This window comes from Ipomoea nil, unplaced genomic scaffold, assembly GCF_001879475.1.
Source record: "Ipomoea nil cultivar Tokyo-kokei standard unplaced genomic scaffold, Asagao_1.1 scaffold0188, whole genome shotgun sequence".
In the NCBI taxonomy this organism is placed as follows: Eukaryota; Viridiplantae; Streptophyta; class Magnoliopsida; order Solanales; family Convolvulaceae; genus Ipomoea; species Ipomoea nil.
The window spans coordinates 2723747-2825634 of record NW_017616616.1 but is presented as its reverse complement, the minus strand read 5'-3'; the positions used below and the strand labels follow the sequence as shown (position 1 = coordinate 2825634).

The window sequence follows — 101888 nt, the reverse complement described above, 5'->3', positions numbered from 1 at the left end:
TATACACTTAATCGAGTACTTAGTCATTCTTGTTGGGCTATTATTGTATAATCTTTTTAGTGTATATTGTAGCGTGAGTGGTATTAAACTCATATATCACAATTTTTTCCCATAACCAAAGTTCTATCCAAAACAACTACAATTATCCAATAACAAAACTAAGGCCTCAAGAGATAAAGTCTATACAAGGTTTACTCAATAGTTATGTTGTGGAACTGTGTTCACCATGCACATGGTGAACACGGGATATATCCATAATTTCTAAGCTGTAAATTCATAATTTTTATATTGTAGATTCATAACATCTATACTGTAGATTCATAATTTATATACCGTACTGTAGACTCATAATTTCTATACTATAGATTCATAATTTCTGTATAGATTCATAATATCTATACTGTGAAAGACGAAATAATGCGATTGCAAAGAGAAAAACGTCGTTAACAACAAATGAAAAAAAAAATTATGAATCTACAGCATAGAAATTATGAATCTATCCCTGTGTTCATCATACACATGATGAATACGTTTCCACAACATAATTTGCGAGATTTACTATAGAAAAACTACAAACTGCTAGCACGCGCTCTCGTAACTAACCCCTACGTACTCCAATCCTGAAAATAACAAGTCAGAAAAAACATCCAAACACGGAGTTAGCATAAAGCACTCTGCTAATGTAAAGCATGGATCCGGATATATTTTATTATTGAACGGTTGACTTCCACATCAACCCACGGCCAACCCACGTAACATCATGGGGAACAAACGGAATAGTTTCATAATCCATGCATACGCACTGACACGTATATATAATGTTATATATAACAAATTGTCATATATTATGCAAAAGCATATTATTTATTTTGTTACTAATAATTATATAGAGATTAGAGAGTATAATTTCATCAAATACAAATAATGGATATTGGGCCGTGGAAGGTTTGAAAGATGATTGGCCACTAAGGGCTAAGGTAGTTGCGGTTCAATTCAATTGGTGGATCAATATTAAACTTTATACTATTTAAATCGAATCTGAACCGTAATCATATAAAAAGGTTTCGATTAACTGGTTAAAATTTAAACCTAATAACTATGGTTAAGATTAAGATTTATATTTTTGTGCGTGAATTGTCGATTCACGGTTCTAAACCGTGTTATATATAGTTATATCAATCTGTCGTTATAGTATCAGTACGGTTTTGTAACTACCATCGCACGGACGCGATTGCAACTTTGTCATATAAAATATTATTGAAAATTATGGTAGTGTTGTGCATATAAAGTATATCATTCATCTTTTGAAAGCTGAAAGTTAGTTGAGACACATCTCATGATTTATCTCCCCTACTAGTTTTCAAGGTAAACACTCTTAAGTTCATATTCAAATTTTGTAAATGCCCATTTTACCGCTACTCATAGATTACATAGCGCAATATTCAATAATACCATAAGTTATATAAGATTATACTTTAACCATTTTTATTTAATAAGGAAGGGGGAAACCCAAAAGAACATACAAGTATAGTTACAAGTATCACATGTTACGCCAGACAGGAAATGCTAAAGTATCATCTTCTAAGAGACCAAGTAATTCTACGGGTGGGTTACTAAACAAGTGTATTCCCCTATTGAAATGATGTGAAATTTTGGCGAGAAAGTCTGCCACCTGATTCTGTTCTCGAGCTATCGATATTACATGCCAAATTTCGAAGAATCGGAGTTCTTTCTTGCATGCTTCTAAGACATTATGCATCGCAGTAGTGGGGGAAGCTATTATTGATATAATCTGGTATAGCTGAAGCATCGCATTCAAACAGAACCATTAATCATAAGAACTTACATATACCATTTGGTTTTAAAAAATAATTAATAATATTTATAATAAAAATAAAAATAAATTTTAATTAAACAGAAAATCCAACAATAATTTAGACAAGGATAATTTAATGATGATTACACCGTCAAATTAATTAATTTAAAACAAACAGAGTATCTTCTAACTATTTTGTTCATGTCGTTTCTTAAATTAAAAAAATATTATCTTGTCTAGAATTCAAAAAAGGAAAATTAAAAATAAATAAATAAATCACACACGTGAAAAATATCACCCGCATGATCGCATTCCCTCTTTCTTGGAAAGCTCAGAGACAGTAAGCCTTACTATAAATACAACATTTAACCCTAAACATTCCGACCTGAGATCAACAGACAAAATACTTTTACGGTGAGAAGATTTCGCCTGAAAAATCCTCGAGCGAATGGAGTCGGAATTCGATTTGGCATTTCTCGATTCTCTACAGCAGCAGCTCCTCGACGATTCCGATTTTCCGGAGATCTTCGCGGCGATTGATCGGTGCGGTAATAGCAGCGCCGTTATTGGCGGTGCCGGAGGCTCACCGGAGTCGTGGGAGGGGGATGGGGAGGTTCAGAAGGCGGCGATCGGAGCGGCGCGGGAGGAGTGCTCTCCGCCGCTGCCGCGAGACTACTGGAGGCGCTATAAAGGCGTGCGGCGGAGGCCGTGGGGGAAGTTCGCGGCGGAGATAAGGGATCCGAACAGAAAAGGCGCGAGGCTGTGGCTGGGAACGTACGAGAGGCCGGAGGACGCGGCGCTGGCGTACGATCGGGAGGCGTTTAAGCTGCGAGGCGCGCGGGCGCTGCTGAACTTCCCGCACCTGATTGGCTCAAACGTGCCGGCGCCGATTAGGGTTAAACCACGGCGGCGGTCACTTCCAAAGGCGGCATTGTCGTCTCCGTTGTCCACAGAGAGTGGGATTGGTACTCCTAAAAGAAGAAAAATTAGCATCATAAACTCAGTAGCCGCAAAAGTCAATTTGGATCGTGTGAGTATGTTGGATATGCTTACCAGTTGAGATTCCTAGCTACTACAAAATCATGTACTTGAGTCAATCGCAGTCAATTTACAAGACAATTCACTTGGCAACCGGAACATTTCAAGTTCAACTTCTGCGAGTTGTGTATTGACCTTTTAAAAGTTTGTTTTGCAATTTTCAACTTTTTCAACCCCTCTTTGTTTAAAGTTTACAACCATTTCATGATTCTGTTAGGCTTTCTCTCCCTTTTTCATCTGTAAAGGCCCTGCAACTCCATCATCCGTCTGACGCTCTAATGGAGAGTTGAGCCGGTGGTGCCATTAGTAGACTCCATTAGGAATAAGCGTTAGATCTCAGATTATCTTCGATCGTTTTTCAGAGAAGGCGTCGGAGACTCTCCAGATTTAACAGGTTTTCTATCGTCATAGAATTACAACTTATAATGAAAAATGCTAGTCACTAATCACCCTTACAATTACAACTTACAAACTATCACTTTTACAAACTATCACTCCTTAATGCATGTGCCAAATGTCACATCATAAACATGCAACATCGAAATAACTACCTAAACATGCAATTGACACATTGTGAAGTGATTGTTTGCAATGCAAGCAGTAAATGTAGGGATATGTACAACTGCGAAGTGACTATCTGCAAGCGGTAAATGTAGGGATATGTAACATATAGTCGTCACAATGAGAAAATGCTAATCACCATTACAACTGCCACTCACAAACAATCACTTCTTGATGTAGCAAAGACTATTGTCACATCAGAAAATGATTGTTTGGCCCACATGGACAACTCAACTAGTCACATGTGAAATTTGTCACAAGAGATCAATGATCAAGTCTCACTAACGGCAGTGTGAGAGACGAACAAAAATCTAATATCTGTTGATCAGTTGAATCACTATGATGAACCAGGGTATGGGAACGTCTAGGGTGGACGATTCCACCTTTTGTCATAAGAAAATGATTATTTGTAAGTGATAAATTTAAGGGTGTGTAATATGATTCATAATAATGCAAGGTGAATTCCATAAAAAGTGACTTAATTTCACTTTTAACCTAATAAGTCTAATTAACCAACCACGACAAATATTAAATAATAATTGTTGCTTGCACATTTTCATTTAAAAAAATAGGTTTAATTATTATTATTTTTACATTAAATAAAAAAAATTAAAATTTAATCATGCCATGAGGCATGATCAGGGCAAAGAATCTTTGAAAATTATATATTTTTTCTTATAATAATAAGAGCATGAAACGTGGGTATGTCACTATATATGTTGTCTTCTGATGACCGGAGATTCTTAATTGCCCGCCATTGCAGAAAAAGATCGTTCAATTTTTTAAAGAATAAATTGAAGCATACTGTGCACGTTTAAAACTCCATTATTAAATATTGAAGAATTCAAGCTTCCTGGAATTTCCAGAAAATATATAAAATATAAATAAACATAGATCTTCGTGCATATATATATGTTGGACTGCGGAGTTATGAACCCGGAAATGTATGAAGAAACCATGTCCGACGACAATGATCTTTTCCTCGTCGAACGCCTTCTGGGCAATTCCGATGTGTCGGAAATGTTGTCGGCTATGACGCAGCCTGGACCGGCAGGGGCTCAGGATTGGCGGCGGTACGGAGGGGTGAGGCGGTGGCCGTGGGGGGAGTTCGCGGCGGAGATTCGGGACCCGAGGAGGAAAGGCGGTGGCAGGGTGTGGCTGGGGACGTACGAGACGGCGGAGGACGCCGCGGTGGCTTATGACCAAGCGGCTTTTCTCGATTCTATGGAGCAGCATCTCCTCCACGGTTCCGACGTCGTATCGGGACTACTATTTCCGGTGCCTCCGTCTCCTCGCGAAAACCCTAGCTCAGGTGACGCGTGGGTGGAGATAATGTACCGATCACCGCGCAGCAGCGCCGCCGGGAGGGCGATCGCGAGGAGGTTGGGAAGAAGACGGCCGCGGGGCGAGAGGAGCGGCAGGCGGAAAGCTGGAAGCGCTACAGAGGCGTGCGGCGGAGGCCGTGGCCACGTTCGCGGCGGAGATAAGGGATCCGGCGAGAAAAGGCGCGAGGATGTGGCTGGGGACCTACTGGCGGCCGGAGGATGCGGCGGTGGCTTACGACCGCGCCGCCTTTAAGCTGCGCTGCTCAACTTCCCGCACCTGGTTGGCGCCAACATGCCGGAGCCGGCTAGGGTTAATCCGCGCCGGCGATCGCTTTCAACGTCGGCCGGCAATCCTGAAAGCCAAGAAACTACTCCGAGCAAGAACAGAAAAATCAGCATCATAAACACTTTAGCGAAAGCTAACGTTATTGATCGTAGTAGCATATTGAGAATGCTTATAAATATAAATTAATATATAATACACCCATATATAATATGGTCTATGATTATATTCCCCATAATATATACATATATATACTCTTCCAATAATAATATATATGCTTATAGTAAGGCTTACAACACCTCTACTGCTCTACGTACCATGCTGTATAGTAAGGCTTACAACACCTCTACTGCTCTACGTACCATGCTGTAAAAATTCTTTCAAAGGCTAAACCCCAACCCTAAGAGCTCCACACCCGACCCGACAGAGCATTTGGGAGGATGTAAATCATGGTAACTCAAATGCTGTAAAAATTCTTGTATATACAAAGTGTAATAATATAAGAAAATTTTACAGTATCATATGTATGTAATAATGTACTTTATATTAATAAAATTATACTTTTTTTATATTATGTTGTGCGCTAGTTTAAAGGGTCAAGTTCAATATTTGTCATTAAAATATACAGGTATACAATTGATGGTTTGAAAGGAATTGGGGTTTAATTTGGACTATAATTTGGAGGAGCAAATCCAACGGTAAATTAAATGTGTTTAGCTTAGTAAATTATTAGATGTTAGTTGATAACTGATTACATGTAAAATTATTTATAAGGATATAAATATTTTATAATATTACTTCTCTTAAAATACTTTTACAATTTATTGCATGTCATTGCTGTGCTATTATTAATTATATCTTAACTATTTTTTTTTTGTTTTATTATTAATAAAGTTATAATTATAAATAAATACTCCTTAGTTAATAATAATTTAATATTAAAATATAATTTCAAATAAAAATAATAATAAATATAAGTTGTTAATAATAATTATATATGTCATAAGTATATTGTGCTATTTAATTAACTCTTATACTACTTTTAAACTTTATTGTCATCGTGGTGTTAATTAATATTAATTATATTTTAACTACTTTTTTGTTTTATTATTAATAATGTTATAATTATAAGGAAATACTCTCTACTTAATACATTCAATATTAAAAATATAATTTCTAGATGTCAGACTTTAGACAATTCTGGTGATATTAAAATGTAAATTTAAATAAAAAATTGAATAAATATAAACACTACAATAACCAACACCTATTAAGCGTAAATTAGAGTATTAGACTTTTAAAATGAAAACACAATAAGTTGATTTAGTAAGCTACTCAAAGTAATGTTTTCATTTTCAACTTATTAGCACCAATAAACTAAGCGAAAAAGTTATTTACCAAACACTCATATCAGTTGTTTGACCAGTCAAACATGTTGGACTTTGGTTTTTAAGTCATTTTCAAACACCCTCATAATTTATTATTTTTTCTACATCTCAAAAATTGAGAGCTCTATATTGTCGCATATGGTGAGACCCTCAAAATATTATGAGTATTCTTATTTTCTACTCTCAAATTTTATTTCACGCACAAAACCTTAATATAGACATTTACATTGAAACTTACATGAAAAAGTAGCTTATGAGTAGCCGCTCCATCAAGAAATAAAATTTGGAAGTCCATGTACCACGCCAACCTTGCATCCAAGTCGTAATATCTCTTTTTCTTATCATTGTTGTTGTTGCTATGTTGTCTCTCTTTTATTTGTTGTATCTAGCTCCCTTTAAAATTAAAAATAAAAATAAAAATAATAATAATAATAATAATAATAATAATAATAATAATAATAATAATAATAATAAATAAAAAGTTATGCACATGCCATACTGAATCATTAACAAGAAATAAACACTTCTTTCACTTCTAATTAACATATATACATAAATAAATAAATAAATAAAAAGAAGAAGAAAAATTGGGTTGCACTACTGAACATGCATAATATTAATTAATTAATTAATTAATGCAATTTTTGTTTGAAGCAGTTAATTAATGCAATTAATTAATGCGTGATATATTACTTTTGCATGCCTGGATTGAACGTCGTGATGTTTATGCACTTTGGTCAAAAAGATCACAGTAATTATTTTAATATATTATTCTTTATGAAATGATTTGTTATATTAATATTTTATATATCCGACCAAGAAGTTGTGATAATATTAATTCTACATTAATGTATCTGCAAGATCATAAATCAAATCATCAGTGTAAAATGAATGGACGTATTAAGATGAACATCTAATAATAATTAATTAATTAATTAATACGAACATCCAGATCCAGTGTAAAATGGTGGTCATACCAATAGTAATATGAATTATTATTCTTTTATTTAATTTTTTTATAACCCTTAACTATTAAATTTCCGGCCATCTAGCTTCTTCCCCAAAAGAAAAAATAAACAAAAGCCAGTAAATAAAAATAATAATAACAATGATATATGTTTAAGATATAAATATCATTTTCTTGTTCCAAAGGAATAGTTATAATTCTTGTATTCACAAATTCAATTCTTGCCAACACCCTTTTAGGCTCTCGGTCGAGTTCATTATTCACGAATTCTCCCTGCCGCCGCCTTTCCTCCTCGAGTCCCGAATCTCCGCCGCGCACTAATCTGTACATATTCTTGGTATACTCCTTTAATATAGATTATAAATTTCCTATTGCTACTGCATCTCATGGGTGGGGAGTGGCCGGAAACGGGAGAAATGGTTAGGAATAAAAAACAAAGTGAATGGTAAATAATTGACTTTTCAAGTAAAAATTAAGGTTTAATTTGAACTTATTTATGTAACGGATTACTAAAATCAAATTAAGTTTTTTTTCTGGATGAATATTAGAACATTATATATATATAAAAGAACAGGCTTACGTGCTCTCTGCATGTGATGTGATGTTAGTTAACATGCAGGTAAGTCTCTTTACATTCTTTGCATGTTATGTTAGTTAACAGGTAATTAGTCATAATCACATTAACTAACATAACATGCAAAGAATGCAAAGAGACTTACCTGCATATTAACTAACATAACATCACATGCTAAGAGCATGTAAGCCTTCTGAGTTAACAAAACTTCTCAGCAAAGCAAAAGTATGGAAGACAATTGATTAAATATGATAAAATGCATGTGTATCATCTCCATATATAAGTTTCAACCACAACATGGTGCTTGATCTTCTTGTGAAAAGTCACCCAAAAAAATTACAAAAAAAAAAAAAATAAGAGGAAGAGATGACAGTTTAATACAAACTAAGCTTTCAATATTGTAGGACAAATGGATTTTGCAGGTTCATTTTCATGGAGACAACATGATTCTCAGAAGCGGCAATCCTGTGTACGTTGTTGGTACGCCCATGAACAAAAATAACTGCCTAGTAGCGCGTTACTAATCCTTCCTAGAATCGCCATCTCGTTTGCCTCAACCCATAGGATGCCGCCTTCTGCAAAGTTTTTCAAGGTAGAGCGCAAATTAAAATACCAAAAACACAAGCACACTATTTATCAAAGTGTACCGCAAGGATTGTATAATATTTTATATATAATCAGGAATAGACTCCATGCAACCAAAACAAAGGAAAAGAATTCACGTTACTAAGGGAAATCCCATTTTAGCATACCTCTTGGGCCGACCTCGGTCTTCTTCATAGTCCATCACTCCACCAGGTTCAGAGTAGATCTCCTCATGTCCTCTGTAGTCAATGTCGGCCTGCTTTTTGGTAACTTCTGTCATAATGTAAGTAAGACACATCGACTAACATACCACAGTACTTGAATATAAAATCAATCTTTACATCATCAAGAAATAGTAGTCCACTATGAGGATACACACAACAAATAAATGCATTCACAAGTTTTTACACGTTTGTGGCTATTAGTAATCTTGCCTAATTGGTAACTTATAGCAACCAATGAATATGAGAAATTGTGACACTTGTTACAAGCTACATCATTTAGTACATCACTTCTTAAGTTCTTATAAAAGATTTGGAACACATCCTCCCACCCCCTTCCCCCAAAATATTTTATTCATATTATCCACTTTTTTGTTCTGCCGACATGCAAGAAATTCATCAGTGAAGAGTCCATATTTTATTTACTCATATTTTTCCCAACTCACCTATTTGCCACCTCTAGTTCACTAGCATGAATATACACGAATGAAATATTACTCGAGAAAGCTAAATTTGGTCCTGTGAAGGTCAAAGTACCTATGAGGTCCCTGTACTATAGTGTTTTGTTCAATTTAGTCCTTCTACTTTAATTTTGTTCAATTTAGTCCCTATACTTTAAAAATTGAAACAATTAAGGACAATAGCTTATGTGAGCAAATATTTATGTACTTATTTTAGACATATAAATGTAATATATTGGTGGTAAAAATAATTAATTTTAAATATTTATAAAATAATATATGAGTTGGCATGTAAGTATGATGATGTGGCAGAGATAATGTCTGCGTCACATTAGCTATTGTCCTTAATTGTTTCACTTTTTAAAGTACAAGAACTAAATTGAACAAAATTAAGGTAGAAGGACTAAATTGAACAAAACACTATAGTACAAGGACTTCATAGGTACTTTGGCCTCCTGTGAACTAGAAACAAGTAAACAACTCATGTTGAAAGGTACTGCATTTAACCGACCTTGAAGGACAAAGTCTTTTTAACTTCATCAACCTTCTCTTCAATGTCCTTATGGTGCTTCTTGTCCAACTGGCTCATTGTATCTGCCCACTTGATCTTCTCTTGAATTGATACAAGAAGATTGTCTGATGTCATCAGCCTACGGTTTAATCAAATGAAATTTACTAAACCAACCAGGTTGAGATGTAAGGCAAGCAACCACAATCAAAGCTGGCTTTATGGATAGGGGAAAATGGTAAAGGAAGATGGATTGGAAGAAGTAAAAAAAAAAAAAACAAAAAAAACAAAAACAAAAACAAAAAAGAAAAAAGAAAAAACAAAAAAAAAAACAAAAAAAAAAAGTGAATTTGTTACTTCAAATTAGAAGTGTAGATGAAGCTCTAAATTGCCCTCGATTTTGACACACGAGAAGATTTTGTTTTTTATAAGACTAAGACCAACAACAAAAGAACTTTTATTTCAATCAATGAACTAAAGAATTGGAGTTAATGAACCTCACTGACACTTGACATACAGATTGCTAATTCTCATACTTTTGACCATATTAACTGGATGCTGATAACTAAAAAGATACATGCCCACATTCATAGCATTATACCAACTAAAATCCACAACAACAAAAAAACTATCTCCACTTTTGTAGTATATACACCAAAATCAAACTGCATCAGTATTCATGTCAAGAGCACAAAACCGAAAGATACACTCATATTCACTGTCAATATGTAAGCATATTGTCCTCCAATTATCTCTCAAATACACAGAGATCACTAACAGAACTATATGCTTACCAGTCACTCAGTGTCTCTATCATACTCGCCAATTGACCAGGCCTTAGATCCCTCCCTGCTGCAAATTGCACCTAAACAGCAGGTTGAGATCAAATTCGATACGACATGATGAGTCCACCCACACTAATTATCAATGAAATAGGAGTAATGATAGAACAGCAATATAAATTATACTGACCTCAAAGCATCTTCGCAACTGGTCCAGCTTTCCCCTAACTATGCCCTGTCCATGTAGACAGCAGCATAGGAAAATAAGTACATTCACCAGAACACATATGGTCAATAGCACAGTCACTACTCACCAGCAGTCAACAAGAAAAGAGGGGGAAAAAACAAAAAACAAGAACAGATGATTGTATCTTTGCGAGAGAACTTGCAGCTTTGCACTTAAATTGGATTGATTAACAGAATAACTGGGAAACAAAAGTTCAATACTCACCACGTACATGCACTCATTTATGAGGAAATCTTCAAGTTCACGCACATTAGAGACATCCAATTCCTGCATAAGTAAATCATATGGCAGCACCTAGGAAAAGAATAAAGACAGAATGTAAGGTGTACTGCAAGATTGAAAAAGAAGTGTTGACTAAAAAGGAAAAAAAATAGTAAGAGTCCAGAAACAAAAATTGTGTTATGATGTTACCAAGACTGTAAAGGTAACAATAGATCCAATTGCATGTGAAGATGATACAAAAATTAGTGCTGATTTATGAACTAGTTTTAAATAATGCATTTGACTAACTAACGAAAGATGTGTAATACTAGAGCATTTATGTCAAATGGAGAACCCAGCACTCCTTTTCCTCCTTAGTAAACAAAATATTTAAAACCAAATTTGAATTCACTACCTCTAATATACTCTTGGTGGAGGTGATAAAGTTTTTCATGAATTATGACAAGTAGTGAGAAGAATTCATGGCAAAAGCAAACTTAAAGTAAAAAAAGTTCTGCAATTGTCACTAAGCCTGGAAGAAGAGAGAGAAGAGGGAGGGGGGCATCAAAATTTACAAATGATCATATAGCTACCATTGTCAAGAGGATTTTCTAAATTTGAAAATGAATAGAGTTGCTTTCCTAATTCATATGCATGCTTAAGTGGCATTTTGAAACACCAAAAGGATATGCTAAAAGTGCATGTTGTCCTATTAAAGAACAAGAGTTAACAAGAACTTACCTTGGTCGTCTCAGCCAGTGTAAGCACAGTAAGTTGCTTCAACTTCAGAACTTGGTCAGGGACCAATTGAGGAAGGTTTCCAGTAAAATCTGGAAAATCATACAACTGTCAATTAAATTTGACCACATACTTATCACAAGGAAAAGAAAAATGAAACCAAAACAGTCATGCATAAAAATTTAAAAATATAAATAAAAATTCTGTGATTAAAAAACAAACACAAACACTACAAAACAGACCTCAGATTTGTTGACTATAAAATAACCTAGATCAATTAGTTTCAAACAAAAACTCCTCCAGCCTTCCAATCAAGCAAGAACCTCTCTCTATTGAAAATTGGAACTACTATGGCAAGTCAAAAGACATATATGGATGCATGAACAAAATTCATTTCATCATGGAATAGTTGTAATTTGTAAAGCAATTAAATGTCCCAAATCATCATGCATTTATTAATCATGTAAAATTATTACCCCTATGGCCCTATGAGGGCAAGTCGAGAACAGAAACACATTGTTCTATAAAGTCAGTCAAATAGTGTTTAGTATCCCAGGTATGAATATGCATTATGTATAAAATATTAATTAGCTGATCCAAGACTTTACCCTAAATTGCACAGGTTGAAGACTAATTTCAAGTAAACATTTAATTACTAAATTGGCAGGATAGTTGAAAAGATGCAACACTACAAGCAGAGGCTGATGCAAAAAAAGTCATTTTTATTTTTATTAATAAAAACTTCACTAGGATTTCTCTCTTCACCTATACATAGATCAGTTTCAGTAAAGACTTAAAGATTAAAGATGTGAGACAAAACAGGGAAACAAACTCTATGAGGATGCACATTAGAATTGCAAAATAGAAAGACAAACACTTACTCTTGTACTGAGTCCATGTTCCTTGAGCAAACAAACGAAGCAAATAAAGGTACATAGAATTCTCAGTTCCTTCAAGCTTGATAAGTTAACAAAAATGAATTAGTAACAAGGATGTAAAAAAATATAAAAGTGCACATGGCTATTAAATTACACTTATTTCAAAGATGTCCACATGGATATTAAAGACGGTTCAAATGTATCAATTATGAGCATTAGCATACAATTGCAACGAAATCCTTCTTTCATTGGCCCCATATCTTAGAACAAGAATATGCATATGACAAAAATTATTTAGTGCTTGTTGGCCTAGCTTGAGTTTCTTGAAAAAGTTCTGGAAAGCCTCAGCTTTTTATCTTTTTGAAAAAGAGACATTTGCCCCATATCTAGTCTTAAAAGCTCCTTTACTCTTTTTAGTATTTGGCACGTCTTTCTGTTGTAGGAGTAAATAAGCTTCAAAATAAGCTAGGCCATACAAGCACTTTCCACATCCGGCACATGCATATGCTTCTCAAAATGGAATGTGATCCAAGTCATCCAAACTGCTCCCAAATGCAATACTAATACAAAATACTAGGGAAATAGGATCTTTCATGTTTTCTTTCAAATTGATGAAGTTCAAGACTACAGTTAACCCACCTACAACCAATATGCAAATTCCCACTAATTAAACAAACGCATCAATATATGATAAGAAGTTAAAGTCAGAGGAAAACCAAAACTCAATTTTACCAAGCACATAAACCCCAACATAACTATCAAGTTAAAAACTAAAAAGTTCCAGAATACCATAGAGAAGTTTACTAACAACCCAACCACAAGATTAACAATATCGAAGCTACAAATTATCAATACAATTACTACATCCCAGGGGTGCTAGGGGAACTGCCAAAACAAATACTGCGAGTGCAATGCGTCTAGAATAAATTGAGCATAGAAAGACTAGCATGATATGTATAAAACATATAAGCAGCATATGGGTCCAATGGTGGATTACAAACCTCTAGAATGTTGGGAACCGCAAGAATCTCGGAGAAGGCGAAGAGGGAGGGGTGGGAGGTGGCGTCGACGATGACAGTGGTCAAGGCGGAACCTCTGACAGCCGACGCTTGTTTCACGAAGTACTCGATGTGCTCCGCTTGCCTTTGTTCAATATCCATCTTCCAATTCCAACGAAAATATAAATAAATTAACTTCTATCAAATATATCTGTAGAAACTGTTTACCGATGTGAAGGGTCCGGTACCATTGACGGAGGAATTAGGGCTGCTGAATTGAAGGTTTTCTTAGGGTTTATAAATACGCGAGAGGACTCTGCAAATTCGAGTCCTTCGGGATGGTGTTGGAGACGCAGTAAAAATGCTTTTCTTCGCGGGTGCTTGTGATTGTATACGCTATTTGTCGATCCAGAGGAGACAGCGTTTTAAAGACTTTACTTTAATGAGGCACTTCTAAGCAATTCAATTTCCTATTTTCGCCCCAAAATCATGACTTCCAAGTAGAGCTGTCAAAATAGGTATAGTTCGTTCGACTAGTCCATCCTATTCAAAAAAAAAAAAAAAAAAAGAACAAAATTGCAAAGTTTAGTTTTTGATGGGGCGAAATAGCCTCTCTTATGCCCGTATTAAAAAGCATGTCCCGCATAAGATGGATTGTCGAGTCCGTCGACTCGACCCGCTTTGATAACTTTACTTTCAAGTTTTAATTGTTCAAAGTAAAAGGACTTGATTTTAAAATGATTGATTGCTAGTTTCTCTTGTCACTCATAAAATAAAAGGAGTTGGTCGAAATGGGTAATTAAATATGCGGAGCATAATTCTCATATCACAATGTTATGTGTTTAATTTTTCAAACACCTTCTCGGTTCAACTTGTAGCACAGGGTCTTCTTAGTATAGTTTGTCTTTGCTATGTTGTTTGTGTGCAATTATACATATACATAAACAAGGTTTATCCGGTGCACTCCTTAGATCTTATACAGGTTTCCATCGTCATCTTAAAAAAAAAAAAACGATATTTTGATTTGGGTTTAAAGAAAATGATTGATTGAAAGAAAACATTTTAAATATTTATGTGATACAAATTTGTGTATGAAATGACACATTTTTGATTGATTAAATATTAAATTGATGATTTTTTTTATTTGACAATTTTTTAAAACTCTTATTGATAATTTAAGAGACCGCACTTATAATCCATCATATTGTGATGTTGGTTGAACAAATTGTCCATCTAGACTTATAAGACGTCCAATTATTGGTCATCGTAGTTGCATACCACACTTTTCGTTTTTGTCAATCAACAATTCAAAATGCATCATGTTATATCAACTGCAATATGTTGTTAGGACAGTTCCAATAATTATGCCATTTATCTTGAGATCAACTTCAATGCCTAGTGTCTTACAATAAAGCACAAGAACACCACACTATCAAGATAGAAGAGACACCTTTTGACATTGAAGTATAATTTTGTATTTTGTATAAGAAAGACCTTAGTTTTTCATTTTGTATAAGAAAGACCTTTCAAATGTGATAAATATTCTTAATTCTTTAGCCTCATCAGGATTAGTCCTTGTGAGTGGGCATATTAGAAAAACTTGCCCCCAATTTCCTCACATAAAATGTAAACCAACAAGCATCTCATTAGAAAACATATCAGCAAGAAAAGTAAATCAAAAACTATTATCATAGTGAAAATAGGAATTATGCAATGAGTGATTTGAAATTCATTCAAAAACATGCTAATAAATATTACGAATCAAACATTAACAATACACAAGAACAAATCCTTCATAATCTCAAAGAACTCTAAATTAGGAAATAGATAATACATCTCTAATCCAAGCCCTAAACTAATTACTCATGATTCATATGCACAAATAGCATAACAATACAAGAATAAATCATAAACACCATAATGAAAAGAGAGATAAAGGAAATAGAGCTTATCTATTGAAATGAAAGATAAAGTCATTCAAGTGTAAATCCTTCATTACAAGCTTTAATATATGTTAATGAATCTAAATCTAAGTCTAATCTAACCTAAAAACTGAAGAGAAATGAATAAGAGGTTTTAAACAAAGTGCTTTTAGTACTAAGTAAATATAAATTATTCCTGAAAATTCAAGAATAGTATAATATTAGGGTCTTCCTTCGGAATAACTATTCCCCTTGCAAATGTTGACAGAATAGGCCTATTCCATAAACATGCCGTTAAACTCAAATTACAACTACAAAAGGGCCCCAAAAGTTTTAGTAAACAATCTTGTTGAATCCAACAACAGCATTCTCAAAATGCTTTAGCCATACCAGAGTGCTTTTAGTACTTCATCTTCAGAATGTACCCAGTTGGCCAGTTCCCGCCCCCTGCAATGCAAGACGATCACAGCCACATATCAGATTTACCTTAGTAGTTAGTAAATGAATAAGATTTAGCAGCCTACATATCAACATCAAGTAAAATATCACATTCCACTTCCTTGACAGTTTCTTCTATGTGATCATTGAAAACTTGTTGAATATCCCATTTCTTCAGGTTCTGTTTCCGGAAGTCCTGTTACTGCATAAAACAGTGAGAACTCATCGAGTTTCCCAATCCTTCAGCTTCTTTCCCTTGGGCTTTGCAATAGGTGCGTTTACAGCAGCCATTTTTGCATTATACTTTGCCCGAAGAGTATCATTGTATGTCCACCTGCACCATGCCGCAATTTCATGTTAGATATATTAAAATAATGTTACTAAAAAATATGCTCTGATGAGTCACGATCTAAATGTAAATGGGAACTGTTAAATGGAACAGAATCTCTAAAGATGTATAATGGAGCCGACCGTCGCACGGGACAAAATCTCTTAAAACAACATTTCATTTTAAACTTGTTTAGAGTTTTAAAAGTAAAGAAGACAAAAAAACTTAGACACTGCACACTTTAGAGTATATGCACAAGCAATTACTCAGAAGCCACAAGGAAGGGAGACTTAAAGCAAAAGATAGATTCCCACTTATTTCATGGTTCAGTGAATTTAACCGGATGGAAAATGAAAATGGAAAAGAATGCATTCCTCCAATTGAAGCATGTGTTCCATCTCAACTAAAAGCCTAAGCTAATAGTTGGATTTCACATTAATGGCTATATGCTCAACACACCCCCTCACGTGTAATTGAAGCATGTGCTCCATCTCAATTAAAAGCCTAAGCTAATAGTTGGATTGCACATTAATGGCTATATGCTCAACACCTCCTATGTGGGAACACATTTAGAAGGAAAATTTTGCTTTATTCAAAAAATTTGTAGTTCTGTATTCAAGATCTTTTCATCCTACAACAATATTCTCTAGCTTGTAACCAAGCTCAACATAAACTTTCCCAAGCTACTGAAGCTAGTTGAGGTAAGTTATAGATATGTCAATATTGAGACCTCTGTAATGTTAAATCCATCATGCTACCATGAACCATGGACCCATATTTATGTTCTTTCAGTTACAAGCACCTTAAGGATCTACAGTAAATAGCAGAATTGGTTATTACGATAAGCATCAGGGGGTCAATTGGTTCAAAACAATATACATGGTGGAATTGTGAGCCTGGGGTTGAGTGAGATTAAGATTGGATAAAAGATGGGATTGGAGGGTACTGGACTGTTAATCCCACATTTGGTTCAGACAAATAATGATGTCATTAAAGGAAAGGCCTAAAGATACTATGTTTTGGAGTTGAGCAATAGGAATAATAATACATTGCCCCCACCCCCACCCCCAATCAAATAACAGTTAGTTCTCAATAAATCAATAATAACAAGCATGGCAAAATGCCCAGAAAGCAATCAATAACATCAAAGACATTCATTAATTGAAGAGGAAATACTACAATCAGCAGCATTGATAATCAGTTATCGCAACATGCATAGTCACTTAATCAATTATTTTGGTAGAACGACTACATTTTGACTCTTTAAGAAAAATAGAAAATGAGTTCTATAGTGCTTTTAGCTGCAATTAATGATTTAATGGTCACTGTACAAATTGCAAATGTTACTTTTACAATGTAGTCCAATAACAATTTTATGTATCACTAACAAAATTACATTTTTATGCCAAGCTATAATTATAATTTAAGAATTAATACGGGTGAAAATAACAGAAAACCTTGAAATATAGAAGATATGATTATGTGTTGATCCAAAAATCTACTTGGTCTACTGCATAAATCTTTATAAGTAAACACTAAACAGGCATCTAAAAAACATTAAACATAAAAACAAATAAATAAATAAAAACAAAGAAAAATACTTACGGGTTGTTCCAATCAGTTGTGTCTTCATTGACAAGGTGTGTCCATTTCGTCCTTCCACTACGACCAAAGTGCTTGACCTGCATGACTTTGGGCAATATGGTCTTATCCAACTTATCTTCTCCAGTTGGTGCAGAGAAATCACGACTGTAAATATTATCTGCCTCAGCAGTTCCAGCCCTTTCATCAGCATTTGACTGGAAGAATGCACCCTTGTGGTAGTATTTCTGCATGAACTTCCACTTTTGCTTGGATGCTGAACCAGTTTTGGGGTTTCTCCTCTCCCATTCCTTTCTCTCTTCTTCAGTCATGTTCCTCAACTTCTCTATTTCTTCCTTCTCCTTCAGAATTGCATCTCTATCTTCTCTCTCCCTCTTGATCCTGGCAATTTCTCTGGCCTTCCAAGCTTCATATTCCTCTGCCTCATTCATCTCATCATCAGTATCTACGTCAGCAATATTAGCCTCTGTATCCAAATTCTTCTGAATCTCTTCTTCCTCTCGAATCTTCTCAACTACAAGTTGCTTTGTCTCAACTTTCCTCTCTTCTAATCTCTTCTTCATCAACTCTTCAAGTGCTTGTTCTTCAGCCTCAAGCCTCTCACGCTCAGCTATGGTATCCCTCTCAGACTTGGTGACAAACACAGGCTTCACCATTGCTATCCCAGTGGTCTCTTCTTCTGATTCAGTCTCATATTCTGATTCTTCTTCCTCCTCCTCTTCTGCCTCCTCTTCCTCTTCTGCCGGGAGAGCCTCCTCTTGCTCTCTCTGGAGCAACTTTTCTCTGATTCTCCTCCTCTTCTCGTCAAGGGCATCCTCATCCTCCTCCTCCTCGTCTATCCTTTCCAGTCGTTTGTTTTCCTCTTCGATGGTTGAGACAATTTCAGCTTGACGGATGCGTCTGTGATCAGCCCTCACTTCCTCACGATTATCTATCCTACTCTCTGCCAACCGACGCAACCTGGGATCATCCCTTCTTCCAACATCTGACCCATCCTGGCTAGGAAAGGCCTTTTCCAGGGCAGCTGCTCTGGTTGTCCTAATATCCCCATCTTCTTCAGCTTCATCTGCCCATTCAGGAGCTTTACCAGGCCAATATCTTTTCACTTTTGTCTGCCCAATTTTACCCCTAAGCTTCTCCCTAACTGCAATTACAGTATCACTCACACCTGCTGTAACAGACATCTCTAGCTAATAAGTTTAAAAGGCTCAATTGGTACTTTAACTATTCAAATGCAAATCCAAAACCTGAAAGGAAAAAGAAAAAGGAGATGTATCAAATAATAAGAACAGAGCATGCAAATATAATCAGAGAAAATATAGTAACCAGTGCCAGAAAATTTCCTTTAAAGCATGATCCCATCAGAAGTAATCCATATCCAAAGGTAATAAGGTATACATTGAAGCAGAAGAATTTAATAACTCAAATTAACATAAACTGTGGGGGTGGCAACGGGTAGCTTGGTGGTGGTGCTGGTTGAAGTAGGGATGGCAACGGGACAGTGATGGGAATAGGTCCCATCCCCAAATTCAATCACCATTCCCCGCCCCGTTCCCTAGCGGAGATTGGGAATTACCCCGTCCCCGCTGAAATTTTCTGGGGACAGGGATTCCCTGCCCCATTCTTTGGATGGAGTGCAAAATAATACTATATAATTTAAATTATTTAATTAGTTAGTAAGCTGATATATTTAAATATCGAATCAGCCTAAGATTCACCCAAATATCTCAAATACTGGCACCCTTCCTTCCCAGAATTATCACAATTTTTGTATTCAAAGCAAAAACATATTAATACAGTAAGAACTATGAAGTATCACAATTTTATGCTCCTGTCAAAGTTAATCCATCACACAAAAACAATTCTTTATATTCACGAACTAGGACTACTGGAAATGTATATAACTCAGCCAGTAAAAATCAATTAAAATAAACAAAGCAAATACAGGCAGTGACTACAAACTCAATAAACCTGGTATTCTGGCTGCCGGCGACGGAGGGCGTGTGACACAGAGGCACTGACAGCGCACTCCGCAAAGAAATGGCGCAGCTGTTGGCTGGATTGCGATTTGCTGGGACGGGGAGTGAGAGACGAAGAGAGCCAAGAGAGGTGGTCTAGTTTTTACTTTATACTGTAATTTTTTGTTGGCATAAGGTTATACACAAAAGTAACATGAAAATATAATTAGACCACTGAATTAAAAAAATATATATATATATAATTAGTTCACTGGACACTCCAAAAGCGTGTAATTAGGTTATTGAACACTTCAAATATATGTAATTTTATCAGATAACAGGTTACCATTAATTTTAGCATATTAATGGCTTATGTGGCAGTTGAGTTGGTATTTTTAATCATTTTTAAATAATTTTTAATAAATTTTAATAGCAGCTGAGTTGGTATTTTTAATAATTTTTAAATAAATTTTAATAATAAATTTAAAAAATAGAAAAAATGAAAAAAAAAAAACAAAATAAATTAGACGCCGCCCGTCATTTTATTTTTTTAATTTTTTAAAAAAGTTTATTAAAAATATTAAAAATGCCAACTCAACTGCCACGTAAGCAAGTAACCTGCTAAAATTGATGGTAATCTGCTATCAGGTGAAATTGCATACATTTAGAGTGTTCAGTGGCTTAATTGTACATTTTTTTCGTTCAGTGGCCTAATTGCATTTTCAAGTTACGTTCGGCGGCTAATTTGAACCTTATTCTCTTTCTTTCTTTTTTTCAATGTCTCATTCCGCACTATGAACCAAAATTGATTTTTCATGTCACGTTTTGACCTTTGTCATTTCATGCAATGAACTAAAATCATTTTTTCATGTCACACAAATCACAAAATTTGTTCGTGTTAGGAATATAGCGGAATAATGCGGAAGCGAAGAATCGAAAATTGAGAATTATAGAAATTAAATAATAGGGAAAATATAAATAATGACAAAAGAATTAGGAATAAGGGAAATATATATATTATAACATAAAAGAATAGAAAGAATGAATATAATATATATATATGCTACGTAAGAGGAAAACAAAGGAATGAATATATGAATTGATGTAAGAATTGATGCATTGAATTAGAAAGTTAAGCTAGCTATTTATACATTAGGAAAGAACTAAAGATGTGGCATGCATGCGGAGAAGCACCAAAGTCGGAGAAGACGTGGAGTACATGTACAAGTGACGTGCTGCGTTCCACGGTGAATTATGCTGAGCAAAATATACACCATTAATTATGGAATTGAGCCACATATTCTAACAGTTCGTTTAAATTTTTTCATTTTTTCAGATTTTCCTATATTCCTGATGACATTGCACGAGTAGACGTGGAGCTTATTTTGATCAATTCCTCTTAAATTGGAATTTTTGAAAAGTTTTGAGTTGTTTCTTAATTAATCAAAAATTCAATTCTTAGTTATTCTACCACTCCTTCTCACATCTGCTAAAACATACGTTGCGGATTACTCCCTCATCCGCCTCGCGATCGACCACCGCCTCTACACTATCCCTGACCTCTACCGGCCTCTCTTCCACTCCGGACGCTCTCATCCGTCTCACCGTCGACCACTTCACTACACAAATTACACCACCCTAGCACTCTAATGTGAGCTGCACCACCAATCGCGAACATCTTCTTGAACTTAGCCATAATTTCATTAATTGATGGCCTCTCCCTCAGGAATTTTCCAATTAATGTGGTATGGATTGTCATAGATTACTGAGATATGAATTAGGACTAATGATGAGTGCATTTTAGTGTTTTGAAGGATTTTGAACTAAAGTGAAAGTATTTGGACATGATTAGAAGCACTTTTGGAGAAAGCTTCACAGCAGCTTTACTGTGGTATGGATCAAAATCAACCTACAAACCGAAGTTCCGTTGCAGAGAGGCTCTCGACGCGTCGAGCCTTGCCAAAAAGTCCCATTTTTCACCCTTTAAATGCTCGACGCGTCGAGACCTCCCAGATCTGCAATTTTCCAGCCCGTCTCTGCTCCTATTTAACTTAGTTTTCACTCATTTCTCCATGATTTTGACCTATGTTCGAACCATAATCTTTTTCTTTCACTTCCTTTCATATTTTTAGGTTATATTAGGCTTAAATTTAAGTTCTTTAACATATTTGAAGCTTGTAATCAAGGATTCAACACTTGGATTCCAAGATTTACCATCAATTTATTTAGAGAAGTTTTCTTTCCGTTATCTATTTTCCTTTGCAATGTTTATGCTTTACACTTATGTTGTTGTGTTCTTTATGCTATTAAATCATGTGTAGTTAGTTTATGGACTTGAGTTGGGGTTGTATTATCTATCTTAATGCTTAGTTTGTGATTATTGTATAGTTGGTAGAATCCTAACCTAGGGTTCATGTGTTTATGAGGATGTTGTGTTTATATCTTGTTAATGTTTTATGTACACACATTCATTGGCACATATTTGGAGGATTCATTGCCTCAACAAGAGTTTGGTGATGAATTCGAGCCACTTCTTGCATAAACCCGATTTGCTCCTATGAAAGTAGGGGAAATTGGGGGCTTTAGATGCTTTGAGTGCTTGATGGACTTGGAATTGACACATCACGAGAGTGTGGCAATTCCTTGTTCTAATATTTGTTTATTAATTAGGAGAGTGATTCGTAGACTATAATACCTAAATGCATCCCCACTTGATTCCTTGGTTATTTGTTCTCCCTAGCTAATCCCATAGGTTGTTGACGTATCTAGATGATAATGCTCCTTAGCTTGAGTCCTATTTCTTTATTTCGTGTTTATCTCTTGTTAATATGTGTTCGTGTTGTTATGATTTGCTTAGCTTCTTGTTGGTTTCCTTATGCTAGTGTCTAGTTTCTTATGATTGCATATTGCGTGTCATATCCCCCAATCCCCTGGGGACGACATTTCACACTTGTACACTCACCATTACTCATTTTTGCTACAATCAATTACGCACACCGAAATATGCACAAAATGCGGTGTAGTAGGGGATAAAATATAGCTCAAAAAGTGTCATACGTACCAATTTACTTACGAATCGCCATATCAATATACTTACCGGTAGCTCCGTCCGTAGACATACAAACCTTTGGATCAGTACATTTCCCGATCATAATGGCTAGATAGGTCAACTCCACCGTACCGTCACCTCACCAATTACAACTTCAAATAGCTTAGCTACACGTTCATGACTGATCTAATTTGTCCAATCAATGAATGCTACATCAGTTATTTAAAAAAATACTTGTAAGTATTAAATAAATAACACAATATATTTATGCATGTGATACTGCTAATTCTACGTAAGCGATATATAACAACACGAGACCAATCAAAGCAAGTAAATATCTTTATTGATCACGGTAAAGGCCCTAAGTACAATCTACTTGGTTGCTCTGAGTACCGACTGACTGCGGTCGGGATTCTCTAACAACAACCTATCGATCGTCCAAAAGTCCCTTCCACTGTAGCTACTGTGGGTATTTATAGCCGCTATGCCGGGGACAAGATTCCAGCCGTTCGGCATGTCCTCCACGTAGCCACCACGTGTCATCCTCCCGGGTGCCCTGCCTGTCGATGTAAAGAGCCGCCACGTGTCCTTCGTCAGCTCTTTCGCCAAAGGGCTACCGCTCGGTGGTCGACACCGTCGCTCGGGCAACTCCCGGTCGGTATACGACCGGGTTCTTCTCGAGGATCCCGACCTGTTGCCTGCAAAGACAAGGAAAAAGAGACAAAGGCTCCTTGGTCGTGGTGAAGCTATGTCGGTCGGGATATTCCCTACCAAGAGCCCCCCAGCCCGGGCCTTTTTGATCGTCCGGGAAAAAATGGGCCGGGATGAAGAAACCCAACCGCCGGCCGCTAAACCGACCGGCCAGCTGTCATTCCCTTCTTCGCCACGTGTCGGCCACTGCCGGCCTCGGCGACTGCAACCGTTGCCTCGGAATCAGCGCTGGTCGTGTCGCGCAAGTGGACAACTTTCCCGCCTAAATGCCCTCCTATAAATAGGCCCTTGAGGCCCTCATTTGAACTTTCCTCAATCTTCTGAAGCAATCGGTACCCTCAGAGAGTCCCGAGCAGCAGATCGGCAATCCGACCAAGCAAAGCAAAAACTCAAATCCACTTCCAAGTTTCTTCACTCGGTAAGCTTCTAGCCCTTCTCCTTTCTTTACACTTCCATGTTAGGTAGAGCTGCTAGGTCAACTAACTGTCCCGGACACTTTAAGTCCTTCACTAACCCCGACCGACCTTTAGGTAGATTGAAATGACGGACTCTGACAGTCAAAACGCATCGATCGCGGATTACGACGAGGAGGTCGAGCACCTCAGCGACGAGGAGGTGGACATCATGTCCTACTCCCCCGAAGCTACCAGCCGACCGGGGCCAGCTCCCGAGCAGGCCGCCGCACAAGACACGTCGTCCAGCTCATCCGGGTCATTGAGCTCTAGCTCAAGCGGATCGGGGAGCTCCGACGAGGAGGAAGAAGAAGGAACCACGTCGGGGAGACAAGGATCCCCGACCGAAGGCGTTAGGGAAACGCCCACCCGGGTGGTTGGGGACCACCCGAGTCCTGCTCCCGAGCCGGCCGAAGAGGACACGGCCGGGCCAGCCGCCCCAGCCGCAGCGGAGTTCGAACTCTTGAACAGCGAGAATGTCGAACAACAAATGAGTCAGCTAACCAAGGGCGAGGCGGCTAGGATTGCCGAAAGGCTCGTGGGTCGGGTAGAATTTGACACGAGCCGGCAGTTAGGGAATGTCATCGATCGGCATCGGGGCAAATGGATTGGGATGCACTACGACTCCCTGATGGCCCCGATCGCCATTCCCTTCACCCCCCTCCTGAATGCCTTCTTGGCCTACTACCGGGTCGTCCCGGCCCAGATCTGCCCTAATGCGCACCGGATCATCGCCTGCTTTCCGCAGATATGCGCTCGACATGAAGCCGCCTGCACGATGGAGCTGTTCAACTTCATCTACCAGGTCAAAGTTCTCCCGGGCAACTATGGAGGCGGGTTCCTGATGTTGCAATCCCGGGCCGATATGTGCGCAATCAAAGGCCTGCCCGGGAACAACAGGGGGTGGAAGAATAGGATCTTCTCCCTCAAATACGACCCCTGGATCCTCCCGGTTGATCGCGCTTGGAGCACCCACTTTCGGAAACAAGTGGTGCCGGTCGAGACGCAAGCGCTGAGGGAAACGGTCAGTCGGATTTCGAGCGAGCTGCACGAATACACAATCTTCCGGACGGCTGAAAGTCTCGAGGCGGCTGAACTCCCGCCCCCCACATACGAGCTACAGGAGAAGTATCTGCCCGTGCCGATGGGCGTGACGGTCGCCAAACCCTCGAGGCGAACGAAGAAAGGTTTAACTCGAGCTAACCCTCCCGACTTATCTTTATGCCTCGATCACACTAACGATCTCTTTGTTTTGCAGCTATGGCAGACTTCGGTGATGAAGAGGCCCCCCTTCCCCCGCCCGCCAAGATCTCCCTTGGCGGCAAGAAGAAGGCCAAGGCGAAGCCGGCCAGGGAGAAGGAGATCCCCGTGGCCCGACCATTAAGCGCCTCGACCGTGACGACGGGCGAGGGCTTCATCGTCGAGCCCTCCGACGTCCTGATCACCCGGGTGGAAGTCGCCCGGGGAAAGGAGAAGGTGCCCGACCAGGGCGTGAAGGAAGTGGGCGGCATGAAACGCCGCCGTGAGCAACGAAGCCCGAGCCCTTCGGTCGGGCGAGAAAGGGACGCCTCGTCCATCTTGGCCCGAATTGGCAATGCGGGGCGGGCCAAGGAAGATCTGGGGAAGATGACCCCGACCCAGGTAGCCGAGAGGATCGGCTATGACCTGGCCGAGGTAAGCCTTCTTTAACTATCCATCTTTCACCTTTTATGCAAGTGCCTTCAACCGGGCTAACCCGTCTGTTTTCGCCTTTGCAGATCTCCCGAGCGGCCCAACTTCTTCAGGGCCGGGCTATGCTGGCCGAGGAGGCCGACCACCACAAGAAGACGGCTGCCCGTCGCCTTCTGGAGGTTAAAGAGCTCCAAGCCGAGCTCGAGAAGGTCCAGAAGGCCTTGAAGAAGAGCGAAGAAGACCGGGCCCTTGCGGAGAAGGTCGCCCAGCGGGCCATCGGCGAAAACAAGGAGCTGAAGACCCGCCTGGAGAGCCCGGAGGAGCTGGCCCATTCGGCCTTCAAGGACGACCAGATCGGCTCGGCCTTCCTTACAGCTGCTCGGAGGACCAAGGTCGGGGAGGACCTGATTCTCTCCTTTGGTCGGTGGGCCTTTAAGGCTGGCCAAAGGAAGATGCTAGAAAAGGCCCAAAAACGGTTGGGGGAGGCCCTCGAAGGCGACGACCTCCAGCTCGTACTATTTGCCCTTCCTCCCGACCTAGCTGATCCCGGCCCCTCTCCCTTTGCTCCGAAGGAAAGAACGGCTGAGCCCGGTGGAACCTCAGCGGCCGCCCCGAGCGGAAAGGATACGGCTGCCGGAGCTCGGGAAACGAAGAAATAGACTAGGCTTCTTTTCTTCTTCTTCTTTTTTGTAAGGACCATTGATCGGGAGCCCGGTCCCGATTTGTACCGGGCACTCCATTATATCAATGAAACTTCTTCTTTTTTTTTTTTTTGTTGAACTCCTACTGCTCGTTCTTTATTTTCGAATTTTTATCATTAATCGCGTAAACGCCGACCCTTACTGCTCGACCTCGTGGCCTTTTGGCCCGGCCTTGCACTGCTCGATCCATTCGACATCCAACCTTAGGGCTTTATAGCCCGGTCGTGCGTCCGAGATTTAGACATCCAACTGGCCAACCTGATCAGGCTTATCCGATCTTCAGGCCTTGTCAAAATGCTCGAAAATAGATTCGTCCTAATATCGACCTATCCGACCGAGTTTACCCGGTCTCCAGGTCTTGACGAATTTTCGAAAAACAAGCCCCACGGCCAGGATATACCGAGCGATATGGGCCTCTCAGCACTTCATATATCCCAGCCCCCACACTATTGTGCCTTCGAGGCACGAGTGGGTGCGATAGTGGACAGAAGTTGGACGAATCGGGGAATTATGCTGTGAGCTCCTGGCTTCCCCGATCAATGGCGTGACTTGAATGTCCGCCGATGTGGAGCGCATCTGACCGGTCAATAGATTCGCCCGGTCGGTGTAGCTTGAAGATAAATTAATCTACACGCACTGAAGGTATAGAAAATAACCGATCGGGCCGCCGTATGCAAACGGTCGAACAATCACCGATCGTATATACATTAATCCTTCCCGCTCGCAGGCGGTTCAGTAAATATTTACAAACTTAGAAATTCAATTACAGGCGACGACCGGGACCTACACGCAGGTCAAGCCCCCTCTTCGTCCAAAGATTACAAAAAAAAAAGGCCTAATGCCTAAACATAACGAGGTGCTCGGAATTCCAAGTCCCCTCGATTACCCGACCAGTTGTCGTCTCCAGTCGGTATGTTCCCGGCCGTATGATCGCACTGATGATATACGGCCCCTCCCAGTTCTGAGCTAGCTTTCCGCCCTCTAGAGGTTGACTGGCCCCCCTTCGTCGTAGAACGTAGTCTCCGACCTGAAAATAACGAGGGTTGACCCGAACATCTTTAGAACTCTTGACGCGCTTCTGATACTCGGCTATGCGCCGAGCGGCTAGCTCTCTTTTTTCTTCGACCCCATCGAGATCTACCGCCATGGCATGTTCATTTTCCTCGTCATTGTAGGTTCTCTCTCGATCGGTCGGGATCCAAGCCTCGATCGGGAGTCGGGCTTCTGCTCCATAAACCAAGGCGAAAGGGGTCTCCAAAGTAGCTTCCCTCGGGGTCGTCCGATAAGTCCATAAGACATATGGCAACTCATCGGCCCAACTACGACCAGCCGAGTGTAACTTCTTTTTCAGACCTTCCAAAATCGTCCGGTTTGCGTTCTCCACTTGACCGTTTCCCTGAGGGTAAGCCACCGACGACCGGACGTGAGTCGTCCCGATCGTGGCCAAGAAGTTCTGGAAATATTGGCTCACGAATTGGCGGCCGTTGTCGCTGATGAGATGCACGGGCACACCAAAGCGGGAAACCACATTGCGCCAAAGGAAGCGAGCACATTGCTGAGAGGTAATCGTGGCTAAGGGCTCGGCTTCTATCCACTTGGAGAAGTAATCAATGGCGACGATCACGAACTTTCTCCGACCAGAGAGCTGAGGGAAGGGGCCCAAGATGTCTACTCCCCACCTAGCGAAAGGAATTGCGGTCGTGACCGGCTGATAAAAGGTTGCCGGTCGTCCAGGCATCCGGGCGTACAGTTGGCACGTCTCACATTCCCGAGCTAACTTTTCACAGTCCAGCTGGAGGGACGGCCAATAGTACCCGATCAGCATGATACGACGGGCCAGGGATCGGCCTCCTTGATGTGAAGAGCAAATTCCCGAGTGCAATTCCTTCATGACTAACTCAGCCTCAAATGCGGTCAAGCAACGCATGAGGGGGCCTCCATACGATCGCCTATATAGACGACCGTCCAAGATTTGGAACCTTGGGGCTCTTAGCTTGGCCTTCCGAGCACGCTGCGGGTCGTCTGGGAGGCGATCGTGCTCGAGGTACTCCTTCAGATCGGTGATCCAATTGTCATCTACCGGTTGGATGGGATTGACCGGTAGACGGTGAATACTGTGTCTTGGGATCACCAAGATCCGAGCTATCTTCGACATGTGTTCCGGGGCGTCTTGAGCTAATTTGGATAAGATATCTGCATCGGCGTTATCCAATCGGGGTATGTGTCGGACGGTATACCCCCGGAACTGAGCAAGCTTCTCCATGGCAAGATCTCGGTAAAGCTGCAGACGTTCTCCATTGATCTCATAATCCCCGAGAACTTGCCCGACCACGAGCGCGGAGTCCGTCTGAGCTCGGATGTATTCAGCCCCCAAATCCCGAGCGCACTGCAAGCCATTAACGAATGCTTCGTACTCGGCTTCGTTGTTGGTCGGGTGGAACTGGTACATAAGAGCAAAATAGACCTTGAATCCTTCCGGGCTCGTGACCACCACTCCTCCTCCTGCCCCTTTTTTGCTACTTGACCCATCTGTAGCCAGCGACCACCACTCAGCCTCGGGATCCGCAACCTCAGGAGGCCGGGTATCCCGGGCGGTGCACTCAACCAAGAAGTCCGCAAGAGCCTGACCTTTAATAGCCGGTCTTGGTCGGTATTCGATCGCGTACTGGGTCAACATTAACGCCCATTTGACTAGGCGGCCTGATGATGAAGCAGTTCGGAGGACTGGCCCGATCGGCTGATCGGTCAACACGCGAATTGCTCGACCTTGAAAGTAGGGAGCCAACTTCTTCGCGGCAATGTATAAGGCATAGACGACCTTCTCTAGCCGGGAGTACCGGAGCTCGGGACCATGTAGCGCGTGGCTTACATAGTACACCAGTCGCTGGACCCCTTCCGGATCGGTTCGGCACAACACTGCGCTTACTGCGCGATCGGACACGGCGAGGTACACGTCTAGCTCTTCTCCGAACTCGGGCTTTGAGAGCACGATTGGTGACATGAGATACTCCTTCAGCTCGTCAAAAGCCGCTCGGCATTCTTCGTCCCAGACGAATCCATTAACCTTCCGCAATACCTTAAAGAAAGGTAAAGCGCGCTCGGCTAGCTTGGAGAGGAACCGGCTGAGGGCTGCCAACCGACCGGTCAATTGCTGGACTTCCCGAACGGTGGAAGGTGGCTGCATGTCCAGAATCGCTTTTACTTTGGCCGGGTTAGGCTCGATTCCTCTCTTGGTCATCATATAGCCGAGGAACTTGCCGGTCTGAACCGCGAATGTGCACTTGGTCAGGTTCAGTTGCAACTGGTACTTCCTCATGATCTGGAAGCACTCCCGAAGGTTCCGAGTGTGATCGGATCGGTCCCGACTCTTGACCAGCATGTCGTCGATGTAAGCTTTCATCGTTCGGCCCAGTAGATCGGCAAAGAGCATGTTGACCATCCTTTGGTAGGTCGCTCCTGCATTTCGGAGGCCGAACGGCATCACTCGGTAACAATACAGCCCATCCGGTGTCACGAAGGCTGTCTTGCTCTCGTCTTCATGGTGCATCATAATCTGATGGTATCCCTTAAAGGCATCCATGAAGCTCATTAACTCGGCCCCGGCCGTCTCGTCGACCATCTGATGAATGCTCGGTAGAGGATACGGGTCGAGCGGACATGCTTTGTTGAGGTCCGTGAAGTCGATGCACATCCTCCATGCTGGGGGCTTAGGAACAAGAATGATATTTGCCACCCACTCAGGATAGACCACCGGACGGATGTGCTCGATCGCCGCCATCTCTTTGACTTCTTCCCTTACAAACTCGCGGCGATCGGAAGAGAGGTGTCGTGTTTTCTGCACGACCGGCTTAGCTGCGGGATCGACGGCCAATTTGTGACAAATGACCGACCGATCGATCCCGGACATATCTTCAGGCCCCCATGCAAAGATATCGGCATACTCCCGGAGCACGGCCAGAACTTCCGCTCGAATCTCGGGGGTGAGGGCTCGTCCGATCTTTATCTTCCTGTCCGGGCGGTCCTCGGACAGGGGAACTTCTTCAATTTCTTCGGAAGGTTCAGGCTGCTCCTTCCGTTCCTTAGCCTCCTCTTTGGCTATGGTGTTCACCCGGGAAGATGGACCGGAGTCACGTCTATTGACCGCTCGGGTGTAACACTTCCGGGCGGACTGGACATCGCCACGGACCACGCCGACCCCGTTGGGGGTGGGGAATTTCATGCACAGGTGGGGCATAGAAATTATCCCACCGATCTTCATAATGGCGGGTCGGCCCAAGATAATGTTGTGGACGCAATGGAGGTTGACCACAACAAATTCCAGCTCCGTTTGGATCGACTTTGGAGGCGTGCCGATCTCGACCGGGAGCGTTACTTTTCCCTCGGGGTAGATAAGAGCCCCGGTAAACCCTGACAGTGGTACACCGACCGGAGTCAGCTCCTTCCTGTCGAGGCCAAGCTTTTCAAACACGTCCAAGTATAGGACGTTCACACTGCTGCCCGTGTCAACCATAACCCTCTGGACGTCTTTCCCCTTAACGTCAATCGTGACCACGAGCGCCTCCATTCCGTGATCGCTGCTGGTAGGTTGGTCCTCAAGGGTGAAGGTTATGGGTTCCATCTTCTGCCTCTTCCCAGTTCCGCGGGAATCTACTATTGCGACCGGGCAATTAGCCCGCGGTCGGGAAGCATCTTCCAGCCCACCGAAAATGACGTGGATGGTTGGCTTTCCGGACGACGGGCGGCTACCGGACGGAGGGTCGGGGTCCCGTCGGTCATCATGACGATCATCCCTTCTGTCTTGCCCAGATCGATCAGAGCGGTGATGGGAACGTCTATGATCCCTCCGATCGGTGTTCCTTTTGTTTTCCTCTCTCTTCCCCACACACTTGTCCAATTTTCCCTTGTTAAGCAGATCTTCCAAAAATTGGCGCAAGTGGGTACACTCCTCCGTGTCATGCCCAGCACATCGATGGTAAGCACAGTGCTTACTCTTGTCAGGGCCGTCTCGATCGGGATGGGGGAGCTTGATGAGATTGCAGGACTGGGCGTATTGCATGGCCTCCGCTGCGGACCGGTTCAAGGCCGTAAATTCTCCAGGCCTGGTGCGGGATCGGGGGTTGTCATCTCCCGACCTATGTTCCGCCCGCCCGGCCGGTTTACGGGACGAAGAGCCGACCTCCTGCAAACGCTTGACGGCATTCGCCTCGCCGGCGTTGGCATAGTCTGTGACCCTCCGAAGGGCCTCCTCGTAAGTGGTCGGGGGGTGTAGGATGAAGTCCTGATACAAATGTCCCGCCCGGAGAGATATGTGAAGCATGTGGGTGGCGGTCGCATCGTCCATAGGCTCGACCTCCCCGACCGCCGCTTTCCATTTGATGAGGAAATCGGTCAAGCTCTCCCCTTCCAGCTGCTTGGCCTTCTCGAGATACATGTAGGACTTCCTCACCACTTTGGAAGTGATGAACTTCCTCACAAATTTGATCGCCAGGGTCTCAAATTTGTCGATCGACCCCGGTGGCAGGGTACGGAACCACTCTGCTGCCCGACCGGTGAGGGTCGAGTAAAAGGCTCTGCACATCACGGCGTCCAAAACGCCCTTCAGCATCATGTTGCTGAAAAAATCATTCACGTGGGCCTCAGGATCTGCCCGTCCGTCATAACTCTTCTCTCCAGAGACCTTTAAGTCGAGCGGGTAAGGCTGGGCCATTACCGCTGCTGTGAAAGGCGTCTGGTGCAAGGTTGATTGGTTGACCGGGGGCGTTCCAGGGTACGCACTCCTGAGCTGCGCTACTTCCGCCTGAAGGTTATAGAGTAATCCTCGGGTTTCGTTGAGCTCGGCGGCTTGAGCGGCTTGGGCTGTATCCCGAGCGCGTCGCCGTCGGTGAGATCTCGACCCGCTATACCCAGATGAAGCCTCGTGGCTAGCTTCCTGCATTTGTACGTCTTCTTGCCCGCGGTTCGGGTCCTGGGGTCCCAAACGCTGGCGCATCTCTGGTCGAAGACGATCAAAAGCTACCGCTCGGGCAACTTCTTCAGGGTCCTCCGCTTGAACGGCCTGAGCTGGTGCCTCCATCGCATCAGCACCCCCGACCCCAACCGCGAATGAGCCGAGCGTCGAGCCCGGGACACGGACTGACGCTGCGGCTCTACTTGGGCGGCCGGTTGTACTGGAGGGGCGGCGGCTGGAGCTGCATAAGCTGGCGTATACGGTGGATAACCGACCGGGGAAGTGTAGCACATTGGTTGGCCTGGCCAGTACCCATACGGTGGAGGTGGGACCGGGTACGGATACTGGGCGGGATACATCATCGGCTGCTGTTGGTATGGCAGACCGGGTGTTGGGTATCCTGGTTGTATGTAATTCACCGGCTGCTGGGCGGCCGGGTATGTATTTGACGGATGCGGTGGCGAGAGGTTGAGGTTGAGGTCCATCGTCTGACCCTGCTGTTGGGTAGCATAGTGGTCGGAGGAGCTCGCCGCATCCGCCTGGTCGTCAGCAAAGTTGTTGTGTGCCCACGGATACATGTCGATATGGTGATCGGGTGCTCGTCAAGACGTTGGTTTCTTGCACGGTTCCCCACAGACGGCGCCAAAATGATACTGCTAATTCTACGTAAGCGATATATAACAACACGAGACCAATCAAAGCAAGTAAATATCTTTATTGATCACGGTAAAGGCCCTAAGTACAATCTACTTGGTTGCTCTGAGTACCGACTGACTGCGGTCGGGATTCTCTAACAACAACCTATCGATCGTCCAAAAGTCCCTTCCACTGTAGCTACTGTGGATATTTATAGCCGCTATGCCGGGGACAAGATTCCAGCCGTTCGGCATGTCCTCCACGTAGCCACCACGTGTCATCCTCCCGGGTGCCCTGCCTGTCGATGTAAAGAGCCGCCACGTGTCCTTCGTCAACTCTTTCGCCAAAGGGCTACCGCTCGGTGGTCGACACCGTCGCTCGGGCAACTCCCGGTCGGTATACGACCGGGTTCTTCTCGAGGATCCCGACCTGTTGCCTGCAAAGACAAGGAAAAAGAGACAAAGGCTCCTTGGTCGTGGTGAAGCTATGTCGGTCGGGATATTCCCTACCAGCATGCATTTATACATCATTTTATATCAGCTAACAACCCATTACCAAACACCACTGCACTAATTAACTAAAAGACGAGTAAAAGTAAATAGATAAACACTTTTTTACCATCAGATAATATTATCACTAGTCAAAGCTGGAGATCTACCTTGTTTCTTTCTCTACTACAAGATTAGATTTCTCATAGATTCTATTTAGTAACATTAGGCTATATTCAGATCTAACACCAATTTCTCCGCCGATCTTTTTCCGTTGCAATATCCATGTAATGAGGCGGTCGATAAAGGTAAAGAAGCGGGTATAGCCAATGATGCAAAAGATGCAGACACAAATACAAACACAGACGCCAACCGATTTGAGGGTGGTTGAAGGTACTAAAACAGTGTAGAGCCCACTGACGAACGCCACTACGACGGCCGCCCCGCACACATTATGCATAAGCACCGAGTAGTGATAATATATCAGCATAGAAATGGGTATCTGTCTCCACCACCCTAATGCGCTTGCTTGCAGCAATAGTATGTATCCACATAGTGCAGCAAAAGCGCATACAAATGCAACCGTATCCGCAATAACAAAAGCCCAAAAACCTGCTTTTCTTCTTAGAACTGCCATCCCTGATCCTGGACCGTCATCATCGTAGCCACCTGGCACTGTAAAAGCAGCTGCAAAGGTTACGGTTGCTATCAAAGCCGCCACTATTATTTCTGATTTAGCTGACTTCGTCATACCACCAATAATTGCATTAGCAGCTTTCTTTTGTTGCTGGTTCACTACACCACGGCTGCCATTTTTAATAACACTACACATACTTTCCTCCTCCCATGGAGTGGCGAGAAGTTTACTAAACCCCAACCTGAATAATAGCTCTGCTCTGGGATGCAAATAGAACCCTAGCCCATACCACCGCTCATAATAATTATTAGTAGCAGCAGCATAGTGTAGAGGTGTGTTGCCGTCATCATCTTTCTCGTCAATGAGGTGATCCAAATTGGGATGATGATGGTGATGGTTTTGGAGGATATAATCGGTGACATCTTTTCTGTCATTGGCAACGGCTTCATGGAGGACGTTTCGGCCTTTGCTATCTACCATCTCCCAGGCGTCCGGGCACTGCTTCAATATGGCTTCCATTGCTTTAATGCCACCAGCACCACCTCCACTTGCAGCAATGTGAAATGCTGTTGTCCACCCACCACCGTCTTTGCAAGGTGCTGGGAGGTATGCAAGGGAACTCTTTACCCCAACAATCTCACCCACAATTATTCCCTCATCATCACTAAATTTTGCAGCATAATGTAGCGGTGTCCAACCATATATATCACCCACCTCACCTAAACCACTCTCCTTTGCTAACAATGCTTTCACGCAATCTGCAGATCAAAGTTATATTTTTTTTTAGTACTGCTAATTCTGTTACAATTAAAGCAAAAATTACTGTTGATATATGATATACCTGTTGATTTAGAAATTACTGCTGCGTGAAGAGCCGTGCGGCCAAGAGGTCCCCCATAAGCAGGCTTCCTGCTACTGTTCAACATATCTGACAAACAATCATGAAAGCTGAGCATGGCTGCTAGGTAAAGCGGCGTCTCTCCCATCTTGTTGCCGGGGAATTCAAATTCATCGTCCTCTTTTGCCAACTGTTTGACCACAACACGATGGCCTCCCCGCACAGCCATGTGCAAAGCGGTGTCGCCATCACTGTTACTCATTCTCAGCCTCCCCCTCACTCCAATCCCTGATTCAAGCTCTGGCCGTTTTTTGGCATAGCAGATGAGCGCAGAGACTACATGGGTGTGGCCTTCTTTAGCAGCAATGTGAAGGGCGGTTTCGTTTTTCTTGTTCTGGGCACACAACAACAACAAGGCATCATCACATACTTCCAAAATCTTGTGCACCAGATGGGTGTGACCATAGCGGGCTGCAATGTGCAAAACAGTGTTTCCCTTTGGGGTCACATTGCTCTTAAACTCAGATGCCTTTTGCTGAACAATAACCCAATCTTCAGTGTTTCCTTTCACTGCCGCTTTATACATACCTGGATCCATTTAATCCAATACTTAATTCAATTGGTAGTACGTGCTGCTCAGCTCTCAAGAAAACATATAAAATAATAAGCACCGTACCAAATTAAACAAATGGACTTCAATTCTCTGATCTTATATATACAAAAGTCTGCAAACATACACTCTAAAATATACTTGCCTGCATTTACAAGGTCAAGGGAAGCATATATGCAGGGAAAAGAAAAGAAAGGAATATACTTTTGAAGCAAAGATGGACAAAATTAAAGGACATCAAAGAAAATCCATAAATGATTAATCCCAAATTACCAATCTCTAAAGCTACCCAAGTTTGTTGAAAAGTTGAATAATTTCTTCATATTTTCTTACAATCCACCAGTGTTCATTGTACCCAGAGAAGAGGAGGAAACTGATGATGCCAATGATACATATGCAGACGCCAATGCATACTCCCACTGCAACAGCAGATGAATGTACTGTTAAAACTGCAAACATCCCCGTTATGAATGCAAGTATCAGTGCTGTCAAGGATAAATCAAGCAAAAGAATCGAGTAGGAAACAAGCTTGTGTACAACTTTTGGTCTCCCAAAACTCGAAATTTCTTCAACCAACGTGATGTATCCAATCAGTGAAGATACGGAGCACACAAAGCCAATAGCATTAGTAACAACAAATGCTTTGAAAGCTGATTTTCTTAATAGAATTGGCATCCCTTGCCTCTCACCCTGATTGTCATTGTATCCTCCTGGCACTGTCATCCCGGCTGCAAAGGTCACTGTGACTATTAGAGCCACCACTACAATGTGTGCCTTAGCCATCTTCCCCGCACTACTAACAGACCTTTCCTTAGGATCTCTCATTTCCATTTCCATCCTGGTTTCGTCGTTCCTCTTTGTTTTCATTGTTAGGTCACCACGCTTGCCAACTGAACCAGATCCCAGCTGAGATGCAATGTCCAATGGAGTCAAGTGTTGTTTGTTAAAAACCATGCCGCCACTTAACCTAGGATGTTGGATCAGTTCTGGCGGCACACAGATGTTGGAAGCAGCCAGCAGATGTAGAGGAGTGTTGCCATCCTCGTCTTTCTCATCAACAAGGTGATCCCTTTTTGGAGAATTTAAGATAAAGTTGATCATGTCTGTGCTATTGTTCAAAATTGCTTCATGAAGGGCATTTCGACCTTTGCTATCAACCATCTCCCAACAGAGTGGGCAACACTGTAATATTTGTTTGAACAATACCACAGAGTTTTCACTTACTGCTATATGAACTGCAGTTGTCCACTCACCTTCTTTGCCTCCTGCTGGGATGTATGCTGCACTGCTTTTTACTTGCAGAATCTCATAAAGAGCTTTCTCATTATGTAGCCTTACAGCGTAGTGCAATGGCGTCCAACCCCAATCGTCACCCACCTCACACAAAGATGCTTCTTTTTCCAACAATAACTTTGTGGAATCTAATATATATATATATATATAACAAACAATTATCAGATTAATTTCATGATTAATTAACACAAAGTATGCAACAAATTAAAAGGCTCTACCTTTTGGGCTCCCCCTATGAATTATTGCTGCATGAAGCGCAGTTCGGCCAAGAGGTCCATCGAAAACAGGTCTATGGGAATTGTTCAAGATTTCGACCAAACACTCATGAAATTGCAGCTCTGCGGCTAGGTAAAGTGGGGTTTCCCCTGCCACATTGGCACCAAACTCAAATTCCGGATCCTCTTTCACCAGCAATTTAACAACTTCCAAATGCCCTTTCCTCACCGCCTTGTGCAAAGCTGTGTCTTTATCGCCATCCATCATCCTCACCATATCTCTTGCTCCTATCCCAGATTCGAGTTCTGGGCGCGCTTTGGCACAGTTGATGAGCGTAGAGACGACGCCACTGTGGCCTTCCCTTGCAGCAATGTGAAGCGCAGTTTCATTTTCCTTGTTGGGAACACATAACAAAGAACTGTGCTTTTCCAGAATCTTTTGCACGAAATGCAAGTGACCATATAGAGCCGCGATATGAAGGACAGTGTTACCCTTTGGCGTCACCTGGCGGCCGCCATGTTGTTCCATCTTGTACCAAAGAGATTCATCTACATCATCTTCGTTTCCTTCCACCACTGCTTCGTATAAAGCTGAATCCATTAGAAGATAATCAATGGGTGAAGCAGCTGCAGGATCCATTTGATAGAGAAAAAAAAAAAAAAGATTATTTGGTACTGGATGGTAATATAATTTGCAGCGAAGCTCGCATGCTTTGTATAATCGCCATTCCATGTCTGTATCCATCGTGTTCGTGGAAGCAGACTGCACCCAGTTTCAGTCAACGAAAAACGCTGAATTGGATATTGATATAATGATATCCTATTGGAAATAGCTTCCCACTTGGAGTTAAAACTTACTCCGTATATTATTGGAGAAAAATATAATATAATATAAACTGCATGCAAAACTTGGGTTGACCACGGGATCAAGACTTTCCAAAAATAAAGATGTTAGAAATTATTCGTACTATTTATTGTTATAGTTTCTTTTATTATTTTATTATTCTATTCTTCTCAGGAGTGGTATCATTAGCCACCCATCAAACCTATTTAAATTTTAACCAAAGATGAGAAATTTCATTTTTGGGTTTAATGTTGGGGAGAAAACACCATTTTTGTGTTTGATTCTTACTTCAATGTCAAATTGTCAAGAGTGAACTCACACTCAGTAGTTATAAATATTACAATATTTATCATTAGTAACAATGTCCTAAAGAGTATCACAATTTAATATATAAATATTACAAGTAACAATTTATTTATTTCAAATTGATCTATCCTATATTCAACCTCTGATCTCTTTCACATAAGTCTGACTCAAAAAGCAAAGATTATTTGTCCCATATGAGGAGAGGAATTGGAAAATCAAACTTTTTCATGTTTACAGTTTACTTCTACCTGGATAACTCAAGACCAAATATGTTGGGATTCATGCAGAAGTTTGGGACCTTATCTACTTCATATAATTTATTTTGCAGATTGCTTCAAGGATGTTGTACACACCCATTAGTTTTTATATAATATCTGCCATTTGTGCACCACATAAGTTCAAACATAGCTCTTTCTCTTCTTTCAAGTTTTTATTTATGCCACAACTCCACAAGTAGTAAACTCATGGTTCATCAAGAACACCAATCAGAGGCAAAAACTAAATATCCAGTTTAGAAGATTCATCGTTACAGCTCAGGATACTGATCGAACTAGATACTAGCTTGATAGTAATCAAATTCACATGTTGCGTTAATGTTTTTGGAAAATACTCTAAAATTTGAACTTACTACTCGATATTAGCTTTATTATGTGCAAAATACAATCTTGAGCAAAGGGCAATCACCAGATGTAGCAACAAGCAGTGGGAGAGTATGAGTTTCCATACTTGTGGTCCAATGGTTTTGATGAACTGTGCTGAGTCCGGTGACTGTTGGAAGTTTGAACCAAGATGCAGCTCAAATCAGAGATGTTCCCTATACCAGCAGTACTTTCCATATCTTTCTCATATACACGAACAGAGACCAAACTGCGAGCCATGCTGAAATATATAGCAAAGCTACACCAGAGCCCACTAGAGCTCCAGCATCAACGAGACTGGTAAAAGAGAAAAGGGGCAGAATGGATAATTAGATAGGAACTCCTCTTCCAAAAAAAAAAAAGAAAGAAAAAAAAGATAGGAACTCTTTCAGACAATCGGGCTAATGTAGCAGTCAATAGACCAGTTTACCTGCTGTCTCTGTTTGCGAGTAGAATGGTTAAGGCTGCCATCTGTGTAGCTGTTTTCCACTTCCCCAAGTTATTCACAGCAACAGCCTGGAGAATTTAATTGGATTCATGCTTCATCAGCAGACTATCATAGAATGCTGGAAAGGACTATTTTGTAACGGACAATGGACTATCATTCGTGTATATATCATTCCTCATACTGTCATAAGAAAATTAGAAATACTTTAATGCTTATCACCTTTCCAACATCACAAAGTAATCAGACTAGATAGTAGATATCAACTAGACTAGTTCTATTCTGAGCTTTTCGATTGTTTGAGACTTCTTTGTTACCAGTTAGATTATTGGTGATATATAAGGGTTTTGAGAGGGAAATTTTAGGGGAAATGGATGAAAAGGGCAAGGCTGACCTATGGAGAGCCAGACAAATAGGAGAAGCGAAGCGCCACGCATATCTTCTTGATGGCAGTTTGGCGGAGGTGTTGTTATGCCGGTCCATCGGCTAATGCTGGTGTGGGGGTGGCAACGGATAACTTGGTGGTGGTGCTGGTTGAAGCGGCTGGCCTAGGTCGCTAAAAGTAGGGATGGCAACGGGACAGGGATGGGAATAGGTCCCCATCCCCAAATTCAATCACCATTCCCCGCCCCATTCCCTAGCGGAGATTGGGAATTACCCCGTCCCCACTGAAATTTTCTGGGGACAGGGATTCCCTGCCCCATTCTTTGGATGGAGTGCAAAATAATACTATATAATTTAAATTATTTAATTAGTTAGTAAGCTGATATATTTAAATATCGAATCAGCCTAAGATTCACCCAAATATCTCAAATACTGGCACCCTTCCTTCTCAGAATTATCACAATTTTTGTATTCAAAGCAAAAACATATTAATACAGTATGAACTATGAAGTATCACAATTTTATGCTCCTGTCAAAGTTAATCCATCACACAAAAACAATTCATTATATTCACGAAACTAGGACTACTGGAATGTATATCAGTCAGCCAGTAAAATTGAAGGAATAGAGAGAGAGAGGAGGGGGGGGGGGGGGTAAACAAGTGGGTGGGGGACTGGAATTCTGGAAATCAATGAAAAGAAACAAAGCAAATACAGGCAGTGACTACAAACTCAATAAACCTGGTATTCTGGCTGCCGGCGATGGAGGGCGTGTGACACGGAGGCACTGACAGCGCACTCCGCAAAGAAATGGCGCAGCTGTTGGCTGGATTGCGATTTGCTGGGACGGGGAGTGAGAGACGAAGAGAGCCAAAACTGAGTTTTCATGTCACATCCGGACTTTGTCATTTCAAACCATGAACTAAAAGGGATTTTTCATGCCACATACTGACTTTTCATATATGTTGTTTCAATGTACAAATCATAAAACTTTGTTCGTCTAAATTTTTTATTTTTTACAGATTTTCCTATATTCTTGATGACATTGCGCGAGTATTATCTGATGTAGAGCTTATTTTTATCAATTCTTCATAAATTGAAATTTTTGAAAAGTTTTGAGTTGTTTCTTAATTAATCAAAAATTAAATTTTTAATTATTTTACTACTCCTCACCTCTGCTAAAACCCTCGCAGTCGACCACCGCCTCTACACCATCCTTGACCTCTAACGGCCTCTCTTCCACTCCGACACCCTCATCCGTCTCGTCGTCGACCACTCCACTACACAAACTACACCACCCTAGCACTCCAATGTGTGCCGCACCACCAATCGCGACCATCTTCTTGAATTTACGGGGCGTTTGGTTGGAAGAAAAATTAAGGGGCAAATGAATTACAATTGGGTGGGAATAAAGTAGAATTCAAATTACGTTGTTTGGTAGGAAGAAATAAAATTATTGGAGTTGAGAATGAAAGAAGTGGTATAAAGACTAAAACACCCTTATGTAATAATAATAGTAATAACAACCCAGTGTAGTAGTGTCATTTTATCTATTTTCATTTCTCAAATTCATTGAATTGCAATTCTGTGGAATTGCAATTCCCTCCAACCAAACAATGTAATTGAGGCATCCATTGAATTGCAATTTAACTACAGCTAAATTACAGTGAATCAAACGCCCTATTAGCTCTAATTTCATGAATCGGCGGTCTCTCCTCCAAAAAATTTTCAATTAATGTGATGAAAGAGATATGAATTAGGACTAATGATGAGTGCATTTTAGTGTTTTGAAGGATTTTGAACTAAAGTGAAAGTATTTGGACATAATTGGAAGCACTGTTGGAGAAATGCTCCCCAGCAGCAATGATCACAGGCATGTGCACAATCGTGGAGGCCATAGCGGTGAAGCTTATACAAGTTGTATGGTGTTAGCACGATTGTGACAAACGTCCTAAGAGCTACACTAACATCACTATAATCATGGTCCATAAAATAATGATTGTCACCTATCAACTTCACTTATTTGGGATTGACAGGCCTCTAGATCCCCAGCCCGTCCCCATATTATTATGTGATAGGACAATCATTACTGTGTGGATCATGGTCTACACAACTTGTGTGGACCATATTTTGTCTACTGTAAAATAATGTACATTTAGTACAAAAATAATGTACATTGTATTCAAGAGATGTACATTATTTTTGTTCTGAGTGTACATTATATTGTATAATGTACATTTATTACAAAAATAATGTACATTTAGTATATTAAAAATATATTTTTGGGTGAAGTGCCAAATAGCACCATGAACTAATAACGAAATGTCATGCCGCACTCTAATCTTACATAAGTGATTATTCGATTCACAAACTAAAAAAAAATCGTTCGTCTAGCCTTTTTTACGGGTAACCTTCAAGTTATAGGTAATAACTTGGCGATGTGAAGGTGATTAGCCAGACACGTGTTTTGTTTTGTAGATGTGGCAGCCATTTCAGCAGTTTAATTTAAATGAGCTTTCGGACAACGATGCAGCCGACGTGGCTGGTAGCCCCGACGACGAGGACGGTGGTGTTCTGCGCCCCAGGGATGGCGAATTCGCACATTGGGCCCCCCTCGAGGATAAGAAGGCTCGCCTCATCGTCGGTGCGGTTGGTCCTGGAAATCTGCCCTAATCCAAAGAATTTCCGCCACACTTTGTCGAAAATTTGACGCGCACGTCGCCCCAACCCCACTGGTAGTCCTCCTCTTCGCCGTCTTCATCTGAGTGTGACTGTTCTTCTGCACCATACCAGCTAGGGAATGAATAGTTCCGGTTCTAGTTCATCTTCCTGGGTAAAAAAATAAAAAAAAAAAAAAAAGGTCCCATTTTCAATACTATCTTACCTGAGATTCTTTGCTTTCTGGGCGATTTCATTTTGAGAATTGTGGTTTCTTTGGGCGCAGAGACGGAGAGGATCAAGTTTGCTCAACCTCTGCACGGCGGTGTTCACGCCATTCATCGCTCTGGTTAGGGCTTTCTTCTTGTTCGCCTCTCTCGTAACTCCCCTTGTACTACTTCCTTTTCTTTGAATATGCTAATAATTCAGTATGATTCTCAAATAATGAATTTGAAATCAGAGCTTTTAAGGGTCTCATCTCTGGAACATATGCTGAATGTTACACAGTTTCGGTTAATGAAATCGAGGCACTGTATGAGCTTTACAAGAAGCTGAGCAGTTCAGTGTTTGATGATGGCCGCATACATAAGGTATTCCTGGAACATTTGCTTAAGAACAACTGCAATGTATGATATAGTGATGCTTTGGGCATTTTGGAGAGATTTGAATGAAATGCTTATGACTGGCTTCAATGCTGAAGTTTATAGTTTGCTGGTGGCTAGTCAGCACTGAGAGAGACGTGGCATGGATTTTCGACCACATAAGAGGGTCCACAGTAACCAAATAGTGTCGTGAATTCGGATCATACCACGTAGTGATAGGGAGAAGAGAAGACGAATCCATTATAAATAAGCCAAATATTAAAATCACTTTCCACATCAGATTATAATCGGAGCCATGTCACCAAGGCAACAGGGAAATCTGTAAAAAAAGGCTAGGCGAACAATTTTTTTTTGGTTTGTAAATTGAATAATCACTTATGTAAGATTGGGGTGCGGCATGACATTTCGTTATTGGTTTATGGTGCTATTTGGCACTTCACCCTATATTTTTTGTTATGGTTCACATAACATTGTGTGGACCATGGTCCACACAATAATTTTCCGTGATAGGAGGGGCTAAAACCTTGTTAATAGCCATAAGTTCGATAGGTGAATTGGGGACATGAGCGGCGGCAGTGTGAGAATTATGTCCAAAGTGGGCATATTCTTTATATGCACCGGCATTTGACCCTGTCTACTGAACCATTGAATCACCGTGATTTACACCCTCTCACATGCTCTGTCGAGTCGGAGTGTGGGGGCCCTTAGAGTTGGGGATTCAGCCTTTTGGGACAAGAATCAATAGTTATGCTGTGCAACCGAATGTACCATGCGCATGGTGCATACGGTTCAAAACGACGTCGTTTTGATTAAAAACCCGCGTCCCACTTAAAAAAAAAAAAATCAGGTTCGACTCTCAGCAATAACATTATTGTGGATATATAGTTATGAAATTGTGGATATATAGTTATGAAATTGTGGTTATATAGTTATGAATTTATGGATATTTAGTTCATTCATTGTGGATATTTAGTTCAATCATATATTGTGGATATTTAGTTCATTCATTGTTGATTTTTACTTCATTCATTCATTCATTGTGGATTTTTACTTCATTCATTCACTGTGGATATATAGTTATGAAATTGTGGATATATAGTTATGAAATTGTGGTTATATAGTTATGAATTTATGGATATTTAGTTCATTCATTGTGAATATTTAGTTCAATCATATATTGTGGATATTTAGTTCATTCATTGTGGATTTTTACTTCATTCATTCATTCATTGTGGATTTTTACTTCATTCATTCACTGTGGATATATAGTTATGAAATTGTGGATATATAGTTATGAAATTGTGGTTATATAGTTATGAATTTCTGGATATATAAAAATGCTATTGCCGGGAATCGAACCTGATTTCTTCTTTAAGTGGGACGCGCGTTTTTTTAATCAAAACGGCGCTGTTTTGCAACCGTATGCACCTTGCAAGGTGCATTCGGTTGCACAGCATAATTTGCGGACAAGAATTGGGGACATGCTAGAATTGTCTAACAATACAGGGGTAAGATAGGAAATTATAAAATTCTAAAACTATAATGTGTTTTTGAGTTTTCGGCCGGGTCGAGCACCGAAGCAGTAGTACTCAAGTGTATCGATAGAGTGAGAGAAGAATTTCAGAAATGGCGTCGGCGTTGAGATCGGTCGTGCTCCGTCACGTTCGTTTGCCAGTTTCTCAAGCCCTGACGGCGAGGGGATCGATGATGAGCTACGCCCGATGGATGTCTTCGCACGACGACCACCTCAGCAAGTCGGAGGTGGTTGAAAGAGTCCTCGACGTCGTCAAGAGCTTCCCTAAAGTCGATCCTTCCAAGGTCTCAACTTCCATTCCCCTTTTATTTTCTCTGTTTGTTAACTCTGATAAGATCTAACACTCTGGCTAACCGCTAATTTATTTATGAATCCTGAAAATCTTTGAATGCTGATTCATATCTTGGTACTAGGTTTAAATTTGTGAAGTTTATTGCAATTGTTGATATGAAAGCTTAGCAATATGCATTGTTGAACCATTATCCATTAGGCTTGTTTTGGAGCTTATTGTGTTATTCGTAAATGGGAAATTCTTTTACAATTTTAAGGAAATAGGAATGGTATTCCATACGGAATGGAATAGGTAAGCAATAGAAGGAATAGACTTTAGGGAATGTTATTCCATTCCTGACATATTCCATGAACCAAACATGTTGTTATATTACATCACTTCTTTTTAAACTTTTAGTTGATTAGCAGAATGTTGAATGTTTCCTTTTCGTATTTGTGCTTATTGACCAATCACATGGATGATCTACATTTGAAGATATCAGTGACTTAATAGTTAGGGTGTAATATGCAGAGCGATTGTTTTCAAGTCTTTTTTCCTCACTTAATTTAGTGCTCTTAGGCCCTTAGCTGAGTTATAGGTTTGTTATCATAAAGGTTGATTTTTATTTTTATTTGGAATAAGGGTCAAATAGGCCATCGAACTGCATACGATAATGCAATTAGGCCATTGAACCTAAAAAACCAACAATTAGGTCCCTAAACTAATCAATTTCAAACAATTCTTCCAATTTGAAGGTTTCCAACAGGTCATCTCCCAAATTAATTATTTTTTAAAAAATAAATTTTAAAAATTAATTATTTTTAAATTATTATTATTTTTTTTTAAAAAAAAACCTTCCTGTTTTTTTTTTTTTTTTTTTTTTTAGTTGAAATAATTAATTTTTAAAATTTATTTTTTAAAAATAATTAATTTGGAAGGATGACATGTTGAAAACCTTCAAATTGGAAGAATTGTTTGAAATTGGTGAGTTTAGGGACCCAATTGTTGGTTTTTTAGGTTTAGTGGCCTAATTGAATTATCGTGTGCAGTTCAATGGCCTATTTGACCCTTATTCCTTTTTATTTTAAATTGATGGAACATCAATTAAGATGCATTTGACTGGAAGCATTGGATTTTAAAATTTCGTATCAGATAATTACCTTGGAAAGTTAGGATTTTTAGACATCTTTCAGTTGTTAGATGATAACTTCCCTACGTGGCTATGTGGATAAATTTCTAGTTAGGAATACTAATAGTAAATGGTAGAGTTGAAGGTATAACGAATGATATTAAATTTTGAGGGTGTTACTAAGGGGAAGTGTGTCTTTCTCTCATTTGTGCCAAGTTGAAATTTTTCTTTTAATGTGTTTGTTTATTTCTTTGGTTCATTAGGAGAGCGGGGGTTGAACTACTTGTAGGAGGTCTCTTGAACAACCTGAGCAAAGGGCCATGGTTTTTTATGTCCTGATTATTGATTGGTGGTCTTTCTTACTGAAGTGATTGGTGATCTTTCTGACTGAAGTGTATTATTCCCTTTTGTATCTGTAATTCAGTATCCAGGGAAATTGCAGAAAATCCTTTTAATTGTCACAAATAATTAGACTGTTTGGATTGTTGAAGCATCTAAGTTCCAAGCAAATGTAGGTCAGATAGGTTTTCTTGAGGGGTTGAGGTTATCTGTTCTACAATTCTACCTCTCAATCATCCTTCATCAATGTGTTTCAATCCAGCACAGTATTTTACAGTAACCATGTAATGATGGTTTCCCTATCGCTTAAGTGAAATTTGGCAACTAGGAGTAGTAGTTCCAAGTCTTTTCTTGCTGATGAATACTAATATATTCAATTTATGTTGTTCTGTCACTGTGATTTATTCTGCCCTACTGTTACTGCAAGCGGATAACATTTTTATTATAAACAACGTGGGTGGGTAGGTAGTGCATTAGTGGAATGGCAACACTTTCAACTGAAATAGCAAAGTACTCATTGACTGAAGTGCATTTATATGCTCATCAGAGAGCACCATGATTTATGAAAACAAGATTTTATTCACGTGAAACAGTAAAAAAGAAATCAAGGGTTCATTATAAAAAAAATTATACATTCATATCTCATATAGTTTAAAATCTAATCCGTGTTTCTTGTGAAATTGTTTGCAGGTGACTCATGAAGTCCATTTTCAGAAAGATCTGGGCTTAGATAGCTTAGACAACGTGGAGATCGTAATGGCTCTAGAGGAAGAGTTCAAACTGGAGATTCCAGACAAGGAGGCTGATAAGATCGACTCATGTGCACTTGCAATCGAGTATATTTATAATCATCCTATGGCAGGTTAAGTTTAAGCTCAGGTTGTATTTTCTTTGAAAAGTAGTATAGTCTGCGCCTTTCTGTTTTGCTTATAAGCTAAATCCATTAGGTGGATGTAATAATCATACTATTCAACGAGAGTTTTATGAACTTCAAACTTCATTCATTTTTCAACATGCTACGCTTTTTTCATCCAGAGATTTTTGCTCCCCTCAATTGCCATGCAATATATTTTTGCAGCCATTAATGGACAATGTTTTATACTTTGTGTTTGGCCTTAACCATGACTTACATTTTCAACTGTTAGAAACTATTATGTACAATTTTTCTTCTCTTCAACTTCCAATTGAAAGACTTGATAGTTCAACAAGAGTGAATCCAATTGGAGGTTAATGTCATTAAAAGCATGTCATATAAGCTGTATAAGCTGAATATGTACCGTTAAAAGGGTAAAAATAATTTGTAAAATATATAAGCAATATTAAATGTCGATAATGATTCTTTGTTCAAGCTATTTAGTAGCTTAATTTTATACGGAGTACAAGTTTAAGAAACTACGCTACCCACACCTGTACCCATACTGACTTAACATCTCGTGGCCTTTCTATCCTAATAACGACATCTAATGGCCTTTCTATCCTATTATCTTATTAGAAGCTAACATCTCGTGGGCTTTCTATCCTATTAGAAGGTAACGATAACATCTCGTGGCCTTTCTATCCTATTTGAAGTAGACATTATTCTTCCTATTAGTACTATTCATTGTTGTTAAGAAATTTATAAATGTTTAATTAAACTCCAGTGTAACTATAATTAGTAAGATATATTATGGAGTCATTGATAAATGAACCTTTCCTAGCTAGTTAAATTTTTTATTTTTTTGAGGAAGCTAGTTAATTTTTCTTAAAAGGAGTTTTTAAAGTTTCTTTTTATAACTTAGATTACTTGAACACTTGAATTCTAGAGGTTGTTTACAAATGAGTCTCATGAGGGGTATTTATACCATTTTCCTCTCCTTAATAGATGGTGGAATCCACTAGACCCTATGGCTAAGAATCAATATCTATAACTCTCCTTAAATCTGTACCCAACCCTAAAGTTTTAGAGGATTCTATGATATTCTATACATCTCTACAACTACTATTAGTGTTATATATATGTTTCTATAAAATTCTATAAACTATGGGAAAGTCCAAGATAGGTCTAGAAGGATGTAGGAAGCCTCAGGAATTTGTAGCGAAGTGCCCCAAGCATTACACTAAGCTACCTAGACTTAATACTACTGTACTTCAATACATGGATGTCAATTTGCCTCGTCCTCAACTGAGATTTCCAATTCCTGCCCTGACGGAGACGGGAATATGCCTAATCGTCCTGCTTTATCCCTGAATAATTATTGTAATTTAAAAATTATATATATATATATATATATATATATATATATATATATATATATATATATATATATATATATATATATATTGAAAATAGGATTTATATTTAAAATTTTATTATTATTAAAAATTGCACTAATATGACCTAACACTTTTATATTCTGATCCCCACCCGTTTGCCATCCTACTCCAGCGCATTAGTTACGTTGTTTACAATTTCACAATGAGGGGACTAACATATATAATATCAAATCATATATTCTAATGATTTTTTTTTATAATAATATTGACTCTATTATGATGTAGTATTTGTCCCTATGTGACCTCTCATTTGGGAGAATTAATAAGCTACAAACTACTCTATAAATTTATTATTAAAGTAACATCTTTATGTAATATTAACATAGAAAGTTACGAAATCCATGAGTAAATTTTTATAACTAATTTTTTATGATCTATGATTAATCTTGTAGTTAAGTGATCACATCATGTATCATTGATTTAGTTGTCGAGTGGCACTACCCAATCCAACTTATTATATGTGTCACATGCATATACTTATGAATGAATTGTATGCATATACTTATGTATTTACCAATGTTCCAGAAGAAAATGTCACGGTTACCCATACGAGTTGATGAAACGGAGGTAGAAGAAAGAATCTGTCCACTTTAAACATAATTTCTATTATGGCCGTTGAAGTTTGAATATTGGTTTCTTCTCCTAAATATTACACACTAAATCACTGAGCTAAGTTTGTACGGGTATGAAACGAAAATCTTGATTTCATTGATATGGTGTTCCAAACATGGACAAATTAAATTAAAGAAATAGCCAAAACCAACATCCAATAATCTCATCAATGCAGTTTCCCTTCCTGAATCAGATGAATGACGGACAGCGCCATGGCAGACAACTGGAAAGTGGCGTAGTTACCGGCCACAAACGGCGAGACCCGGCGGCCGCAGCCGCCTTCGTCGCGCTCCTTCACGAACAAGTCCTCGCAGTCCACCGCGTATTCCAACACGGCGGAGAGCTTAACGTTGGCGTCACTGTACCTCTTATGCTTGTAACTCTTCAACGCCTCTCCCACGTGCGGGATGGCCTCCGTGTATTGATCGTAGCACTCACTCACGCACCGCCTCAACTGCCGCTTCACCTTCCCGCCCTTCACCAGAGCCCGGATGTGGCGCCTCGTGTCCGTCGCGTTCGTCATGATCAGGTCGATGCACGTCATCCCTATGCGGCGCAGCGTCCTGCATTGCCTCGCCGGCCTCGCCTGCAGGGCGGAGATGCAGAAGGCGTAGTCGATGTCGGGGTCGGTTTTCGTGCTCATTTTGCAGGTCTTGTGGATCAGGGCGTGCGCGTGCTTCTCCTTGTCGGTGGCGCCATGGATGATGAATGGGAAGAGGGAGAAGGAAAGTAGTAGGAGAATGGAAGATAAAGTTGCCATTTTTATTTGTTTTTTGTTCTTCTGTTTGGTTTGGAATAGTAAGAATTAAGATCAGATGTTCTTGCTTCTATCTCGTGATGCCATTTATAGGTAGCTAGGGTGAAGTAAGTATTCTAGGAGATAAAATAGGATCCATTTTCTTGCTATTTTGTATTGTTTGTTTTTTAATAACAGAATTTTTATTTATTTATTTAAATTTATGCATGATTATTTTGGATTCATTTTAATTTTCTTCTCCTTGTGATAAGTATGTGGTCAAATTTAATTGACAGTTGTATGATTTTCCAGGTTTTACTGGAAACCTTCCTCAATTGGTCCCTGACCAAGTTCTGAAGTTTAAGCAACTTACTGTGCTTACACTGGCTTAGACGGCCAAGGTAAGTTCTTGTTAACTCTTGTTCTTTAATAGAAAAACATGCACTTTCAGCATATCTTTTTAGTGTCTCAAAATGCCACTTAAGCATGAGGGGTGGGCATGGTCGAATTTGAACGGATCATAATTTTTGGCATATAAATTTTTTGGATTAAGAATTTTTATACTCGAAATTTGAACCGAAATATAAGCACATTATTTCGGGTTCGGATGATTCAGATCGGGCTGGGTATGAGTTCGAATAGCTATACCTCTTAAAATATTAAGATTAGTTTTAATAATTAAAATCTAATGTCAAATTCTAAATTTAAATTTAAATAAAAAGCAATTAAATACTCCGTAATATATTTAACAAATTACAACTCAACTTTTGTAATAGTACAAGAATTTACTAATATAATAATTATTACAAACACATTAATAAGAGACAATAATAACAAAATTACAAAATGAGGTATATAGTGGTGCATTGAACTATTGAAATGCTTTAGTGCTTGATGCACAGTTGTTCATCCACAAGTTGTAGTTACATTTTTTAATTTTAATTTTCCTTCAATAAAGAAAAAAACACAATGAAACATTATCAAAATTTATGAAAAGAATTAATAAATATTTACAAATACTATCACATAGGAGACAATAATACACATCAATACATCATTCTCATTAGCTTCACTATATGTTCCCTTTTACGATACGATTTCAGTTTTACTTTTTCTTCTTAGTAAACAATTATGCAATCATCCTAACAAGATCACTCTTCACAGTGCAACATATACACTCATTGTTAAGTACTTAAGCATCATAATGCTACAACAATTATTTTTGCAGCAACCAATTTCTAAAGAGCCATGCATATTTACTTCACCATATTGCAATATATACAATTTAGTATAAACTTAGCACCTCTTAGTATTTTCAAAAGAGAGGTTTTATAGATTTTAAAATATAAACTTGAAGAAGTTAGACAAATAAAAACAACAAAAAGTTGTTCAAGAATTGACCATGTTCATTATCAATTCGGTAAAGCATTCTACAATACTCAATCAACCAAATACTCAACCTCATTCTCAATAATTGTGGTCGAGCGGCATAGTTGTGACCCTCAAAAAGTATGTATGAATAGATATTACATTGTAATAGAGTCAACAATATATATATATATATATATATATATATATATATATATATATATATATAACAACAATTAAATATAATACATATAATAAACTAAAATAATATATTCTTACCATAAATGGTGTAAAGTCCACCTTAAACTCACCAATGTTCTACTTAAGTATATACTGTAGGTATGTGATACAATGATACCAAATCACACATTTCCGACGATCTTGTGATGATAAAATAATATATTTATGTAATTTTAATATAGAAGGTTTTATAGGATCCAGATGTGATGTTTCATAAGTAATATTTATTTTATGACTAATCTTATAGTTAATTAAGTAATTAATATCATGAATTATTGATTTAATGATCGAGTGATAGACGTTACTATACTTAACATAATATTTTAATTTAGATGTCTCACATGCATACTAGATTATGAATTGTATTTAATTACTACACTCCGTATTTAGTATTTACCCATGTTCGTTCTAGAAGAAAATAAAGGCCTGTTTGGTAAATGGCGGTTAGTTGTTGGTTGATTGAGTTAATTAGAAGGTATAACTAGTTGATAACATTAGTTGATTATAGAAAATTGTTTGGTAAATTAGTGGTTAGCTGTTTGGTATAATTTCCTTTCTTAAAAAGCTTATTGAAAAAATTGTTTGAGCACCTTTTTGAATTTTAGCATTTTGAAATTACAAAAAGCTAATTAACCAAACATTTATATTGATTTTTTAACCAAATCAAAAAGCTAATAGTGGTCAAATAAGCCAAAATTGACCTAAATAGACTAACTGTTCTACCAAATAGGGCCAAAATGTCACAACTATTGGCCGACCATATGAATTCACAAGTAGTTGTATGGACCATATATTTTGGATGTTATAAAATAATATAATGTACATTTAGTACAAAAATAATGTATTTTTAATATATTAATAGTGTATATTGTATTTAGAAAAAAGTACATTTTTTATATAATGTACATTAAATACACAAATAATGTACATTTAGTATATTAAAAATGTATTTTTTTTTTGTTATGATCCACACCATAATTTCCAAACATGGCCTAGCTAGCTAGCACACATGAAAGCCATCACCGCATTCAATGCAATCTGGATCGATCAATGCAGTAGAAGCAGACGCACCACGGACAGCACCATCCCAGACAACTGGGCAGTGTCGTTGTTCCTCGCCGAAAACGGCGAGACTCCCCGCCGCAGCCGCCGGCTGGCTTGTCTCGGCTGCGGCCCTTCATGAACAACATATCGCATAACATCACAGAATCCATGACCATGCTGAGTTCAGCCTCCGCCTCCATGTACTTCTTATGCTTGTAATCCATCAAAGCGTTCCCCACTCGAGTGACGGCACGGTCGTAGAGATCGTAGCACTCATCCACGCACCGCCTCACCCAGGGCTGCACCTTCCCGCTGTTCACCACACCCCGGATGTGGCGCCTCGTGTCCGTCACGTTGTTCATGATCAGGTTGATGCACGTCATCCCTATGCCGCGCAGTGTCGCGCATTCCTTGGCCGGCCTCGCCTGCAGGGCGGAGATGCAGAAGTCGTAGTGGATGAAGTTCTTATTATACGCGTGGATAATTTTGCAGGTCTTTTGGATTAGGGTATTCTCCTTGGCGCCATAGATGATGAATGGGAAGAAGGAGAAGGAAAGTAGTAGGAGAAGGAAAGTAGTGGGAGAAGATAAAGTTGCCATTTTCTTGTTCTTCTGATCTAATCTGTTTGCAATAATAAGATGTTCTTAATTTGGGAGCTAGATAAAATAGGATCCATTTTAAGTTCTTGCTATTTTGTCTCTATGACACTACTTTTCTATAACTTTTAAGTAATACTTTAAAATTAACACAATTTAAAGCATTCAACATCTAATATTCTAACCACTTCAAGAGTACTTACTAATTCATATTTAGCATGGTCATGCTATCAAAATTTAACCTACATGAGATGTGAGAATAATATAATTTTGACTCATGTTGCACTTACTAATTAATAACCTTTGCGCTAGCTCTAATGTAATAGCCTGGAATACTTCAGCCACTAAGGATGTATAAGGATGCACTATGTAAACTTCACTCTTGTATAATTAACTCAAAATATCATTGTACTACTTGACGGAGTGTACGAGTACATTAAGTAAACTCTACTCTTATGTAATATGTCAGAATATTTCAACGAGCCACTACGAGAGTGTGCGATGATACACCAAGATGAGTAAACCATATTCTTGTGTAATTGGCCATAATATTTCAACCACTACTATACGTAAGTGTGTGCATGAGTACATTGGGTAAATACCTTCCTTTTTTGTTGTTGTTGTTGTTGTTGTTGTAATTGCACACAAATAATGCAACCATACAAAATAGGTAAACCGCAATAAGAAAACCTTGTTTGACAAGTTCGACTGATATGATTTTGACAAGAATCAAATATGTGACATTTTAGTACGATGAGAATCGTGTTACACTCACGTGATCACTCGGTTGGATAAGTTTGAGAATGTTTTAATTTTTGTAATGGAATCTATATTTATACTATTAATAGAAATGAAATCCCCCATTTTAACTTCCCGCCCAAAGCAATTCTATACTATTAATGTTGACGTAATATTGTAAACTAGTGTAATACAATTCCTAATAGAATATATTCTTTCATACTTTTATATTCGTACTATAATTCTACATTTAAATTCAAATTCGTAATACATTGATATTAATAATATTAAAATTTCTATTACTGCCCAAGGACCTTGTAGTCTAATGGCACTGCACCAAGTTGTTTCTTCACAGAGAGGTGTGGGTTTGAGTCTTAGTGGAGGCATACTACATTATAATAGAGGTAGCATATAATTTAGTCACAGACTCGTTTTTGCCATTTAACATCTCAGATTATTATTTTTTGGACATTTTTAGTCATTCTTATAACTTTTCATATTTTAGTAAGAGTATTTTTATATATTCATATAATCGTATTTTTCTTTTGTTATTTTTTTCAATTTCAACCGATTTAATTGGTTTAGAATTTTAGGTAACCTCCGATTTTTAGTAACCAACATTTAGTAAAGTTCTAAACCAATTAGATCGGTTGAAATATATATATATATATATATATATATATATATATATATATATATATATATATATGAACATACAAAAATGTCTTTACTTAAAATAGGAAAAGTCCTGAAAATGACTAAAAGTGTTCAAAAACTAATAATTTGAAATGTTAAATGACAAAAACGATAGTGTGAGACTATATTTAGAATTATCACCAAAGACAAAAGAAATATGGTGGAATTAAGTCAAATTTTAATTATAATCTAAAATAATATGGAACATTTCTAAAAGCCAATGCGAATGTGTGAACTTTATGGGGGAAAACCGAAGACTATATCAAGTTCGAGGACGAAGCGCAAATTTCTACGAAAGCGCACAAATACTACTCGTGACCCCGTAAAGTGAAAAATCTCTCCCGTGAAACTTCTCGGCGGATGGCGAGGCCGGTGTCGGAATCCCGCAGCAACATAGCCGCCGTTCAGGCCACCAACGACGATGCATCCGCCAGCAAACTGTACTATCTTCATACATAAAACGCTTCCTTTCTCATTTTCCCCAACTTTCTCAGTTTCTTCTAACTTAGACACAATGGCTGTAGAACAAGCGAACCAGAAAATTTATTATGCAAAAAGCATTCAGAAATAGAAGTTTTCATTTATATTCATTTTTTTTTCTGTCGATGAGTCTTATGTTTTTCTTTCGACTAATTTGCGTAATTGAAGGTCTTGCGTGAGGAAAGGATACATCAAAGATGATTATGTTCACTTGTTTGTTAGAAGGCCAGTTAGACGATCTCCCATAATCAATCGCGGTACGGCCGTACTTTTCAGATGCTCATAGATCACATAGTGGTTTATCTTTGATTTGCTTTTTAATTACAATACACGCTCATTGATTTTGCGCTTGTTTTTGTGGAAACTGTTGAGTAATAAGGTTATTTTGCTCGATGGGCGGCACTTAGGAAGCTTCTATATCAGTTTCTTGACTGTGAGCCAAATTCTGGTGAAGAAGGAAAAACTAAGAAACAAATAGTATCACTGGGAGCTGGCTTTGATACAATGTATTTTCAGCTGCAGGTGCATAAGCTTCACCGAGAGCTATGGTTGATTTCACTTATAATGATTTTAAGTTTGGGATCCTTGCTATAATTTCATGTTGCGCATAAGGTCTATTGCTCCTGGCTTTGAATCTTTCACATCCACTACTGCAAAGTCTGACATTATGATTTAAGGATATGTCAGCGTGTGTCGGAAATTCAAATGCATTTTAGGATTACAAGTCCCTCATGCATTCCTTGTAGCATCTAAATGAATACCCACTAGTCAAGCTAGGGGACACAGGACATAGAACATAGATAAAACTTGTGATTTGCAAACAATTAGAAGAGAGAGAGAGAGAGAGAGAGAGAGAGAGAGAGAGAGAGAGAGAGAGAGAGAGAGAGAGAGAGAGCAGTTTCACAAACTTGATGCTTGTTATTGTAAGGGCTATTGTTAAGCTTTTGGTGATAGATGGTGGTGCATAAATAAGGTTTTAGGCTTTGCTTCAGGTAATGCCCAAGGCATTGGTTTCCCATGAGCCCTTTCTAGTTGTTTGAGTTCCTATTGCCATGTGTTTTGGGTTCAATTTATCCCATTTAAAATGACATACTATTATTTATTAATCTGTAGCATATGCATTTGACTAAAATTACCCTTTCCTTTCTTTTGGCAGGATGAAGGGAAAGCACCTCATCTTTATGTTGAACTAGATTTCATAGAGGTGTGGCTTGCTTTGATTTAATGACTATACTTTTAGATTTGAGCTCTTTACTACCTTTTGCAGGTTGAGAAAATGTGCTTAGCCATGTAAAATTTGTTTCTTGAGGTTATTTTATTGTATTGCTACTAGAATACTAGAAACAAGTTCCCTAATCTATTAAGCACTCTACATTATGGATTGCACTCTGCCCTTTTCTCAAATTCTGTAAACCTAATTTGCATCCCTGAGCCACATGCATCCCATTTTTGGCCACCAGTGGGAACCCTACTGCATGCTTGCAAGTTCCGCTGCGTGACCAACACACTATTTTTTTCCTGCTTTTCTTTCCATTTTCTATCATTTCCTTTGTTTTATTTTCTTTATTATTATTATTATTATTATTATTAATTATTATTATTATTATTTGGTTATAAAGGCAAGATAAATGTAATAGTCATTATATGCTGTCTTGAAGCAATGGAACTCATGTTCTGCAAACAATCAAATTCTGACAATTTTGGAATTGTGTGCTACTGCTTATGTTACCCAAATATCAAATTAAGAAAATACGTCTAAATATAATATCAACCTAAAAAGTTACTCTGTACAATTTAATGTTTTTAACCATTAACAAGTACTAACTGAACTGGCTTCAAACTAGACACTGTCAAACACTCAAACACATGAACAATGATTGAAAAATAATTCCCCTTGTGCTCAAAAGTTCAGCCTGGGCAACAGTTTCACTGCAATTGACAAAAATTTCCTTTGTATTCCATGCCGTGCTTTGCCATCCCTAATCCCACTTATTACTGCATTAGGGATTTTCTTTTTACTTTTTGTCAGAATACCACATTGGTATAGACTTTAATCTGTGGATAATTGACTGCTAGGTGACAAGCAAGAAAGCAGCTCTTATTGAAAACTACAGTCAGTTGAAGGAAAAAGTTGGTGAAACAGCATCGATTTCTTCAGGTAAAAGCGTGAAGCAGCTGTTCTACAATTTTAAACTTCATAATTTTATTTATTTATTTATTTATTTTTCATTTTGGGATCAGGAATTTGTATGTCCAAAATTTGAATACTTTTGCATGGTGTAAAATATATGTGATGATATTTTTCCTATGAATATTCATATGTTGGAAAAACAAATGGTTTTAGCTCAAGTTACAGGTTTTTTTTTTTAAATGCATTTCTTTGTTGCTATGACCTTATAGAATTTTATTTTGCAAATATGCAGCATGAGCTATCATGAAAAGAGAAGAAAAAGCCTAGTTAACCTTAGAACTTTATCCTGTGGCAAAAATCACTTGCATGCTCTCAATTTAATTTGACATACTTATTTATTGCCATTACTGAATTTCATGAATAATTTATCTATTTCTTGAGGTCGTTTCAAATAAATAGTAGATTTATATGATTATGTATGATTCTGGCAAAATTTTTCATCTGATTCAGGTAAGCATGTAATTGATTTCGCAAGTATCTATTTCTTGATGACCTGTCAAATGCAGAGTCAATATCGTTTAGTTGACTCGTTCCTGACTCTGAAAAGAATTGGTTTGGCAAACTTACCAAAATTGTTATTTATACTCACACTAGCCAGTTTTACATCTCACTAGTTGGGGAATGGATCTTTCACCTTTAAATTAATCTTGGTTTCATTTTTGGGCCTAACTTTGGAACAGAATGTATGGTTTCCATATTCTGCTTTTATTGACAAAAGTTTGTTTGTTTTGTAAACGAGATGTGTAAATGCCTAGGTGCCTTCATCCCTAATTATGCTGCCTTTTAGTAAATAAATCAGGTGTTTGTTTACTATTAAGGAAGCATAAAAGGCACCAAACTTGGAATAGAATCTGGTGATACTGTTAGACTAATTAATCTTCTAAGTTGTGCAGAGAGGGGAGAGGTGCTTGGTGATCATTACAAATTGCTCCCTGTTGATTTACGCGACATAGAAAAATTAAATGATATTGTTACTTTGGCAAATCTAGACCCAAGGTATGTATCTGTCTTTTTATCTTTGATAAACCTTACTATGTATTGCTCCAAAATTCCCTGAAACTTTTATAGATTAATGATGCACCTCCATGAAGCTTTTATATAGTCCACATTTGGCAAAGCTTACAACTATGGATTAAATCTTGAACAATCCATAATCCATATCAAGTTACTGATGGATTATTAGTTTAAATAAGCTAAAATGTGTTATACTATCTATAATCTTTGCCAACTATGTATGGGGAGCTTGTACTAACCACTCATTTTCAATGTTCATGCTCTAGAATGGTGATTCATATTTATTTGTGATTATCCTTGTATAATGATTAACCTCCACCATTCTGATGTTATTATCAGTTTGCCAACATTTATAATTGCAGAATGCGTTCTGATATACATAGATCCAGACTCTAGCCCTGCTATTGTTGGTTGGGCATCAAAAACTTTCTCTACGGCAGTATTTTTCTTATATGAGCAGGTTGAGAAAGTACCAGAATCCTTAATTCCTTTTCATCCTTGCTTCTTCTACCTCTTGCTTGAATTTTCTTCTTCTTTGCTTCATTACTCTGCCAACTTTTATTGTAATCACTTGTTTGTATGCCATTCACTTATTTGACAGATTCACCCAAATGATGCTTTTGGGCAGCAAATGATCCGAAATTTGGAGGTAATATCTCTCTTCATTTCTGCAAGGAATTAAATGTCTTATCGTTCATCTAATATTCTTCATTTATTGTAAAACTTGTCTGATGCCTTCTTTTCTCCGTTCCATTTGGCATGTGTCAGAGATGAAAGTCTGTTTTTAACGTAATCATGTATGATTTACCTTATTTCTTTCTCTTTTCTATCTTGAGCTTGCAGTTGTTTGCATAAGTATGCCATACATACAATTGTTTTGAGAAATGAAATGATGCAATAGAATAATTGTGGATCAATGAAAATGAACAGATCAGGAGTATTTTGATTATGAAGCTTACTCAAATATTTAAATATGTTGATTTAGTTAATCAAATTCCTGAAATTTCAGTAGGACTTTAAATTTCTGGCTCAAATTAGATAGTTTCCTGGCACTTCTGAAATGACAAAGTTGTATACATTTAGTAATCAGATCTGAAGAAACTTATTTTTACTTTTCATGCCAGACTCGAGGCTGTGCATTATTAGGAATTTATGCTACACCTACTCTAGAAGCAAAAGAAAAACTTTTCCTTGATCAGGGATGGCAGGTACTCTGAAACTCCTCAATTTAGTTGTGCCCCTACCATCACCATTCCGCACCCCCCCCCCCCCCACCCCCCACAAAAGAACATATTTCTCCTATTTGTATGCCTCCATTACATGGACAATTGATGTTTTTGGGTGCTTCCAGAAAGCTGTTGGTTGGGATATGTTACGAGTTTATACTGATTTTGTGGAAGCTCAAGAAAGACGCACGTAAGTTCCTTATAACATCATGGAATGTAAGATGTTTTAAAACAGTATGGCTCTCACACAGCTGATTATGGTTAGAGACTTAGAGTATGATGATTGCCATATGCTATTACTAGTATTGGAAGTGCTATGCTAAAATGCTAAATGAGTATTACCTACTTAATGCATGGTCGATAATTAGAAATTGGCATGTCTACTATAAAATGTTATGCTTATAGTCAAAACTATTAAGGAAAATTTGTTGGCAACTTGGCATATTTATCTCATTGCTCATTTTATCTTATTAGTGGAGAATTTTGTATTGTACACATGTTCTCTGTGGATATAGGCAATACTTTTGAAGTTCCAAATATTTTCTTGTTCTGAGATAAACATCTGCCTTATTTTTTGATTAGCTTTTACACTATATTTACTTTTGTAGTGTTATGTTTCTCTCTCTCTCTCTCTTTTCACTGGGAAGCTTTGTAACTTTAGAGATGTTCTGATTCTCATATGTAATATTCTATATATTAGGATTGAAAGATTGGAATTGTTCGATGAGTTTGAAGAGTGGCACATGATGCAGGTAATTCTCCTCTTAGGAAAAAGCAGGAGTAATTTGCTGGTCCCATATCTTATTATACGGATTGCAGGCAATGCGCATGCGGACTCTCATTTGTCTAGTATAATGATATCACCTTATTCCTCCTAACCTTAAAACCGTATACTGCTGGACAATGGATTGTTCATGTCTTCTCTAATCTTGAAACTATAAAATTAGTGTTGTGGCATAATATCAACCATTTTGATTCACGCAAAAAGCATATTCTGTATCCTCTGTAGCCTTTAACTCTGGCATGGATCATGCATCTAAACTGCTTGACACATTATATTTCTGTGTGTAGGCCTCCATTCAAGACTAAATTGCTTTAGATGATATGATTAAAGGAATTGGATTTCTAAGGATTACAATATAATATGAGACTTTATTGGCCGAGGGAGAGAGAGGAAGTAAAATTATGCCAGTCATCTTGTGGTCCCAATTATGTAAATTTTACCCGAAGGGTTATTTTTTCTCTTGCTAGGTTATATTTTTAGGTTTTGCTTGGTGGTAAGTCATTTTACCTTTCCAGGTATTAGATCGGTGTTCAAATACCATCTACACCATCCCCAATTAAATGCACCTAAAAACCAGGCTATAAATTCAGAGATATGTTGACAACTTCACAGTAATAGTGTGCAGCTTTAGCCCAAAGTCATGAAATTTAAACTTAACTGAGATTGTTTATAAAAATGACTTTTGATTAGTTATCCTGCAATTGCATTCTTTCAGGAGCACTACTGTGTTGTGTATGCAATCAAAGACTTGCTGGTATGCATTTAGCATATTTTTATTGAATTTTCCGACATTTATTTATGCATGGAATCCTGACCATATTACTGGATTGTTGACCGTGCTTCAGGGTATGTTCAAGGAATTTGGTTTCCCTAATGTCCAGCCTTTGATAGGCACCTCCTCTGCAACATCCTCTTGAAGAATGTGCTGTTACCTGTTTTTGAAGTTTTTTATTCTCATCTGTGTGATGCATAGATTCTACTTTTACATGTATGAACCAGAAGATCAGGTACTTAAAGCCTAAAGCTATATGGGTGTCGACCAGTTACATAGCTCTATTTATTCTTTGTTTGACTTATAGGGAGAAATCCATCCTTTTGCAAGCTGTTTAGCAAATAAAACATGGTGGGGACCCCTTACACAGCACAAGGTTGTGTCATCTCATGGGGCCTTTGGTCTTGTGTATGGGTGGTCTCCTCCTCCTCCTCCTTTACATATCACTTTGCTCAACCTTTTGTTCTTTTGCATTTTGTCAATTTGACCATAATACCCACCGCATTGGTAGATACCCTAATCAATGCACCCTCATTAGCCACACAACCTACCTTGCTCAAAATATTGAGTTATTATTACTGTTGTTTTCCTTGTCGGTTTTGGTATGTTAGTGGCACGTAATTTGGTACAGGGAGCATGAAATTCAATGCAGTGAAATAGCGAAACATTTTATTATATGTTAAATGCCCATGCTTTGCTTAGTGCAATCCTTGTAGCTCGACTCCCACATTTGTATTTACCTCCTCCGCCAAGGCTCAATGGCAGGGTTTTGGATAGGAGGGGAACTTGTTTCAGCATCTTGGATGACAGTGAAATAAAGTGGTGGCTAGGACCACATGAGAGAGAGAAAAGTTGTTTCACCAATGGTAAGATGGAATAATATATTGCTGCTGATGAAATAGGTATGTGTGAAACTGCCCCCCACCCCCACCCTTTAATTTGTACCTTTTTAGGAGAAGATGGTTACATGGTTTTTCTAAGGATTGCAGCCTAGTATGACTTTTTTTACTACTTACTACTACTACTACTATTCCTCCTTGGTAGTATCTGTTTTCTGCCATCTAGTGTGTGTTTGGTCTCTGATGAATTCCCCAAATTCTGGGATGCCCTCTGGCAGTTTGGCTTACTTACTCTTTAGGGCAGAAGATCTTTGAGTTTGATTACTCACTGTTGTTGTTGTGAGAAAATGAGCAAACAAGATTAGTTGGAGTCTTTGTCTCCTAGCTCCAATTGTGATATTATATGAGTTACATACTGAATTGGCCGGTGGAGTAAAAGCTGTCTTCACACTCCATTGTGCTTTTCTTCTTTGGAATTGATGAAAACATTTTCACCTACTTGCTCATTTACTAATATCTTGTCCAACCACCCAAATAACGATAGAACCAAAATTGAAGGTTGCAAAAGCCTCTTATTCTCAATCATATACTTTAAGCCATTGAAATCAAGTTCGTTTTTAGTATACTGAATATTTATTTTAGTATATTAAATGTTCATTTTTTGAAGGTAAACTATTTGTACATTAAAAATGAGTATTTAGTGCCTGCACGAGCTTAGCTCACTAGTTCAGTAGACAGTATTTGGGAGAAGAAACCAAGGTTCGAAGTAGCGTGGGGATTATGCCCTAAGTGGGTAGATCCATTGTGTGCACTGGCATTGAGTCACTATGTTTTATATCTTCTCACAAGGGGTCTGCCTACTTAGGGCATAATCCCCACACTACTTCGAATTTTGATTTCTTCTCTCAAATACTGTCTACTGAACTAGTAAGCTAAGTCCGTGCATGCACTAAATACTCATTTCAAAAAATGAACATTTAATATACTAAAAATGACTATTCAGTATACCAAATACTCATTTTTAATGTACTGATAGTTTACCTTCAATTTTGGTTCTTCTCACAAGGGATCTATGGGGCTGAGGTGTTGGGGGCACTTGAGGTTGAGGATTCAACCTTTATGGGAGAAGAAAATGAATATTTAGTATATTGAAAATAAACATTTATAGTGATCTTTATTACAATGTAGATCATGATTCATAATATAATTTGCCCTTGTTTCTTGTTTGGATTGTGTGAAAGTTTGTTAAGAAAAGGGTTTTTTTTTTTTTTGGGCATATAAAATATGGTATTTCTACCATTGTAAAATTAATCTTGATTTAATTTGGGTTATATTCATAGAGTTTCACTCTTACCTGAGGAGTAAGGCTTGACTCAGAGTTCAAAACCTATTATACACATCCAAGAGTATTAATCATCCGAATTTAAAAGCATTTACCTTTATATTTACAACTATGCAAAGGTCACCACTTTTTTTTACCACTTATCATGTTCTCTTTTTGCTCAAAAAAGGTTTCTTGGAATATATACTCTCCCTCGTAGAGAATCCCTGGAAAGAAAGGGTAGTTAGTATTTTAAGCTCTGCTTTTGCTAGATAAAGTTGTATACAAAAAGACACAAGAAAAAAAAAATTTCTTGAAGAGGAAGAAGAATCCAACCACATAAACATTATAGGAGAAGTTTAAGGAAAAGAGGGGGTGGGGTGTTGGCTCAAGAGTACTGTTTTTCTCTTTCAATTTTTTTTTTTTTATTTTTTATTTTAAATCTTCTATCCTATGTCAATAGTCCTCTATTCATGGTAGTAAAAAATTCAATCTTCCAAAACAAAAATAAGAGAATTTTTTTTAATCTTGATTAATTGGTGGCATTATTTAATGCCTTTGCACTTCGATAGTTATTCACCATGATCATTCATCATTTTGTTGTATCTTTTTTATGAACCATATTGTTTGTAAATGTTATTCGTTGTTTGGTTTGGTTTGATTTAAATTGATTCGATGTATACCTTTTCCTTTCTTCCCATCATTCCATGTAAGAAGAAAAGGAATCCAAAAAGAACACACAATCTTGATGTTGTAAAGTACATGCTTTTAAGGCAAAGATGTTGCATTTATGTCCTTAAATTATTGACGTGAAAAATATTGTACATGTTTATTCATATTTATTATATACTTTGATTTATGAAAATTTACACCGTCATTACACAAAGGTGTGCTTTAAGTGGAACTTGCCTTGTGATCATAGCGAGTAAAGGACTATAAAGATATAAATCAACTTAGGTTGTCCATTGCTATCTGGCTCAAACTGAGAATGTTAATAGGTAATTATCATAGAAAGTTAAATTTGGAACGTTATGGTTACTAAGTTAATCGTTCAATTTTATTAGTATTATGGAATATATTATTATTATTTTCTGTTAAAAAGGGTTTAGTTAACTCATTACACCTATTTATTTACTGCTTGTACCTTTTTTACTTTGTTGTCCATGTTCCGTTCACACTTGACAGTGCACCAATTAATAAACTTCACTTTTTGACCAAATGCTATGAATATGATCTCTCACATTCTCATGCATGCCGTGCTTGAAAGAGAGCTTAAAAAGGGGAAGGAAACAAAATAATACGGAGTAACAATTACAAAAATTATCAATTTGATTGCCAAACTTAACAACATAAATACCAATTGAAGCTTAGACGAGTTGTCGTGAGTTTCTTCTAATTTTAATAATAGGACTCTCATGTGAGAATGCTCTTTCACCTTTAAAACAAATAAACAAACAAACAAAAAACTTAACAAGAGAAATAAACATTATGTCGCGAAAATTTAGATTTTTTTTTTTTTAAATGTAAGTGAAAAGATAATATGATTATACTTTGTTACATACTTACATGTAAGATAATATGGTCAAACAATTGCTTGGTAACTACAATGACCTCCTAGGTTTGAGTTGACAATGGGCAACTTAAGCTGGCAGTTTACCTTCTTGTGATCCTTTGCTGACGACTAAGGTCACAAGGCGGGTTTCACCTAAACCGTCCATTCAGTTATCAACTACGTACTTTCCCTTAAATCAAGAATTTATGCCCGCTTGGACAACTTAACTGATCGCAGAGGTGAAATTTGTCATAAGAAACCAATGTTCGAGTCTCACTAGCGGCAGTGTGGGAGCAACCTCTCAAAATGAGGGGCTCCTTGTGCGCAGTGAGCAAAAATCTAGCATGTGTTGGTCAGTTGAGTCATCATAGTTTACTAGTCCTCCGCAAACTGTCAAGTCGACGTGTGAAGGCGCCTGGAGTAGACGATTCAACATTTTGTCACAAGAATTTGTGTCATAATATGCTCATTATGAGTTGTTTTTAAGTGTCGCATTGTGCAATAATTGGGTTGGCAATAAGTTCATTTCATTTGGTTTGAAAACAAACAAAAAGAAACAAATATGAGTTCCATCAAACAATATAATACATTAAAATATATAATGCAATTTGCAAGAAATTCATTCCTAGCTATGAAATGCTACCATCCTAAAAGACAAATTCTACTAACATCAAGATGTGACAACCACAACAATAGTGTATAAGTAGTAATGAATGTCATTATAGGCAACCAAAATCTAATATAGAATCCTCTTCCTCATCCTCTAGTGGGCTCATCCCACATCAGATCCACCCTTTTTTGCCACCACCAATTAGAGCAAAATACAAATACAAGCAATCTTTTTTGTTGGGAAAATACTATTATGATATGTGTTTATTTTATCCTCTTTGGAGTTGGGTAAAATAAGGGTATCCTTTCCCAAAATATACTGCCCAAAATGTTTATACATACAAAGATTTAGTGTGAAAAGAGTTACGTTTTCGATGTTTTTTTAAAAAAAAAAAAGAAAAAGAAAAAGAAAAGAAAGAAGTGCACTTTATGAGTTGTGACAATGCAGAAGATTATAAGATTCTCATGGTGTAAATTTGAACGGTTTAACTTCTTTAATATAGATATTTATGTTATAATATCTTAAAATCTAAAATTCTAAATTAAGTATGGATTTTTTGTTATATTCAACAAAGTTGAATTAGCTTCAAACTTGAGAGAAAATGTACTAATAGTACCCTATGGTCGATACAAACATATATGTTGTTTTTTTGTTCTGCAAAATACTATTGATACCACTATCTCAACATAGGCATGCAACACCATTAAAAAAAAATGAAAACTAAAATATTTAAAATTATTATACTCACTCTATTAGAATATAATATACTTTCTCAAAGCTATTAAAACACAAAGACCTCTAATTTAGAAGGATTAGCGAGACCTACAAGCTATTTGTCACATTCCAATTGATTTAATAACAAAAAGTTTTAATTATTACTCCGTAGTTATTAATTTTATTTATGCATATTTAAAGCAAATACGGAGTAATTTGTTTAAAAAGAAAAATACGGAGTAAGAAATAAAATATTTAACGGCGTTTTATGATAATTGTCAACAATTAAATATTTAAAATTTATTTTTAAAGTAGAAGTAGCCGTAGAGAGTAATGGGCAGACGCAAACTGATGAGAAGTCAAGTCAAGAACACACTGTGAACTTGTGAAGAAGAAGTGGGAGTACATCTTCCCCCACCACCGCCAACAGCTCCGGTACGGCCGTTTCGACCGCCGTGCGCGACGGGAGAGACGGCGGAAATATTGCGTTTTTGTTGTTGTTGTTTTTTTTTTCTGTTGTACTTGAATTTTGTTTAACCAGGACATGGGGTGCACGGCGTCGAAGCTGGACAACGAGGATACTGTCCGGCGGTGCAAGGAGCGGCGCCGCCTGATGAAGGAGGCGGTGTATGCTCGCCACCATTTAGCCGCCGCCCATTCTGACTACTGCCGCTCACTTAAACTAACTGGCTCTGCTCTGATTTCCTTCGCCGCCGGCGAGCCTCTCTCTGTCTCGGAGGAGACGCCCGCCGTGTTCGTCCGCACTCCTTCCTCCGCGTCCACCTTCAAAACCCCTCCGCCGCCGCCGCCGGTTCGCATCCCTTCTCCATCTCCGTCGATTCACCAACCCCCGCCACCACCACACTACTCCGTCGCCTCCCAGCCGCGGCAACCCCAAGTCCACCGGAAAAAGCCCGTGAAACTGCCTCACATCCTCTCGGAATCGAGCTTCCCCGCTACACCAAGGAACCACAATTTCTTCGAAAACGAAAACTATACATACGACGCGAAAGCGAATTCAACCTATTCCAGCACTCCCTCACAAGCCTCCTCCGTCTGGAACTGGGAAAATTTCTACCCTCCTTCCCCTCCCAGCTCCGAGTACTTCGAACAGCTCCATAAAAACAACGCCGCTTCCCGCGATCATCATCTCACTGATGATAACGACGAAGATGATAAATCCTCTTCATATTCTCAATTCTCAACCGCCATTCCTCGCGGCGCGGGGAAGGATCAGAACGCATCCTTCAAGCGATTCGATTTCTTCGACAATCAGAGCGTTAACGACGAAAAGGCTTCAGTTTACTCTTCACATTCGCACTACTCTAATGCGAATCTGCGCAATCAAACTCAGTCTAGGCAGAATCATGATCTTCACCGCCGGAGCAATTGGGACAGCGAAGCAGAGAGGGAAGAAGTACAGTGTAGCGAGTGGGAAGACCATGATCATTATAGTACTACTAGCTCCAGCTCCTCTGATGTTGATGAAGAACATGAAGATAAAGGCGAGTTGAGATCTGAGGCTGGGGAATCCCAATCGAATTTTCGGTCTGGTTCAGTGAAGAATGCGGAGGCTGCTGCTGCAGCTACTAAGCTTAGATCAGATTCAAAGAATTATTCAGTGCCAAAATTAGATAAACTGTCCGAAGGAGGTTCGTCTTCCATGAGTTGGGGAAATGGAACTGCAAAAGAGGATTTGGTATCAGATAAAAGAATAGTGGTGAGGCACAAGGATCTGGCTGAGATTGTGGCTGCCATCAAGGAGTACTTTGACAAGGCGGCGGCTGCTGGGGAGCAGGTGTCTGAGATGCTAGAGACTGGTCGAGCACAGCTTGATCGAAGCTTTAAGCAGTTGAAGAGTGAGTTCAATTCTTTTAACTTTAGATGCATATGGATTTGGTTTTCTTGTTTTCCAGGAATTTATGCAACTGTGAATTATAATTCTTTAGTTAAAACCGTATCTAGTGTACATTTTGTGAAGGATAGACCGCTTTTGATGATGTTATATTGTTATCAAATTGTGAACTTGGTTTTTGGATTGCAGAAACTGTGTATCATTCAAGCGGAATTCTTAGTAACTTGAGCTCAAGCTGGACTTCAAAGCCTCCTTTGGCTGTCAAGTATAAATTTGAACCTAGTTCGATCCATGAACCAGGTGGTCCGAAGAGTTTGTGTTCCACCTTGGAGAGCCTCTTAGCTTGGGAAAAGAAACTGTATCAGGAAGTGAAGGTACTATTTTGATCTTAGTTTTCATTATCTTTTCTCCTTTTCTACGTTTTAACAGTAGACTTATTTCAATTGGTCATCATATCCATTGAGTATTCTGTCTAAATAAAGAATTGATTAAGTTAGACACTATGGTTCATGATGACATAAAGTAGCCTTCTGCTAAGATCTTTTTTCTTAAGATGAAGAAAATTTTCATGGAAAGTTGGAATCTTGTAAAGCGATTATGTCATAGTGGGTGGTGGATAAATTGAAAGGTTCGTGCTCATCCATGAGTGGTTTTTGTGACTTTCTTGTGTAATCTACCTTATTCAGATTCGAATAGTCCATTATGGTAGAATGACAAGAGTGCCCTAGGCAACTGTTTGATATGACAAGGACAACCTGGAATGAGTGAATGACCTTAGAATGTTAATTTTGAACATGAAGGTGGGTCTTGCTTCTCAACTAACTTGCCTTTATGTTCCTTTTGATGTATGCTTAACCACGCCCAAAATGCCTTTTCTTTTTCCATGTAAAACTCCTTTAAGAAAAGAGAGGGTAGGGGATTGGGGAAGTGCTTCTAATCATGACTAGTAAATGTTTGATTGATGAAAACAAATATAATTCCATTCATTCAAAGACACGTGCAGTGAGTTGCAAAATCAAAGTTCATTCAATATTTAAGCTTTAACACAATTCTTCAATGGTTTAGCATTTTCCATTGGTTTAAATAGTAAAACTTGATGTTATGATTTCAGGCCAGGGAGGGGGTGAAAATTGAGCATGAAAAGAAGTTGACTACACTTCAAAGCCAGGAATACAGAGGGGGCGAGGTAGCCAAGTTGGACAAGACTAAGGCCGCAATAAACAGACTGCAATCTTTAATTGTGGTTACATCTCAAGCCGTCACTACTACCTCTTCTGCTATTATTGGTCTAAGAGAGTCTGACCTTATCCCACAACTTGTTGAACTTTGTCATGGGTAAGTTCTTTTTTTTTTTTTTTTTTTAATCTCCAATAACTTTGCATTAGTAGGACCTCAATAGACTATCTTTTCTGTATATATGATTGCTTTGCTATACCCCATGCGCCCCAAGTGAAGTCGATATATCTTTGGAGTCACTTCTTGATTTCATTTGATTTTGCAAAAAGTCTATTCCTTCTGGCTTCTTGAAATGAGCCTCACACTTCATGAGTGAAACATGTTGGATTGATATGCCTAGACTGATTGTTGCTTGTTAAGAATGGAAGTTGTCTGACAATTTTATCTTGTCCTGGCTATCCAAATTTTGTTAAAATCTAATCTTTTATTTTCCCGCACCAAAAACATGGGGGTGTTTATCAAAATGTATTGTCTTAGTCTTAGGTGAATATTAATGAAGATCTGCATGTGCCTTGTATTCATCCGTTTGACCGGAAGCAGGATCTGATAATCCCTGCCCATCTCCTGCCACTCTTGTCAGAGAAGACTGTGGTCCACATTTTTTTAAAAATATATTTTTTATTTTTTCCTCACATTGATGTTCAGACTTTCTTGATAATACGTCATGGGTGCTAAATGTAATCAGTTAATGTATAAAGTTAAGCACAAAAGCTTAAATGTCCCATGGGATCATAGTGTCTAAATGCCTATTTCTCAGTCTTCATGGATTGGCAGCTGCAGTGGTTAATTTAGGCTTAAATGAAATTGTTGTGATAATCATTCATGTTTTGTGTCTATTTAAATGAAAAAACATTATTAAACCTGAAAGGTGAGCAATGTGTTCGAGGACTGAAGTCTCAGCTTCCATGGCAATCAGTGTTATTGGACTTCTATTTCAGGATATCCTAGCTATTCAGAATGACTACATATTATGTTGTTTCTTCTAATTACAATGTGCCTTTTGCTTTCACTTTTTTTCCCCTTGTTTTTAAAGAAATTTCATTAACCAGTTCTATGGAAAATGAATGCAGATTCATGTATATGTGGAGATCCATGAACCAGTTCCATGATGTCCAGGCCGATATCGTGCAACAAGTTCGTGGCCTTGTCAACCGAGCAACGAAAGGTCAATCAACATCTGACCTACACAGGCAGGCCACACGTGACCTTGAGTCCGCTGTATCTGCATGGCACTCCAGTTTCTGCCGCCTTATAAAGTTCCAAAGAGATTTCATCCGCTCCCTTCATGGATGGTTCAAGCTTACTCTCCTACCTATTAACAGCGTGCCAAATAATGGTACTAAGGATCCTTCAGAGGCATTCTCCTTTTGCGATGAGTGGAAACTTGCCCTTGAGCGTGTCCCTGACACTGTTGCATCAGAAGCCATCAAAAGCTTCATAAATGTTGTCCATTCGGTATTCTGTAAACAGACAGAGGAGCTTAAGATCAAGAAACGAACTGAATCCGCATCAAAGGAGCTAGAGAAAAAAGCATCAAGTATTAGGAGTCTCGAGAAGAAGTATTACAACTCATACTCCACTGTTGGTATTAGCCTTCCTGATACTGATACCGGGCATGCGTTGGATGCACGGGACCCGCTTGCTGAGAAAAAAGCAGAGCTTGCATCTTGCCAACGACGGGTGGAAGATGAGATGGTAAAACACTCAAAGGCAGTAGAAGTTACCAGAGCGATGACTCTGAATAACATTCAGACTGGCTTGCCAGGAGTATTCCAGGCCATGACAAGTTTTTCTGCTTTATTTACAGAAGCCCTCGAGGCTGTATGCACCCGTTCTTATTCTATCAAGTAAAAAAAAAAAACCCGAAATATATCCAATTCTATTACTGTTTTCTTCTCAGTCATTTTAGCATTCTTGAGCCAAATCTAAAAGGAGAGTGCTGGCATTTCTTGTGGTCCTCTTTTTGTCTATTGTCTTCGTTGCTTAATATTTTGTTATGTAGATATTTGGACTTCTGCAGTTTTGCCACGCTCCCTGTTGGCAGGAAGAAGAGCATTGGTTATCTCTCATCTCTGTATAGAAATTCATTACCCTTTATGTACTAGAGATCAACTTTCTCTTTTGAGGGATGAATAATTTTGTTCCCATCTGTTTTATGTCTAAATGTGAAAATAGATTTTGACATTATCTCTCACATTATTTTCCTTTATTGCATCTTTCATGTCTCATTTACAGGAAACATGCCACACTAGTTTAGCCCTCAATCAGGACCCAAAAAATTGCTGGTCCTGGCTGTGGGGACCCCATTGCTCCAGATCTTGTTTTGATCAGTCAAAAACCGCGCTTCTACCGAGGTAAGTTTTACAGTTTTCTGCTTTTATTTTTTGTAGTTTTTGAAGCAATGTTTGTAGGAAAACTGTCTTAAAGTGGGTGAAGAGTGGGGGGAGCTTTAATTTGTGATCATTGAGTGCTTACATTCAATCATGTATGGTTTGAATGGCTGTCCACTATAACTACATTTATTGAATCTTTCTTCATCTTCCTTTGCCCCCAAACCTTTCTTGATATAGATGTTCATACTTTCTGTAAATGAATTATTATGTTGGGATTTTTAATAATTAATGCTTACCTGTAGCCAGGAAGAAGGTTGTTCATGGCATTATTAGACACTAATAGACAGAACCAAACTGTCCATGTTAAAATGTTAAATATGTTCAGCTGCCTCTCACACATCACGCGTATGTGCTAGGTATAGTTCAACTGGTTGATCAATCATAAGAAAGTTAAAGAGGTCTGTTTTGCTGGCAGTTGCAAGGTTCAGGACTTTGTTTTTACACATCGCTCATATGTCCTCGAGCATAGCTCAATTAGTTACTAATTTAAAGAAAGTAAAGAGCTCTGCTTTGCTAACAGCCTTAGGCCGGGTGCAAGGTTCAAGGTTCGGTTCTTTCCACTCTAAGAGCATTTCCATCAGTGTTTTTGGCATGGTTTTTGCACAGTTTTTGAGGCCATGTATCCTAGGTGGAAGTGAGAGGAGAGAGAAAATTTTAGTGTGTTGCGTTTTTGGTTTCAATTGTGGGCCCCACCAATCAGCCAGAACAAATCCGCCTGGTCCGCACTAGGAGCGCCCTAGCGGGCGCGTTAATACGGTTTTTTTTTTTCAATTTATTTAGATTTTGTTGTCTTTTTTTTTTTTTTTCTTCTTTTTCTCTTCCCCTCAATTTTCCTTTCTTAATCACACCTACAAAAATCGCAACTGTTGAGGATGCTCTAAGGAACCTGTAGACGGTCTTTTTCGTAAATCGCTCTCCTATGCCATCCCCACCCCAAAAATATAAAATAATGCATGGTGGTTGGGGTGGGGGGAAGAAGACAAAGTGAAAGTTAGGTTTAGGTCACTGCAGAACTGTATATAGTGTCAATAAAATGCAAGTGACTACCTCAGATTCTTGTTTTTCTTGATCAGGAATTAGGCTGTGAAGACCATGGTTGTTGAAGCAGTATACTTTGTCTTCTTCCACATCCACAGATGACAGATCCCTTAATCTAATCATTTCCAACCACTTAAAATGGCAAATTAAAATTTATGATTTCTTGGATCTGCAGCAAACACCAGATGCTTCCAACAACTGCTGTGTTTTTTTTGCTAAAACAAAATACTTGTCAAATTTAACATGTGGAGGTGATTCTCCTCTCCCTCTGTATTCTTGAAAGCTGTGCAGAGAAAACTATAATAATTATATGGCAGTTGGAAGTTAATAATGAAATGATGGTGCAGTGATTTCACTCAGAAATAATTTGGATGTGATGTTCCAACTCCAATAAATGGTACATGCCATGACAGGTTACTGTCATGACAGCCCCTAATCACACCCTTCAAAAACACCAACACCTCTACTTTTTTGGACTTGAAGTCAAACTTTCATATTCATTATTATAGGAAAAAATATGCAATCACTACAATAAAGTTTATCTTGTGATCCTAGTTGGTAAAAAATCATAATAATATAAACTAAACTAGGTAGTTTGTTAGCTCAAATGGGAGTCTAATTTAGAATATTGTGGTTACTAAATCAACTTTTAGACCAAATCGGCCGGAGATAATCCAAACTTCTCATTTTCTTGAAATTTAACAATCCAAAATATATAGAACATAAATTAATAGTTTAATGAAAATTACACTTTTTGTCTTTCAATTTTACCCATTATGCCATTTAATCCATCATTGTCAATTTTTGAAATCTGGTTCTTTAATTATTGTAAATATTGTCAATTTGGTCCCTCAACCCTATAATTATGAGGTATATGAGTGTTCACAATTTACATACTAAATATTTACAATTTAAATTGTATATTCAGTATGTAAATTGTATATTTTGGACCCGGGTCCATGGTATAACTGCTAGAGTTATGGAGGAAAAGTGGGAGCTAGGTTGAAATTTCAAAAGAACCCAAGCAAAACTGTAAATTGAATGGAAGTTTAAATATTGAGGGGCCAAATTGAAAATGTTTGGAATAATTAAGGAATTGAATTTACGCAAATTAATAATGAGTAGCTAAATTGCATTTTGGGCAATAATTGTGAGGTTTCAAAACATGCAAATTTTCCCTTTTAGGTTATATTATATTTGGCTGTGGGTGCAGTATGCTATTTTCTTTGGATTTTCCATTTTTCTTATGAAGGCTAGATATTTCACGTATATGAAGATTTCTGAACCAACTACTACAAAGTAGCGAAAGGTGTTGAGCAGGCTAAAGGAGTTAAAGTTGGAGGTGGGTGAATGGGACCAAGTAATGAATGGGAATATATCAAAGTAAATGAAAGAACTTTTGGCTGTGGGGCTGAAAACACACTACCCATTGAGCAATATACTCCGGACATAGCTCAACTGATCAATTAATTCAAATAAGTTTATAAATTTTGTTTTGATACCAGCCATATAATACAGGCTTTAGGAGGTACAAACATTTGGACATCCTGAGAAATATGGATTTGGTCTTGTTGTAGGCACAAGTGTACACACATGTGGACATCTAGAAATGTATGAATTTAGCATTGTTGTGGCTCTAATGTACAAGCTTTTGGACAGGAGTGATCATGTGTCATTAAATTTAGGGTTCAAATTTATAAATGAGTTATACTACATGTACACACTCAATTTTACTCCTTGATGTGGCGGACTCTGATAAGCTATCTTTTTCATGTGGGTCACAATACAAGTGCCTACATCAAAATTTTGTGTGTGAAAGTAAAAGTTAAGAGTATAAAGTGAGAGTACAATATATTTTCCCTTATAAATAGGCATTCAAATCATTTTCCTATTTTTTTAAAATACAATTGTGTATGTTATTTGGATTATATTGTGTACCGTCAACACGTGTTAATAAGCATCTTAAAAAAATATTTCAATTTAATAACTACTTTTTCAACCTATTAAAATACAAAGAGCCGTCCACACTAAGCTTAAATGGGAGAGTCACTTCATGGGCATACGGATGCAAAAACGACATCGTTTTGCATCAAAACGCGAATCCTATTTTAAAAAAAAAAATTCAGTTTTGATTCCTAGGAACAACATTATGTTATTCATTTTTTAGTTCATTCATTTTGGATTTTTAGTTATGTAATTCTGGATGTGTAGTTATGCAATTCTAGATTTATAGTTATAAAGTTATGGATGTGTAATTATGCAATTCTGGATGTATAGTTATGAAGTTATGGATGTGTAGTTATGCAATTCTGGATTTATAGTCATGAAATTATGAATGTGTAGTAATGTAATTTTAGATGTATAATTATGAAATTATGAATGTGTAGTTATGCAATTCTTATTTTTTTTTTTTTAAGTTAGACGTCAAAACGACATCGTTTTTGCATCCGGATGCACAGTATAACGATCCCACTTCATGTCAGTAGACTCATTGGCAACCCTTATCCTTAGTATCAATGAAATCAACCGACATCTTAGAAAAATTCAATAGCTTATTATTAGTGAATTGCCAAAAAGCCGAATTAAAGGGATAAAATCCCTAATTTCAAAGCAATAGAGCAAGTGTGAATATTTGGATTTTGGAACTTCCGCATGGATGGATCGGAAGCATGAACTTGATTTCTTGGGCCCATTTTGAACAACAGGCCCAAATGTGCAATAGTTATGCTGTGCAACTGAATGCATCATGCATGGCGCATACGATACAAAATGACGTCGTTTTAACTAAAAATGCGCGTCCCACTTAAAAAAAAAAAAAAAAAATTCAGGTTCGATTCTTGGCAATAGCATTATTGTGGATATATAGTTATGAATTTATGGATATATAGTTCATTCATTGTGGATATTTAGTTCATTCATTGTAGATATTTACTTCATTCATTCATTGTGGATATATAGTTATGAATTTCTGGATATATAGTTATGAATTTATGGATAGTTAGTTTCATTTATTGTGAATATTTAGTTCTTGTGGATATTTAGTTTATTCATTGTGGATTTTTACTTCATTCATTCATTGTGGATATATAGTTATGAATTTATGGATATATAAAAATGCTATTGCCTGAAAATTGAACCTGATTTCTTTTTTAAGTGGGACGAGCATTTTTTAACCAAAATGACGTCATGTTTGCATCCGTATGCACCGTGCGGTGCATACGGATGCACAGCATAATTTGCGCCAAATGTGAATACCCGCCGCTGAAAAGCCCATCATAAAACGAATCTATCATCGTCAAAAGCTCTAATCTGAGAACCCCAATGAAAATTAAGCAACGGAGAGCGAAGTCGTCTCCTGATTCTCCTCCATTCATTACTAGTTGAACTTGGCTATAACATGCGTAGATTGTTTGTTCAGGCATGGCGGCAGAAGATTAAGCGGCAATTCAGACTGATAAAAGCTTCGAGGAAGAGAATTGACCGAAGAGTGATAAAATGAAAGTGTTGAAAGGAAGAAGAAAGAGAAATGCTACACCGTTATGGAGTGCAAACATGAATTCAAGTGATAAAAAGACGGTATGATTCGCACCTTAGAATTTTCCTATTTTCATATTCAACTCAAATGAAATTTGGAAATTTTGCTAGCCTTTTAAAGCTTATATAATAATAATGCAGTGTACTGGCATTATGAACTTTGCAGGAAAAATGAATAAGAAAAAGGCCAATTCTTACTAGAAGCAAACAAGAAATCTGATTCAACCACAGTGATGTTAATGGTGTATTAGAAGAATTGCAGTTAGGGAGTGAAAACACAAGGTTTTTGCCCACAATTAAGGTTGTATGAATTTTACCTATTCATCATAACATAGACATAGAATTCATCAGCTATATTGTCTTCAACTAATCACAAAAGAACCTATTCATATCTAAGGTAGCTGGACTAGGAACTTAGGAAGCCACTACTGATAAAACAACCCATACAGAGGATATATCTGTTGAAGACAAAGTGACAAGACAATGGATGGAAAAACAAGCCTATACTAAAAGAACTCGAAGTCAAGAAATTTACCCTCGGGTTTCATGTCTGCTGCTCCTGCCCCTACCCCTACCCCTCCTACTATCCTTTTACTGCTATTGGCAGCAACACTGATGGGATCAACTTGCCCTTGCCCCATCTTTACGCCAGGGGGAAGCTCAGGTTCGACTGGTCTTGGTACTTCTGGTGGGGTGCTGCATCGAATCAGTGCCCAATTAACGCCTTCAAAGAAGGGGTGTTGTTTAATTTCGGTGGCTCCTCTCTTTACCCCAAGCCGATGTTGTGGCTCTTTAACAAGTAAGCCACGGATAAGATCCCGGCTTGCATAACTGGTTGCAGGTGAATCTGGGAACTTGAGCTGCTGCCCTACTACATTGAAAAGAGTTGCTCTGTTTCCCGACCCTTTAAATGGAGTTTTACCATATAGTAATTCGTGCAAGAATATGCCAAATGTCCACCAATCAACTGCACTGCCATGGCCTTCTCCCTTGATGATCTCCGGAGCTAAATATTCATGTGTCCCTACAAATGACATTGACCGAGCTGAAGTAGGCTCTGCAATTAGTTCGGGTAGCGCTGTACTAGATGATAGCCCAAGCTCTATTCGAGGCTTCTGGGACTTTTTCTTGTTTTTCTGAGGGAAAATCCGCGGGAGAAAGCAAGATGGTTGAATGCAGACAGATGTAGGCTCAATGCAGGCTGGCTGGACACAGAAGGCAGCTCCTTGTTTGGATGGATCTAAAGAGCTCCTTACAAGTGTGGGGGAAACAGCACATCTTAGGGAAAGATCAAAATCTGAAAGCATAATGTGGCCATCATCTCGGACCAGAACGTTTTCTGGTTTCAAGTCTCTGTACACAACTCCCAACATATGAAGATACTCGAGTGCCAGTAAAACTTCTGCCGCATAAAACCTGTTGCATCAAAGAAGAGCATTGATAAAGGAACCAGTGCTAAAGATATCCTTACATTCAACCAAAAAGAGGTGAAAGTGAGAATAAAGAATAAAACATATATATATAGCTTGAAATCTCTTAAGTCTGTTGAATGTTTTATTTGTACTGAAGGGTCTCCCCCTGAATACCTTGCAGCATACTCAGAAAAATGTTTTCCAGGTTGTCGTTGGCGCAAAGTATGCAGATCCCCTCCGGGACAATACTCCATGACTAAGCAAGAAAATCGATCAGTCTCAAAGTGAGTGTACAAAGTTGGCAAGAATGGGTGATCTAACAGTTGCAGGATTTCTCTCTCTGTCTGAGCCCGGGTCAATTTCTTCCTGCTCGCGAGGGATGCCTTGTCCATTACTTTCATAGCGAAGTAACAGCGGGTCCCAGTCAGCTCGGAGAGATAAACGCTGCCAATGTCACCGCAACCCAGTCTCCTGAGTAACTTAAAATGGCTCATGCCTAATACACCATCTCGTGACCGAATTGCAAGTATAGCCTTCCATCTAGGATCATTCCCTTTGTGAGGCTTGTTGGCAGTGCCCGTAATGTTGCTCCAGTTACTGTCATCACTAAGGCCGCTGCTATTACTTGCCCTGCTAAGGCTAGTTTTTGCACTTTCGAGCGAATCCCCTTGCATGCTCGCCTTTGTGCTCTCAAAGTTCCGGTCTATACTGAGCATGCCATCACTCAACATCCCGTCACTTCTATATGTGCTCGTGCAGCTATTGACGATGCTCATAGTTCTAGCAACGCCAACACTATCAATGCTACTAAGCGGACTTACATTACCACTCGGAGGCAGTGAAGCATCCCAAATGCACTCCCTCTCTTCGGGATCTTGGGGCAGACTAGCTTCGGTATTTTGAGATGGTCTGGGAACCGCAAAGGGAGAAGAGATTCTAGCTACATCGTTTGGTTCTTCAATCAAGCGCTCTGCAGGTGAAAGAAGAGATAGGCTCGGTTTTGCAGTAGGAAGAACCCTGATTGAAATATCCTCTAAGAAAGCGCCCTTCCTAGACATGCTTTTTACCAAGCCTTTACCATCTCCTTTGCTCTGGCCAATTGGTACGTACACCGGTCTCATCAGGTCTGTATCAACTGGTTCAGCCGGGTGGCTGACCCCATGGAACGATGAAGAATTGATATCTTCATACGAATCAGCACTTGTCTTAAACGATGAACCAACATCAAGCATAACATCCTCTTCTGTCTCATGACAAATCATCCCTCCTCCTTTCCATGCTTGTAGAGGAGGCCCAGTTAAGACGAGATCTTCAAACTCCTGCAAATTGGGTTTGTTCCCCACATCTCGCCTTTCGAAAACTGGGCGAGTACTCATCAATTTAGCCTCAGGCCTTTCGAAAACTTGGTGAGTACTCATCAATTTAGTAGCCTCAGGCCTTTCAAAAACTGGGCGAGTACTCATCAATCTAGCCTCGGGTTTGTTTCCCACATCTCGTCTTTCAAAAACTGGGTGAGTACTCATCAATTTACCCTCACTAGACAACGGTGAGGGCAGAGGCGCCACCTTAGCCTCTAAAGGCTGCCTTGGAACTGGTTTTGATTCTGAACCCCTTTGCATCTCTGGTTACAAAATATCATCACAAGCACACCTCTACAAAAACAACAAGAAAACAAAGATTACTCCCATGTCCCAAACTCAATTACACACCTCTTTATAGGCATGAAGAAGAACCTTACTAAACATTATGCTTTAGCAATCAAGAAATTATCACATCCAAACCATTCCCTCCTCAAGAAGAAGAAAGAGATGTTTGTGTCAGCAAGAATGAACATCAAATTTGCATAATTGTGAAACAAGAAACAACCTTAAACTTGTTTTTGAAACTCAAGTTTTGAAAAACAAGGTATAAAACAATACCAACATCCTTAAACTTGTTTTTGCAGTCCTAGCCAAGTTGGTCGGACTGCTGGCTTGGTAGCCACAAGGTTCTAAGCTCTAAGCTCGACTTGAGGGCGGCCTATTGAGCTATTGTTCATCTTGTCTTGGTTTGAGAAAGATGGTCTATTGATCTTCTTGGTTTGTTTATGATCAAAATCAAGAGAAAATAACAACATAAACTACAAGCAAACCCCTACTCATATACTCTGTATTACCTCTACAATTCCCAAAATATATCATCTACCCACTAACTCAAATCCCTAACTCAAGCCAAACCAATCATCTCCAAAGAGGAAAAAAAAAATAAAAAAATCTAGACATCAAACACTATACAAAACGCAGCAGCCATTCCACATTCTTTCCCCACTACAAACTGTGCAGAATTACTTGGATTCCACGCAATACACAACCGCAAGAATGTCCAAAAGCAAATAGTGGCAATAAACAAATCAAATTCAAAAGCAAAAACAACAAAACCAATCAACAATAGAGACAAAAACGGCATTCCCATTTCCCACCCACAACCGTATAATCACTCCCGAAGCAGAAAGAAAGGAAGAAAAAAATAAATTGGAGTCCGTACGACAATTCCCGGATCCAAACCCGCGAAGCAGATCCGTAACGGCAAAGAAATTTGAAATCGCAGCGTAAAATTGAACTCCCCTTACCTGCCTGTGTGACTGCGTCTCTACTCCAGAGCACTAGAAGCCGCGATTAATGGCGAGCAGGGAATACGAATTTAAGCAAACACCTCTCAGGCGCAATAAATGGGGGGTTTTCAGTTTTCAGTTCTGGGAATTGAATGCTTTTTCGGCGAGACTACAACAGCTACGGCGCGCTTAGCAGCTGCCGAGAATGTTAATACGAGTAGAGTACTAGGTAACAACGAGAATAGCAATAGCAATAGTAATAGGATTACGCTATGAGGGTATAGGGAAGGGAAGAAAAGGAGCGATCTTTCTTTCACTGGCCTGCAATGGCTGGCAAAGTCTGCGAACTACTACTACGGCGAGTAGGCGGAGGAAGGGGCAGAGCAGCTTTTGCTTTTTCGTCGTTTTAGGCTTGCTTTAGTCATGTGCTAGACCTGCTCTCTGGATTCACTCATTATACTTATTTCGCCTTCTCTCTCTCTCTCTCTCTTCTTTCCTTTTTGGCTCTAATTTTACTTGAAAAAAAAAAAATAATGTCGTGGACTGTTTGTTTCTGTGTAGTGTGTACTCTTACCATATCCGTAGTTTCTACTATGATTATACACACCTAGTAATCCTAGTATTAGTATTGCATGTGGTACTAAATTATACGGAGTATCTTAAATTATGATTGTATGGGGAGAGAAAATTCAAGATATTGACAAAAATTAAATTTGCGATTTACTATAATCATGTTCTACCTACTTGATGTGGTAAATATGGTAGTTCTCACAAATACGTATAAGTATTGAGGTTGAATCTGGATTTAGGTCATTCTCTAGTCTGCTTGTTGGTTTAAGTTTTGAGTTTGGAAAATGACGTAAGGTCAGAGGATCCAAGTTGTATAGTTGTAGGTGGAAAATGTCTAAAGTATCCCCTCCCTTGCCATAAATGCGATATTTGTAGGAGATGGAAAATGGGAAACATGCTAGACTCCCAACATGCCTAGCACGTGTCATGCATGCAGTGGCCGAGCTCGGGAATTGAGCCTCACATGCCATGTGTACTAAGATTCATGAATATCTATTAAGATTGGGTTGGACTTAAGTTATCAACTGTACTTGTTTGGTGATCATGCCGATCTACAAGCGCCTTGAGGTCGGGTGAATCGAGATCGTGATTAATCCAAGTCGAACGCTGGCCTGATTGGGTGCCGAGCGAATGTACAAGTCAAGGGGAAGGCCTACTCAAGTAATATTTCCCATCACCAGACATAAGTCTTTTTCAATGGTTTTAAATTATGATTACATGGTTACAATAGATTTTGGAAAGATTTAGGTGTGACAAAAGAATTTGGTGATTATAGATAGATATTGTAACTCTAATATAATTTGTAATCAATAATGGGTCATATATGTAGAGAAAATCTTACTAGGAATATGAAGATGCAAGTGTTTAATGCATGTCATAAGTCCAATTTATGTTGAAATGACTTATCTAGCAATTCTAAATTTATAGCCATGACTTATGGATGCATGAATCATTGAATTGTATTGATGATATTGAAATGTAGGTCAATATCTATAATTCCTTGTTGGATGATTTTATATATAATTACGTTTGAGTCATCATTCTCTAATGACACACTCATGAATCATCTTGTTTAATACATCTTTAAAGTAAACTATTATAAATAGCTAATAACTTAGTAATTCTAAAATTATATTGAAATCTACACAATTGCACACATATATAGCTATGGAGGTAATGGAGCACTTTTCACTTGGTGGATTTGCCCAACTATCCATTTACACTCATGTCAACATTGTCTTTAAACTATTGAAAAGCATGAAAATGAGCTATAATACAATCCAATAATGAATTAATTACTCAAGAACTTCAATCAAAATTAATGACAAAAATGACTAAATCTAGATCTATTGCAACACTAAATATAAAGAATGAATAATAGCTTAGCACTCATTATTATTTTTATTTAATTTTTTATAATGAGAAAGAAAACTCATAATCATTATTCAAATGCGTATAATAGATATATTTCATTGTTCTTAAAAAGTTAAATCTCCAATCCAAAGGTTCTTTACACCATATCCTGACAAGACATCTACACAATGAAACTCAATCCTGTGTCATAATTTCCAAATTTCACCCCATATATCATATCATATCATAATTGACAAAAGAATCATAATATTTATTTTCTTTAATTAAAATGAGATATCGAGGAAAGTTTAATTATTTAAATTCCACTTATCATTTCTCATAAGGAATTAACGCTATAATTAATGCGGGGCTGCAGTGAAGGGACGACGCGAGGGGCCCAGGGAGAGAGAGAGACACCGAATGTGGGGCCCACCGTCGACTTCTTGCCGTTGGGATGGCCCAGAAGCGGGCCCCGCCTCTGTTCCTTCTTTGGAGTACACATCTTTTCCAAGCAGGAAGAATTGAAAATGAACCAGCAAAGAGACTGTTTTATTATTATTTTTTTCCACGTCATTTGTCATCTTCACAACACAATGCATTTTTTGTTTCCAAATACTTCACACATTATCAAGAACGAAATATCTTAAGTAAATAAAATTACTTTTTCACAATTTTTCTTTTTTGAGAATTACTTTTTCACATTTTGAACAATTAAGTTATAGCCAAATGACAATGAAATTAGCAGTTTGTAACAAAGTGATTGGTAAACAATATGTTTATTATAAATGGGTAATATATATAATGAAAAAAATAAACAATCGGTCAAGTTAATTCAGCTAATTCGACTGAAATGGACGAGTTAACTCGATCGAGTTAGGCGCTAAGCGAGCGCCTAGGCGATCAAGTCGATCGAGTTAGGCGCTAGGCAAAAATCACCATGATTTAGGAGTATCTAGACGGGCGTCTAAATCAATTTTTGCAACAATGATATATAGACTATATGGCTAGAACGTAACACAGTTCTCATTTGCAAGTTGCAAATTATAACACAAAACAAAGTTTTCTTAGTCTACACTCGGCTCTGATTTAATAATTAATCAATAAAAAAAGTTTAATACAAAGATCATGTTGAGTAAATGGTTGTTAACGGATAGTTATTAGCCTTTAACTTATTGAGTTAATTACAGGGTATAATTAGTTGATAACATTAATTAATTGTAGAAATGTGTTTGGTAAATTAATTGTTAGCTGATAGCTGTTTGATATAAAAAAATTTTTTATAGAACATCTAATTGAAAAAATTATTTTGAACAGTTTTTTTTTTTTTTTTAATTTTAGCATTTTGTTAATAGATTACATTAGTTTCTCGGGGCTTCGGCCCTTCATCCTACCAAAAAAATATATTTATATTTGAGTTAATACCCAAAATTGTCCTCGACTATAGTGGTTTTTCTCAATTTCGTCCTAAATGACTTTGGTGACATAATATTGTCCCAGACTTTTGTGTTTCGCTCAATTTAGTCCTCCATTTGTTATTCCGTCAAATTGGTGTTAAATAAAGGGACAATTCAATAATATCAATATTGACCTCTCTTTATCGACATGCGAAGTGAGAAATCTTTCTTTCTTGCACGAATTACACCCAGAATTACTCTCAGACCTACGAATTAAATTTTATATTCGCAGGTTTAAGAGTGATTTTGGGAGTAATTCGCAAAAAATATGGATTTCGCACTTCACAGGTCTATGAGTAAAGAGATGTCAATATTAAAATTATTGAATTGTCTATTTATTTAACAACAAATAGACGAAATAACAAATGAGAGACTAAATTGAGCAAAAACACAAAAGTTTGGGACTAAATTGAGTAAAAACACAGAAGTCTGGGACAATATTAAGTCACCAAAGTCATTTAGGACGAAATTGAGAAAAATCACTATAGTCGAGGACAATTTTGAATATTAACTCATTTATATTTATTTGTTAATTAAGTCAAACAATTAATAATGATTAAATAAGTTAAAATTAACTTATAGGCTAACTTTTTTACCAAATAGGGCAAAAGTATTTTTAAAGTATATGTACATTAGTAGTAGAATGAGTGCAGGGTGATGTTAACAAGAAAGAGTTTGATGTGGTCCACATGTGAACAATAATGGGTGAGGGGAAAAAGACGTGTGCCTGTGAGGGTGCATGCTGATTAGGAGCCCCAAGTAAAAACTAAAAACGACGTCGGAGACCTGCGGCAGTAGTTCTGCCAATTCTGCAATCATGGTTAGGTTTATTATTTTTGCAGTACGCGAAAACTGGTCGGTCGTTTGTTTATTGTTTGGTTGGTTTCTCGCGTCTGTTGTCGTGAAACGACAACTCCCTTTTCTGGCACATGCCTCAACGACTCATCGCCTCCCCCCGTCCTATCCAGGAACACAGCTGAGCCTCACCAAACGCTTGATTAGACTTTCATGGATTATATTGACTCGGGTAATTCGATTTGAATAATCTAATAACTAAAGGATAATGTATAAACATAAAGGTCAGGTAATGAACGTAAAGATAGGAAATAGGTGTCACGGAGATAAAGTTGTATTAATACTTATGTAATGTTATTACAAAAAAGTGAATGATATGATGATATCTTAATAAGACAAAGATGAGTGTATTTTATATCAGGCAGTGCCCCAATCGCTCCCTCGAGAGAAGGGCGAGTAGTTTGGACTTCCTTAACTGGGTCTAACGCATCCACTACGCGTGCTACAACCGTCCATGAAGCCACGAATTGGAGGTTGAGCCCAAGAGCTTGGCCTTGAACCTTAGCCGAGCTCGAGGCTTGACCTCTAAGGTGCATTTGGCGTGGGACTTCTAAGGTGCACTTGGCTTGGGACCTTCGAGGTGCACTTAGAGTGGGACTTCCAAGATGCACTTAGCTTGGGACCTCCAAGTTGCCAAGCTCAAGACTTGACCTTGGCCCAAGTTTGGTTGGGTCCACTCTATGGGATTGATTTGCTCAGGGAAATTTGTAATATATCTATCAGTTTTAACTTTGTCAAGTTCACAATTCCCTTTGATTAGTCTAATGGCATCAATATTATATTATATAATTTCAAGTTCGAATTTCATCTTAATCAAAATTAACATTACATTGAACACTTTAACATATATTACTAATAGGTTAGTTAAGACGTAAAAAATGAGTGATTAAATGAGTAGAACATGATCCTCGTATTATGAGATTATAAGTTCATTTATTGTCATTATTCTCTTGGTCGAGCCTATTACGCAAGACAAGTATGGAAGATGGGATTCAAATACAATTTTAAAAAAAACATTAATGTAACAATCTTTTGACCCATGATAAAAGAAATGCATAATTGTCAGCAATGGGAATATGGGAATATGGGTAAGTTCTCGATCCCATGAAAGCTGAAACATATAGTAGTGATTAAAATGATTAGCTGAATTACAATATTCAATTCATATCTCCAATCCTCACAAGTCTCACATTTCCAAAAAGAAGTGTTGGCATACCCTTTATTGTGGGGCTCATTCCCCCCTTTGCTTTTTGAAAAGAGGCAAATGAGAGGTTTGAAAGTATGAGTGTTGATGCATTGGAATTGGTTAAAGAGAAATTGGTGGGAATGAGTGGCATACAATGGTGGATTCTTTGCATGATCCATTGATCCCTTTTCTCGCTTTATTTTTTTCTTTGGTTTGGTTTGGTCATTTGAGCATATTGAATTTGTCTACACTTGACCAAGAACATTACAGAACAAACAAAAGTAAAGATGGAAACAATAATTTTATATATATATATATATATATATATATATATATATATATATATATATATATATATATATATATATATATATATATATAGGGTCAGGTTCCTGTGAGGTCAAGTCTTCCCGTGCGGTCAGTGTGGCATACACCATTATGTATGCATACAGTGTTAAAAAATACACCAGAATGAAATGTCAAAAAATACACTAAAAAAAAAAAATACACCACACATATAGTGTATTTACGAACACTGTGTGGTGTATTTATGCATACCTAGTGGTGTATGCCGCACTGACCGCACGAGAAGACCTGACCCTATATATATATATATATATATATATATATATATATATATACCTTTTCATTGAAAGCCTTGGAGGGAACCTGGTAAAACAGATTTGGCATTGGTAGGTATGTGTATGAACATAGTAAGTTTTTGCTGTACACATATCATATGTTCCTAGCTTTTTGACACTCCTAAGCGCATTCTGGCAGTGATTCATGGAAAGAGAAATTAAAGTTCAGTTGTTTTATACTATAATCTATAAGCCTATTAGAAGGCAACGGCTGCTCGCCTCCCTTGTTTCTTCCCTTAAAACATGTCCCACGGCCGCCACGGAAAAGTTTCAATAAGAAATTCCGTTTCTAGCTACTCACGTCGTCTGTGGATCTATTATTAGTTAGAACAGAACAAATAGAATATATATATATATATATATATATATATATATATATATATATATATATATGCGAACCTAAAAGTGATGTTACATTAGAAAAATTATAAAACTTTGATTGAAATCGGAACATTTTGCATTAGGTATTACTGAAAATATTATATGTAAATAATAAAGAGAAAAGGGATCTATTTGTCAATTTAGCATTTTAGTTAAGACATATCATATATTTCAATTTGGTATTAAATGCAAAGACATATAAAAAGTCATGAGTTTACGTCCACTAGTTGCTCGAAGCCTAACGATTTACACACATGCGAGCGTGATAAACATAATATATATATATATATATATATATATATATATATATATATATATAATAAATGTGATGTCCAACTTTTGATTTAGTACTTGAGTAATGATGAAACACATCCTTCGTTTGTTAAAATGGTCAATACAACCCCAAAACCATGCATAGTTATGTTTGAGCCAAAATGATTGTAGACTTTCTTAACCAAGAGATATATATAATTTTGTATGATAATTTATGTTTCCTCGCTATACTGAATTATATCTTGAACTACATAAACTGTCTCTAAATTTATGAAGAGGTAAATCGAATCAATATAGTTTCGAAAGTTAACAAGTTAAGTAACTCAAGTTTATATATCACACTAATAATAGGTTAGTGGGAACATAACTAAATCAACAAGAATCACTTATCCACATCCTTGTGCAGCTATGCCTTGATGGAATGATGGATTCTTGTGCTTCGATGGTGCTAGGAATTAGGAAATCACAGCACAGTGATTGTAACCTGGATTATGGAATAAGGTGGTGGGGCTAGGCCCATTGGACATTTGTATTAAGTTAGATGAAGGCCCAAATGTATAGACTAACAATACAAATCCAAATTTATAAGCCCATAATAAGGCTTAAATACATTCCTTACACCCGTATAAGGCCCATAAAATGTATGTGTATCATTAAGCCATTAGCTCAAAATAATAGGAAGAATTTGAGAGCAACTCAAGTCAAATTAGTTTGACAATTAACAAGATTTTAAATTTAAGTTCATTTGACTTTATTAGTTTGAACCAATGAAGTTAGACTTCGATGTTCTAAAAGACAATAGAACGGGTTGACTTTTTCAAAATGTGTGATGTGATAATGACAACTTATATAAGGTTTGTGGCGAAATGTTTAGTTTAATTGTAACTTTTAAATTAATTTTTGTAAAATTTTTAAATTCATTAATTAAAATAACTATTATCAAATTAACATGTTACTATTTACTTGTAGATAACCAGCTAATTGGTTTAACTGCATCCAATCGATAAGTTTATATTTCTAATTGTAAATTTTAAAAGTTAAAAGCCTTAATTGTTTTTCCATATAAAGTTGGGAGACTTATTTGACCATTTTTTCTAATACATACAAAGTATGTCTTATTGATTTAATAATACTTTTACTGTCGAACTAATGTTTTTTCTCTTGAAGTTACTTATAATCATCAAGTGCCAATGAATTGGCAAATCCCATCAAGTGTAATAAAAGAAAGTATCAAATCAAATAATGTTGTCTGGATGAAAATTTAAGTGGAGTAAGTGGCATTAGCTCTTTTAGTTAGGACAACCACAATAGTTGCTTGGATGCATAAGCTTTTTTGTTCACCAATGACAGGGAAGGGGAGGAAAAACAGCAAAGTAACCAACAATAAAAAAGTAATGTTATAACGTTCCAAGTGCACAATACAGGTGCATATTTACATTTTTTTTTGTCGGATCTATAAAAATCATAATTCCTACAACTCAAATTTGATTTTCTTTCTTCATTTTTCTTCCCTCAACCTTACATTCTCTCCCCTCTACCTAAAAAAAAAAAAAAAAAAAAAAAAAAACCACCCAAAAACTCTATATATGTTTCTCTTATAGTCTAATACTCTAATCATGGAAATTATTGGTGGAGTGACGCACAGAAAAAGGTATAGTTTTGTCTTTTCCTTGAGTGTGTCAATTTTTTAAATATATTTATAATAAATAAATTCATTTGATTCCACTCTAATTTGATCCTAACAAATTAAATAAACTCTTATAAACTATTAGTGAATTATTAAACCATTACACATTTTAATTAAAAATATGTATAAATATCACTTCATTAATTATAAACATATACATTACATTCTAACAGAATTATTACAAAAAAAATGTTTTTTTTTTTTTAAAAGAGGAAAAATGTCAAATTATGGCAACGTCACATCATTAGTCCGAGAACGGTCGACGTCTACCGGCTCCGACGGCACGTTTACGTTTTAACCGAGATTTCCATCGAGCCGAACCGACACGTTTTCTTCTCAATCGGTTTAGAGTTTAGACCTTAAGTCATCGAACCAAACCGCCACCAGCGCTCTTTTTGTCATTTTTTCCGATTCAGTTTTACCATATTTGGACTACTCGTCCGTTTCGTCAACTCTTTTTCCCTCCTCATCTTCCTCCTCCTCCGATGGCAGCGGTGCTTTCCGACAAGGCTGCGGAGGCGGCCTCTCCGTCGCCTCCGCGCGCGCAGTTTATGGAGCATTATCTTTCTGCTATCAATTCAAGGCGCTCCGACGTCGCTTCGGACGCCTCGGATCTCGCCTTCCTCGATCGCTCTTCTTCTCTTTCTAGCTCGGCTAGGCTCTCGGATTCTCAGGTCAGGATCGGAGCATCTATTTCTCTCGGTCTTTCTCTCTATGCGTCTGAATTAGGTTCAATTTAGCTCGTGCGTGTTTGGTGTATTCGAATTATTTGGAACTTTGAATTAGGGTGTATGGTAATCCGTTTTATGTAAAGTTGACGCTTCGCGTTCAATAGAAAGGCAACAGGAAGAGCAGAACGCGGAATTCTGAAATACATTTGTTCTAGAAACACGTTCGGAGGGGGAAAAACAGAATTTGGAGCATCTACATGTTGAAATTTTTGTGATCGTACATATTTGCTACAATTTTTAACTTAGGTGCAAATGCATTCACAAATGTTACAAACAGAAGCTCTTCTCATTTCATATCAATTACGTTAATTTTGAATTAATTGTTAGATTTTTTTTTTTTTTTTAAAAAGGCTTTTGATATGTTTTCAGTTTCTTTCTAATGGGCAATAAGCCAAAGAGAAGGTAGGACTGTATTTTAACAGCTCTGAAATGTACTTGTGCTTCTTAAAGATATGCCTAACTATGACCATCTGTTTTTAACAGTCTCTCCTGGCATTAAGGAGTGAAGAGTATCGGCAACTGTTCCGTCTTCCAGTGGATGAAGTGAGTAAATTATTTTTTATGATTTTTAATTCATTGTTAGAGGGCATCAGTGTGAACAAATGCATTGCTCTTCTGGTCATTAGTCATTTCCAGTTGTCATGTCAATGATGTACTACAATTGCAGTGACAAAATCAAGTCCTCTCAAAAAAATGAAAAATAAAAGAATCAAGTCTTATAAAAAAAAAAAAGAAAGAAAGAAAAGAAAGTAAAGTCTTCTTACAAAAAAGGCATAACTGCTCTGAATATATAGAGCAGCCTTATTTATCCATCTTCACAATAAACCTCCCACTGTGTTTCTCCTTATTTTAAATGCTTTATTATCTTTTATAAACTATTCTTGGATGAACAACATTCCAATTTCAATTCTCTGGTAGTTATCTAGGTTGGCCATTTGTTGTCGATGTTCAAGCATATTGGTTTACAATTGCTTGCTACCAACTAAAAAATGTAAGAAATTGCCTATTTGAGTCCTAGCAAATCATAGTCTAACTCATAACATTCTGCTGGACTTTGGCCTAGGATGATTTTGTGTCTATGTCTGGGATTGCATACATGACAGTTGTTGATGTATATTAAATGAACTAACTGCACAAAGATTGCTTTCTCTCCTTGGAAATATGGTTGATTGTGTAGGTTCTATATAATATATTCTGGAATGTGGAAACTTAAGCAGACTGTATGTATGTTCTACATGTGCTTACTGACTGAAGCTTAATTTCTCTCCTTAATTCTGTGTAGGTTCTTATTCAAGATTTTAACTGTGCATTGCAAGAAAATTTTCTTCTTCAGGTAATGCTGATGGCCTGATTTTCATCATCCTGTTACTAAGTTATCTATTTATGGTCTCTTCCTTGTTCTCTGTCAACTTTCTCCCATGGGTTGAGCATTTAAATTCTTCAGTAAGGCTTTGAAAGTGAATTGTGTTTACCGTTATTTTATTGTTGCAGGGCCACATGTACTTATTTGCGCATAATATTTGCTTTTACTCCAACCTTTTTGGATTTGAGACAAAGGTTTGATGTTTAATAATCTATGTTTAAACACTCCATACAATTTACTCTCTTATAACTCACTGGATTTTATAGGTTTTTTTTTAAAATAAAATAAAAAATATTGCTTTGGTTAATATAACCTCAGTTTAAATTTTGTTTTTCTTGTATCCTTATCTTAACTTTCCCTTTCCTTTTCTCTCTACATCCATGCATTAGCATGCCTATTAATTAAATTTTCTTTTTATCTAGAAAATAATTCCATTTCATGAGGTCACATCTGTTAGAAGAGCAAAAGCAGCCGCAATATTCCCAACAGCCATAGAAATAATAGCTGGAGGAAAGAAGGTAATATCCTGGATTTTAGTGCCATGCCTACTTTGTGCATTTGCTGCAATTCTGTAACACATGCCTTCCATTTTAGCAGTTCTTTTTTACATCTTTTCTGTCCCGTGATGAAGCTTTTAAGCTCATAAATGACGGTTGGCTGCAACACAATAATGGACCTAAAGCGAATGGAGATCAGCAGGTTTGTTATTTTCTTCATAAATCGGATTATGAATTCTTGAAAACTAAGGCTCTTGTGAGTTCTGTTTTCTTCTGAAGTCAGAGGGGAGAATATAAATTTCAGATTAAGGTTTTAATATGATCATGTAACTAGTGATTTTCTTTTGAGGAACCCCTGTTCCATTTTGGAAAACTATTTTTATTATGTTTTGCCTTATAGTAATAGTAGTAAATATGTATATCTATATGTATAAGTGTGCTCATATATGTTTCATAATATTACTCTGGTTGGAAATCTTGATTAAACTCTGTTTAGAAATAAGGCCATAAGTTTTGTTTGAGACATCTATGGAGGTTGAAGATTGAGCCTGGGACCTCATATCTGAATTCATAGGCTTATGACACTTGACCATGATGAATTTGGCAAATAAGCCCATAAGTAATGAAATAGATAAAATGGAAAATCAGACCAATATTGTTATTGTTATTTTCCTTGTTGTAAATGAGTTCTGTTCATCAGTAGACATTATAAATGTATGTTTATCGCTGGTGTGAGAGCAGGAGCAATATTCAGAGCCAATAAGTCAAGAAGGGTCTCTATTGGCTGATAAAACAGAGAGTCCTGATCAACCTGTGGATGAGGCAGCATCTGTGGAGAGGTATTTGCCTTGAGCTTTGTTACTCGGTAATTATTTAAAATGCTGATTTATTTCACTATATTGCTTTTGTGCTTGGCAGGGATAAAGAAATTTCTGTGTCAGATGATACAAAACCTTTAGATAATGGGGATTATGAAATTGTTCCAAATCCTTCAGTGCCACCAGACAGTTTAGAGGAGGCTGCAGAGATTGTTCAGAGCACTGATTGTTCATCATCAGGAAAATCTCTGGTCTTGGAGGAAGTGGATTATGATGCACCTCAGGGTTAGTTAAATTCATATTTAGGTTATCATTTATCAACCATGGACTCTATCCTAGAGATTTTTTTATTTGGCATTTGATCCTTCGATTATTCTTCATTTTCCTATGCAACCCGCCCCACCCCCTCCCTCGGTCCTCTTTTTGGTGGTTTAAGTGGAATTTAAAAACCCATTTTATAGATGCATGACTTGTAAGTTTCACTTGCTAAACTAAATTTTTAGATGCATGCTTTCGTAATAACCATTTTCAGGTGTTCAAGTAGCATGAACTAAAGGGCTATCTAGTTTGCACTTAACTGTCTATATATGAGTAAAACACTTTTAAAATTTTAAATTTGGATAAGTGAATCTATGCAGCTATATATTGTTCCTGATTATGCACCTGTTTTCCCTCCTTCACGCATGCAAATCAAACTAACTTCCATTTCACATTGGAAAGGTCGTTTGGCTCTTATACTGAGGGGAGAGTGGTCTATGTGACTATGTGAGCTGTGGATGGAGATCCTGACTCAATGAAAATTTAAAAGCAAAAGTTTATGTCATCTTAGTTCATTAGATATAGATGTAGTACTTGCGTTTAAGCTCTTATTCCATGTCTTAGTTATTTATCAAAATCAGCTTTCCCTTCTATTTCATGGATTATGCTATTGAACATGCTGTTGTATCATTAATTTTTGCATTTTTATATTGTTTCTATATTCCATATACGCTGGTCTGATATTTTTCATTTTTTCATATTTCAACATTGTTCCAAATTTCATTTCTCTATTTTAAAACTGGCTGTTCTGATTGCAGTACCAGAAGACTACACATTGGTTGCAGAATCAAAGTTTCCGGTATTATAAGCTCTCTTCCCTCTCACAATAAAATTTTCCTTTTGGTGCTCTAAATGGAAATGAGTTTATATATAACCTAAGCAAGTTGGTGCACCTTTTATTATTGACTTTAACAGTAATTGATGTCCTCTTGTGCTTTGCTTAACATGACACAGGTGAAGGTGGAGGAGTTCTTTGATCTCTTCTTTTCAGATGATGGCGCTGATTTCCAGGAGTCATTTCACAAAAAATGTGGAGATAAAGGTACTGTTCACAATGGTTTATAGCCAGAAAACTATTATTTGTATTTCGTACACATGTTTTCTCAGATTATTCTAGAGCTGAAACTTTGATGGACCAATGAACCATCTTATGTGGCTTCTTTTATTAACAATCCTCTTCCAGATTTTAAATGCACTCCCTGGCGTCCTCATGAAAAATTTGGGCACACTCGTAATGTATCATTTCAACATCCAATTAAAATTTATTTTGGTAAGTGTTAGTTATAAGTATGACCTAATGCAGCTGTAAATTTTTATGCTAGTTTTGTTTGATAAAAATATTGGCCTTTGATTAGGTGCAAAGTTTGGCAGCTGTCAGGAGCTTATGAAATACCGAGTTTACAGAAACTGGTACATACATCATACATGTGTCTACAGAGATTTGACATTTAGGTTTATAGTTGTTATGTTAGTGTTATCATCATCATCTTTTGATTTTTCTTCCATAAATATCCAGTCACCTTGTGGTTGAGACTTCTCAAGAAATTACTGACGTACCGTATGGAGATTATTTTCAAGTGGAGGTAATTGCTGTATCTTGTTGCAAATTTGATAGTGTATTTGATATTTCTGTAATTCCATCCAAAATCACCTGTTTGCCTGGCAGTTGACACTTCACATCAAATACTTAGAAATTGATACTATTACAATTATTATTTTTTAATTCTGAACTATACTTCCTGTATCCCAACTTTAGTAGTCTTTTCTTGATTTCTTGATTGAGCATAAAGATCAACAAATAGAGTAAAAAATGTAAAGGCAAAGCAAGGATGTGTCCTAAACATGTTTTGTATTTTATTCTTTGTTATATGCTTCATAACATCACAGGGTCTTTGGGATGTTAAGAGAGATGATAGTGAAGGTTGCATTCTGAAGGTTTACACAAACGTGGCCTTTTCCAAGAAAACTATGTGGAAAGGTGCAGTTCTTTTATATATATCTATCCCTGGAAATCTGAGGGCATTTGAACTTTGATTATCCAATCAAACTTCTAGGATGTCGGTTTCTTCAGTCAAACTTTGATTTTCCTATCCAACTTTTAGGGTTGGAAGTCTCTTCAATTCATCAACCTGTAATGTAGGAAACAGGTGGAAGGACAAAATTTGAAAAAAAAAAGAAATTGGGGGATGACTTTATATTTTATCTATAACAATAGTTTTGTATTATCATTGTGAGCCTGCTCTCTTCTGAACTTTCTAGTGTGTGAAATTTAAATTTATGAGTAAAAATTCTTATTGGGGTACTTATTATTTAAATGTGTAAAAATGATTGCAGGAAAGATAGTGCAGTCCACAGTTGACGAATGTCGAGATGCTTATGCCATTTGGATTGAGCTGGTATTTACTTTTTTTTTTTTTCTTCTAGTATTTTTATGCTTATGGCAGGTTCACCATTCACTGTTGCTCAATTGTTTTTCTTGGGCCTTTCTTTTCCTCCTCCTTTGGCAGGCTCATGAACTTTTGAAGCAAAGGAAGCTTGAGATGGAAGAAGGTAGGTGCTTAAGATGGTGTATTCTCAGTGGTACAGGGCAAAACTTCATTGACTATTTTCTTTTTCCCCGCAGCTGGTGATCATGCAGCTAATTTAATTCCAAATGGTCAAGTTGAGATGGAGAAGCCAGTGGAAGCAGTTGAATGCACGGAGAAGTCAGACGGTGGAAATGGTGAAGTAATCTCACAGACATTGCCGGACTCGAATAATATGAACCGGCATCCTGTTGGTTCCCTGCAAGAAGAAATGTGTACCAACAATGCACCAGTTCCATTCTTTTTTAGAGATTTGAGCTCAAGATTTTCTTCATTGTTGAAATCTCAAAGCCACTTCTACGTGCTCCTGATTGTGGCAATTGCTGTGGTGCTCCTCCTAATGCAGGTAAACCCAATTTCTCTTGTAACTTAGTGTGTGTTATAAATTCTCTCCTGCACAACCACCCCACCTAAGCGTGTGTTTGGAAACTCGGAAAATGACCGGTTTTCAGTGTTTGGTAAAGGGTGGAAAATGTAAGTCAAAGGAAAATGATTCTTTGGTCAAAGAAAAATAACCTCATTTTCTTGGAAAATGACTCTTTGGTCAAAGGAAAATAACCCTATTTTCTTGAAAAATGACTTCCATCTTTTTCGGGGAAAGTTAATCATTTTCCAATTTACACACCACCACCACCAGTCCACGACTAGACTACCACCACCTCCACCACACCACCATCGTCGTTGCCACCTCCACCACACCACCACCGTCGTTGCCACCTCCACCACACCACCGTAGTCACCACCACTTATTATTATTATTATTATTATTGTTTTATTATTATTATTATTATTATTATTATTATTATTATTATTATTATTATTACCACCACTATACCACTACAACCACCATCACCGCCAGTTCGTCACCATACCACCACTACTATACCACTAATTATTATTATTATTATTATTATTATTATTATATAACAAATAATACCACCACCACCACCACCAACACCAACACTTTGATCAGTAATCTTTGTTCGTAATTGTGAAACTTTGATTATTTTGATTTGTTATTTTGAATTGTACAAGATTTTGGTTAGTTATTTTGATATCTTCTTAGTTACTTTTTTATATTATATTTAAAAATTTTATTATATTATTATTATTATTATTATTATAAATGTTATACTATAAACAAAACAATTACTTCGTAAAATGTTTAATTATACAATTCTATTTATTTTTTGGAAAATGAACCAAACACACCAAGACATTTCTGAATTGCAACCAAACACGAGAAATTAAAATGTTTTCTGAAAAATGATTAATTTTCAGAAAACATTTTTCAGAAGTCATTTTCTTGGTTTCCAAACACACCCTGAGTTTGCTATATGTCTCAAACATGGTGACAGAGGAAGGTTGTGGTAGGTAACCGCCAATTAAAAACTTTGTGGCACACGACTCTCGCCTAATATTATGTTGAGAAGAAACAGAAACCTAGATTCTCGTTTTCATTCCCTTGCTTCTGTTTCGGTTTATTTTACAGAAAATTTTAATGCATCATCTTATCTGTTGTACTTGTTGCAGATGAGCATAATCGTACTATTAAGTAGACCTCAACAGATCCACGTGATTTCTCAAGGCGATTATATGGGTGGCATGAATGGAATGGGGGAGAGGGGGGTTGAGACACTTGCTTATATAGATAAGCAAGTTAACCATCTCAAGGAAGAGATGCTAATGGTGGAGACGATGCTGCACAAAATGCAGAACGAGTACGAATTACTCAAAGTAAGATTGAACGACTTTGAGCGGATTAAGAAGTACCAGAAACGATAAAAGGCTGCAATCATTCTTTTGTTCTCTTGTACATGTTGTGTGTATGTTTTGGGGGATCACAAAGTATAATTAAGATATATGTTGAGGGTTTTTTTTTTTTTTTTTTTTTTTTGGGTAATATTCAGATGTGATAGCCCATATATGTATATGAAAGGATAGTGCTACACCCTCGATTGCAAGGGTGTTGACAAGAATAGAATTCGTGACCATTCAGGTATGAGAATCATACACTATTCACTGGGTCACCACTTCCAAGTTGCTGATTGGTTGCCCGAAAGGTTCACTTGGTCCATGTCAAAGTATAGGCTAGGTAGATGAGATTGAAGGTGACAGAATAGTTTGGTTGCGTTTTATGACTATAGTTATTTATGTGCTGAATAGTTACTTCACTATAATTCAACTAATTTGAATTCAAGCAACCCTTATCTCTTACAATAAACTTGCTTCAGCTCATTCAAACAGATTACTGAAATCTAAGCAGCCATTGGTCTTCACGATGATTAACTACGGAATTGACATAGATGAGTTAACATTGCATTTTGCCTAGTTGTTCTGTCCTTAAGAGCAGCAACCACCGCTGCTCTGTACAACTGGCTGTCCTTTGATATTGATCGTTGCAGGCTTTGATATGTTTGCTGCTGGTTGGGTTACCATCCTGCATTTGTGGAAAACATTTTAGAGTTCAAACACAGTTATATCATATCAAAGAACCTTGCTGCAAAGGAACATATTAAGACAAAGTAGGGAAGCCGCTGTCAATGTATACTTTTAAGACCACACATTCTGCCTGTTCATATATGAAACCATACAATGGGTTGACAACAAACTATATCGGGGACCCTGATACATGTTTTTTTTCATATATTCAATATATTTTGATACATATTCATTTCTAATTTAATATACTGCAGATTCATTTTTAGTGTATTGCAAGTTAAAATGAACTTGCAGTATGCTAAAAATAAACACGTATCAAGAGTCCATCTTGTTACGTGGATCCTAATCCACGACCCCACACTATAAACTATTGATGGATTGACAAGCATTATATTCCATGTTTGTTTTGAGATTGGAGACAAATACTTTGGATTTCTCACTTTGAAAGTTCCAAAGATTTCTAAGGTTTCTATTCTGAATGCTCAAAGTTTATTGTTTTAGAAGTTCAAAAGGCCAAACTTCTGGAAAACTAATTTGCAGATTCACCAACAAAAGGTCCTGTGTTTCAAGAATTTGTATTTGTTCATGGCAACCTATGGGCTATGGGGAATTGGGAGGGGAAGGGGGTGGGGCTGAATCAAAGTGTGAAACCTTAGGGAAATTGACTGAAATGGTAAAAAATATGAGGAACAAACAATAATGGGAAACTTTTAAAACTTTGACAAAAGAATGAAAAATTGAGTTTTTGGTTTAAAAAAAAAAAAATGCAAGTCACAATTTGAGTTTCTCAAATTTGCGAAATCTTTTTTTTTTTTTTCTCTCTGAAATATGGTTGTCAAAAGTTATATAAGGAAAATGCCTAATTTAACACTCATCTCCTACCTATTCTTTATAGCACAAGACATGGCCATGAAAGCCTGCTCTACATTGGTAGCATCTTTTGCACTGGTTTCCATAAATGGAATACCAATCTCATCAGCAAATGCCTGTACAGTGAGCAAGCAAAATCAATAAATTCTCAATTAAGAAAGCAAAAACCTACTGTCTTAACCCTTAACATATCCTCAATTGTCTACAATAGCAAGCTGTTTTTACCTTTGCTGTCTCATATGAGACGGCTCTTGTAGATGCAAGGTCACATTTGTTCCCAACAAGAAGTTTATTGACAGTTTCACTAGCATACCGATTAATTTCATTTAGCCACTGTTTGATGTTCTTGAAGCTATCCTCGTCCGTCACGTCATATACAACCTAGCAGACACCTCATCTCAAAAAGTCATGAGCAGAATGCAGAATGCAGAATGCAAGCCAACAAAATAGCCAATAGTGGAAGTTAAAATTCGAAATAGTAATGGCAGGTCAGTCACTTACAATTATACCATGAGCTCCACGATAGTAGCTGCTAGTGATAGTCCTAAACCGTTCTTGTCCAGCAGTATCCCACTAGATATTGTAAAACAAGCAATGCTAGTCAGGTGACTTCTAAGTATTACTTTTCCGTGAATGCCAAATGAAAGAACTTAATAACTAGTGCTGAGAAATCTCACAATCTGAAGTTTAATTATCTTCCCTTCTTGCTCCACTGTACGAATTTTCTACAAAAGGAGTATACATTATGAGACTTCTTTTCCATTCTGACTGATCATTGTGTAAATATTATATCTTCCAACAATTCAACAGTGCTTACAAAGTCGACTCCAATGGTGCTTATGTAACTATCCAAGTATGTATTATCCTGAAGGACACAAGATAAAAGTTTCAGGTTCCACTGACCAAACGCATTTCGAAGAATGATATCAACTGGAGTAACACATAACATTTAACACTGCTTGAATGCCCTAATAGCAGTATGGAGTATAAAAGTTCCCTGCATTTCGTCTGTACTAGAGGGCAGTCTTCCAAGATGGAACCCAAATCAAAATAAAATGTTCATTGGAACACAATAGTTAACTCAGGTGCACCCATGCCCTTTTATCAACCATCCAACATGAAGAGGAAAAAGGAAATGAAATACAGAGAAGCATCTGGTATATTTGTCACAAGCTCAGTATGAATCCTCTACTTGTTTCATCTGCATAGTATACTATATTGGAAGAGAATGGCAAACATGGAAATAGCGTCCTATCAACTTACAGCAAACCTCAAAAGGAGACATGACTTCCCAACTCCAGAATCTCCAATTAGCAAAAGTTTGAAAAGATAATCGCTGTAAGAAATGGCACCAATCAGTTTTGCAGATCAAATAACTTGCAAAAGGTAAAACAAAAACACTGCATTTTCTCAGGTTTTACTTTCACAAGCCGAAAATGAACTGTCTGGACAATTTTATTACGAAGTACTGTATTTTTTTTTTTTTTTTTTTCTCAAATAGAACAAAATTGAATGAATATAATTAAACAAAAATTGGATTTCAGCTTACAAATATTCTAAAGTATAGGGTTATAAATTCGTTAGTGACAAGACAAATAGCGACGATCCCTGATATACGCAGAGAGCCAGAGATTAAAGAGCTACTGATAATGATGGTGATGATAAATTGATAGTAACAATAATAACAATGATAACAACAACAACAACAAAAATGAAGTGTAGAACTATTTGATGATGATGATAATTGATATTACGTAAAAAAACAGTAGAGAATGAACGAGATAATACTATAACGTACTAATCGGGATTCATTGCGATCTGAAGACGATGAGATCAGTCGGACACTGAGGTATTTTCCGGCGAGAAACGACCGGAATCTAAACTATGCGCGAGTGATTTAGATGCAAATGTTGGATGGAGGTTGGGAAGATAGTCACAGGCGCACAGAGCATTGAAGGTAGTCATGCGGGGCACGTAAAATGGCGTTAAAATCTCAGTGCCTTCTCTTTTTGTTCTTTCTTCTTCCTCCTTCCTTCTTTTTTATTACCGAGTATTATTATTTTTTATAAGGCAAACCAACATAAATGAATAAAATTTTTTAAAAAATGAATAAAATTTAAAGCTCGGTTCATAAACAAACAAAGTATAAACAGTTGTTGGTTTGTTTGCTATGAGCTCGTGAACAAACTTGTATGTGTTGTGTTGTTTCTTTGGTTATTGTTCGCGAACATAGATCATTTATTGTTTACGAACGAATTTGCATGTGATGATGAGCATAAGTTTATGTTTGGTTATTAAGCGTTCATGAACGTGAACGAATGTGTTCGCAAACGTTAACGAACACGTATATGAATGCGTTTGCGAATACTAATGAACGCTTAACATATGAACACATTTGTGAATGTGTTTGCGAAAACTAATGAACGCTTAACATATGAACGCGTTTGTGAATGTGTTTGCGAATACTAATGAACGCTTAACATACGAACACGAATAAGATTTTTAAAAACCTTAACACACGAACACGAACAACCTTCATTCGTTCATGTTCGGTTCGTTAACAACCCTAATTACGGAATGTTTGGTAAATATTGGGTTATTGTGTTTGACTAGTTGATAGTATTAGCTGATTGTAAAAAAATGTTTGGTAAATTATATGTAAAAAAGTGTTTAGAAAATGTTTCTTTGAGCATTTTTTTTTTAACATTTTGGAATGATAAACTATAATCAAACCCTAATCAAGTCAAACAGATAATAATGGTCAAATAAGTTAAAATTAATTGATAATCTAACTATGTTACCAAACAAGACCAATATCTGTTATATCCAATCCAATTGGTTGAGTAATTAATTTAGTAATTGATATGCCTATTAATCCTTCGGCTTTTAATCGAGTTTTTTGCACTTTTGGTCCCACGACTATAGTGGCACTGACAGAATTGATCCACGACTTTTGAACCTTGCAATTTTAGTCCACGATTATTGATTTTTTTGCAAAAATGGTCCTTCTGGTCACTTTTCAGTCAAAATTTCACCGAATTTTTTTTTTCACTTTTAGCCGGGTTAAAATTGACATTTTACTTATCTCAAAAAATTAAAAGAAAAAAATTGATATTTGATTACATACAATATTACTGGGCTACATACTACTGCCCCAGGCGGCGGAGTTCCTGTAGCAAGCAGGGCTGTCAGTAAGCGGCGGAGCGGCCGTGGCGTTCCCCGGACTAGTTGGGTTATCCGGCAGCAGCATTGGAGGCGGAGCCAGCACGTCTGCCGGATCATCCGAAGACATCAGAAAAGTAAAATGTCAATTTTAACCCGGCTAAAAATAATTTTTTTTTTTCGGTGAAATTTTGACGGAAAAGTGACCGGAATGACCATTTTTTCAAAAAATTCAATAATCATGAACTAAAATTGTAAGGTTCAAAAGTCGTGGATTAATTCTGACAATGCCACTATAGTCGTGGGACCAAAAGTGGAAAAAACTCGGTTTTAACCAATCATCTATTAAAAATATAAGCGCTGTACGGAAGTACGGAACAACTGAAAATGAAAAAAAAAACAAAAAAATAGAAAAGATCAAAAGAAAGCAACGTCAATGGAGGGAGGGAAGAGGGAAACTGAGTGCGAGGAAGATGCGTCATAGAACAGGTTTTATTCGTAAGTTCATCTCTTCTGCAATTAAGCTATTAAGGAGTGTAATTCTGTTTCAGCTTTCTATTTCCCCCCTTTTTGCTAGGTATA

At 37.9% G+C, this 101888-nt stretch overlaps 14 protein-coding genes and 4 long non-coding RNA genes across 33 annotated transcripts in view; 10 read left to right on the top strand and 8 right to left on the bottom strand.

The window, feature by feature from the left end:
• The first annotated feature begins 2119 nt into the window (after positions 1–2119).
• Positions 2120–3027, top strand: LOC109182996 (ethylene-responsive transcription factor 13-like). The gene has a single exon (XM_019333215.1). It carries the CDS (start codon positions 2265–2267, stop codon positions 2874–2876), a length of 612 nt encoding a protein of 203 aa, XP_019188760.1. The 5' UTR covers positions 2120–2264; the 3' UTR covers positions 2877–3027.
• A 1260-nt stretch (positions 3028–4287) lies between these two features.
• On the top strand, positions 4288–5099 carry LOC109182985 (ethylene-responsive transcription factor 15-like). The gene has a single exon (XM_019333205.1). It carries the CDS (start codon positions 4328–4330, stop codon positions 4991–4993), a length of 666 nt encoding a protein of 221 aa, XP_019188750.1. The 5' UTR covers positions 4288–4327; the 3' UTR covers positions 4994–5099.
• A 3070-nt stretch (positions 5100–8169) lies between these two features.
• Positions 8170–13993, bottom strand: LOC109182927 (COP9 signalosome complex subunit 7-like). Of its 6 annotated transcripts, none has more exons than XM_019333193.1 (9): positions 13575–13993; positions 12577–12652; positions 11699–11787; positions 10954–11050; positions 10700–10755; positions 10522–10592; positions 9731–9869; positions 8705–8810; positions 8170–8527 (listed from the first exon to the last, which is right to left on the bottom strand). In XM_019333193.1, exons 1-8 carry the CDS (start codon positions 13731–13733, stop codon positions 8739–8741), a joined length of 759 nt encoding a protein of 252 aa, XP_019188738.1. In that variant the 5' UTR covers positions 13734–13993; the 3' UTR covers positions 8170–8527; positions 8705–8738. The 6 variants fall into 6 exon arrangements, with proteins under 6 accessions (XP_019188738.1, XP_019188739.1, XP_019188733.1 ...); XM_019333194.1 differs by having other exon boundaries at positions 8705–8807; XM_019333188.1 differs by having other exon boundaries at positions 8705–8793.
• A 1511-nt stretch (positions 13994–15504) lies between these two features.
• LOC109182889 (microfibrillar-associated protein 1-like) lies at positions 15505–39581 on the bottom strand. Of its 4 annotated transcripts, none has more exons than XM_019333135.1 (3): positions 39508–39581; positions 17865–19108; positions 15505–16265 (listed from the first exon to the last, which is right to left on the bottom strand). In XM_019333135.1, the coding sequence occupies exons 2-3, from the start codon at positions 19043–19045 to the stop codon at positions 16154–16156; spliced, it is 1293 nt and encodes a 430-aa protein (XP_019188680.1). In that variant the 5' UTR covers positions 19046–19108; positions 39508–39581; the 3' UTR covers positions 15505–16153. The 4 variants fall into 4 exon arrangements, with proteins under 4 accessions (XP_019188680.1, XP_019188689.1, XP_019188672.1 ...); XM_019333144.1 differs by having other exon boundaries at positions 39523–39567; XM_019333127.1 differs by lacking the exon at positions 39508–39581 and adding an exon at positions 19833–19998.
• LOC109182881 (ankyrin repeat-containing protein NPR4-like) lies at positions 33538–35816 on the bottom strand. The gene is made up of 2 exons (XM_019333117.1): positions 34953–35816; positions 33538–34869 (listed from the first exon to the last, which is right to left on the bottom strand). Exons 1-2 carry the CDS (start codon positions 35545–35547, stop codon positions 33641–33643), a joined length of 1824 nt encoding a protein of 607 aa, XP_019188662.1. The 5' UTR covers positions 35548–35816; the 3' UTR covers positions 33538–33640.
• On the bottom strand, positions 35456–37870 carry LOC109182870 (protein ACCELERATED CELL DEATH 6-like). The gene is made up of 3 exons (XM_019333105.1): positions 37071–37870; positions 35833–36980; positions 35456–35537 (listed from the first exon to the last, which is right to left on the bottom strand). Exons 1-2 carry the CDS (start codon positions 37810–37812, stop codon positions 35845–35847), a joined length of 1878 nt encoding a protein of 625 aa, XP_019188650.1. The 5' UTR covers positions 37813–37870; the 3' UTR covers positions 35456–35537; positions 35833–35844.
• On the bottom strand, positions 38613–40619 carry LOC109182909 (cardiolipin synthase (CMP-forming), mitochondrial-like). Its single transcript, XM_019333165.1, has 3 exons — positions 40425–40619; positions 39286–39371; positions 38613–39152 (listed from the first exon to the last, which is right to left on the bottom strand). The coding sequence occupies exons 1-3, from the start codon at positions 40590–40592 to the stop codon at positions 39032–39034; spliced, it is 375 nt and encodes a 124-aa protein (XP_019188710.1). The 5' UTR covers positions 40593–40619; the 3' UTR covers positions 38613–39031.
• Positions 40620–42425: 1806 nt separating this feature from the next.
• LOC109186980 lies at positions 42426–43055 on the top strand. The gene is made up of 3 exons (XR_002055196.1): positions 42426–42516; positions 42628–42732; positions 42849–43055. It is a non-coding gene; the product is annotated as an uncharacterized LOC109186980 (long non-coding RNA).
• A 1400-nt stretch (positions 43056–44455) lies between these two features.
• On the top strand, positions 44456–47315 carry LOC109185911 (acyl carrier protein 1, mitochondrial-like). The gene is made up of 2 exons (XM_019335892.1): positions 44456–44761; positions 46907–47315. The coding sequence occupies exons 1-2, from the start codon at positions 44570–44572 to the stop codon at positions 47081–47083; spliced, it is 369 nt and encodes a 122-aa protein (XP_019191437.1). The 5' UTR covers positions 44456–44569; the 3' UTR covers positions 47084–47315.
• Positions 47316–47587: 272 nt separating this feature from the next.
• On the top strand, positions 47588–50277 carry LOC109186933. The gene is made up of 3 exons (XR_002055193.1): positions 47588–47598; positions 47965–47966; positions 50190–50277. It is a non-coding gene; the product is annotated as an uncharacterized LOC109186933 (long non-coding RNA).
• Positions 50278–52513: 2236 nt separating this feature from the next.
• LOC109186556 lies at positions 52514–53128 on the bottom strand. The gene has a single exon (XM_019336584.1). The coding sequence runs from the start codon at positions 53126–53128 to the stop codon at positions 52514–52516; it is 615 nt and encodes a 204-aa protein (XP_019192129.1).
• A 1734-nt stretch (positions 53129–54862) lies between these two features.
• LOC109182849 (tRNA wybutosine-synthesizing protein 4) lies at positions 54863–61469 on the top strand. Of its 2 annotated transcripts, XM_019333080.1 has the most exons (13): positions 54864–54999; positions 55208–55296; positions 55419–55561; positions 56196–56243; positions 57116–57197; positions 58124–58226; positions 58584–58704; positions 58846–58893; positions 59369–59452; positions 59596–59660; positions 60171–60222; positions 60970–61008; positions 61100–61469. In XM_019333080.1, the coding sequence occupies exons 1-13, from the start codon at positions 54920–54922 to the stop codon at positions 61169–61171; spliced, it is 1026 nt and encodes a 341-aa protein (XP_019188625.1). In that variant the 5' UTR covers positions 54864–54919; the 3' UTR covers positions 61172–61469. The 2 variants fall into 2 exon arrangements, with proteins under 2 accessions (XP_019188618.1, XP_019188625.1); XM_019333073.1 differs by lacking the exons at positions 60970–61008; positions 61100–61469 and adding an exon at positions 60324–60955 and having other exon boundaries at positions 54863–54999; positions 60171–60288.
• Positions 61470–66378: 4909 nt separating this feature from the next.
• On the top strand, positions 66379–71340 carry LOC109182802. Of its 2 annotated transcripts, XM_019333015.1 has the most exons (5): positions 66379–66497; positions 66604–67921; positions 68107–68291; positions 69029–69252; positions 70224–71340. In XM_019333015.1, exons 2-5 carry the CDS (start codon positions 66607–66609, stop codon positions 71002–71004), a joined length of 2505 nt encoding a protein of 834 aa, XP_019188560.1. In that variant the 5' UTR covers positions 66379–66497; positions 66604–66606; the 3' UTR covers positions 71005–71340. The 2 variants fall into 2 exon arrangements, with proteins under 2 accessions (XP_019188560.1, XP_019188553.1); XM_019333008.1 differs by having other exon boundaries at positions 66379–67921.
• Positions 71341–75830: 4490 nt separating this feature from the next.
• Positions 75831–76472, top strand: LOC109182843. Its single transcript, XR_002054453.1, has 2 exons — positions 75831–76160; positions 76285–76472. It is a non-coding gene; the product is annotated as an uncharacterized LOC109182843 (long non-coding RNA).
• Positions 76397–80624, bottom strand: LOC109182818 (serine/threonine-protein kinase D6PK-like). 5 transcript variants are annotated; one of them, XM_019333055.1, is made up of 4 exons: positions 80139–80624; positions 78961–79182; positions 77705–78915; positions 76397–77534 (listed from the first exon to the last, which is right to left on the bottom strand). In XM_019333055.1, exons 2-4 carry the CDS (start codon positions 79147–79149, stop codon positions 76625–76627), a joined length of 2310 nt encoding a protein of 769 aa, XP_019188600.1. In that variant the 5' UTR covers positions 79150–79182; positions 80139–80624; the 3' UTR covers positions 76397–76624. The 5 variants fall into 5 exon arrangements, with proteins under 5 accessions (XP_019188600.1, XP_019188593.1, XP_019188569.1 ...); XM_019333048.1 differs by having other exon boundaries at positions 77705–78922; positions 78968–79182; XM_019333024.1 differs by having other exon boundaries at positions 77705–79182.
• An 8225-nt stretch (positions 80625–88849) lies between these two features.
• On the top strand, positions 88850–97056 carry LOC109182786 (protein VASCULAR ASSOCIATED DEATH 1, chloroplastic). Its single transcript, XM_019332983.1, has 18 exons — positions 88850–89194; positions 89735–89794; positions 90534–90584; positions 90743–90808; positions 91037–91132; positions 91212–91313; positions 91853–91950; positions 92030–92214; positions 93006–93046; positions 93202–93289; positions 93431–93517; positions 93603–93657; positions 93764–93830; positions 94135–94225; positions 94582–94643; positions 94755–94797; positions 94871–95178; positions 96366–97056. The coding sequence occupies exons 1-18, from the start codon at positions 89006–89008 to the stop codon at positions 96615–96617; spliced, it is 1941 nt and encodes a 646-aa protein (XP_019188528.1). The 5' UTR covers positions 88850–89005; the 3' UTR covers positions 96618–97056.
• On the bottom strand, positions 96983–100145 carry LOC109182794 (ras-related protein RIC1-like). The gene is made up of 8 exons (XM_019332995.1): positions 99943–100145; positions 99408–99480; positions 98962–99009; positions 98822–98869; positions 98646–98717; positions 98370–98525; positions 98157–98260; positions 96983–97272 (listed from the first exon to the last, which is right to left on the bottom strand). Exons 1-8 carry the CDS (start codon positions 99954–99956, stop codon positions 97176–97178), a joined length of 612 nt encoding a protein of 203 aa, XP_019188540.1. The 5' UTR covers positions 99957–100145; the 3' UTR covers positions 96983–97175.
• A 1571-nt stretch (positions 100146–101716) lies between these two features.
• Positions 101717–101888, top strand: part of LOC109182754 — a 4816-nt gene continuing 4644 nt past the window's right edge. For both annotated transcript variants that reach the window (XR_002054407.1, XR_002054406.1), the window contains exon 1: positions 101717–101804. This is a non-coding gene — a long non-coding RNA (uncharacterized LOC109182754). The remainder of the gene's footprint in view (positions 101805–101888) is intronic.

Excerpts from the sequence above, each read along its gene's own strand:
- LOC109182849 (XM_019333073.1), top strand. The coding sequence starts at position 54,920 with ATGGCGAGGCCGGTGTCGGAATCCCGCAGCAACATAGCCGCCGTTCAG. Across the intron at positions 57,198-58,123 it reads AACAGCATCGATTTCTTCAG|AGAGGGGAGAGGTGCTTGGT; the intron begins GTAAAAGCGTGA and ends TAAGTTGTGCAG. Across the intron at positions 58,227-58,583 it reads TTGGCAAATCTAGACCCAAG|TTTGCCAACATTTATAATTG; the intron begins GTATGTATCTGT and ends TGTTATTATCAG.
- LOC109182985 (XM_019333205.1), top strand. The coding sequence starts at position 4,328 with ATGTTGGACTGCGGAGTTATGAACCCGGAAATGTATGAAGAAACCATG.
- LOC109182889 (XM_019333135.1), bottom strand. The coding sequence starts at position 19,045 with ATGTCTGTTACAGCAGGTGTGAGTGATACTGTAATTGCAGTTAGGGAG. Across the intron at positions 16,266-17,864 it reads ACAACTGATTGGAACAACCC|GTGGACATACAATGATACTC; the intron begins GTAAGTATTTTT and ends GGCATGGTGCAG.
- LOC109182927 (XM_019333188.1), bottom strand. The coding sequence starts at position 13,733 with ATGGATATTGAACAAAGGCAAGCGGAGCACATCGAGTACTTCGTGAAA. Across the intron at positions 12,653-13,574 it reads CGGTTCCCAACATTCTAGAG|CTTGAAGGAACTGAGAATTC; the intron begins GTTTGTAATCCA and ends TAACTTATCAAG. Across the intron at positions 11,051-11,698 it reads CACTGGCTGAGACGACCAAG|GTGCTGCCATATGATTTACT; the intron begins GTAAGTTCTTGT and ends TTCTTTTCCTAG.
- LOC109182996 (XM_019333215.1), top strand. The coding sequence starts at position 2,265 with ATGGAGTCGGAATTCGATTTGGCATTTCTCGATTCTCTACAGCAGCAG.
- LOC109182881 (XM_019333117.1), bottom strand. The coding sequence starts at position 35,547 with ATGGATCCAGGTATGTATAAAGCGGCAGTGAAAGGAAACACTGAAGAT. Across the intron at positions 34,870-34,952 it reads AGTAATTTCTAAATCAACAG|ATTGCGTGAAAGCATTGTTA; the intron begins GTATATCATATA and ends TTTGATCTGCAG.
- LOC109182794 (XM_019332995.1), bottom strand. Across the intron at positions 98,870-98,961 it reads GCACCATTGGAGTCGACTTT|AAAATTCGTACAGTGGAGCA; the intron begins GTAAGCACTGTT and ends CTCCTTTTGTAG. Across the intron at positions 98,526-98,645 it reads GTGGAGCTCATGGTATAATT|GTTGTATATGACGTGACGGA; the intron begins GTAAGTGACTGA and ends GGTGTCTGCTAG.
- LOC109182802 (XM_019333015.1), top strand. The coding sequence starts at position 66,607 with ATGGGGTGCACGGCGTCGAAGCTGGACAACGAGGATACTGTCCGGCGG. Across the intron at positions 67,922-68,106 it reads AAGCTTTAAGCAGTTGAAGA|AAACTGTGTATCATTCAAGC; the intron begins GTGAGTTCAATT and ends TTTGGATTGCAG. Across the intron at positions 69,253-70,223 it reads CTTGTTGAACTTTGTCATGG|ATTCATGTATATGTGGAGAT; the intron begins GTAAGTTCTTTT and ends AAATGAATGCAG.
- LOC109186556 (XM_019336584.1), bottom strand. The coding sequence starts at position 53,128 with ATGGCAACTTTATCTTCTCCCACTACTTTCCTTCTCCTACTACTTTCC.
- LOC109182909 (XM_019333165.1), bottom strand. The coding sequence starts at position 40,592 with ATGACAAAGTCCGGATGTGACATGAAAACTCAGTTTTGGCTCTCTTCG. Across the intron at positions 39,372-40,424 it reads GCCGGCAGCCAGAATACCAG|GCTGTTGCTGTGAATAACTT; the intron begins GTTTATTGAGTT and ends TAAATTCTCCAG. Across the intron at positions 39,153-39,285 it reads CTCGCAAACAGAGACAGCAG|TCTCGTTGATGCTGGAGCTC; the intron begins GTAAACTGGTCT and ends CTCTTTTACCAG.
- LOC109182870 (XM_019333105.1), bottom strand. The coding sequence starts at position 37,812 with ATGGATACAGACATGGAATGGCGATTATACAAAGCATGCGAGCTTCGC. Across the intron at positions 36,981-37,070 it reads TCATAGGGGGAGCCCAAAAG|ATTCCACAAAGTTATTGTTG; the intron begins GTAGAGCCTTTT and ends TATATATATTAG.
- LOC109182786 (XM_019332983.1), top strand. The coding sequence starts at position 89,006 with ATGGCAGCGGTGCTTTCCGACAAGGCTGCGGAGGCGGCCTCTCCGTCG. Across the intron at positions 90,809-91,036 it reads TTTTTGGATTTGAGACAAAG|AAAATAATTCCATTTCATGA; the intron begins GTTTGATGTTTA and ends CTTTTTATCTAG. Across the intron at positions 94,644-94,754 it reads ATGCCATTTGGATTGAGCTG|GCTCATGAACTTTTGAAGCA; the intron begins GTATTTACTTTT and ends CTCCTTTGGCAG.
- LOC109185911 (XM_019335892.1), top strand. The coding sequence starts at position 44,570 with ATGGCGTCGGCGTTGAGATCGGTCGTGCTCCGTCACGTTCGTTTGCCA. Across the intron at positions 44,762-46,906 it reads CTAAAGTCGATCCTTCCAAG|GTGACTCATGAAGTCCATTT; the intron begins GTCTCAACTTCC and ends AATTGTTTGCAG.
- LOC109182818 (XM_019333024.1), bottom strand. The coding sequence starts at position 79,149 with ATGCAAAGGGGTTCAGAATCAAAACCAGTTCCAAGGCAGCCTTTAGAG. Across the intron at positions 77,535-77,704 it reads TTTTCTGAGTATGCTGCAAG|GTTTTATGCGGCAGAAGTTT; the intron begins GTATTCAGGGGG and ends TTGATGCAACAG.